The sequence below is a fragment of the Bombyx mandarina genome, chromosome 10 (assembly GCF_030267445.1).
Source record: "Bombyx mandarina strain Sakado chromosome 10, ASM3026744v2".
In the NCBI taxonomy this organism is placed as follows: Eukaryota; Metazoa; Arthropoda; class Insecta; order Lepidoptera; family Bombycidae; genus Bombyx; species Bombyx mandarina.
The window spans coordinates 7,144,496-7,288,674 of record NC_143217.1 but is presented as its reverse complement, the minus strand read 5'-3'; the positions used below and the strand labels follow the sequence as shown (position 1 = coordinate 7,288,674).

At 37.4% G+C, this 144,179-nt stretch overlaps 7 protein-coding genes across 8 annotated transcripts; 4 read left to right on the top strand and 3 right to left on the bottom strand.

Annotated features, from left to right (window-relative positions):
• Window positions 1–5,122: 5,122 nt before the first annotated feature.
• On the bottom strand, window positions 5,123–11,861 carry LOC114251378 (uncharacterized). The gene is made up of 2 exons (XM_028185607.2): window positions 11,137–11,861; window positions 5,123–5,638 (listed from the first exon to the last, which is right to left on the bottom strand). Exons 1-2 carry the CDS (start codon window positions 11,505–11,507, stop codon window positions 5,488–5,490), a joined length of 522 nt encoding a protein of 173 aa, XP_028041408.2. The 5' UTR covers window positions 11,508–11,861; the 3' UTR covers window positions 5,123–5,487.
• Window positions 11,862–14,484: 2,623 nt separating this feature from the next.
• Window positions 14,485–16,190, top strand: LOC114251382 (uncharacterized). The gene has a single exon (XM_028185616.2). It carries the CDS (start codon window positions 14,643–14,645, stop codon window positions 16,098–16,100), a length of 1,458 nt encoding a protein of 485 aa, XP_028041417.2. The 5' UTR covers window positions 14,485–14,642; the 3' UTR covers window positions 16,101–16,190.
• Window positions 16,191–18,477: 2,287 nt separating this feature from the next.
• LOC114251384 (G protein-coupled receptor 143) lies at window positions 18,478–21,909 on the top strand. The gene is made up of 7 exons (XM_028185617.2): window positions 18,478–18,764; window positions 19,071–19,173; window positions 19,438–19,532; window positions 20,124–20,302; window positions 20,376–20,535; window positions 20,631–20,798; window positions 21,425–21,909. Exons 1-7 carry the CDS (start codon window positions 18,612–18,614, stop codon window positions 21,632–21,634), a joined length of 1,068 nt encoding a protein of 355 aa, XP_028041418.2. The 5' UTR covers window positions 18,478–18,611; the 3' UTR covers window positions 21,635–21,909.
• A 4,074-nt stretch (window positions 21,910–25,983) lies between these two features.
• On the bottom strand, window positions 25,984–29,857 carry pkaap (A-kinase anchoring protein pkaap). 2 transcript variants are annotated; one of them, XM_028185621.2, is made up of 3 exons: window positions 29,636–29,857; window positions 29,435–29,542; window positions 25,984–27,584 (listed from the first exon to the last, which is right to left on the bottom strand). In XM_028185621.2, the coding sequence occupies exons 1-3, from the start codon at window positions 29,658–29,660 to the stop codon at window positions 26,092–26,094; spliced, it is 1,626 nt and encodes a 541-aa protein (XP_028041422.2). In that variant the 5' UTR covers window positions 29,661–29,857; the 3' UTR covers window positions 25,984–26,091. The 2 variants fall into 2 exon arrangements, with proteins under 2 accessions (XP_028041422.2, XP_089586471.1); XM_089730345.1 differs by lacking the exons at window positions 29,435–29,542; window positions 29,636–29,857 and adding an exon at window positions 27,695–29,428.
• Window positions 29,858–35,188: 5,331 nt separating this feature from the next.
• LOC114251394 (uncharacterized) lies at window positions 35,189–39,201 on the top strand. The gene is made up of 3 exons (XM_028185630.2): window positions 35,189–35,478; window positions 36,828–37,162; window positions 38,101–39,201. Exons 1-3 carry the CDS (start codon window positions 35,323–35,325, stop codon window positions 38,150–38,152), a joined length of 543 nt encoding a protein of 180 aa, XP_028041431.2. The 5' UTR covers window positions 35,189–35,322; the 3' UTR covers window positions 38,153–39,201.
• Window positions 39,202–40,523: 1,322 nt separating this feature from the next.
• LOC114251392 (malectin-A) lies at window positions 40,524–41,998 on the bottom strand. Its single transcript, XM_089730344.1, has one exon. The coding sequence runs from the start codon at window positions 41,795–41,797 to the stop codon at window positions 41,003–41,005; it is 795 nt and encodes a 264-aa protein (XP_089586470.1). The 5' UTR covers window positions 41,798–41,998; the 3' UTR covers window positions 40,524–41,002.
• Window positions 41,999–54,720: 12,722 nt separating this feature from the next.
• On the top strand, window positions 54,721–92,757 carry msR (myosuppressin receptor). Its single transcript, XM_028185622.2, has 4 exons — window positions 54,721–55,025; window positions 78,624–79,455; window positions 80,010–80,187; window positions 88,556–92,757. Exons 2-4 carry the CDS (start codon window positions 78,667–78,669, stop codon window positions 88,723–88,725), a joined length of 1,137 nt encoding a protein of 378 aa, XP_028041423.2. The 5' UTR covers window positions 54,721–55,025; window positions 78,624–78,666; the 3' UTR covers window positions 88,726–92,757.
• The last annotated feature ends 51,422 nt before the right edge of the window (window positions 92,758–144,179 follow it).

Sequence of the window (144,179 nt, the reverse complement as noted above, 5' to 3'; positions counted from 1 at the left end):
AGTATCACTTGATTGATTGATTGATCTTCAGGGGGATATATTTGCCTTGTAGGTTTATGTAATGTGGATGTCCATGGGAACGTGAAATTGTCTCTTGTAACTTTAAATGGTGATGTAGAAACAGAATGGGTATGAGGTTTCAAGGGTGATGTCATCTGAACGGCTTTACTTCTGAACTTGTGAGTAATAAATACTTGAATAGACTTATCAGTCGTTCTCGAGGGAATGTTTTCTGTTAAATTTCCTTATAAGTTGTCACGCAAAACTGAAAAGTAAAAATAGCAAATTATTAGACACAAATAAAATGCAGGACTAGGTAAATACAGTCTGCACTTCTTTTTACAAACAATGAATCAAACAAATTTGACAAAGTATTGACAGTAAATTTTACATATTTTACAATTTACTTTTTCCATAATAAATGTTAAGCGGGTAAACTATTAGGTTATGTATGTTAACAGACAATTTAATGGTTATTGTCTGAATTGATAAATTATGGTAAATAGTACATGAAATTAATATTTCTGTTATCTGTAATAATTTTAGCTGTTCGTTTTTTTCGAACTATCTGGCATTCAAATTTTGTGAGAATACAGCCTGGTCTCATGTGAACCTGCGACACCAATCCCATTGTCCATAATAATTGTCCATATCATGTGGTAACTGGAAAATGAATAAAGTACTCATTGAAGCAAACATTACTGGTTATTCAAGAGATAAACTGAAATCTCAGAAAATATTGAACTTATGAAATTTTAGACCTCAATTAAGGTCACACATCATTGTAGAATTTACGAAATATGTACAAACATACATTAAAATTATCTTCACAGAAATAAATTGTAATATTTAGACTTCAACCTGTTGGACCTCGCCGTGCAAGAGTCTAACCATTTATTTCTCATTGTATTGTTATTTTGGACGTAAACAAATTAACTTGTTCGGAGTTTTTATAGATGTATTAATGCACTGAGGGACCACACACCACACACTTTTGAATTCATATTTATTATGCAAAATAACTTGGTTTAATAAACAAGCATCTAATGTTTATTGACGTACTGAAGTTTACTGAGCCGTGACGTAATGACCGACGCCATGACACTGAACAGCGTTTTTGCGCGAAATAGAAATTTAAAATTTAAATTTCATTTTATTGCATGAAAACCCTTATTTTCTACAGAAATATGATATATTTTTGATTTAATAGATACTTCTGAATATCATAGAATAGATTTTGATAATTAGTCATCTTGCCTTTGTTAAGAGTCTGTATTTATTATATGTTTTACTTAATCTATTAGAAATTATAATTATAAATTAAAGCAAAAGTCAGATTGTTTGCGGTTCTTATTTTTTTTCATTACCTATTCGCTGGTAGCCTATTCCAGCTACGCCATAGCTGGTAGGTGAGGTCACAGGGCTCGACCAGAGAGAGTTTATTAACATTGGCTCTAGCAAGAGCAGTGCTTCGCAGTATTTACTACGAATTTTATTTATTTATTTCCGCATCGGAATTGCAGCCCACTGAGAAAATCCGGCGAGAAATTCAGTGGGTTGTGCTGCTGATATTTAGAAACGTGTAGGTAGGAAAAAAAGATGGTAGGTCATCGGGTGGTTTGAATGGCTCATACTTGTATGAATCATGAGTCGCTTTCCCTAATCGAAATAATGTACGCTAGTTCTCGAAAAAGGGGCTTAGACTCAAAACAGTGTCCCAACACTCGCTTATTCCACGCGTTACCTATAGCAAATCAATTCCATACGAACATATTATGTATAAATTTTGATAAACAAGGTTTCATGTTAAAGAAAATTACTGCGATAACGAAATTATACGGCAATATAATCGAAGTAAGTGAAAATATAATAAAACATGTTAGGTATTGTCACACTTTTAAAATCCATACAGATTGTAAAATTGTGTTAGCATTGTTGGACAATATAAACTTTATAAAAACTACTCCTCCTCCTTGCGTCGTATTCCTCAATTCTGAGGGTCGTGACCACCCTTCTGTATGACTGTCTCTCTCACGATCTTTTTCGATCTGTTTCTGTCTCTGGCGGCTTGGAGGGCGTTGTGAAATAAGAAATCAAGAGTGGTGCGGATCTGGTCGGTCGGGCTGCGCCCCCGAGGGCTTTTACCATTGACTTTACCGGTCACGATGAGCTTCTTGAAGTTGTTTCCACCCATCCTTGCTACGTGACCGAAGTATTCAAGGACTCTGTGAAGACACTCGGATGACAGCTGCGAGAAAATTGTGAACTTTCGCAAAATCGTGGCTACCTCTAATTACCTAACCAACCCAGGTAAAGTAATCGGTACGAGTCTTGAGCTGCGCTTGCTGATCTTGACATGCGCAGAAGTTCATTTTTGGGTCTGTTTGGGGGAACGAGGCAAGAACGGGGGTGGTGCCGGCCTTATTGAATACGTGATTGGACCAATTTTTCTAATGAAATACGTACTTTACAAATGCTCACGATTGACTTCCATGGTGAAGGAATAATCGTGTAATAAAAAATAAAACCAGCATAATTATAATTTGCGCAATTACTGGTAGTAGGACGTCTTGTGAGTCCGCACGGGTAGGTACCACCACCCCGCCGCCTCTTTCTGCCGTGAAGCAGTAATGCGTTTTGGTTTAAGGGTGAGGCAGCCGTTGTGACTATACTGAGATCTAAGAACTCATATCACAAGGTGGGTGGCAGCATTTACGTTGTAGATGTCTATGGGCTCCGATAACCACTTATCACCAGGTGGGCCGTGAGCTCGTCCAATCATCTAAGCAATAAAAATTTAAAAAAATACGTTAGCAGCAAGAACGTTAGTTGGAGCTTTAAAGCTGCGACCTACCTGATCAAATAAAAAGTCAATTGGTGGTCAAATGATGGCTGACACTGATTGGAATAAGCTGTGCCGAAAAGTGAATAAAATAGAAGAGCAATACAGGAAAGGATTATGTGGTGGACACGTTGACTGAAGAATTTATTATTCATGTTGGTGATGATAAATCCGATATTGATGAAGATCGCTTATCCGACATCGAATATGCAGATGATTTCGATCATGATACATATGATGATGATAAAGATGAAGTTCCTATCGCTAGTACTAGCCATTTTGGAGAAAGTGATGTGATTGAAGGTTGCATGGTCATTTATGATAGAATGATGTGCTTAACAAAATATTTTTTATTTCATGTATGTTCTAGTATGATTAAAACAACATAAGCACAAACTTACGTAAAATCTCTATTTATTTATTACATTATAATGTAATCTAATTTAATTCTAATATAGCTTAATCTATCTATTTGTAAATACCTATATAAACATATTATATATATAAAACAGAATGAATTGATAACCTTTCGGGAGTCGGTTAAAAATAAGGTTATTTGTGACTATATTACGAGCGAAACCATGCTCAAAATCTTTATGTATATATATATGTATAGATATATTTGTGGGATAGTATGGCGAAATCTAGTGGATGTTTAGTTAAACAACAAAATCTTTTATTCTTTCAAAAAATCCTTTTCGTAACATAGTTATATCAATTTTATATCTGTCATTTATATTTTCTTCTTTTAAAATAAAACTCGCGTGCCAGTGTAAATTAACCATAAAGTACCGATCTTCCCACTTATATATTTCTTCTGTGCGTGTGTTTGTCACTGAACTCCTCCTAAACGGTTGACCGATTTGAATGATTTTTTTGTATGTGTTTGGGTGGCACCCTAGATGGCTTAGATTCACAAATCAGCCCGGTCGATGGCGCTGCAGTCGGTATCTAGGTATTATTATTAGTATTTATCTATGCAGGACAACGTCTGCTGGGTCCGCTAGTATATTATATATTATTGATATATTGTTTGAGGGTTTAATTCACGCTGTTGTTCATTCATCGTAGAAATCCTTTGTGAATATAATGATATATTGTGTATTATACCTACATATTTTATTAGAGAAATTGATGCCTACCTATTAGCATCATACAATACGAGTACACCGGGCGTCTTATCTTTAAGATTACGAGCACTTTATTTTTATAAGAACGTATTTTGCCTTTTTGGAAATTGTTCCTTCAATCTATTTCCAAAAGTATTTATTGATAGAAACAAGCCTCGTAAATACAAAAAAGGAATATCGGTTGATAAGAAAGGAATATCGGTTGATAAGAAAATAATTCTCAACAGTTTATTAGTCTTCTTTTTTAATTTTCTGTGGGTATATTGTGTTCAATTCTCTTTCACATACCTCTCCACAGCCTCAATACGTGAGGTGATTATAATATAGCGATTCAACACCACGAAAACAAGAAGGACACACTGTGTTTGCGATTTTTGTTAAAAATAAACTTTAATCTTGCATGAAATAAATGGTGTTTGCTAAATTTTTTCTTTGGTGCTGAATTTTTGCTTAGATGAAGCCGCAGAATCAATACGTGAGTTTTAGTACAAATACGAATGCTGAACAAGAATAGTTTTGTTAAGGGCAGGAGCGGTCGATGAAGAAATTTCCGATTCCCAAATCGAACTCTTCGTTAGTTCAACGAGGACTTTGACCGGTTCTTGAGGGACCGGTTCTTGAGGTCCTAAAAGTATCGAGAGTGAATCCGGGGGATCCGACAAAACATGTTTGTTGCGGTCGGATCAGTCCCAAGTCGACTGTTTAATTATTATTGTAGGAAGGAGTAGTCAAATTATGAGCGTCGAATTGAGCAACGGTATACACGTCGTCACTATGTGATTTTTTTAATTTTTTTATGATTGAAGGATTAATGGTGGCCCGGAGGCCTTTTCAGTTTCACCATGACTGGTGGGCGTGCAAAGGCTCAGCTATGAGTGATGATATGATAAGCTCAGCTATGATTTGCTAACAGCTGCCGAGCGCCACCGAAAGAGACCTAACAGCTCAAGAACAGCTGCTTCGCGAATGTATCTACTACTGGCTAGGAATCGCGACCCGTTGAGAAGATTCGGCGAGAAACTCAGCGGGCTGATGCATGAGTTAGGTTGCACGTCGAATTCACGATATTCGTGTGGATTGTCGAATCACCTTGATTTAATCGTGGTATATCGTAGCGGTTCAGTTGAAAAGGTATGTTGAAAAACGTGTGTTACTTCAAATCTATATTAAATAACCAGTATTATCAGATTTCAATATTTGTTTATTTCGCTTTTTCAGTTTTCTGTCTTCGTTATATTCTAAGACCAATTTTCCAATAAGCGGCTAGTCGCAGGCGATTGGACAAAAGATGTCGTATCGAAACTTGTGTTCATTTTCGTTTGGTTAACAAGTAAATTATATCTACTTTTAAACTCAGCTCCAAATTACGGAATTCCAGTTTGCGATATAAAAAAAAATGCTGAGAAGAAGTATATTATATTAAATTTTCGTTCTTCTAAGCTGTCAGTTGAAACTACGCTGATCGTTCGCGGCTGGTCGGTTAGAGGAAAATAGCTCTTAACACTCGAGTACTTATCAGTTAAATTCTTTACGGCAATAGCCTAAAGCGTCAGGTCTATAACCAGCAGGACATTGGTTCGGTATAGATATAATGTTTCTTGCTTCAACCGTATCAGATGATACGTGCTCATCATTTCCAGGAAAATTTGCGAACGGGGTAGGCTCCCTGAAACAAAATTATTGGAATTTGAATACTATCTTCTTTGTCTGATACCATATAATTTAACATGCACGTATTTGATTGTGAAGGACATGAAATGTCATTTTAAGAGAAATTACAAGTACAACCACAATAACTGCAGGTTCTTTATTATGTAAAATAATAAAATAAAAAACATACAACCAAAAACGGATGAAGTAAAAAAAAACACCAGAAGATGAAATAGAGAAGTCAATCCCTATGATACGTTGCAATGGATAGGTATACTACTGGAGATACAACCCAAAGAGGGTTATTTTTATTTTTTATTGCTTAGGAAGTCGTCGTGGCCTAAAGGATAAGACGTCCAGTGCATTCGTATATAGCGATGCACCGGTGTTCGAATCCCGCAGGCGGGTACCAATTTTTCTAATGAAATACGTACTTAACAAATGTTTACGATTGACTTCCACGGTGAAGGAATAACATCGTGTAATAAAAATCAAACCCGCAAAATTATAATTTGCGTAATTACTGGCGGTAGGACCTCTTGTGAGTCCGCGCGGGTAGGTACCACCACTCTGCCTATTTCTGCCGTGAAGCAGTAATGCGTTTCGGTTTGAAGGGTGGGGCAGCCGTTGTGACTATACTGAGACCTTAGAACTTATATCTCAAGGTGTGTGGCGCATTTACGTAGTAGATGTCTATAGGCTCCAGTAACCACTTAACACCAGGTGGGCTGTGAAATCGTCCACACGTATAAGCCATAAAAAAAAAAGATGGGTGGATGAGCTCACAGCCCACCTAGTGTTAAGTGGTTACTGAAGCCTATAGACTTATACAACGTAAATGCGCCACCCACCTTGAGGTATAAGTTCTAAGGTCTCAAGTAAAGTTACAACGGCTGCCCCACCCTTCAAACCGAAACGCATTACTGCTTCACGGCAGAAATAGGCAGAGTGGTGGTACCTACCCGCGCGGACTCACAAGAGGTCCTACCGCCAGTAATTACGCAAATTATAATTTTGCGGGTTTGATTTTTATTACACGATGTTATTCCTTCACCGTGGAAGTAAATCGTGAACATTTGTTGAGTACGTATTTAATTAGAAAAATTGGTACCCGCCTGGGATTTGAACACCGATGCATCGCTCGACACGAATGATCCGGACGTTTTATCCTTTAGGCCATGAAGACTTCAAACGACGACGGTTATAAAAGATTCATGCCAAATGTAACATTATAAGAGATCATGCAGCCCCGATCTCACATAATATGGGACAAGGGCAAGAGGATGAAGAAGATCCTATCTAGCGGTGCAGGCTAATAATTGCCACTTTGGTCACCGGAGAAAAGTGAGGTTTTAGCTCTCCTTGTAGGCTTCTAAGTGGGGATTGCATAAATCAAAGCATTTCGTCTAAGTGTATAGCACGGTAGTAAGTTTTCAATTGAGAAATTTATACAAATTACATACAGTACATAGTTTTTGATTATTTAGAAAAAAACACTTTAAGTGCGGACTTTACCGTTTCATTGGGTACATGTAGTTCTTCAATTATCAATGTTTCAAGTACCTAGACATTGGCACATTGGAATGTTTTATCTACGTATAAAATGATAACACTTTCATTGAAATCTGAACATAAACAAAGTTATACATAATTACACTCATGAACATAAACAAAGAACGCAAAATAATATTAAAGAAACGCCTAAATTTTGCTTGGAAGGTAAAGTGGTTAATAAATAGGTACATTTTTAATGATTAATTGCTTAGATGACTGGACGAGCTTATGAAACACTTTTTTTATTTTATTGCTCAGATGGGTGGACGAGCTCACAGCCCACATAGTGTTAAGTGGTTACTGGAGCCCGTACACATCTACAACGTAAACGCGCCACCCACCTTGAGATATAAGTTCTAAGGTCTCAAGTATAGTTACAACGGCTGCCACACCCTTCAAACCGAAACGCATCACTGCTTCACGGCAGAAACAGGTAGGGTGGTGGTACCTCCCCGTGCGGATTCGGAGAGGTCCTACCATCAGTAAAAACATCTCAGCTTAAGTAGTTACTAGAGCCCAAAGGTATCGCAATCCGAACGCCCCCACCGAACTTGAGACATGAAGTCGGAAGGAAGGCAAGATTGCTTCAAGACAGAAAAAGGCATGATCGTGTTGCCTACCCGTGTTTTATACAGTTTTTAAGTCGCAAAAACATTGATTACTATTATCGTTATAGTTCTGATTTTCTTATCTCGTGATATCTAAATGATTGAATTTACCTCGATATAAATTTACAAAAGCATTGTTGGTAGGTATGTAAATTACTAAATACATACATAATATTGCGTATGTAATGCTTGAAGTTTTTAACACGGTTCTATTAGCTTGACCATCTTGACCATTTATTTACAGAATAAAGGTAATTTTCTCCGTCTCCAATACGTCCGATTAGCCCGGAAATCTGTACACGTTTTAAGCACAATGATTTTATTATTTTGGGCTAATTAATATCCTTACTAGGATCACTATAAAATTAACACAATTTTTAGTTATTATTACACCTTTTGCCAGCTATTACACCTTTATTTTCGTTTTTAAGCTTCATTGATTCCTAATTTAAATTTTCAAATACATATTTCAGGAAAAGAGGGGAATGAAACTGGTTGCCCATAAGAATTGTTTAGTTTGATGTGTACATTATATATACCTAGTCAGGTCATAAATTCTGTCACATGTTTAATGTAAAATAATTGAAACAAGTTTATTCATTATGTAACCATTCATATACCAAAATGAACTTAACAAAACATAGATTCTTATGACACCCAAGTTTATTCAAAATGACCTCCGTGATTTTGAATAAAGGCCTTCAATCTGCGCGGCCAGTCGTCTATCGCAGCACGAACGAGGTCCATGCCAATATCGGCGGCTGCCTTAATCAAAGATGTCTTGAGTGACTCCAAATTGGGATGAGGCTTTGAGCACGCCTTTTCCTCCAAGTGTTGCCATATCTTGTAATCTAACGGATTCAAATCTGGACTGGAGGAGGGCCAGTCTTCGTGCCGGATGAAGTCGATTTCACGCGCCGCCAGCCAGTCTTGTGTGCTCTTCGCTCTATGTGCTGGCGCCGAATCTTGTTGGAATACCCAGTGCCTGTTATTGAACATGGTATGAGAAACAAGTTCCACAAGGTTCGTCAGGACTGTATTTTGATACACAACTGCATTCGTTTTTACACCTTTCTCACAAAAATGTATCTCTGTTAAGCCCCAATAAGAAACTCCCAACCATACCATGAGCGAGGATGGAAAATGACCTCGTTGGACACGCGGAATACGGTTGCTCGCTTCTTCACTACTGTGTGCGTACACCTTATCATTTCGTTTGTTGTAGCTCTCTTCTACGGTAAAAAATTTTTCATCCGAAAAAAGAATTTCCCGATATTTTTTCCCGCGTACCGCTTCAACAAAGCGCGGCATCTCTTCAGTCTCAGGTCCATTAGACGAGCATTCAAACGATGTCCTGTTTTTCTTCGATATGCCCGAAGCCTTAAGTCTTCATTTAACACCCTTTTCACCGTGGTTCTGCTTAACCCCATCTGAAGGGCCAACAGTTTCTGCTTACGTTTGGGATTTTTTTGAATTCGCGCCTTCACAGCTTTTATCACTGCTGGAGTCCTAACAGACCGAGGGCGACCACTTCTTGATCTGTCATCTACACTAGAGTCTTCATTGAATCCTTTGATGGTACGATAAACGAATCTTTTGGTTATATTCAAAATTTTCAGTATGTTAAAAATTTGAATTGGCGCGTAACCGCAACGATGCAACGCAATAACTGCAACACGGTCTTCTTTAAGCGTCCACTCTATATTAAAAAATGAGTAAAATTCTAAAAGTATACATTTTTATTTTCATGAACAATTCGAAATTCGAATTCAATAAACTTTCTTGTGGCCAGCATTCTAAAAGAAAAGTTTTTACTGTGTGACAATACTTATGACCTGACTAGTTATATTCATAAAATTTAATTCGAAAATGATGCGATTGGCAGAGATTCAATTGTGTCCATGAACTTACGTCGCAATTAAAAGTTAGATGAATGGTAAACTGGTCCAAATGTTCGTAGGAAACTCATTTCCTATAATATAATAAAATAGATTTTTATTTTTTATTGCTTAGATGGGTGGACGAGCTCACAGTCCACCTGGTGTTAAGTGGTTACTGGAGCCCATAGACATTTACAACGCAAATTCGCCACCCACCTTGAGATATAAGTTCTAAGGTCTCAGTACAGTTGCAACGGCTGCCCCACCCTTCAAGCTGAAACGCATTACTGCTTCACGGCAGAAATAGGCGGGGTGGTGGTACCTACCCGTGCGGACTCACATGTGGTCCTGCCACAAGTAAAAAAATAAAGTAATAGAAATTTGTTTTTATTTTAATTGCGTAGGTGGTTGAGGTCATGAACCCCCTGGTTACCGGAGAACATGGACATCAAAACGTGAATGCCTCCACCAATCTTTAGGCATTAGCTCTTCTACATCAAAATTATTAAGTAATTACGAATACTAACATTTTCGCGGTTTTGATTTTTATTATACACTAGCGGCCCGCTCCGGCTTCGCTCGGGTCACTAACAAAATTTAAAAAAAAATTAATTAATACACACACATTAACCCTTATATTTGCGTCAGGTTTCTAAAAATTGAAATTTATAAAGGTATTTTGAATAATTATTATTATTTTAATGAACTTTTTTTTTATTTGTGAATAATATTTGTTTTTGTCTATTTTTTTATTATTTTTCTAATTTTCGTAACATTATTGGAGTTGTAGTAAGGATTCCTAATTTTTTTTAAAAAAAGATATAGCCTATGTCACTCGGGGATAGTGTAGTTTCCAAACAGAGAAAGAATTTTTTAAATCGGTACAATAGTTTCGGAGCCTATTCAATACAAACAAACAAACAAATCTTTCCTCTTTATAATATTAGTATACATTGTTCTTCCGTCGTCGTGGAAGTAATTCGCGAACGTGTATTATGTATGACGTCATTAAATAAAAAGGTCCCGTGTGCGTGATTTGTACATTGGCGTAGTCTCATCGCTCTTCTTTAGACCATGACGACTTCAAATCCCTATTCGGCTGCTAAGCAATTATGCGTTATACCATGAGACTTATATACCTCTTGTCTTAAGGTGGGTAGCGGCATTTGATAGATCACAACTATACGGACTTCAATTTCTCCTTAACATGGGGTGGGATGTGAGTATGTACCTGTCTAAGTAGCAAAAACAAAGCTTTTAACCCCATGTCTTAATGGGGCATTTACGTCTTGATTTGTATTTGCTTGTAGGACCGTCCATAGCAATAAAAAATGAATTCTGTAGATAATACTTTAATAAATAAAAATATACAATAAGTGTTAGTCAAAAAAGATGTATATACGAGTATATATTATACTATATTAATAAATAATACAAATTGTTTATTTGGATTTTAAAGCAGTAAAAGTTACCTTCTTTCAGAAAGTCCAAAAATGCTCTTGATCCAGATATCACGACATTGTCCATTGATGTACTCTTGACCGGGGGGGCAATTAGGAGGAACCGTGATCATGTTAGAAGGGGAAGCTTCGTTACGCCATACGTCACGACATTGTCCGTTGATGTACACTTGACCGGGTGGGCAATTAGGAGGAACCGTGATCATGTTAGAAGGTATAGCAGCGTTACGCCATACGTCACGACATTGTCCGTTAATCCATTGTTGGCCTCCCGGACAATTAGGGGGCACTGTTATAACATTTCTGGAGCCGAAATCCAATAAGTCGGGTCTGGCGTTTGACAGCGTTACAACACCAAGCAATAGAACGATTTCTTTTAACATTGTCGATGTTTCCTTTTCTGTTATTGTAGCTTCAACCAACTATGATCTTAATTGAGTTCTGATTGCTTTTATCGTGTCTCTTGTACTTAATAAACAGATAAATACGTGACGTGTTGATACATTATCTTTTTTAGTTAATTTATTCGCAGGTACATATTTTTTCCAGAAATCTTTATTTTTGTTTTATCCTACATGTTAGATCGTAATAACATTTCAATTTGAAACAAATTTCGATGAAAATTCACAAGTTAGTGTACAAGCACTAGCAGAGGAATATATATAACACAGAACTACTTTAATTTGTAAATGATTAGATTTTAAAGGCATTTGTAATTTGTATATAAAATGTGTTGTAAGTTTTTGGTATTTGTCGTTGTACTGATCTCCTTAGTTATTCGAATGTTATTTCCTATCTTAAGTCGATTCTTATCGTTATCTTTGACTCTATTTATGATTGATATTAGGTACTATTCGACAAATGAAAACGTATTTTTTTGTTTGTGATAAATAAATTGTTTCTTAGATGACTGCATACCCCTGTCCTAAATTTCGCTCAAATTGTTTTGAAGATAACACTGAAAATTAATTCTACTAAAAATACGATACTATTATTAACATGACTTCTATTACCATGAATATTCTTTAAAAAAAACATATTATAGTTTTGTTTATATTACGTGAAACATTTATTATTTCAGTACGCGTTAATTTCCACAATAATTGCAATATAAAATTATGGTCCATTCCATAGTATTGTTACGCCGGTAGGAGTAACGCCATCTATCGCCGAATAGCCGAAACGAATATCAAAGGAACTCGTGACGTCGAGAAAGACCGAGAAGTACAACACCATCTATCTTCAGATAGCGAAAACACACAATAATCGACTTGTGTGGAATATTCTCGATAATTCTAGGAATGTCGTATAGACTACAAAAGCATTGCAGAGATGTCACGAGTCAGTTAGTAATCGGAGCTACTCAGAGCGAAACAGCGAACGGATCACCTGAAGCGAAGCGGAAGAAGCGAATTGAGAATTTTAAAGTGTTTTAAGTGTTCTAAGTTTACAGTTTTAACTTAGACTTCGGTAGAATTTTTATTTATCTCGTACCCCAGCGCGTAACAGTATTAAAAATATAAAGCGGAATCAATAGGGCTTAAATACAATATTTTGAACGTTTACACGTACTTTCTTTATGGGGACTGGAACACTGCCAATCTTATGACATGTTTTAGGGACTAAAATCTCTAAAATAGTCCGTAAAGCATAAGCTAAAGCGGAAAACAAACTGTAAAGCAAAGCGGATTAAGTCTAGACTATGATCAATCTTCTACTTTGAATTTAATAACCTTTTTTTTCAGCAGCTCGTGTAGATTAAGATTTCTGAAAAAATGTTGGATTTTATGCATAGCACTTATTGATGATGCTAGTGTGTCTCTTATAAGCGGTAAGTCATATTTTTCATCGGTAGCCGAATCTCCTGCGAGATTGCTCACGCGTTTTTTTTTATTGCTTATGTCGGTGGACGAGCTCACAGCCCACCTGGTGTTAAGTGGTTACTGAAGCCCATAGACATCTACAACGTACCTAAATGCGCCACCCACCTTGAAATATAAGTTCTAAAATCTCAGTATAGTTACAACGGCTGCCCTACTCTTCAGACCGAAATGCATTACTGCTTCACGGCAGAAATAGGCAGGGCGGTGGTACCTACCCGCGCGGACTCACAGGAAGTCCTACCACCAGTAAGTAGCGTGGAGTGTGATTCACCAAATATGTAAGTATGTGAAGTAGTTCTTTGCCTGAGCGTCGTCACTGCAATCATACGGGTGACAAGGGGATTGAGCTACTCTTTCTCCAACGTACCTATAGGTCAAGGTACGTCAATTGAAATTAAATTCAATACCGTGTTTTTTACTGTAACGGTAGATATTCATGGTCATATATCCGATATCTATGAAATATTATAATATTGTCGATATGTAAATTAGTATTAATAATAATAATCATTTATTATTAATAATAATAATCATTTATTATTATTATATATGTACATTAGATTTAATTTAATTAGATAGTAACTAACACATGTGTGAGAGCGTATGTGTGTATGTATATACATGTATATATACACAAAAGGTATTTAGGCAGCAGTTCAATTGTTATAATTTTTCTCTATGCACCTGTTTTGAATTGCAATCTAGATTGTTATATTAAATATTTAAGCTTATAATTTCTATGGTTGTAATTTGTTTTATGCGTCAATAAATGAAAGAAAAAATAATAATAAAAATAACCCCTTTTTTATTGCGACTCTGGGCAGTCGAGTTCGAGATAAACTCATCATCACATCGAAGGATCATCTTCCACCATTAGGTGGAAGTCGTAGCTCATGGATGCAAATAATCTCAGCGGCATAGCCAAGTTGCTGCCTACCGCGAGTTAGGGTTCGAGTAGCCATTTTCCCCCTTGCGTCTGTTAGGTTAGTAAACTCACCTTGTTTTCAGATCTTTTTTTGGGTCTCTCTCATTATTTCCTATCTCGACTATTGAGCATGTTCTGAGCTAGAGTGGCTTGGTTCGGTAGGTTAATTCATTTCTATAGTTGGATCTATAATAATAGGGGTGGTACGAACCAAATTTGCTAATTGGATGTACTGTTTGGGTGTTTACAGGCGACGGGTCCTCGTCATTATATGGACGAATCACGTTAACATGATCAAATAAGATTTGTTTTGTGACTATTGAGGTATTATTATTCTATATTAGATTGAATTTAGTGAAATTTTGGTTCAGTGTTACTGATCGCTTCTTAAACAAAAATCAGTGTGAATGACCGTTATCGACCTGTACGTGTTTCTCTGTAAAAGTATTGATTCGCCGAAGCCCATTGGTAGGGGTCGAGTTGTTAGCATGTTCCAAGAATATTATAGCTCTACATAGTTACAACGGCGTATTGCGCAGTGGGGTGGGCGAACAACAATCGACCACACACTTACTCACTTAACTCAATATACGAGACAGAATGTACTAGAAGCGAACACTGAGTTAGTACTAATAAACGCTCCTTGGCGATCGCATCTGTATCGTATAAAACTGCTTGGACGGATCGTAGAAAATAAAGTGTTTCGCAAGATGGATAAAAAACTATTAATATTTGTATTTACAATGTGCATATTCATATGTATTGAGTGTAAAAAGATTTCAAGCGGTCGAAGTTCGAGTCGAGGATCAAGTAAGAGAACTAGCTACAAGCCTCAACCAGCCCCAACATCTTTTAGTTATCCTCAGTCGGCAGCGCATAAGCCATCATTGTCCGGATGGCAGGAAAAACCAGCTACAAATACTCAAAGCTTTTCTTCGTGGCAATCCAAATCATCTGGTCAAGGTCAAGGTCATTCCTATCCTTCTAGTCAAACAGGACTGTCAGGGAACAGCCAGCCAAAACAACCACCCAAGTATCAAGAAACTGTTCAAAGAAATAATGCTCCTCAGTATTCGAACTCCCAACAAACTAGAACAAATAATCAGCAGAGTCATTCGTACCCATCGTCCAATTCCGGTCTTTCCGGTAGTTCTGGTACTGGTAACTCACCGCAAACAGGAAGTGGAATGACACAACAGGCAAAAAGTAACTATCCACAACAACAAGGCGGAAGCTATCCTCAACCAAATAACGGCTTATCAGGTTCAGGAGCCGGAGTACCTTATCATCAAGGACAATCCCAATATACTAATAATGGAAACCAATACTACCATCCACAAGGACCTCCACCGCCATATAGTGCTGGGAACAATTTCGGAGGATATGGAAATTATAATCCAGGGTACGCGTCACAAATGCCTGGATACTTTGGAAACCTTGCGAATAATGGTAGAGGGTTTGGTGGGGTTAGTCGCACAGGAAGTGCGCTTACAGGTGTTGGGATTGCAGGAGCCGGGGTAGGAACTCTTCTTACTGGATTAGCACTCTGGAACTTGGCTCGATCTACTGGAAATCGCCATCACACCGTTATTTATGATAACAGAGGACAACCGGTTGCAGTTGCGCCTGCAAATAATTCTTCCCCAGCGAATGACTCATTTTTATCTGATTTAGTTAATTGTACTTTAACTATTAGCGGCGAAAAAGCTACAGAAGTACTTGCAATTCCGTGTGCAATTGCAACATCATTTTCTCCTGATGCTAATACCAAAGATATAAATTCGAACAACAATGGACAAGACGGTACGAAATGTATCGTAACTGTTATAACAAAGACAGCAAAGGAGTATATGACGACTATCCCATGTTCCGTATTGTTAAATACGGCAGCAGAAAATAATGTTACTGAGCCACCTATAGTCGAAAACGAGAAAGTCGAGATTGATACTATAAACAGCACCACAAGCCCTTTTTCAGATGACCCAAACCAAGCTGTAACTCTAAAACTAACTACTGAAGGAAACTATGGAGGTATCAGCCAGAATAACCTTAACTGTACACCAGAACACGGTCCTATTCGAGATCCAATCAATCCGTGTTTTGCTGTTAATCAGAATCTCACAGTTATTTCAATTTCTACTACCTTGGCCACCGATGTAGTCAAGTAAAATTTGTTACAAATGGAATACTTTGTCGATTGTGTCTGTTCTAACAATTTAATTTTATTATTATTCGCAATAAATAATGTTTCATTTAAATAGTAATCCTTTCACATCGATACCAGATATCTCACCTTAATATCCTACCTAACTTCCTATACTTCTTGTTTATAATTGCTATATCAAGCATTGGTGGTAGGGTAAGTATATTGTGGCCTGATCCATTACTACCATTGGACTTATTTTTTCACTCATTCACTCAATTTTTCTGATTTATAGTTGGTTTCGATTGGTGCACTGTAAATAGGCGTCTGACCTTAATGTCTCAATATGGACAGCCGCGTTTAAGTTGTAATCCCTCATGAGCTCCGGTAACTGCAAATGTTATTGATTGCTATTTTTTTTATTACTTTGATGGGTGGACGAGCTCACAGCCCACCTGGTGGTTAAATGGTTATTGGAGCCCATAGACATCTACAACGTAAATGCCCCACCTACCTTGAGATATAAGTTCTAAGGTCTCAAGTTTTTTTTTTATGATTGAAAGATTACTGGTGGCCCGGAGGCCTTTCCAGCTTCACCGGGACAAGTGGGCGAGCAAAGGCTCAGCCAGGAGAGCTGGGATTTGCTAACAACTGCCCGAGCGCCTCCGAAGGAGACCTAACAACTCAAGAGCAATTGCTTGCGATTGAATCTACTACCGGATCGGAATCGCGACCCACTGAGAAGATCCGGCGAGAAACTCAGCGGGCTATGCATGGGTTAGGTTGCACGTCGACCTCTTTGTCCAATTCGACGAGTACAGTTACCGGAGTTCCTCAGCCTGCTCCTAGTGTTAGAGCTGAAGGTATCTAATGCAAGAGTTATTGGATCTGATGGATCCGTAAGGACGTGAGGTCTCAAGTATAGTTACAACGGTTGCCCCACCCTTCAAACCGAAACGGATTACTGCTTCACGGCAGAAATGGGCAGGGTGGTGGTGGCATCTACCCGTGTGGACTCACAAGAGGTCCTACCACCAGTAATTACGCAAATTATAAGTAATTTTGCGGATTTGATTTCTATTACACGATGTTATTCCTTCACCGTGGAAGTCAATCGTGAACATTTGTTGAGTAGGTACGTATTTCATTAGAAAAATTGGTACCCACCTGGCATTCGAACACCGATGCACACGAATGCACCGGACGTCTTTTCCTTTAGGCCACGACGACTTCAATTCAATTGATCCATTATAAAAATAGTAGGTATAGTTGAATTAGTTGATTCGAACTTTATTAGTTCACCGCATATTAAGTTGATGTGATAGGACTATTTACCCATTTTACGGATCCGATTCTTATAACATGATGTGAAGTAGGCCAGCATTCTAGATTTTTGTACAATTATATAGGTACTTAGTATTAAGTGGAAACTGAATTTATGATTGATGATACGATATGATTTAGGTACTTAAATAAATTAAAAACGTGCATTTCTTATATTTCTGTATATTTATCTGTTTGGGCACCTGAAGCGTTTTCATCCACTTCAGATGTCCGAACTTTTTCAGATACTGATGGAACTTTCACTGGTTTGCAGGAAATTATTCAAATTTTATTTTAGCCCTAATTTAACGTTTTATTCCGGAGACATTTCCATGTATCGTATGTATAAAATTTCATACGTTATTTACTTGCAAATGCGACGGGTCTTTATTGTCTGGTAAAAGAATTTTAAAAATAATCTATATATATAAAAATGAATTGCTGTTCGTTAGTCCCGCTAAAACTCGAGAACGGCTGGTCTGATTAGGCTAATTTTGGTCTTGATTTATTTGTGGAAGTCCAGAGAAGGTTTAAAATGTAGATAAATATGAAAATGCTCGGAATTAAATAATAATAACAATTTTGTTTTTCCTTTGATGTGCCCCCGTGGGACGGATTCCTTTTGTTTGTTTTAAGTTGATTTTATGCAAAAGTTTAGGTCTTTTATTTATCGATTCAGGCACTACTGCCGGGTCAGCTAGCACAGAATATAAAAATATTTTTTCGTACTGAAGATAATATAGAAGAATTGTATGTAATTTTTAAACCAGATAACAAATTAAGGATAGTACCACTTACTATTACTCGCATCTAAGTCTTATTTATAATTATTAGAGGATAAATTCAGATATTATTAGAGGTGAAAAAGTTTAGCATTATAAAAAATATTAAGCTAAAGTTAGCTGTACTAGAGCTAGTTAGGTGCTATTAAATAATTACACATCTAGAGAAATATTAAATATAAAATAATACTAAACATTAAGCGTCCACAATAATAGAATAGGAAGAAAATGACCATGTGGCGTTTTATTCCTTTGCCTTATTTCTTGAATAGTGACAAGTGACAATTACATGACATTCTTTCGTTAATCAGCTGTTTGAAAAATAAACACTCCTAGAGAAGCATGTGTAAAATTCAGTGTCTGAATTCTTGTAACGTTTAAGTTTCCAAAGATAATAAAAAAATTAAAATCTACTTAATATATTTTTTAAAATGGCTGATCCAACGATTCAGACATTTTGTTGCCATCATACAGGAAGTAAAGAGGACATGGCCGTACGAATTATGGATGAATTTAACACTGATTCGTATAATATAGTATGTTTGGTTTCTTCTTCCATTGGAATCTTAGGTGCTATTTATCAGGTAATAATGACAATAAAATATTTATAGTTAAATCAATTAATGTAGTAATTAAGATAATTGAACTTATTTTAAAATAATAAAATTGGTTTATTCTATAGGCGACGATGGCAAAGTGTGTGAAATATTATTTTCATGGGTGTTTTTAAGTTTGTTTATACTATATGTACATATAATTATTTATCTCAGAAAACGATAACATGTTTATAGAATTTTTATAAATGATAATTAACTTTAATTTTATTAAATTATTCCAAGGCTTTTAATAATGTTTATTTAGAATTGAGATGTAGAAAAAACATGTTTTAGATCTTCCCAGATATTTTATCAATTACAAGACCAAGAAAGAATCTATCTCAAGGGCGAAGAATTATCATCTGGCTAGCAATTGCAGACCTGCTGGCATCTTCGGGTAAAAACATTTCAGTAGATGAAAGTAGTGTTTAATAAATAACAATAAACAATCTGGGACAAAATGAAATCATATGTCCTTCATTAGTAGTAAAGTGAAATCAGTTTCAGCACTTGTTACTATGTGTCACTAAAATTTTATTGGCCTATGTTAAAATTTCTTTAATACAGTACTGATAAGAAATGGCAATGAACTCAAAAATATATTTCATTATGGTGAAAAGTTGAATGTGACTTTATAATAATTTTGTTTATTTGTTTTCAGGTGTTCTAGTTCGGTCTTCTCTCTGGCTTAAATATAAAAACATAATGCCCATGCCTGGTGATGATGTCAGTGTATTATTCTGTAGTATTATTTCTGTGAGTACAGATATCAGTCAAAGTTTGACCTTAAACCTATGTGCTATAATATCAGGGTTTTTCAAATTTGTTTTAGTTTTTATTATTAGTTTTTATTTTTTAGTTTTTATTAGTAATTAATTGAATTCAGAGGAATGTTTTATTGGTAACACTGGTTAGTTTTTCAAGTTTTTCAGTTTCCTTGCCTAGCTTTTGTTTTTTTTTACTCCTATACTAGCTTTGGGTATTTATATAATGATATCAAATACATCAAACAATTAAAAACTTAACTGCTTTTTCTGTAATATAAATATAAATATATTGATAATACAAAATTAAAACAATTAAATGCATTCATCTAATAAAATATTCACACATCTGTAATATAAATACGAAAAAAGCATTTAAAGCCCATAATATCTCTATATAAATTAATATTTTAAACAATATTATTATATTCTGTAAGATTGAATTATTCTCTTCATTGAGTGATGGGTTGTCTAAGAAAAATCTTTTGAAAACTAAAGAGGTTTTTCTTTACATTTATAATTATACTTTCATAAATTAAGTATAGTATAACATATAGTATATTACATTTTTCTATTTCCTTAGGCCTGGATACAATATTTCTATACAGCAACTTGGTTTTGGACTCTTTTTTATGCCATAGATACATGGAATACTATCAAGAGGCGTGATTCGCATACAATTTTGTATCATTCTTTTGCTTGGGGACTTCCTATAGCCACTACTAGCATCGGACTGTCAATCTTATATATTCCTAATGCAATGTTAGTATGTTATTGAAATATTTATATTTACTAATTGTAAGCTTTAGCAAAGATTAATAACTTTTATTTTTAGGTGTCATAATTTACCATCAGTAACTAGTGCTTTATATAAAATTTTACCAAATTACTTTGCATCATATGTTCCAATTGCAATTGTCATGATAGCCAATCCTATAATATACATGTTTTCAAGCAAGAATGTTGAAACAGCCATATCATTACCCCTAGCTCAGGTATGTTTTGAATTTGATTAACTAATATAATTTTACTGTAAGAATTGTATTACAAGAGATTTTTAGTTATTCAAAGAACAAATAATTATTTTCAGTTTACCAGCAAAGAAAGAAGAGTTGTAGATGCTTTACGTTTGAAGTTCTTCTTTATCAACATTGTGTTTTACATATGTTGGCTCCCAAACCTCTTGAATGGTATACTTTTGTGGACGATGTGGTTTAGTGTACCGATAAACGCAGTAGTTGTCATTTGGTATATTATGGTATGTATTACGAAAATATGATATAAAATATAATATATTTAAAGTCAGCAACATCAACGTAAGTCGTCGTGGCCTAAAGGATAAGACGTCTGGTGCATTCGTATCTAGCGATACAACGGTGTTCGAATCCCACAGGCAAGTACCACTTTTTCTAATGAAATACGTACTTATCAAATGTTCACGATTGACTTCCATGGCGAAGAACAACATCGTGTAATACAATATCAAACCCGCAAAATTATAATTTGCGTAATTATTGGTAGCACGTCTAGTGAGTCCGCACGGGTAGGTACCACCACCCTGCCTATTTCTGCCGTGAAGCAGTAATGCGTTTCGGTTTGAAGGGTAGGGCAGCCGTTGTACCTTTGTACTGTTAAAATTAAGACCTTACAACTCATGTCTCGTAGGTAAGTGGTGGCATTTACGTTATGGATGTCTATGGAATCCGGTTACCACTTAACACCAGGTTGGCCGTGAGTTCGTCCAACCATCTAAGCTATATAAAAAAAAGCAGATTCTTTAGTAATACAATTATTTTTAGGCTTCTCGTCTATAAACTGAATATAAATGCAGTTTCAAACTTCTTTGTAACATAGTGACTGTAAGTAAATTCATTATATTTTCAGGCTCTTCTCAACCCGATGCAAGCCTTACTGAATGCTTTAGTATATCGGAGATGGAATTTAAGTAAATGGCGTTTTTCTCAGAGAAATTCAAAAATGTTTCGCCGAGATGTTATGTATTACGATGAACAATCACCATTGTTGGGCTCGGAGCCACCAAGACATCACATGTCCTCTGCTCCGCCTAGTATAAATAATTATGCAACTCTGTGATGTATCTACATAGTTTAGTTAGTTGCTAAATACTTATTATGTTTTAATGCGACTCCCTTATGTTGTTAATTCATTATATTGTTATATTTTTATTCGTTTTTTGTTGTTGTTCTATAAACGTAATCATGATGATTAATTACGTGCTCATCGTCATCACGTCGTCTATGCTATTCCGTTTTTATCAGCTGTCGTTCTTTTTCAAACTTTACCGTGTCTCAAATTGTTTTCTGATCCTTTATCTTCTATTAAGCAAGTAAATCAGTTATAATGAAAACGACTTCCATTGTATTATTCGATATTCCGAGTACTTTTCAGTTTTCATGGTATCACGGACGATTTTACGTTTTATTTCTCACAGAACGAAACCCCCATTGCTGCTACCAAAGTTAAAGAAGCAAACAAAAACCTACAACTACGGAAAACCTCCGGCTATGACACCATCCACAACCGTGTCTTAAAATTTTTACCCGCCCAACAAATAATCATGTTCGCCTCTATTTTAAATGCCGCTATGACTAGTGCATCTTTTCCGCTGTGGGGAAACAAGCGGACGTTAACGGCACACCAAAATCTAAACCCAAAAACGAACTCGTAAGCTACCGCCCGATTACCCTCCCTCCCAGCGATCCCAGTTTGGTTTCCGCGCCAAACATTCGGGCATCCAATAAGTGCACTGCCTCACGGAGCACATCACAGTAGGACTAAATAGACCTAGATCCGTCCCCACGGGAGCCCTCTTCTTTGATATCGTGATGGCTTTCGACAAGGTCTGGCACAACGGTTCAATTTACAAACTGTACAACATAGGCGTACTCGAAAGTCTCGTACAAACGTACGAAGATATATAAATTGTCCCTTCGTAACTTGGTGACATTCTACAAAACTTGCATACGTTCCCTCATGGCATATGCAAGTGTAGTGTTCGCTCACGCGGCCCGTACACACATTAACTATCTCCAGGTCATCAAATCTGTTTTCCGCAGGATAGCCGTCTGACATGATAACCCTCTTATCGTGGCCACCGCCAATTACACAGTTGACCCAAGCGATAGAGTAAAGCAAAGTCGCTGTGGCTTAAAACATGTCTTGTCGTATCCTTCGGAGCCGCTCACGGTGCTTTAAGTTCTTCAAGAACCGTTCACCGTCCTCGTCGAACTCGTCGATTACGACGAAGAGTTCAACGTGTGAACTAGCCCATAGACACAACTCACCGATTTTCCCGCCGGAACTTTTCAATGGGTCGCGATTCCAATGCGATGGTAGATTCACGAAGCCCTGCTCTTGCTAGGACCAGTGTTAGCAATTCTTTCAGATTGAGCCCGTTGAGTTCACCTACCAGCCCGCGCGCAGTTAGAATTTTAATTTTTATTTTTTTATTGCTTAGATGGGTGGTGGAGCTCACAGCCCACCTGGTGTTAAGTGCTTACTGGAGCCCATAGACATCTACAATATAAATGCGCCACCCACCTTGAGATACCTATAAGTTCTAAGGTCTCAGTATAGTTACAACGGCTACCCCACCCTTCAAACCGAAACGCATTACTGCTTCACGGCAGAAATAGGCGGGGTGGTAGCAATACCGTCTTTACCATAAGGGCACACGGGGCCCGTGCCCAGGGCCCCCATTCTCAGGGGGCCCCGAATGACCGACAATTTCTCTCACACGTTTATTCTCCAAACATTTTTGTCGGGCACATTACACTTTTCACAAATTATGTAGGAAGGTATTTACAAGGCATATTATACTATGCCTATAATAGAAAATTTTGCTCAACAGAAATCCCGAAAGAAACCGTTATCGAAATCGTAACCAAAAAACCAGCAGCATTCTAATATCATTAATGACATATTATATCATACTGTATTTGATTACCTATAATAAATGGTCATACTCAGTAAAAAAATGTTATTATAATTCGCTTTTTTTACTTTCCAAAAGGCCTCAATTCTATTGTGTGCCCAAGGGCCCCGTCCTAGCTTAAGACGTCCCTGTGTGGTGGTACTTACCCGTGCGGACTTACAAGAGGTCCTACCACCAGTGATTACGCAAATTATAATTTTGCGGGTTTTGATTTTTATTACACGATGTTATTCCTTCACCGTGGAAGTCAATCGTGAACATTTGTTAAGTACGTATTTCATTAGAAAAATTGGTACCCGCCTGCGGGATTCGAACACCGGTGCATCGCTACATACGAATGCACCGGACGTCTTATCCTTTAGGCCACGACGACTTCAAATTGTCCCATCGTCTTTTATGACGCCAACTTGAAGAGATGGAGTGGTGCTATTCTAGGCATGTTCATGAATGACTCGCGGTGAAGAAATTACTACGACTAATAAAAATGACACCCACAAATATTATAATTTGCGTATTTAGGTACTAACTGTAGCTCTTGTGAGCCCCACGGGTTTGTTTTTATTGCGTAGTTAGGTGGAATTCACAGCCCACCTGGTGTTAAGAGGTTACCGGAGCTCATTCATAGGCATCTACAGCGTAAATGCCGCCACTCACCTAAGGGTAGGTAAACTGTCGTGAAGCAGTATTGTGTTTCGGTTCGAAAGATGGGACAGCCTTTTTACTCTAAAACTGAGATTTAGAATTTATGTGAAAAGGTGGGTGACGGCATTTAGGTACGTTGTTAATGACTATGGGTTCCGATAACCACTTAAGACCAGGTGGACCGTGAGCTCCTTCACACATTTAAGCAATAAAAAAAACGGAACGCACGGCCAGAATTTAGAGAAACCTAATAAGGTCTTGCGCAATTTTCTTATCATTTACGTTTGCGATTTACGATTTGCACTTCAACTTCACAATTGCACTTTTCCATGCAGTGGGAAATATTGATTTATAAACAAAGCGATTAACAATGATTGTTCCAATACCCGCTTTCGTGGAACAAGAATTTATCCTAATGTCTAAGAAAGTTCCCTTACACGTCGCATTCGCTTTAATCATCGCAGGATTCTACTGGTTTTAAATAAAGAGTGCCTAGATATTATTTTGAATTGATCAATTACTTAATGTATCAGATCTACAGAAATAGCCAAGAAACCTTCCCCAATCATTCCACTTCAGAATCAACTGAAACTACAAACTATAAACCTCATAAAGTGAAACTAACAATTTTTTAACGCGTTAACTCCTTGTAGGTCATCGGTGTCCTAAGTATATTTCCTAAGTACTGAAATATTTCTGTTACTAAGGGTCTAGACGGGTTAAGACACCAGATGTAATTTTATTGAGCGATTCGACTGTGCCTGAGTTAAAATCCTACGGGCAATTTTTTTGGAATGAAACACATGCTTTGAACAACTTCCAGATTATAGAAACATCATTGTGTAGAAAAGAAAACAAATAAATTTCTGCCGCGAAGGATGACAGGCGATTGCATGCGGCAGAGATGCGAATGTTGCGATGGATGTGTGGAGTAACAAGAATGGATTGAATACGGAATCAATATGTTAGGTAGAGGAAGTCTGAAAGTGGCACCTGTGACATAGAAGTTGAGAAGTGCGCGTCTGGGATGGTATGGACGTATTGTGATGAGACGAAATGAAAATGAGGTTGGTAAGAGAGTATTAACTATGAATGTGGAAGGATATAGAGGAAGAGGTAGACCTAAGAAGAAATGGGCGGATTGCGTGAAAGACGATATGTGTAAGAGGGGAGTAAGCGAAGAAATGGTGTATGATACAGGAGTCTGGAAGGAGAAAACTTGTTGGGCCGAGCCCAGGTGTCTGGGAGAAGAGCGGAGAATGATGATGATGATGAAGCATTTTGTGTTCCAGTTTGAAGTTATACATTATTACTGAGACTTCGATTGCATGTCTCTCAGGTTGGGTGGCGAGAATCTCGACACCCACTTTGAGACACGTTTGATATTTATGAGTTTAGATTATTTATTTTTTATTGCTTAGATGTGTGGACGAGCTCACAGCCCACCTGGTGTTAAGTGGTTACTGGAGCCCATAGACATCTACAGCGTAAATGCGCCACACACCTTGAGATATAAGTTCTAAGGTCTCAGTATAGTTACAACGGCTGCCCCACCCTTCAAACCGAAACGCATTACTGCTTCACGGCAGAAATAGGCGGGGCGGTGGTACCTACCCGTGCGGACTCACAAGAGGTCCTACCACCAGTAAAATAGATAAACATTTAACACCAGATATATATTAATATTTATTCTAGATAAATTAAAATTACTTTAACTGATTCAGGATTTTATTATAATACTTCAATTGAATAGAATAGCATAGGAATAAACAGAAATCATTTTTGAAACCCTTGCAGATTCTGTTAAATAACCAGGAACATTTATTTTGCAAATGAAATGTACAAGTATCTAAAAATTAATATTTATTTTCAATCAACATTTACTTGGTAAGTCTTTAATTTCTAATGTATAAAATATATTAATTACAATTTTTATGACAATTATCACATTTCTTTACATTTCTTCTTCTTCATTATCTGGTGGTGCCATAGTCAGATCTGTTACATCTTTTACAATCATGTGGGCGATTTGCCAAGCCATTTCTTCTTCTACTTTAGACGTACTTATTGGCACAAAGCGATTTACCATTTTTTTTAAAACAGATTCCTTTTTGTCTGGATCTGGTTCAAACTTGGATTCAAACCTACCTAAACTATTTATTCTTCCTAAAGTAAGGCCTTCATGTCTAGTTCTTTTCCATAGTGAATCTGCATTGTAAAGCTGATTAGAGTCTATTGTCATATCAGGTACAGAGTGGTTGCGTTTTTTTCTTCGGAAGACTGGATCCCCCATTGCCAGCAATGTATTTTGTGTACTGACACTATATTCACTGCTACAGTCAGAATAAGACTTATGATTTAGCGATGACATATTATAATCCACAGAGTGGATCATTTCTGAAAGATATTTATAGTACATATTGGATTCGAGAAATGTTTTCACATAATGGGTAACTGTCATATAAACTATTCGATAAGGCAGATCAAAACAATCATACTGAGGTCCGTTTTCTCTACATATTTCACTCTCGATTTTAAGTCTAATATCTGTTGGGAAACCAAGTGGGTTAGTTGCTTGTAAGGAAAAGTATTTTTCGTATATTACAATGGCGTCAGCTTGAGCTTGATCAGCATTATCATTATTATTATTGATTAAGTTATCTCTGAAATGTATAATGGCCATTAAAAGTTCAAGCAATATCCTACAAGATTCTTGTTCCAAATATTCAGTGAAGTAAAATAAGAGTGTGTCATTGTATAAAATATCTTTCAATTGGAGAGAGCCATTTGTGAGTATATCTATTTGTGCTTTGATATAAAGTGGAGTATTGAGGAAGTCACCAAAATTATTTTCTTCGATTCGAGTAAATAACATATCTTGCACTGACTTAAAACAGTCTTCAGTCGGTCCATCCACATGACAAATATTTGTTATCACTGATTTTCTTACATTATCAGGTATACCTATCTGATATGGTGCTTCTAAAGCTATATACTTTTTGAATAAATTTACAGCTTCTTCAGTGAAATTTTGAGATTTTTTATTATTCCCGTACATATTTAGCACTACCTGGTCAAATAAACTTCCACATGAACTAGTAGAAGATAACACTGTTATATTTGTATTATTTGTGTTTATCACAGTGTTGTGGCAGTTGGCTTTTTGTGAGATTTTTTCCTTGTGCTCAATTTTGGACTGTAAATGACTGTGATCACAATATAGATCACAGCTCTGAGTTTTACAGAATACAAAATTATTTTTTCTAACATTGTCTGTATTTCTAAAGTGTGATTTGAAATCTTCCAAATCTAGCCAACATTTAACAAGTAAATGTTGTCCGATGGTTTCCATGTATTGCATAAAATACGTAGTTGCTTTTCTTTTAAGGAGAGTGTCATTTAATGACAACGACAACTTGGATTTCTTTTCAAAAATATCTTCAGAATCTGGAATTAAAGAGTATGACTTTACAGTTATGAACAAGCAAAAAATAATTATTTATTATTATTGCTCCCAAAGGGTGAGGGCTATAAACCAATAGACCACTCTGACCTACTTGGAGCTTTTGTGACTTCCTAGTGTTCCACATCATTGTCCAGGACTAAATCCAACATAAAAATTGTCAGTTTATTGAGACCTACACTGAGCAATTCTCAAATGGTCATCAAATCTTTTCAGTACAGCTTTTACTTAAAGATCTCCTGGTGTTGTTTTTCAAAAAATCTAATTTAAGTAGACGCTCAGGACTTCAGTTCATATCAAAAGCACCCAAAAAACCGGCGGCTGTTCAAATGCATCTCAGCACCAATCATGGTCAATTTCTCAGCAATTACAGTATTTCAAGCTCTTGTGCCCCAGTGTTGAATAGACATAAACAACAGATGTTTCCTTTTATGTGCCCATGTTTTGCTATTTTGCCATCTTTTCCTACCTAACTCCATAATCCCTATTTAAATAGCAGATGTTCGCAAGGCAACATTGCAAATTAATTGTTATTATTACCAAATTTGTTTCAAACCCAAGTTCCCAATCTGTTTATAAAGAACTAGCTGTACCTGTTTGCTTCGCTGGGCATTTAAAATTAACATTATTATTTCTCACCCCCACAAAGATTCTCATCATTAACGCCCCCGCAACTGGTGTAGGGAGTCCAACACTCATATAAATATTAGCCTATCCATTAAGTACATGTATTTTCTACATGGATACCAAGTTTCAAGTCAATCAGATGCATGGTTCAGTAGTTATAGCAGAACATTGGTAAAAAACACTGTAGATTTATATATTAGTATTATTTTAGTATAGATTTATTCTGGGAGTTAAAGGTAGCTGTTGTATTAATGGAATTTTCATGTAAGCCGATATTTTTGTCTAAATCAAAATCTCCAAAAATTCAACCTGTTCAAAACTAAGCAAGTCAGGTAGATATAAAATTAACACTGTAAATCTATTAAATGGTTTGCAGGAAAGGGATGGGGCATCCTCTCGTTACCTCCATCAAAAGCTTTAAGCATTTCTATCTTAGAAATTATTGTTCACACATCTTATTTTAGATGTGAGAATGAACAGTTCACATGTTGTTTAATGGTTACCATAGCCTATCTATAGACATTTTACGATTGTAGCCACACCTGTTAAGATACAAATTTAAGTTCAATTGTATTTTATAATGGCTATTTCAACCCTCAAAGCAGAAAGGATAAATGCTCCAGGGCAGAAATAGGCAGGATGGTGGTACCTATAATAATATGTGCAGGGACACACTGGGTGCTGCAGTCAATAAATGGAAAGATTGTAGTATGCTAATATAGCTCTCCAGTTAATGATGTTGCCATTCTTTTTTGAATTTCTTGGTAGTATTTACGAGGCCCACAAGAAAAGTTGACAATTTTCTTGAATGAAACTTTAAACAAATGTCTCAAAGTATGGGGAAACACTAATGTTATGATGTTGTGAAGGGCTCAGGTAATGCTAACAGCAGCAGATTATGGAGCTAGTCTGCCAATGATAAGAAATAATGTTGCTGCATGCTCTCAGCATGCGTACTTTGTTACATGAGAGATAACTTGTTACATACAAATAAGATAGAACAGTTCTGAATGTATGCTACGTAACGCAATAACTGCATCTACGAGTGCTTATTCTTGGTAGAAGGTAAGCTGTGTTCACTTTCAAAATAGACTGGCCATTTGTCTGCAACTATTGGCTAAAGTTAAATATTGTTTATGTTCTGAAATACAACTTTTCATATTAAACAATTAACTCAGTTTTGTGACTATGGACACAGAGAACCGACCTTTAATGTCATGAAGAAATTGCGTACTACTGAGTATGTTATTGAAATCAACAGTAGTTTCAGAAGTCTTCTCAGGAGGTCGCACAGGGCACCCGCTTTTGCCCTTTGCTAAAACAAATAATTCAAAATAATATGAATGAGCCATTATTATTAGTAACGAAGAATATTTTTATCAGAAAATTAAAATTATTGTGGGCTTACCTGCACTTTTCCAAAACTTTATCATTTTGTTAAAGCAATGCGGGCGACCCTTGCTAGAGAAATCTTAATTTTGTCGTGAATAATCATCCATGTTATTCACAATACTTCATAGGTGTAATAATCTTACAGTATTTCAACAACATTAACTTTGTAAACAATTTTTAGCGAAATAAAAACAATTAAGTGTTTCAGACTATGGTTCCAGATTGTGGTCATCTATGGTTTTCGTTTAGTTTTGTTATCAACTAGAAATCGATTTTGAAAAATCGATTATTATAAATAAAAAATAAAATAAAAATAAAATCTTTTATTTCGAGACATCATAGTCTCATAGTGTGTTATTATTACAAATAACAAAGACCTATGTATGTAGGTTTAATAAAAGCATGTTTAAGTATCAAGAATATTCATGAGGAATTTTAAAGAAACTAGTCCCTGACCCTATTTATCATAATAATGTGATAATCATGTAATTAGAGTCTTTGGATCTCTTTTTTTTATGGATTGTTTAAAAGGCATTATCATCTTAGCATATTATGGGATATTATCCATTTCTCTGTTCTTTCCTTATGTAATTCCGAAAATTAAATAAGGCACTCCTTTTTTCTAAAGTGATTTCTAGACCAGACCGGAATCGCAACCCGCTGACAAGAACCAGCGAGAATCTCAGCGAGCTGATGTTTAAGATTAGATGGTCGTCGAACTCTGCCAAGAGTACGGTTGAGTACTATTGTAAACGCGATTTTTTTTTAGCGTAAATGGATGTCGAGGCGGTTGGCGGTTGGTCGGGACCGGGGTCCCATCCGTGACCCGGCCCCCTAAAAGCTTCGGGCTCCACCCGCTTTATGCAGGGATGGACCCAGCCGTGGGGCGGGGTGCTTTACAGCACGCCCGTAGTAGGAAGCCGGGATCGCGTTCACCCGAACGCCCCGGGGGAAGGTGCAGCATGACGCCATCAAGGTCAGCTCCCGGCCCGTCGACCGTGGGAACCAGTGGTCGTGTCGCCGGCGGCTGCCGGTCCGGCGTCTGGGGGACGGCGGGATGAATGTAATATTCTCTGCGCAAGCCCTGTCCCGCCGTCTCAATAACGCCGACTGGGCTCCGGCCCGGCCCGGGGTAGGGCGCCGGCTGTGAGCGGCAGGAGTTTTTAGTGAGGTTCAACTCACACATATCCTACCCGCTGCGCGGATGGGGATCCGGCGATTTTCGCATGTGGACAAAAAGGGTAAATTTATAAATGGATGTTTGTTGCTCTTTTAGGTGAAAATTATTGATATGATTTTGATAACATTTTACAGCAATGTAGCATATAAATTATAAAAACATGTAGAATACTTTTTATTACGTTTTAGGCGTCTTTCGACTCCAATAGTCACTTCGTTATTAGTTACATCACAGTCTATGTTGTTCGAAATCATCATAATACATAAATCGTTGACTTGTTCATCTTAATAGATATTATCTGATATTGTTATTGTAGATTTGGTCGTGTCGCTTTGATCAATTACGGAAGATTTATCATGCTTGTTCGAAATACTAATTCGTTTGATCTTGTGTTTGTAGAATTTCTGTCTTTCTTCTTGATATTTATCGGAAATAGTAAATATAGTAATTTTAAGGGTAATACATAGGATGAACCTTTTAAAGTGGAGTTGTCACATTATTTCCAATAGTTAGCGTTAAATAGTAATTTATCTACTTACTCAATAGAATACATAGGCGGCACTGAAAATTTCGGGAATTAACGAAGTGACACAACATTACTATTTAAAAATGTATTTATTGCTTTTCGAAGTATTCTCCGCGAAATTTGACACATTTTTCCATACGGTGGAACCAATCATTGAAGCAACCATTCCATTCGGATGTTGGGGTCTCCAAAATGGCCGTTTTGTAGGTGTCCACAGCTTCTTCAGGTGATAAAAATCTCTGTCCACGCAATTTATTCTTTATTTTAGGGAAAGTATAGAAATCATTAGGGCTTAGGTCGGGGCTGTACGGCGGATGGTCTAATAATTCTATGTTTTCTTGCTCTAAAAACTCTTTTGTTCTATGCGCGGTGTGAGAACTCGCATTGTCGTGATGGAGGATGATGCAGCGGTTGCAGTTCTCTTTACGGAGTTCAGAAACGACCTGTGGCAAACAAATGCTAGCATACCATTCTGCATTAACCGTTCTTTGTCCCTCAACAGGAATAGTCGTAACATGGCCGGTTTTGGAGACAAATGTCGCCAGCATTTTTTTTGCAACACTCCGTGAACGAACAATTTTTGTTGGCTTTAACTCATTTTCGAACACCCAAACTCGTGACTGGTTTTTTGTTTCTGGTTCGTACGCGTATATCCAGGATTCGTCACCTGATACAATGTTGTATACAGCATTTGAGGATCCTGCGTGGAATCTTTCGAGAGTTCTGACGCACCAAGTAACGCGAGCAGCTTTTTGCTCTTCGCTTTTGTTTTTGGACGACCTTGACGGGGATCATTACTGAGCTTGACACGTCCACGTTGAAATTCAGCAAACCAGCGATAAATTGTGGTTTTGGATGGGGCTTCATCATCAAATGCAGAAATCATCCGGTCAACACACTGTTTTTGTGTTAAACCACTTCGAAAGTCATAATAAATCATCGCTCTTGAATTTTCTCGAGTCAATTCCATTTTCTCAACGACTAAACAAGTTTGACAAAACCTCGTGACCGAGAATCTTTTTTTAAATAAATAAATGGTATTCGATTTTTAAAACCAAGGAGTTTTCAATTAAAAAGATTTTAATATGACAGGAACAGTGGAAATATTCCATTCCCGATACTTTTAGTGCAACCCTCGTATGTGACATAATCGAAAAAAAAAAAAAGTCGTGTGGCACTCGGGGACTGCCGCGGTAAAGCTATTGCAAAGCATTTTTTATCAACTTGTGCAATTACAATTAGGCAATAATAATTTAATATTAAAACAATAATTAAAATAAGACCACGCTATATTTATAAACCTTAACAAAAGCAAAACATTAACTGTCCCCTTCACACTCATAAGCTAGACCGCGTGAGAGAGAGATGGGCAGACTTTTCATAATGCTCATGCAGTGCAGCGTCACGCCGCGCGCTTATTCACAAACATTACACCAGCGCAACGTGTGAATGTGTTGAACGCGAGCTACATAGTAGGCGTAGTGGGGGTGTCAGGTTATTTTAGTTACGGAATTTCTTGATTCAGTCGCCGCGCTCATGGCCCGCGATAGAAGCTATGCAATAGCTTAAAACAAATAGGTTTAAATAATGAAATTAAAGTACTTCCGATACCTACGATTTAGAAGCGTTTTACGTGAACACTGTACTTTGGAATGCGACTGAAGCGGCGCTTCTGTGTGCTTAGTGCTAGTTTCTTAACGTTCTCGATAACATAAAAGTTACGCCAATATTGTATGCAATTGGAACAGCGCCTCTGACGGCAAACGTACGCAAACGGTCCCATTCCATACAAATATGAGCTAACTTTTACGCTATCGAGAACGTTCCAAAACTCGCACTAAGCACACTGGTTAAATGATTATGATTTTTAACGCATGACAAGAATCAAATGTATCATATTAAAATTTAACAATTGAAAGATCGACTGGTATTCTTACTATATAATCATTTATAAAAATACTAGTAAAAGTGTTTTAAGTTTCATCCTTTCATTTTATCGTTTGTATTAAGCGAAATGCATTTAAAAAATAATAGGATCAAAATGTTTTAACGATTAAGCGAATTATCGGAAACAAAACGACTATGTCTTAGTTTAAGTAGCACCCTGTATGGAAAATAGATTGAGCTGAAAGAGCTTATGCGAAACTCCTATCGTATTTGGGTAGCGGACAAATGGTTTAAGCGACATTACACCGTGTCATGATGTCGTTTAAACCAAATACCACCCCACGAATTATTTTTTTAGTTTAAAAAATGCGAAGGAACTTTTCCCCCATATTATTAATAATAAGCTCAAGTAAGTTTATTCTCTAAAACATTATCTGTCTCTAGTGACGTTTGTTTTAATTTTTGTGATTTACTCCTTGCATGTATAATATAAAGAAATAAAGCCCATATATAATATAATCGAGACATCGACCTCATGCCTCAAGGCGGGTTGCAGTATTCCCGTTGTGTTTTGCCTATGGTCTCCGATAAACATTTTTCACAAAGCGGGCCGTGAGCTCGTTCACCCGCCTATGAAATAAACAATAATAAATGTAGTAGGTACAACAGTTAAAAAAACAAGCTTAAAAGCAAAGTGAACTAACAACTATTTTCAATTTTTTTATTCTGTAGATACTGATCAGGATATTAGAGTGAAGTTTAGTCCAGAAGATACTAAGGTAAAATTATTGTATTGTCATTGGATGTCGACGACTGTGCAAATTTTTAAGTTAATCGCACGTCTTGAAGTCGATGAAAATGACGTTCAAAGATTTTGTTACACATAAACCATCCTTATCAAGCCTAAAGAAAAATGTTTAAATGAAACTGGATAAACATTTTATATTTATTTATTTAGTTACTTACTTACAACTTATTTATATACACATTTTAAAGCTCGCTCACCCATCTATAATCACTAAATAAATAAACAAAACGTAGTTTGAAATCAGGGTATATCAGATTTCTTGTTTAAATATTTCTTCTTTAGACAACTATTAATATTTCTTAATATTGCTTTATTCCTTTTTTCTTAATAGCTTTTGCCCGCGACTTCGTCCGCACGGATTAATAGTTCACAAATAATGCTTTATTTTAGAACAAATTTGGTTAGCATAAAAAACGTTATAGTGAGCCAACCTTAACATATAGAAATATGCTGTCACAGATTATTTTTTAGATCTTTTAAAGGGAAACAATTCTGTCATACATTATTTTAGTGAAACTTTAACCGTTTCTGCAGCGCACGCAGCGGAAGCTCTCAAAAGGTAAAAATAACCCCGATTTTGAGACATTCTTTATTGGTGCTCCGCTTGTATTGGTTTTAGCGTGATGTTATAGCCTATAGCCTTCTCGATAAATGAACACTGAAAGAAGTTTTCAAATCGGACCAATAGTTCCTGAGATTAGCGCGTTCAAACAAACAAACTCTTCAGCTTTATAATATTAGTGTAGATATTGCTTTTAAATTACCATATGTTAGGTGTATTATTTAATTAAATTAAGTAAGTACATGAATCATATCAACACTGAGTATCCACTTGAGCGAATTTGTTGGTATGGCTAGTTGGTAGTAAATACAAGTCCTCATAAATTCTATAATATTGTAAAAATCCACCACAATTTGTAACTTTGATATACAATATACTTTGATATATAATAAGTAGCTAATGTTTTGGGTGCAGAAATATAGTAATAAGTTAGAAATATAGTAATAAGTTAAAATAAACTTTAAGAACCAATTAAAACTACAATTCGTAGATAGATCACTTCATTTTGAAACGGCAAGAAAAATATGCGCAGAGCCACATAATCGGAGGACTTGGTGCACAAGCAAAGGCTATCGACCTTCCCGCGGTTACTTGAAATAACTGTTAAGTTGTTGGAAATAACTAAGTTGAAGCAAACGGCGCACAGGGCGCCTTGTTTAACGAACCAGTCGCGTCTGTTCTTTGCCTTAGAACTATCACACATAGGTAGTATTGTCTTAACTCAAATTTAACTAAACATAATGACGAAATTACTAGTTGTGGCATTCTGTGTTTTCTTTTGTCAATGCGTTCAGTCAGCTTCATACAATCAGAGACAAACAGGTGAACTAAATGTGCAACTCGAACTGAACGATGTTCAGATTTTTGCTTTAATGAAAGGCAAAGATGATTATGTGGTGAGTGTGTACGTTCTAAATAATTACTTACTTAGTGGCATTAGTAATGGATTAGGATATATGATCACAAATAGTAAAACATCTTTAAAATTGTATTTTTGTGGCAAGCAGTTACGATTTTGAGCTATTTTTATTTAAAAAAATCAGTAATTACCCACCAGAATTCACATGACCATTGAAGGTATGAATTTATCTAACTGATATAAATTGATTACCGTCGTTCATGGGTGTGGAGGCTCAGTCGCCGCTAAGTGTACACCGTTACCGTATCTTACAACACGTATTAAGTGTATTTCTTCTGCCCGTTTGGTGGCTTAGCAACACGTATTCATACTGTATTTGACACGGCTTTTAATCTTACCACTAGCTACCATCCTGACTAACTCCTGGATAGTGGTTCGTATTATGGTTCTGAGATCAAGAGAATGGTGAAATACAAGGGCAGATTAGGTTTTGTATCCCGGATTCACAAAGGTACCAATCAACCAATCTTTATGCAACGAGAGCTTCAACGGTAGGTGTTACCAGTGGCTACGTCCATGCAGACTTGTTCAAGCGCTCCGCACCCTTGACTTGTAGCTATGGAGACGGATACATTCCTCTGTATTCTAAGTTAAGTCACAAATAATAGATCCTGTATCTTATATTATGACTAATATGTAGTAAAAATATTAAAGTAATAATTAAGATACATAAAGCCCTGTCGACATCAGTGACTATAATGAGTGTTTACCATATAAGAGGTTGCTATTAAAGTGAAGAAAAAAATCATCTATCGGTACTTGAAATTATTATATATTAAATATATTACAATATCTAGGTGAGTCTCGCTGTTCCACTGGTCGAAACTAGAATATTATATTATAGGTATATTATTGCTTGCATTGATTTGCTTAGAGTCAGCTTAGTTATCCACCTTGAGATATGAGTTCTAAGGTCTCAGTAAAGTTACAACGGCTGCCCACCATTTTGCGGGTTTGATTTTTATTGTACGGTGCTGTTCCTTAACCGTGGAAGTCAATCGTGAACATTTGTTAAGTACGTATTTCATTATAAAAATTGGTTCCGAATATACGAATACGAATGCACCGGACGTCTTATTTTTAGGCCACGACGAAATGTCGTTTTGTATATTTCATTATAGTCATATTTGCATCAAAAGCGGTCACACACATTGCCATTGCACATTGTGTGATGTTTGAATAATAAATAAACAGAAAAAAAAAGATACAAATTCCAGGTACACCTAAACATCAAGCAACTTATGTTTGCTATAAATATGTTTAGATACACTTCTGCTACAGAAATTATAACATAAAATACAGATTGGTTTCTCTTATTAATTGCAGGATTATGATTACGCCTACGATTATTCGGAAATGACTATCAAACCATCAGGAGGCACGACACGAAAACCGTTGAATAAAACAAGTACACTTGCTTTAGTTGTAAACGATAATGTGACAACAATTTCTTCCCTACATGAACCGTCAAAAGCTTCTACAACTGAAGGCTTGGTTTCAACTATTACTGTGGATACTGTCTCCGACAGCTCTCCAATTACGGAAACAGTAAACAAACAAAATATGACCTCGCCCACGACAACGCCGAGCATTTGTAGACAAGGATTTGTTAAGAATGATAAAGGTTTATGTGAATTTAAATATGAAAATGCGTCTAATGCGTAAGTATTTCATGTGTTGTAATATTGGATATCGTAAAATTAAATGTCTATAACAGTCCATTTTGGTTAATATATTTGGAAATGTAATGTTTTCATTAGTTCATTAACTTAACTAGGTAGTTGATTCGCAGTCATTTGTTAAACTAATACCTGAGCCCATAGACATCAAATCTTTAATGCCGCTAGTAGCCTGGAGTCTTGATCGAAACGACAATAGAGTTAATGTAATGGTTCTTTCTAATAAATGGTATTTTCCAATCGGAACGCAAAATAACAAAATTTTGAAAATGTCTAAGTTAATAGGCAAAGACAGAACATTAAGGTATCATTTTCTGCTGTGCTAGTCAACTTTCTTCTTTTTATTTTGGTTAGTAGGTACCTAGCTGTTCAGGAGTTATACTGTAATTAATAAGAAAATGGATTTTTTTGTTATGATATTGTTGTTTTCTCCCCTGTTAGTCAACATATTTGTCTTTTGTACTTACTGGTTTTCTACCACTGGGTTATTACTACTATTATCATACGCTGCGGAACAATCAAGTGTTTCGACTTGATGGACCTCTTCTTTTTCCTTCTTTCCTATTACCCTCTGCTGGGGCAGTCTTGGGCAGTCTGTTCTACTTTCTCCCCTGTCATGTCCAAGATGCCCAATTCCTGCTCTACTGAACGACGCCAAGTTGTTTTGGGACGGCCTCTCTCTCTCTCTTGATGGACCTAGGTAAACTTTATTCTAAAACAACAGAGATTTGAACATCTGTGTGTTTTTGAGCGCTGATGTATATTCATTAAGGAGTTCAGAGCCCATCTTCTAAGCTTTTAACAAAAAGCCTTTAGTGAAGCGTTATACCTATATGTATATGTATAGGTATAGTATACCTTTAGTATTTAGTTTTAGTTAGACCAAATGGTCGATGTTGATTCGTAAAATTCTTTTTTAGGTTAATGCAAATGGTAAGATTATCTCAGAAGTTAAAGAGGAGGGAAAACTAAGTTTTATCCACGTGGAATTCAGATTGGGAGGACCATAATAAGACACTCGCCTTCGGTGTTAACACAAATTTGAAAAGAACAAGCAGTGCACGTGATTTACCTAATAATAAAATAAAATATAAAATTTGTGCCTAAAATAAAGGCTAAGCAACTTTAGCTTTAGCATATAATTATAACATTTGTTAAAAAAGTATCTATAATAGTTAAATGTAGAAAAAATATATATTACATTGTTGGAAATTATTCCTTCATATTTCTTTGCCAGATTACTGTAGAATTGGAATATCTAGGCAGGTACCCACTTAGTGTTTTTCTAGCGCCTATTTTGTCCAGGTACGCAGATTTTTTTAATAGTCAGCAGCTTAAATGGTGTGGTCGATTTAATTGCTTAAGATTCCGTGTAGAATTGCAAAAATAAAACAGTAAGTACGATTGTTTTCTCTAGTTGTTAATAGACTTTGTTTTATTTAATTTAATTAGGTAGTAGCCATTGACGATCTTTCGAAAATCCACAAACAATTTAGAAATTTATCGTCTTTTTAAAATAAAAATAAAAACAGAACGAATAATTGATTTATAATAGTATTATGCATGTAAAATTAATCGAAATCTTGAGATGTCAGTTTATGGTCGAATTTCGATGTCAGATCGTATCATAATAATATTATTATTTCGACGACATTTCTCAAGGTGGTGGTGGTATTCACCATGCGGTCATGGAATGGGATCCCGTAATCCCCAAATACCACTGTAGGCTTACACCAATGCTAGATTTATTAAAACTATGAGGCGGATTTATAATGTAATGATTTACACTGATATTATTGTCCTAACTTAACTCGCAGGCGAACAATCCGCTGCTTTATATAATTTAATATTCGTTAATTTAACATTATCAACTATGTAACTATTTTTTAGTGTAATAATTGTTAACAGAATAACAATAAGATCCGGAATTGTCTTTACACATCTGTTTAAATGACGTGTTGTGCCAAGTGCACAGCTACTGTTATATTGTTTAAGGTAATAAAGAGTTAACTTGAACACTATGTCATGCATTTTGATTTTTTGCCTTTGACTTACTTATATAACGTGCGTACATTTATTTATACTTACCGAATTTCAGGGTCGCACTTAGCTTGGGATTTTCTGGATATCCCAGGCCACCCAGGCAATCGGAGGTGAATGAAGTTAGCCCCTCAAAAAAAATTTTCTGCACCGGATCGGAGCCGAGCCGACGGCAGAGTGCCACCATTGTGGTTGCGACTTGGACACGGCGGAGCACACGCTCGTCGCCTGCCCCGCATGGGAGGGGTGGCGCCGTGTCCTCGTCGCAAAAATAGGAAACGACTTGTTGCCGAGTGTTGTGGCATCGATGCTCGGCGACGACGAGTCGTGGAAGGCGATGCTCGACTTCTGCGAGTGTACCATCTCGCAGAAGGAGGCGGCGGGGCGCGTGAGAGACGCACAATCCCGCCACCGTCGAGCGGGGGCCAGGGAGGCGGATCTCGCCCAAGCCCTGGCCCTCTAAGTGTTTCGGGTCCCCCTCACATGTCGATCTGGGGACCGGCGAGGGGGCCTAAGAAGACGACGTGCAAGCTGCTCTGCACGCGTTTTACGCAAGAGCATCCGGGTGATGGAAGGCCGGCTATCCTCGACCCACGCTGGTTCTGGCCCAGCGGGGTATTCCGTAGGGTAACCCACTCTAACCGGCGCCATCTAGGCGGGCTTCGGACAGTTTGCCGACCGAGAGGGCTGGTGGTCATGGCGCCGACGACCGCCAGTCCGGCGTCCCGAGGGGGAGGGTAATGGGAGAGATGTGCTCCGCACTAAACGCTCCACTTTCCCCCCTTTGCCTTTTCATGAGCTCTGTCTCATGCGAGGTTTGGACGTTGGTTGTTGAGCGACAGGAGGTTTTAGTCAGTTCGACTCTGACATACCCCGCCCGCCATCCCCAGAGAAGGGCGGAAGTCCGGCGATTTCCTCCTGACCAAAAAAAAAAAACCTGTGGACCGAATGGTAAACAGCCGACGTCGCCCTAAACACGTCATTACATATCCTTCCGATCCATTAATGGTGCTTTTGCTTTTTGTGGCAATAAATAATTCCACTTTTACACATCAGATCATTACAATCAGATCAGGTCTGATTATGTTATTTCAGTATAACAGTATTATAACAGAAATGGGCACAATAAAGAAAGTGAATCTTCCATGGTTAAACTACATTAGTGTTAGTGAATGTTAATTCATTGTATTCATGTGAATAATAATAAATTGGTCCAGAAATATCACACTAAGCAACTATTAGTATGTTAAAAAAGAACATTTGATTTACTACGAATTTCATCGAGAATAAATATGGCACTACATACTTTAAATACAACTTTATTTGCAAACATCACAAATCATTTATAAGTTAAGTGTAATTCTACACAATGCTCTATGTGGGACGGGTACCAACATCATATTGTTCTAGCTATTTTACTACTAGGTATATTTTGAAATACAGTTTAATAATAGGTTTGAAATTCATTACTTCATTCATAAATATTAATTCAACTTTATATCACACAACATCTCAAATTAAAAAAAAACATTAAGTCCATGATTATAAAGTACAAATTTTGAGATCAGTGCAAAATCTAAAATGTAAGTCATAAATTGATATTGTAATGTATTTTTTGAATTCGAGAAAGCAACACAATTTCTATTAAATTTGAACTCAAAACTTTTAAGTCTTCAAAAAAATCCTTTCAATATTTGCTCTTTTTTAAATATCTTAGCATTCTACATGGCAAGCACAACACACAGACACACAAACATAAACTGCTATTTAGTTATTTTCTTTTTATAATTTACAAAGACAGAATAACAAAGGTATAAATGCTCCAATTGTTATGAAAACTGGAATCAAAACTGAGCTTTCATCCATAACATATGGGTCTGGTTGTTTTGGCCCACTAGCACGTCTCGCTTTGGTGTTCTTTTCTTCAATTTCATCTCTTGCTTCTTCAGTTTCATTTTCAGGCCAAACCAAAGGTGGTAATTTGGGAACTTCATCTATTGTGCCTGTCATAACATATAGGGCATTTATCTTTGGGTTATCCCGATATCCTTTAATAAATTCAACTTTAATTTTTCCTCCCCGAATATCAGATTCTTCTTCATTATAGTAGAGTTTCCCGTTCTTTATGGTGTAAGGTATATATTCATCATGAGCAACACCTCTTCCTACTTTATCAAAAATATCCAAATCGGCTACTATAGTATGGTCTCCATTCAAGACGACATCAAATACTTTCATGTTTGGGGAACTGAAATACACTTCACTGAACTTTAAAACTAAAACATAATCGCCGTCTTTGTTTGCCGGAATGTCGTAGCCGAACGTGCTGTGGTGATACCTTTCAGTTTGATAAAGTATTTCATCTTTAGGATTAACTCTGCCGATCATAACCAATTGTTTACCATAATCTGATGCAGTGCCAATTCGTCCCTGTAATGGATCTTTTTCATAATGAATACCGTAGATGTCTGTATGAGCAGGACCTCCGGCATTTATGGCGTAGATGATTTCACCTAATCCCGTAGCAGTTTTAATGACACATAGTAAAGAAATAAAAATGCGGATAAGTCGCGACATATTGTTCAATCTGTTATTATACAATTTACTAGCTTTAAACCTAGTGATTGTATGTTAAAAACGTCTGACGTCACTGTTTAATACATTGTATTTCTGTATTTTACACTTTTCATGTGTACTTGTTTTCGAAATTATGCCGGCAAAACGTATCGTGTCAACTGCAATCACCATCATCGACCACCGCAATACGTTCACGTCAACGTATCTAGTAATTTTTGTCATTGTCGAATTGGATAGATAACAGGAACAAAGTCCATACAGCCAAAAATTTTGTTACAAAAGCTTAATATTAATTTTTTACGAAAATTAATGTGGTAAGTTAAGTTCAATTATTAATTAGTAGAAAATATTGGTATATGTTGGAGGTTACCAGAAATAATTTCCAAAAACATAAAAAATTCCCAGCTGATACAGTACCTAATTACTACAAATGAAAACACTAATAGTCCAGTCATTATAGGGGGTTGACCTCGGAAAATCGACATGCCCAGTATATTAATATTACCACATAAAAACTCGTATTTTGGCATCCTAAAACGGTTCTCAAAATTCACATATAATTGGATGGTCGCAAGTTTTAAAGTCAGGGGTCAATGGTCACTACTATTTAGTTTGTATATCAATGATACACCCCGGTCTCCGGAGACCCATCTGGTGCTCTTCGCCGATGACACCGCCATCTACTACTCGTGTAGGAAGAAGGCGTTGCTTCATCGACGACTTCAGACCGCAGCTACTACCATGGGACAGTGGTTCCGGAAGTGGCGCATCGACATCAACCCCACGAAAAGCACAGCGGTGCTCTTCAGAAGGGGTCGCCCTCCAAACACCACGTTGAGCATCCCTCTCTCGTCTAGGCGCGTCGACACCTCCGCCTCCGCCATTCGCCCAATCACGATGTTCGACCAGCCCATACCGTGGGCCCCGAAGATCAAATATTTAGGCGTCACCCTCGACAGAAGGATGACATTCCGCCCTCATATTAAGGCGGTACGCGACCGTGCCGCCTTCATTCTAGGACGTCTCTACCCGATATTATGCAGGCGAAGTAAAATGTCCCTTAGAAATAAGGTGACACTCTACAAAACTTGCATACGCCCCGTCATGACCTATGCAAGTGTAGTGTTCGCTCACGCGGCCCGCACTCACTTAAAATCCTTTCAAATTATTCAATCCCGTTTTTGCAGAATAGTCGTCGGAGCCCCGTGGTTCGTCAGGAACGTCGACCTCCATGACGACCTGGACTTAGAGTCCATCAGTAAGTATCTTCAGTCGGCGTCGATGCGCCACTTCGATAAAGCGGCACGACACGAGAACCCTCTCATCGTGGCCGCCGGTAACTACATTCCCGATCCTGCGGACAGAATGGAAAGCAGTCGACGTCGCCCAAAATACGTCATCTCGGATCCTCCCGATCCACTAACGGTGCTTTTAGGTACTTCAAGCACCGGTCACCGTTCTCGTTGAACTCGTCGCTTGCGACGAAGGGCTCGACGAGTAAATTAACTCTCAGACACAGCCCACTGAGTTTCTCGCCGGATCTTCTCAGTGGGTCGCGTTTCCGATCCGGTGGTAGATTCTGCGAAGCATGGCTCTTGCTAGGGTTCGTGTTAGCAATGTCATCAGGTTTGAGCCCCGTGAGCTCACCTACAAACGTTAGGGTTACGCTGAAATAGCCCCTATCATCAAATAGGCTATCAGCATAGGTAGGAAAAAAAAAAAAAAAAACAAGTTTTTACGTGGTAAAATACTGGGTATGTCGATTTTCCGAGATAATCATCTGTGCGCCTTACATATTAATTAATGATTGATGATATGTACATGATACATAATGTTTGACTTGAATACATAAGGCTGCTAGAAAAAAAAAGAAGAAAAGGTGGTGGATTTAAAATTTTCTCGTTTACAGAAACCCCTGGAAGTAGCTTCTCGGGAGCTTTCCAAAAGTCCACTAAAAAGTCTTAGTAAATGACCACCATTTTACAGAGACTAGACATGATATGGGATATGAGATAATTTCGATAAGGAATTTCATGATATGGGATAATTTCGTTTCATTTAATTTCATCTGAATTGATTATTTCAAGTTAATCAACTTTATTTCATTTCGCTCCATAGCATTTTTCATAAAACAGAATATACAATAGATTAGGCTTTATAGTGCAATATCTTCGCCTTTCCAGTTGGAAAATGAACTACTAGGTATAGTAACCGGCAAACTTCTTGAGCAAATGACCTTGACTGCGCAGAACCGAATTTTAGATCACTTTGGTGGTGAAGGTGAGGCGCGACCATAGATTATACACTTAATATATGCGCGACGGCAGGGGAAATCGTATCGAGCGCGTTATTGGTAGATCAGTCGAACCTTGCGTCCCGCACCGCGCCCTCGTTCCGCTTGCTCCCAAAAGTACGCTTGCGTACAGTGAAAAGTCTATCGTTATTAATCGTTAAGTTATTTGTTATAATTGCTTGTTGACTTTGTTGCCATTGCTATTTGTTGAGTGTTTGTTGATTTTTTATAAAAAATACACTATGCCGCGACAAACTGGTGTAGTATTCAAAAGAAAGGGTAGAAAAATTATGTGCGATGTATATTGCTTCATTATAAAACAGGGGAAGAATGATATGGAAAAAGTAAAACAGACTTCGGAAGCAACAAAACATCCGTGAGTACTGTTAGGTGCATTATTAACGAAGCTAAAGGCTCTGGCTTGCTCGCCGTGTTTCGGACTCCGGGTTAGAAAAGATCAGGGAAGAAGAAAGTTACCAAGCAGCGAAACTCCGTACCGTAGAAAGGCTTCGAAAAATTTAAATAAGATATAAATTTTAATGGCTCGGTATGAAGTTTACGATGAATTATGAAAGAGCTAGGCTTCAGATGGCAAAAAAACAGAAAATAATCGGAAGCTGGTAATTGAAAAAAGTTACATTCGATTACTACGAATCGAATATCTTCAAAAAATAATTAATTATAGACAAAAAAGTAGACCGAACCGACCGAGTTGTAAACTACACCGATGATCCCTATGTCGACTCATCACGATGATACCAACTCGGGTGATAAAAACAGTGATGATGATGGTCAAGATTATGATAACGAAAAAAAAAATTACAAATACCAGCTTCGCTTCAACTGAACCAAGACCTGGCAACAGCTCTAGTTTTGACTTAATAGAAGGAATATCTATTTTACCCCAAGATTAAATTATTACAATTATTAACCTATATTTTTTGTTGATGTTCTCATAAATATATAAATAAATACATATGTTGATTTTAATAATTTAATTGCATTATGACGCAGAGTAAATAATGTTTTTGCACGTGAGTGTACCATGCGCAAACTTACCCCCACTACGTCAACAAATGCTCAAGAAGTTTGCCGGCTATTATACTAGTAGGTTACACTGTGCGAAAAAATATACGTAGGAAATCGAAAATAAGTTACATAAATAATTTGGATTAAAAATACGAGGAATAATTTTTATAAACTTCATTTCGACGATTTTATATTTTTATCTGTTCTAGAAACAGAACAAACTATGCAGGGTGGAATAAATAAATTGGTCGGTAAATGTATTCGTAAAATCGAGTAATCGTTACTGTGAAAATTTATGATACTGCAATAATAATTTTACTCCTTTAATTTTCTAACTGTAAAACGTTTATGTTTTTACTAATATGATGTATATTGGTTTATATATAAATAGATGAAATAATAATATTTTAAGCTATTGCATAGCTTTTATCGCGGGCTTTGAGCGCGGCGACCGAATTAAGAAATTCCGTAACGAAAATAAAACCTACCACCCCCCACTCCGCCTACCGTGTAGCTCGCGTTCAACACATTTAGACGTTGCGCTTGTGTAGTGTTTGTGAATAAGCGCGCGGCGTGACGTTGTATGCGCATCTCTCTCTCGCATGGTCTAGCTTATCAGTGTGAAGGGGACAGTTAATGTTTTGATTTTGTTAATGTTTAAAAATATAGCGGTGGCTTATTTTATTAATGTTTTAATATTAAATTATTATTGTCTAATCATAAATGCATAAGTTGATAAAAAATGCTATGCAATAGCTTTACCGCGGCGGTCCCCGAGTGCCACACGTGTTTTTTATTTTGTGTGGTGAGTTTTCACACCAATATAGTCACAAGGAAGGACGGTTTGATACATCACAACGTAGCTTGAGCTTTATCAAAATCGTTTACGCTATCTTTAAATCTAGTTCCCAGTGGGTCTAGTTACATTATTTGACTAAATTATAAAATTATATGAAATGGATTGTTTTCTTAACTCTGCATCAAAGATGGTCTATTTGATTTAGATCTAGACTGTTAGCTGGTCAATCTAAGGCTGAAATTGATCATAGTGTGAGTAATTCCCTAACAATGCGTATGTTCCCTAAGTATGCTTGTCGTGCTGGAATGTATAAACAATATGGTAGGCAGCGACATGGCTGTCCCCCTGGAATTGCTGACGTTCATGAGCGACGGTAACCACTTACCATCAGGTGGGCCGCGTGTTCGTCTGCCTACATTGGCAATAAAAAAAACCTGAAGCATGTCTTCAGCATAAGCTAACATTGTTTTTTCCATTATATTTTTATATTGTAATTGATCCATGATTTCTTTTTAAGCTTAATAGGTCTAAAACCATATCCCAAACCCCCGCCCCCCCAATATTCAAATTACCCCCATCATGCTTTAATGTCCCTTCTGTGTACTTAGGGTCGAATTCTTTGTTTGGAGGACGTCGTACATATCGATTTCCATCAGAACATAACCTGTTAATTTTGTCGCGTCAGAAAAAAAGAACATTTTTCCACTGTCTAACTGCCCAGTTTTTATATCTTCTTGCAAATGCTGGCTGGGCTTGCCCTACGGCAGTTTCAATATGGGCACGCACCATTCTGTGCAACTTATCACTAAGTTCAGATAAAATATATGAAGTTTACTTATTTATTTTTTAGTGTATCAACGAATGTACCGCTAGTATGTTGGACGGACTGGAAAAGCTTTGGAACATCGAAAGATTTCCAAAAAATATATGGAATTAGATAAACTCGTTAGGTTGAAAAATATCTATCTGCCCTTTAAATAAGCTCTCTTAATTGTATGACTACCACTGTATATGCATGTAAATATTGTGTTATATTAGGTTTTAGAAACTCTTTTTGCGCATTAGTGTACCGTGTTGTTTATTTTCAAATTACTTACTATACTATTACTTAGTTAAACATTACAAATATTCTGACACAAATCTTGGCTACTTGTTATGGCAAAATCCTTTCATTATGAAGTTTAAACGCCGACACATTGATTTTTAGAATTAGAAGGTAAATTAATTTCTCTTGAAGCTGGAAGCCGCGGTTGACTTGCTTAGTCACTTGATAGATCGTAATTTATCATTATGCCAAAACGTACATACTCGTATATGTATTAACGCGTTATTGAAACGTGTGAGTATTTCCCCCGAAACTTGGAACTTGCGTTGCGTAAGTCCAATTACAAAATACATATATGTACGCAAATAAATTATGCATATACGGTTAAGGGTGACTGTGAGAATTTACCCGTATAAGTAACATACTTATCTTCTTACTTAAAATAGTAAGTAATAAGTAAAAAGTAATAGTAAAAAGTACTTAAAATATGTGAATTTCTTTTTAATTATTTTATCAAAAGGTTTTCTCATTCAACCAATGAACTCTTCTTGAATAAACAAAAGTTTATAACATCTATTCGACTGCCACTGTTAAAGATCAGGTCAATGATATGTTTGATAGTGACGTTTTACCTGGCTGTCTTATGGTTAGAGCTTACCTTTTAATGAACAACTTACCTAGTTATCACTTTGATGATGGTTGATGTTGATGTTTATTTCGCAAAACATCAGCAGAGCTTTCTTTTCCAATGGAGGGGACTATCAGTAATTACGAAATTTGTTAAATTCTGCAGGTTATTTTTTCATATCATCATCAGCCTATAGCAGTCCACTGCTGGACATAGGCCTCTCCAATTGCTCGCCACTGCACACGATCCTCGCTTTCTCTCATCCAGTTCCTGCCAGCTACCCTGCACAGATCATCACTCTACCGAGCCTGAGGCCGTCTTGCACTGCGTTTTCCAATTTGCGGTCTTCACTCAAGAACGCGTTTACCCCAACGGTTATCGGTTGTCCGGGTAAAATGGCCAGCCCATTGCCACTTCAGATTACTAATTCGCTGTGCTATTTCTATAACTTAGGTTCTCTGTCGGATCACCTCGTTCCGGATTCGATCTTTCATAATAAGAAACTTTTTTCATAATAAGATCGTTCGATTCTTTCGTTCGAGAAAATATCCAAGGTTTTAAGATTTTGTACAGCTCTCTCAAGACTCATACTCAGTAAAGGTGTTCTCGAAATGAGGGAAAAAGTCATGTGTGAATATTGTAGCTGACATGAAAAAGACAGACGCCGCAAATTGAGATCTTCCTTATTTTTGATTTGCTAGCAAAAACCTTACAAGAATTTTAACAATATTTTCAAATGTACAGTTGAAGATTTCGATTGTCAATTATAATAAAATTAATCTATTTCTTAGTTATAGTTTGTAACAAGATAGTTAAGTTTTCTTAACATTTAACTTTACAAATGCTATTCGATTAGGTATAAGAAGAGTGCTAATAAAAGGTTTTTACGATGTAGCAGTGCTTTCGTCGTTATTTTCTGCAACTTAAAAGTCACTTAAAACACGTCCCATATGTGCGTACATTTCACAAGATTGTATTTTTCGCATTCCGAGTCGTGAATTGGCATCAATTCTATTGGCATTTCGATCAAGAACACAACAAAAGGAAGTCCATTACGAGGAACGGGATGACGAAATTAGGGGTCGATTGAAAATTGTAGCATTACGGTGGCACGCTAGCAATTTTAAAAGTAAATTGAGAATCGTAGTATGAGTAGATTGAGATTTTTTTGGGCTTTCGATTAAAATAAGATTTTTATATTCATATCGGAGGAGAAATTTCTCCTATTCCATATGCATGCTATAATTGATTTCGACTTTTACATGGTAGAAGTTCTATAATTAACACTAAACTGTTTAACGGAAAATATCAGGAGACCCGTGTTTCCTTTATGTTCATATTTCCTAAATTTAATATATGTAATAGATAACGAAATTTCATAATAAGGTATTGCATTTTGCTACACAATTCTTAAAAGTGAAAGTACAAACTTTTGCCACAAGATGGTCCACTATTTTCATTCAAGTTCTTCGCTGAACCTAAATGTCAGGCTGAATGGCCCTTGTTTAAAATATTATTGAAGGTATAACAATATTATTATGTGCTTGAGAAGGTCAAGCTAGGCATGATGAAACCAACAAAACACCTTAATTGGATGATAGTGAAGTTTTACAAAATTATAGCTCAAGTAAAAACTGATTTGGTTTGACTTTTACTTCAGTTAAAGTTTTAAAGTGATCCATAGATATTTACTCAGAGTACAATAGCTTCAGAATTTAAATTAACTTCCATATAATCGTGAACGTCCTAGCACTTTTAAATTATCTTTAAGAACGTTAGTTAGTAACAATGGCTCGTGCGAGAAGGAAGTGCGCCGGAGAATTGGTATGGCTAAGAGTGCCATGACTCAGCTCGGAAAAATCTGGAGAGATTGCAACATATCCGTAAAGACCAAAACCAAACTGGTACGGACTCTCGTTTTCTCGATTTTTTCGTATGGCGCTGAGACCTGGTCACTGAAATCTGCAGACCGCAGACGCATTGACGCCTTTGAGATGTGGTGCTGGAGAAAGATGCTGCGTATTCCGTGAACAGCATTTCGGACCAACGTATCAATCTTGCAAGAACTCAAAATCTCCTCGCGGCTGTCATCCGAGTGTCTTCGCAGAGTCCTTGAATACTTTGGTCACATCGCACGGAAGGATGGTAGCAATCTCGAGAGGCTCATCGTGACTGGTAAGGTAGATGGGAAAAGACCTCGGGGGCGCAGCCCAATACGTTGGTCCGACCAGATCCGCACCGCTCTTGATTCCACGTTTCACAACGCCCTCCACACCGCCAGAGACAAGAATGGATGGAGAAAAATCGTGCGTGCGAAGGTGATACAAAAGGGTGGTCACGACCCTCAGCAATGAGGAATACGACGCAAGGAGGAAGAACGTTAGTATGAAATTTAAAGATTTCATCAGAAGTCTCGTAGAAAATCCGTCGGAAAAATCGTGAACTTTTAGATAGATGCATGTGTTACGTAGACACGTATACGAGAATGAAGATTGTCTTTGTAGGGACACAGTTTAGTAACGTATGCGGTTTTGTATCGCTTGCATTGGTCAGTCGTACATAGCCCACCCGACACGTCAGACACATGTGACAAACAATATACGGAGTAAAATTGGAACTAACTTGTTTTATTTAGAAAGGGCACTTAACACCCCTTACATCGCACCAGAAACCGTACAGTCTTCATATGTCCAAGCTATTAGCTGCGTCTTGACTGTGAGTGAGGCCGCCTTCTGCACTAATGGCAGAAGAATCTAATCTATTTAGGTGTATGGTATGGTTCGTATTTCCTCAGTGTTGTGATTTTTAAAGTCCCCAGTAATATGATAGTATGACCACAGTCAAAACGTACCATTTTGATGGTGATGAAATCGTTACCAGTAATTTGGGAATTAAATAGCAACGTTTTGTAATTTACTCACCACTCTTAAAATGTTTGTTTGTTCTTCTGGGCCAAAATGTGTATTTAAATGTGCACGTTCTGTGTTCTTCGAAAGATAAAAAGATCAGTTAATGTTAAATCAAAACTAACCATACCATTTCACCTCGTTGGTCTACTGGTTAGTTAGTCTGATTTCTGTACTACGGGCCCAATCCACTGTTACGGTTCAGAGTTTAAGATAATCGATATTCGGGGTCTGGGTAGGTTTATTATTATCCCGTGTCTATGTTTCCGGACTTTCCGGTTCCCTTATTAATGAAGTGAGTCCTAGCCTTGGGGTATTTATGAGGAACATTTGTTGTGTAATCAAACTTTTCAACACGACCTTTTTTTACGTCGGACCGGATATCCGGTTGAGGGGGCAGCAGACCGAGCTATGTCGGACGCCGGTGTCTGCGAGGAGATGGCGATGAGACGTGTGGAAGGCGCACGAGACAGCATGAGCCGCACGGCTGCCTCACAGAATGTCAATTCCAAATGATAGTTATGATTTTGCACTAAATTCTATTTGATTTCACTTTCGCTACTGGGGCGGAAAATTAGATTGTATTGATCTTTATTCTACGATGTTAATATTTTTTCATCGTGTAAAGTAATCGTGTACATGTGTTAAGAAGCGTATACATACTTTTCATATACGTATTTTTTACATAAATTTATATCGAAACAAATCGAGCAGTGCGACAATCTTCTTCGTCTCAATCGTGTTACTCTTGACAGAGTGGTCGTGATCATTATATAGTGTTGCAAGGGCATGCTTGACGCGTTACACGTTGTCCCGCCATCTCTTGCCGGTTGAGGCCCTCCTACTGCACTCATTTAGGGGACTTCCCACTGTAGTTTTAATTTGGTCCATTAGGCCATTGGTTTGGTCCATTGGATTGGTTTGGTCCATTGGGCAAATTTGATTACCCAATACAAAGTACCGATTCGACCCGCCATCTGGCTGCGAAACATGCCTGCACGCTAAAACAGACGCTGCTTGAAGCCGTGTTCTTTAAGAATCGAGATCTTTGTACGAAATTCGGTTCACGAAATTCTATGCATTGTTCTCCAGCACCACAACTCCAGAGCGTTTATTTTCTTTCTTTTCACTTATCGCACAGTCCACGTCTCAGCAGCGTATAGAAATATGGAGAATATTAGTGTTCTAACGAGTCTGATCTTTGTGGTCTTAGTTATGTTTCTATTTCATCATACCTTCCTTAGTCCGTCCAATGTCGACCTCGTAACAGCCATACGCCCTTTAATTTGGTCTCATTATTTGAGATTAAAGTTCCAAGATATATGTAGAATTGGACCACGTCGCAGCCCGCTATTTGAGTCAAGTCCGGTGAGTTATTTTTAGCCCGATTGACAATAATTCTTTCACTGCGATCAATCCTTAATTCAAACTAAAGGGTTGGAACTCAAGTAACATGTGCTCCATCCCCGACAGTAGCTTCTCCAAATGTTGCACATTGGTTGCAAATAAAGTGGTATCATTTGCGTATCACAAGTTCGCAATCCTATACCTACCAATTGGTACGCCATCTGCCAAGCTCTTCAAAGTGATGCGCATTATTAGCTCGGTGTACACATTGATTGAGGGTGGCGATAGAAGGTAACCTTGGCACAAATCCAGCACTTGGATGGAAGTTACCAGAGAGAACGTCAACCATGCCCACCGAAGCAGTACCTTTCTTATATAAGCCTCTCAATAGGCGTACAAGATATTTCGGTGTCCCCGTGTCTATCTAGCAAGGTCTTCCACAAAACGACTGCGACTATGCTGGTGTTCAAATACTCATCTATATCGGGCGTTTTATCTTTTAGCCCACGATGACTACTGAATTATTTATGTATTCTCTTCTTTACGGATATACGTTGCATTTATCGCCAAGCTTTACTTCAAAGCAAATAATATCAAGTAACGTCACTATAATTCTTAGGGTTGTCGGAACCACCACTTAATATCAGTTTGGTAGCATTTCAAATTATATTTGAAATGAAATTCCGCACGCAGCCCGCACGGGTGTGTTTTTAACGCAAAAGCAAACTTAATTTAAAAGTGTCCCTGCGGAGTGTACCTAAGTACGCAATATCAATTTACGTAGTATCGTACGTAAACTGGAAGTGGTACGTGCCGACTTGTGGTCTCGATTGAACGGATATTAAGACATATAACTCACGTTTTACAGCTCCCACTCGACTTACAGATACAGATTCACTGTAAAATGAATTTTACTTATCGGATTGAAGTAAGATTTTTTGATATCGTTTTTTTTTATGTATTCTACAACCTCGGGACCGCGGTACATTACATTTTGTAATTTACATATAGGTTGAAAATAGAATTTGTCTTTAATCTATCGATAAAAACACCTTTACTTTATATTAAACTGATGAATGGTTAGTTCATAGTTCAGTAATAGTTTGGATATTTACCCGAGAGATCGGGGAAGCTTTTAGTAAAGTAATAATGGAAGATAAAACGTTGTATCCAAAGTTCAGGCAAGTTCGAGCCGAACTATAAGGGCCTAAATACGTACTGAGTTATCAGCGGCACTGTATACTTCTATATTACTTCATAAGGATTAGTGAACCTCGGTCTTCTAGTTAGATGCTTAATCAGATAATCCATAACTTGAGAGGCTACGATAATAATTTACTGAATCATCACAAACTAAAACTAACATAGGCAATTATATTGTGGTAATAGATTGATTTTTTTATTTCGAAATCCAAATTCTAATAGCTAACTTGATGTGAAATATTTTTGTAAGAAGTTTGACCTATTTCAACGAACTATTTATTTTATATTTCGGAATTCAATAAGATCGGGTTTCCCAAAAACTAAGAATGTGGGGTCTTGAAGAAAATTTTGATTATTTTTTCAAGTAAATGTTGATAAAATATTCTTGACATGAATATAATAATTGAGTCGACTATTATCAAAGCCGGCAATGTGACTTTTGGACAACTATTGGTAAATCAGAAAAACGAATTATTGACTTTGTATTCCATTGGCAGTCACAAAACTCTTCTGAACGACATCTTAGATAAATTAGGTTAAGTATTAACCTTTATTTAATGCAGGTTTTGAACCGTATTCTTTGAAGGAGACGATTATATTCAAATCAATCTGTATTGACATATCAATAACATTTTTTTGTCCAAATGCACAGTTTGCCACCTTTGATAATAGACGACTCAATTGTTCCTTGTAGTTCCTTAAAATAAAGTTTAGAATCAGATAAAATTATAAATACTTAGTTATTAAGAAAAACAAACAACGAGCAAAACAACAAACAATATTATTGTTTATTTTAGCGCACCTTGCGTTGTCTACCTCGGTATATTTATGTAGTATACATTTACGTTTTACTCAAGGCAATGTCCCAAAGGGTGGGTGACGTTAACAACGTTAGAGAGTAACCCGAAATTAACATTCAAAAGAAAAATATTTAACAGGTATTTTATTTCATACTAGCGACCCGCCCTCGCTTCGCTTCGGAAACATTAAATTTTATTATTCATAGTTGAGTCCCGCGATGTTATTGTTATTGTATGTTATTGTCGTACCGCGGGTGACGCCGCGGGGCGAAGCTAGTCTAAAAAAAGTAGCCTAAGTTACTCCTCATATCATCAGCTACCTGTCAGTGAAAGTCCCGTCAAAATCGGTCCAGCCGTTCTCGAGATTATCCGGAACAAACAGACAGACAGACAGACAAAAATTGTAAAAAGCGTTATTTTGGTGTATGTACCGTATATACATATATTCATATGCATGTAGTATAAAGCGGTTATTTCAATATTACAAACAGACACTCCAATATTATTTATATGTATAGATAACAACCCTACCGAATAACTAAAACATGAAAGTAGCAAGATTGTATGGCATTCGTTGAATTATATTACATTCTATGTCAGTATTACATAAAATATTTTTATATATAATATGATAGGACGTTTAATTACTTGTTAACAACATAATGCCTTATTATGCAATGAAATGGCAAGACTAAAATAAACTCAAAATGTAAAAACTCTATTTTGTTTTCCGTGGTACATTTCACAATTCCGTGAGTGACGACTGCAAATCAAACGCTCGGGGGAGGTTGCTTCGTCCTACGTGATTTTTCGTCATTGGTTTAAATACTATCTAATATCAGGCATTAAGTTCTCTCTCAACCGTCTAAAACGTCTGAGCGGAACATCAGTCTCGATGGGGACGGCCACCGTGTAGCACGCGATTTGTAGTGCCGATTTGAAATTTGTTTCAGTACTTTGCGCGCAAGAATTCTAGTCTGGACACGATGTTCCGATTAAAATAATTATGAATTATTATTCTCAACGACATAAGTTGCTCCCGTTCGCTTTGTTAGCTTCTAACAGAGATGTAATCGAAAATTTTCTCCAATAAGTATGTAACATTATCGTGATGACAGTGATGAAAAGAATTTACTATAGTGCGTTAATTTGAAAAAAAAAAAAAGAAAAAAGTAAAGGTGTGTATATGTGTATTTCATTATTTTAATTTTCTACGACAATTTACGGTGTAGAATATAAAGCTTTCTATGCCATGTAATATGGAGCTTAATTTATTTTAAAATTAGTTAGAATGTCGCTAGCTTTGGGGATTAAAATATTTTAGAGTAATTCTTAATCACTTGTACATAAAATTAATTTAGATACATTTTAATAATAACCATTAGTATTCTCTGAGGAAGTAGAGCAATATTTTAAGTATATTATTCATTTAAATTACAGCAAGGGAATAAATTATAGGTTAAAATAACCTAGTCATTTTCAAAGGAAGATTAAGCTAAATATTCAATCTAAAGTTCAATCAGTTTAACTAAAAGAAGCATTTTTCTTGATTCATTTCTTAGGGCTACGTGAACTTCGTAGCTTCCGAAATTTTATGCCAAATGATCTCTAAAGTAGACTTGAAGCTACAAAATTTTTACTTACATTTTTTACGACTCAGTACGACCACATCTGACTGAGATACAGTATTTCATAATCACTAAACAAAGTCGGAAAATCATTTAGGTGATCCCGTAATTTTATTTCCTCAGTGTTTTTCAACTGCCCTAAAAAGTATGTATTTTATATTATTAAATATTACATTACCGTGAAAACTGAAAAAATATATAATTACGACACTTCATTTCCTTTTTGAATAGGCATACTAAGACAAATGTGCTACCAAAAATAAATAACAATTACCGAGTTAGCGCTAGAAACTTAATAATATTTTAAATGTTAAACAATTCAAATTGATCGCGTAAGTCACATATTAGCTAAACAGCTATTAAAATAGATATAAGGATTGCAAAGCTGCCAAGTAAGAAGTCTGGCGGAAATTTTAGTTAACATTGTATGCACGTTGCCGTGTTGGATAAAATGTAACATCTGTACCGATGCAGATTTATGTTATAAACATTAAACATTTAAAGTGAGATTTGTGTGAAAATGTATACATTTCAACAGCTTAATGGATAATAGTGTTTGTGCACATTTACGTGAATTATCCAGAGTTTCGTAATCCTAGTGAATAACCATCGTTTTTAGCTGCAAGCATTCGGAGTCACTAATTTAATTATTTATGATTAAATGTAAAATGTTTTATTATTAAGTCGTTTTTTGTTATTCATTTATTTTAGACTACTTAAAAAGCGTATAATTTGTAACGTCAATTAAGGAAATGAAAATTCTTAACATTAAAGATGAAAACCATTCGTGATTCCGTCATTAGTGAAGAACAACTTAGAATGGCTAGAGGCCTCGTTTCTTTTGTGATACGCGTTATGAATTTTCAATGAAATCGGCAAAGAACAGAAATAAAACCAACAAGTAAACTTGATTCATTCATTCAAGTATTATTTATGGACTTATTTGCCTGAGCAACTCGCAAATATGCCTGTTGTATACCTACATAAAGTTAATACATTGTACTGTGGAATGTCACTTTCAGAATTTTCAAATTTATTGAAAGTGAAATTCATTTGGATCTTTTGGGTCTTGATGGAATTTTGATTCTCTCTACTCTGTACCGCATGTGTTCCATCGGGAGTGCTCTGAGGAGTTGTTTGAAATGATTCCGTCATCTTTTTTTATCAGCGCACCACTCATATAAGCAGGAGCTGTGTCTACTATTCAAACCGTGAATTATAAAGGGTGTCTGTCTTGGAAAGCTATAAAAAAAGTATTTTGTGTATTTCAGTTTGACTGGTAATTATTTGAAATAGAAGCAGAACAAAGAATTACTACAAAACTTACAATATCTCGCGGCATAGACGAAAAGAAGATACTACTTTTATATCTCTGAACCAAATGTTTAGAATGTATGGATACTCGTTAAATTTTCCGATTTGATTCACGGTTCACTTTAGTTATTTAAAATTATCGTTTTCATAAATAATCACACAGTGATCCATTTTGCTTAGACCACATTGCTGCTTTGATTTTGCTTAAGATTGCGGAATTATTATTAAAATAAGAAAGAACAAATAAAAAATTTGATTATCTCATTAATTTAGATAAAAATCGAAATAAGTTAACCTACAGTGATTTTGATTTGATTAAATCGATTGATGATTTGTATATCTGTTTGTTGGAGCTTAACACAAATAGTATCAGACCGACTATAAAGATATTTTTATTATATATTTTTCATGTTTGAAATCTTATTTGAGTGTCCCTTGTACCGGGTGCAAGCGGGACATTGTTTTCTTTTTTTTTCGTTACTAGAACCGTATACCTATTAGGACATTGTTGTTTTACAAAAACTATTTATAAATTACAATTGGAAAGGATTGGTGACGTCCGAAGATAACGGGACTTTGTTATAATTGTAGGTTTTTTTTTTTTTTTTTTTTTATTGCTTAGCTGTGTGGACGAGCTTACAGCCCACCTGATGTTAAGTGGTTACTGGAGCCCATAGACATCTACAACGTAAATGCGCCACACACCTTGAGATATAGTTCTAAGGTCTCAGTATAGTCACAACGGCTGCCCCACCCTTCAAACCGAAACGCATTACTGCTTCACGGCAGAAATAGGCCGTTTTCGTATTACATTGAACTTTGAAAGCGAATTGTGTGTGATGACTGAAAATTGAAAAAAGAAAAAAAGTTAAGAATGATAAACGGAAATAATTTCCTTCTAGGATGTTAATTTAAATGATAGTATTTTAAAGACGCCTATTAAATTTAATTAGTTAAGAAAATGGTACAACCACTCTACAATATTGCCGCTGCTTCAAAGGTTGGATATAGAAGGCTTATTGAATCGTCACTTGGTTAAGTAAGAGTGATCCCTTAGACAGTAAGAATTCATTTAAAAGTAATTTTTGTATGTTGGGGAAAATTATGATAAAAAATGATTTTTTATAAGATCTTTGTTGTGAGAAAAAATTACGTTTACTTTATCTACGAGTAAGTCGTTAAAAAAATATGATCTGTTTACGCAGCGCGAATATGAAAGTAGAAACATAAGTGTTTCTTAAAAACACAAGTAGGTACTAGAGAACAATTTTTTTTATCAAAATTCGAAATTCACGTTCCTTACTATATAGTAATTTCACAATTCTGTTTTTGTTGTGTGGATATATCATAAACAATTTCAAATAAGAAATAAGCAACAAAACAAAAACAACTGATCAAAATAATGATTTTCAATTAATATTTCTAATAGTAAAACTTATGTTTCATGAAGAATTTGCATTTTAAAGACATACCATGTTTCGTGATACGGCAATGAAGCTCTCTTTCTATTGCACAAATTTGAGCACTCTCTTACCTTTTATTCTGTCTACCGTTATTGGATTGGGATATTAATTGATATCATTTATTTCTATTCATTGGCAAAAGCTTTACCGTAAACTCAATTTCAGTTTTCACGACAGTTTAAATGCGACGTAAAATATTAGCTATCAGAGACTTTATGTAAACAATATGAAGTCAAGCTCCCCTCTGCGGAGGGAAATTAAATAAATTATGAACAAGTTCAAGCGGTGTTGGTGATTTACGTCAGCCTATAATTTCATAAGTCGAGAGTGCGCAAATGTGTTGTTGTGATTTTAGGTAATCAAGTAATGATATTTAAAGTGGAATTTAATTATTAGAATTGAGAAAATAATAAAGCTGTTTCGGAATTAAAAGTTAAACGCTCCATAATTATTATAAACAAAATAACGTGAGGAAACTTCTACTGTGGACAGATGAAGTATAAGAGTTTGAGTTTGTATATATGTACGTACCTTCTGATTAAAAGCCAAACAGACAATTATCACGCGGTTCTAGGGCCATATGTTCGATGTCTATGGGCTCCAGTAACCACCTAACAGGTGGGCTGTGAGCTCGACCATCCATCTAAGCAATAAAAAAAAAATACAATAATAAATTAATAAAATACATAAAATCAATAAAAAAAACATTATACACACTACCATGTATTTGAGGCATACACGCATGCATACTATTTATTTACTGTCATACTATTGTTCTTGACGTCTGTGGTCAAATTGAGAGTAGTCTTGGCGAAATTTGTGATTATAGAAGTCGAATTTCGACTATCGGGCGACCACTAGCCTTTTTAATTAAAAGTGCCTTTTATTTGATATTAGTATTAACATTTCGATGTTTTTAATTGAACTTCTATTATGTCAACTCCATTCAAATAGCAGAAGATTTTCTTTGTTAGGAGATTTTTTCTAAATTTTAAACTTTAAATGGCTCTCCTCTAAAGTTGCAAAAATGACGCTTAAACAAAATAACATTTCAACCCTCGATATGGTTTCCTTAAATATTATGTGTATCATAATAATATGATAATATTGTTTTGAATACCTTCAATCGAAAGTTATCGAGGTTGAACAAATATTTAACTAAAAAGGTTAATATATTTTCCATATTACGTCTGAACAATTACTTTGCCTCCGTTTTCCAAGAAGAAACAAACAATAATGGCTAAATCTATTGAAGGTTTGTAGAAATTCGTCTATTGAACGTGTGTTTTTGAAAAACCCTTTTACTGGGTCAGGAGGAAATCGCTTTACTTCCGTCTACGCGCTGGGAGTGGTAGGTGCGGCGTATCGCAGTTGAACTGGTTAAAACCCATTGTCGCTTAACAATTCGCGATTTTGTATTGGTATAAAAATAGCATACTCTACTCTACTGAGTGCGTAATGAAGCTTATTCTCCTCTAGTAGTACTCTAGAGTAGTAGCAGAGTTGAGTATATTCAATAAAGTAGAGTATGCTATTTATCAGAGTACCGAGAAAGCGTTTCTTGGGTTTAGTGGTATAAAAAAGTTGACTTATTTTTTTGTTTTACTATAGAATATTTTTTGTAATAAATATACATACATCATCAACATACTCATACATAAAATAAGTTGAAATATCACGAACTGTAACATGTTAGTGGTATGTGTTGTTGTTGTTGACCTTGATTTCGATTGTTTTATTAAGGACAGGTAAAATTATATGATTCCGATCGGGTGCTATTGACGGCAATCATGGACAGATCAAATAAATTATTAATTACGTCTCTGTTTCCGGGCTTATTACAAATGTTTGCAAGTATTTATGTATGGGACTGATTCTATCTATAGTCGGGCTTCTTAACTGTTGGATTAAGAATGCTTCAATTAACGTTTCATCGCTGATGTACAAAGTTGCGTGCCGGGCTGTCGTCATTGAGGACATCTTTTTCGGTACGTTTATTGACACGTCAAAAGAAGAACACGCTGTAGTTTTTCTAGCGGATTTGGATTTGTATAGTGATTAGGCAAATGGTCTAGCGTTTTGTAAAACCGATATTAAACTAAATGAGTAAGTAAGGTAAATGAATCTTGGATACTGTACTTAAACGTTCTGAGCAAGTTCATTGTGGCCTTTTATTTCTTCGGTCTTTCGATTTATTAATAAAGACATTTAATATCGGCGTCTGGGAATTACCTGCCATTTATGTAGTACATGGGAAATTGCAATTTCCTTACATCCGGAGTCATTGAAATTTCAACGGAATAAAGGATTTTTTCCTTTTCCTTTTCTCCCCTCTCTCTATCTTTCTCTTTGTATTTGATACAGAAACCATAATGTGTAATAAATTGTATTCCAAAGACATGTACATATGACTCAAAAGTTCACATTTGTATTTTGTCAAGAGTTTAATTTTTAGAATATACAGTCAAACCTGGATAAGCGAGAGTTCAAGGGAGCACAATCTCATTCTCGCTTATAGAGGTTTCTCACTAATACGAGTTTCTCGCTTATGCTCCCTCCGAATTTCATTTCACGATTTTCCGGATTCAAACGCATTCACTATTTTAAGTTTATCACTTAATGACAGTACTTTAATTTTCCGTTTTGACATGATGCAGAACAGAGCTTTTTTTCGCAATTGATTTACGATAAACTGAGTAAGGCCGACAAACAGGACGGTACACAGGCACACGTGTCCATTCGAAAAGAATGCGATAAAATAACAACGTTATAAAGTTCCACGAAATAGAATAGGTTTAATATTGACGAGAAAACAATACAAAAACAATGGTAGGAAGTTCCCCGAAAGTTAAGAATGAGTCATAAAATAGCAGATGTTAAATTTATAGTTTGTTTTGTCATTTGTTCCTCCTAAATAATATAAATAAATAAAGCTCGCCTGTCCCTTATAGAGGTATCGATAAGTAGCAGTCTCACTTACGGAGGTCCGTGAGGGAGAAACGACTCTGTCTTACAGAGGTTTCTGTTTCTCGCTAATAGAGGTTTTGGGAGCTTAAAATGACGGGTCCTGGCTATTACTCTCAGTTATAGAGTTTTCTCACTTATCCAGTTCTCGCTTATCCAGGTTTGACTGTATATATAAAATAATGATTTTTTTCTCAATGCCAAGATCCTATTTCGGTAACGAGACACATCCTATAACATTTTGAGAATGTTTTTCGTAGACTTAAATAAGGCCATTTCACTAGTTACAAAATCCCTACAAAAGAAAACTTATAAAGTTGTCAGTCTAAAACAAAATTAGCTTATTTATTAAGTAGTAAGTGAGTATAAGCTACCTTTAACAAAAGGGTATATAATTCACCGAAAAGTTTCGGTAAAATGTTTCTGGGTATGGTTCATTAATTGCGTGAAAACCCGATACGAGGAAGGTTAAAGGGAAAGGGTTAAAAGTAAAAAAGACAGAGTAAAGTTATTTATTGATTTTCTCTTTCGTTCACAATTTATTGGCATTTAGATTTATAACTATTTTGGTGGATATCATAATATCTTTGCGAATTATGAAATATCCGAAGTAAATTTCTATGGCTATTTTCTTTACAAGAGACAAGTTACGTTTACGCTTGATATTATTTACTATGCTAAGAACTTGCAAAAGACGCCATCCGATCCTCAAAGATGTTCAAACTACTATTTAAAAAAATATCGACGCAATTTCTTTGTTCAGTTATTTTTTAAATCTCACATTTAAGTAAGATAGCTGTTTGATTTTGCGACAGGGTTTTTATCGTCACGTTACACAGGCGACTTTAAGAAATCAATACATGCTATATTCATTTTCAGTCTTATTTTTTTCATGTTCTTGTGGAATAATTGTTTCGCAAATCTTTGGCATCTTTTTAGTCATACGCGCATTTAACGTTAATTTCTCCGCGGGGAATATATAGTTTTATAACATGATCACGCTTCTGTTTTCATCACTTGAAGTAGCACACAAAACTTGTGTCGATAAATTCTTCGAAAAAACTTAAATTTGTAACAGTCCAGCATTACTATGAATATAGGTTAGATAGCGAGATAAGAGACAGTCCAGTCAATTGTTACAATTGCAGAAAATAACCAAAGAACAATATACGTAAGAAGTGGTTATCCGAATGGGGCTTTGGATCGACGTCCTTTAATTACAGTCCATCAATACATCAATCAGTAATCAAGGTCCGAATCTTTTGACCAATGAGCCGTCCCATTCTTACGCACGTAATTAAATTTGTATTAGCAAGTTAATGGATTTTATTTTTATTTAATTAATTGGTTATAAATTTTGACGACAAGTCTTTTAACTCAGACGAAACATGGGAAATTGTAAAATTCGTTGAAAATGTGAGATTAAAACAAAGTGTTGTCAGTTCAGTCAGAAAATAGTAGAGGAGAAAGAATGCCGCCTTGAGGAACGCCAGAGTGCAGATCACACCAACTAGACGTAGATTCGTTGATGTGTATCGACTGCTGATGACTTCGAAGATAGGACGAGAACCAATCTAATGCTCCAGATGACATCTTAAGATGGGAGAGAATGGATAAGAGGATGTCGTGATTGACGTTATTAAAAGCGTTTGAGAAGTCTATCAGAACCAATACCGTAACCTTTGTGTCCTCCATACCTGCTCTAATATCGCCAATCACTTTAAGGAGTGCGGTAGTAGTGCTGTGGCAAGGTCTGAAACCGGACTGCAATGTACTCAATAAATTGTGTGAATGAATAAAGTTGGACAGTCATAGTAGGATAGTTGATAATTCTTTTTTTTTTTTTTGTTCGAAATGGTAGATTTCCGGAATGATCCTGTAATCATCAGGATCAGGATCTGATGATGGGATCCTGAAGAAATCGAGAAAAATCTAAAATTTTCGAAGCCTTTGTTGAAATTGGGTATTTATTGTAATTCTGCCGCCGCGCACCGGCCGGCCGGCGCCTTGTACATCATTATTACGCGCTTGATCCTTATTTTGCTGCGATGTTATTTTAAAATGCGATATCTTCTAAGATATTCATTGAAATCAAATGATGTAAAGGACAAATCTCTTTTAAATTAAATAGTTGTAATGAATAACGTGTTTATTTGGATAAGGATTAATATCATCTTTATAAAAACACCTTCACAAATAATGCTTATTTTAGAACAGATTTGGTTAGCATAAAAAGGTGAGCCAACCTTAAAATATAGACATAATATGCTGTCCCTGACTTTTTAGAACTTTTAAAGGAGATCAATTCTCTCATGCATTATTTTAGCGAAACTTTAACCGTTTCCGCAGTGGAAGCTCTCAAAAGAGAAAAAAACTCCGATTGGTCTTACTTAGCCTTCCTCAATAAATGGGCTATTTAACATTGAAAGAATTTTTCAAATCGAACCAGTAGTTCCTGAGATTAGCGTGTTCAAACAAACAAACAAACTGTTCAGCTTTATAATATTAGTATAGATACGAGCCTTGACAGATTTATAGAATGCTTGCCAACTGTAGATTTCCGTATTTGTAATTGGTACTGTGCGAGCTTGGTGTGAACATAACGCAGCTGAACCCAGAGACAAGCTTAATATTTTAATACACAATAAACAATCTTGTTTTCCCGAAAATGTCATTGTTAATCAGCGTACAGTTAAACAACATTGCGAAAATACACAATGCTGAGTTGTGTTTTATTTAGTTATAGTATAATGTGTACATTATTTTGTAATTACAGTATTTTAGTTTTTGCAGCACCAGTCTGTAGGGTCCCCCAAAAAGAAAACCACTCACGAGTAACTATTTAAGATTAGAGGGATAAGTATGGAAATATGGTGAGGATACTACAAGTACTTTAAAACTATTAGAAGCACTGCTACTTCTACTAATTTGAGTTATTACTAACTTAAATTCATGGCCGAGAGCTTGCGAATCGCTACTTTCTAAGTAATAGCCTTTACTGTATGTAGGCATATATTAAGTTCACGTTAGCTAGCCACAATAAACGAAATAGAAGGTGATTTTTTTATTTTTCTATGTCCGTTTACATCACATTAACTGATTATTATATGTATTATTATCATTATAACGATGATGCGAAAAAATAGAAACAATTGATAGTTTCCAATAATAATTAATGTCTTTTTTATATAATAGAAGAATGACGCACTTGTTAATGCACATTCTACTATGTGTTGTAAAGTTATTTCGCAAAAGAAAAACTTATTTATGAGTACAATTTTACCCCATTTTCATAAATGTGTTAGACATCGTTAGCACTTAGTTGTAATGCGTAACCATGCAGTAATAGATCTAAATCTTTGCACGAACAAGTCATAGACCTAATAGGGTCATTCGGCTAATGTTAACTGGCTAAGTGCCAGATCTGTAACACAATGGTTATTTTTTCGATTAATCTGATTTGGATATTCGTATAGAAATAAATATATCATTTAGTGGATAATAAATTAATTATTTTCATGTTAGTATTTTGAATATATTATATATAGTCCTTTGGGTTATGGAAGACAGTGAGAAACGGTAAATTGCTAAAAAAAACGCGTAGTTAAGCCATAAAATTAGTTTTCATTATGTCTCATGAAAACCGAATACTAAATTGTTTAAAACTGTAAAAAATTATCGCTTATAGCAACAAGACTGCTTATTGTACAATTATACCGAAGTTAACGTGGCCCTAAACACGTCATTACGGATCCTCCCGATCCATTAACGGTGCTTTTAGGTATCTCAAGCACCGGTCACCGTCCACGCCGGACCCGTCGCTTGTGACCAAGGGCTCGACGAGTAAATTAACCCATAGACACAGCCGACTGAGTTTCTCGCCGGATCATCTCAGTGGGTCGGCTTTCCGATCCAGTGGTAGATGCTATGAAGCATTGCTCTTTTTGCTAGGTCCAGTGTTACCGAAAATCCCGGTTTGAGCCCCGTTAGCTCACCTAGTAGCTCGGTGAATCAAGAAAAACCCCTCGAGGTTACTTACAAGAATAGGTAGGAAAAAACAATGTGTTTTGCTGTGCAAAAATGTATAATATTATCTCTCTCTAAATAGATTAGAGTATTTACACGTATTTTAGATAACTACAAAGTTGACTTTTGGTATACACATTTTTTATAATTTTATTTATTACAATATTATTAATGTTGTTTTGATGCTAACGTTGAAAGCTGTTGCTAACTCAGCGGAAGACTGAGTATCGTATATATCGCTTTCGCTATCGCCTTTAATTCACCGTTGTTGACTTCAGTTCTCGGGTGAACACGGGGTTAATTTTTTAAATCAAAATATCCATGTAGGAAGCGTACAAAGCAATAACGAGTCGTACGTTTATTTGTGGTGTTCACTCCTTACACGATATTAATGTTTCAAGCCGTTTATGCAGCATTGCTACCGCCACAGAACTCATATTTCGTAATTATTCGTATTTGTATCGTGTCTATGTTAATGAAGAATATACAAATGTGGTATAAACAAAACACTAATTAATAAACAAATGACCGAATTTGTAAATAAAATTCCACAAATAAAATACATTTGAGTTTAGAATTTATTGCCAGCCATACACATGAATTTCGTTTCAAATTGTACAACGGCAACTTCATAAGTAAAATTTATAATTTATACCGCAGCTTGTTTTTTTTTGCATTATGTATTTGAAGTCCTTTTTTTTTATTGCCTTTGTAGGCAGACGAGCATACGGCCCACCTGATGATAAGTGGTCACCGTCGCTCATGGACGTCAGCAATGCCAGGGGCAGAGCCAAGCCGCTGCCTACCACAAAGTACTCTCCGCAAGCCTCGTTTGAAGAAGGACATGTCATAGCGCTCGGAAAACACCGTGGAGGGGAGTTCATTCCAAAGCCGGATGGTACGTGGCAAAAAAGATCTTTGGAAACGCACTGTCGATGAACGCAGCGGTTCCAGATAATATGGATGAACTCTGCTCCGATGGCGGGAGGTGCGATGATAAAAAGGAGATGAGGGAATCATCTCGAATAATTCCTCAGAGCATTCCCCATGGACCATGCGGTATAAAACATAGAGAGAACCGAAGTCCCTCCGTAGACCCAGAGGTTCCAAGCGATCCGCGAGAGCAGGACTATCGAACATCCGAACAGCCCGTTTCTGTATGGAGTCTAATGGAAGTAGCTGGTATTTGGGAGCCCCGGCCCAGAGGTGAGAGTAGTACTCCACGCGAGGTCGGACCTGCGCTTTATAAAGCGCAAGTCTCTGTCCAGGCGTGAAATACCGCTTCGCTCTGTGGAGATCTCCCAACATTTTAGAGGCCAATTTGGCTTTACCTTCCAAATGACTCCGAAACTGGACATCGCTCGAAATATCGACCCCCAGAATCCCGATACTCGCGGAAAGCTGCAGGGATACTCCTTGAAATTCCGGCACCATGACAAAAGGGTCCTTTTTCGCAGTGAACGCGCAAACCTGTGTCTTCAATGGGTTGAACTGAACTGAATTCAGTTCACCCCACTTGGAGACCCGCCCCAGAGAGTTCTCCACTTCAGACACAAGTTTTAATCGCCTCTCGTGTACAACGCTTCGAGAGAGACCCTGATGGCCGATATATCGCGCATCCCCCGTGCTGTCATCCGCATAGCAATGCATGCCATCAATAGATAGCATGTCATTGATATGCAGTATGAAAAGCGTGGGGGAGAGCACCGAACCTTGTGGAACACCAGCGTTGATGGTCATGGTATCGGAGCAGCAGCCGTCGACGACAACTGCGATGCTCCGTCCATCCAAAAAGCTAGCGATCCACTTGCAGAGTCCCTCAGGGATCCCGTATGCTGGAAGCTTCGATAGAAGTGCCCTATGCCAGACCCTGTCGAAGGCCTTCGCGATGTCAAGGCTCACAGCGAGAGCCTCGCCCTTGCTTTCCAAGGCTTCAGCCCACCTGTGTGTAAGGTATACAAGAAGATCGCCAGCTGAGCGACCATGACGGAAACCGTACTGCCGGTCACTGATCAGCTGGCGATCCTCAAGATACTTAAGAAGTTGGATGTTTATGATTCGCTCCATCACCTTGGAAAGCAAGGAAGTTATCGCGATAGGTCCTTATTATACGAATCAATTAACAAGTTGTGTGATGGTAGATTGTAGCTGTAAATCTTAGTGCGTCAATCTTTTTTGCTTCGACCGTTTCAGGACACTAAAAGTATTTTTGGTAAGATAATAGCAACACCAGTATTAGCACACCATAAAAAAGGCGCCGTGTATTTTTTATTAAGCAAGTAATAAAAATTTCGCCAGTCATAAAAGTGGATGGAAAAATTATTGTTTTACTGTATGAATATAACGAATGAAGTCTCCAAGGAACAAATGTAACACTGTCAACTGGAAATTTTGTGAGATAATCGAAAGAAAGGTGAGAATCTTTGGGTAACGTTTTTCTCGAATGACTGAGTTCTGTGCATAATGTGAATACAGTCAAAATCTGTTATAACGACATCGAAGGGACTGCTCATATTCAGTCGTAAAAACCGATAGTCGTAACAACCGGTGATGTTTTATGTGTATCGTGCCAGTACAAACAAATCGATAGGGAATTATTGGTAAAATATATTTACATAATACGCGATTTTTCTTCATTATTAATTTGTTTTCTTTTTCTTTGCGACATTTTGAAAGTTTCACGAATAACTCCACAAAGTTTTGGTGCGTCTTGTGTATAGATAAGTACAAACTAACTGAAGAGATATGAAGAAGCGGGCTTTGACTCTACTGCATGCACGTGTTTTGTTTCTAAGAATTAGAAAAGACCCTACACTAAACTAAATTCTATTGTTTTCTTTCCTGATTTTAATAGCCATTGAAGACAAATGTCGATACCTATTCAAATTGTTTACAATACAGCTTAGCCGGTCGTTCTAACAGATCTAATTCTCCGAAATATTAGTTAAATGTGGTCGTTTTATGAGGTATGTCGTTATTACCAATGTCGTATAAAGCAATATTTTTAATAAGGCGGTCATATGGCATTCAGCCGGGACCTTTGTTCTAGGTTATTATAACCGGCATGTTGTATTAAACGATGTCGCAGTAAACGGTTTTGACTGTATTTGAAAAAATAATAGCTATTATTGGGAATATTTAAATGTTGATTGATGATGATTTTATTTAGTTGGAAATTTGGATTTCGTACAAAATCTGCGGTCGCTTGTTTATATAAATTATCCTTTTTTTTTAAATCTAAACACAGTAATGTGTAAATCCTTTGTATTAATTTGTTTATCACCGGTTATGTTAATTTTTCATAAATTTTAGGGTACTTAAAATTTCCGACATAACCCCGTCTGTTAGCCCTCTCGACCGGGTATCGGAAAATGGATTCCCCAGCGTAAAAAAGGGTAATTAAAATTTCAAATGAAAAGTGTTTTTTTCTTTTACAAATAAATTGCAACAAGACTATCCGTTTGAAGTCTACTAGCTTAGTTCAGAATTATATTTCAGATTAGATTGTTTTTGTAACTAATCTAACTTTCATAACATAAAGAAATATTTTTTTTTAATTACAATTACTTCAACGATTCTAATGTGAAGAAATACGTAGAAACGACAGCGAAACATTAACGTTTAATCAGAAAAGTTACTTCGTTTGTCAGCCGTCGAAAGATTGGGAGATTAAAGGCCTACATGTTTGTAGAAAAGGACGATACGGATTAATTAAACCTTCGCCTCTCTCGATTGCTTGCTTAGTCCTAGTTCTGGTAATTATACGCATGTATCCGTAGAGGATTTATTCCCAAGCAATTTTGCGTGGAAGTCATACTTGAATTGAATAAAAATATTTGTACAGTTATTTCACACTAGGAATAAATATCTTAAATGTAATTAAAAAAAATATATAAAGATGAGCTTAAGTCCCTCATAAGCTTTGTCTAATTGGGTATAGTGAGGTACAATAATAGTAGTCTACAACAACCAGTATGAAAAAAACCAAGTACTTATATTCCTAAACTATACATAATTTTCAAAATAATTATGGAACTAATGTTTTCATTTTTTTTTAAGTGTCTAAAGACTGTTTAGTGACAATGGAGCTCAATCTGTAGTCGTAGTTATTCCGTAATTTATTTTATCATTTTTTACATTCACGGATATAAAAATACATTGAGATTATTTTACTTACGTATTGTAGTACTGCGACTCTGCCATGACGTCATATAGCAGGTCAACTTTGAACAGAGTTTAGACTGTCCTTCCTGCTATTTCGTACTGTGACCGGAGTAAAAAACAAAACAGCGAGCGACAAAAAGAAAAAAAAAACAAGCCGGGATCTAAGCGTACCATGTGGTTATTTTTGACATTAAAAGAATCGATAATGGACCTGTCTTGCTGTCATAATTTGCAGTTGAGAAGTTTTTTTGACGTGACATCGTCTTATAATTCGATGCAGCCGGCTGCACGCATGAAAAAACATGACTCATGCGGCGTTACCTCGCTCTGAGGCGTTCTATTTAAGGCTTGAAGTGCAAGCGAGAGCGCGCAACGAGCGACAAAGAGGCACAATCGGCCTCCGCGTTCGGCAGCGTTCGACATCTGTCTCTCTCCTACTTGAGTGAGCGATGCATCCGCGTGGACAGCTGCTATACAATAATATATTTACATGTTTTCGTTAAGTATGAAGTTCAGTGAAAAGTGAATGTGGTGTCAATTGTTTATAGCAACGATAATTGCGATAATTGAAAAATGTAACCATTCCATCAGTATTTTCTTATGACGTTGTCACGTTCAACTATCGTCAGTAAACCGACTTTACAGACAACCGATATTTTTTTTTACCTGTTTTATTTATTTAAAGCTTACGTGAGTATTTGCAAAACCGCGAATAAACGTTAACGTAGAGAAATACTGCGTGTTGTATTTTTTTAAACAGTACTTATTTAGTACTAACCACGACGCGCAGGTTTGAACTAACCCAAAAACACTGCATTCTAGGGAATTAAAAAATATGAAAGTTTATGATAATGCGATAAAAGTCGTCTCGCTTCTCCAATGAACCTCATTTTACGGTATTAACAATATTAAGTTAAAATTACATTATCATGATGAAATTATGCTACGTGATGGCTTAAATAAATTAATCCTGACATTTACCGTGCACAGTAGATGTTCTTCTTGCACTTTCAAATGCATTTTGCTGGTTTAATGTTTCTAAAAGAACATTACATTTTCTTTTAATAAAAGGAAAGTAATTATTGAACTTTGCGAACATCCAACTACGTTCTCAAGTACTAATTAATTATTTAAAGTCCCTGGAGACAAAGAAATATCATTTTAATAAAGAATAATTATGTTTTAAAATTAAAATGATTAATTATTAAAATGGTAAAATGAGAATTTATTAAGGATTGGCGAGCAGTCGGCAAAAAAGTGAAACATTTCTCAAAACACGTGACATTATATTCTTCCAGAAGACGCATTCTGTTTTAGTGATTTTTTTCTTTGATCTTTTTCATATTTTCTCGTGGTGTGTTTGATTGTGATGTCATACCTTTGATGTTGCACTGTAAGGTGTGGCTATTTTATCTTATTGGGAAGATACTTACTTGTATACTTTAATCTTTAATCTTTCCACATTCACTGTATCAGTGACTGTCGTGTCTAATATAAAAAACATATTTTATGTTTATGGTATATCCACACTTTAAGAGCCTTCGAATGAATCTGTGCGCACTAAAGAAACTGTCAATACAAAATAGTAAATGCTTAAAATGAATAATTTAATCTTTTTTTATTTGGATTTCAGTCTGAAAGTAGTTTTACTTTATTAGCATTAAATAGGTAGACGAACTCATGATCGATTCGAAGGTCTGTTCTTGAGTTTGACCAACGGTGTGTTAATTAATTCAAATTTATAACAAAACTAAATCAATCTGACTTATAATATGTACAATTAAAATGTTTATGCTATTTTTAGTATGTTCACAGTGAGCACAATAGTACATTGGGCACCAAGGGAGAAAAGTTGGACATTTCCTCCCGCGTGTAAAATTGCCACCCTCGCCTTCGGCTCGGGCAAACACGCTGGTGGAAATGTCCAACTTTTCTCTCGCGGTGCACATACTATTTGTTCTCCTACCAGGCCGAAAGTTCGTGGAGTACCGAGCCGGGGTCCAGCCGGGGGTAGGGGGGGCGGAGCCCCTCGTACTCATAAAAAAACAATTTAACTGTTTTTTAATTTTTAAATAAACTACTACTAATTGAATAAGAGCTGTCTGATGAACTCATCTTTGTTTAATACTTCACTATTAAATTTTATTGCCTTTTGTTTATTTCACTTTTACACTAAACACAATATTGCAAATTACCCGAGCACAACAATGGCGGAGAATTCTATGTGCGTGAGAGCAGACGTAGACACTAACGCGCATACGCACTTGTACCCAGGGAGGAAAAGTGACATTTTCTTCCCTGTACAGCGGGAGGAAAAGTTACACTTTCTTCCCTGTACAGCGGGAGGAAAAGTTACACTTTCTTCCCTGTACAGCGGGACGAAAACCAAACTTTCGGCGTAGGTAGGAGAAAAAAGAGATTCTTACGTATGCTCGCATACTTGTCATAATCTCTCTTGAGTATTTGTGAGTATTAGTACAAGCATAGTAACAATTAAAAAAAACTCACGCATTACATTATTGATAAGTACCAACGACAACTGTACTATGAAGAAAGGGAAAACGAAATAATTAATTACGATTATACGGTTCTTTGTACATTTTCGAAATTTATTTACACGTAAATAATTTCAGTGAAGTTGAAGGACTGTCTAGGGAAATTGTTTTAAGTCATACTTAAATGAAACTTCAACAAAATGAGACCCGACCTTGACGTTTCGTAAACGCGGAAATGAATACACGAAAGGTGCCCGTCAAACTTTACCGTAAAGTGACTTAATATAAAAACATAATTAAAGGTTTCTTTATAAATTGTTTTGTTGAACGATAATTAATTTTTATTTCAATTGTTTATACTGAGAGCAGTAGGATATGTCTTCTTGCAGAACAAAAACTCATAAATTTTAGTTTAAATTTTTCTGTATTTTAAATTAGTTTATGTTTTTGTTTTGATTTCGTGTTGACAACGAAGTATCGGCTCCCTGGATAGTAAGCGTGTAAGTGTTTACCGTCATTAAGTCGCTGTCTATCGCATAGTCTTAAATTATTTGTTTGACTGTCTTATACAGTTTTAACATATTTTTATATTTAAAAAATGATTTGGATGATATGATTTTTTTGACTGGCAACTTAAAGTGGAGACAGAACACCGATGATGATTAGAACTTAAAGATAAAGATTGTACTTTGTTTTAAAATCGTGATAAATAAACTAAAATAAATAGTAAAACACAGTTATTCTTTCGCCCATCTCTTTTATATTTGGAATTGAACTGCTGACCTGAGCAGATACCTGATATTTGTCATTTTTATTTACAGTGTATCCTGGGTTCGGTTAGGTACCACAATCCAAGGGGAAGGGTGATAGGAGAGATGTGCTCCGCACTGAACATCTCACTTTCCCCCCTTTGCCTTTTGATGAGTTCTGTCTCATGCGAGGTTTGGACGTTGGTTGTTGAGCGGCAGGAGATTTTAGTCGGTTCGACTTCGACATACTCCGCCCGCAATCCCCAGTGGAGGGCGGAAGTCCGGCGATTTCCTCCTGACCAAAAATAAAAAAGTATCACAATCCAACCTCTCTATTCAAAAATATATTGGCCATCCTAATTCTTGTGATTCCATAGCAGTCGCCTAATTACTATGAAAATACAATCAATCATTGGATTGTTAAATTATTCATACGTTGGGGGACAACGTTGTTAGTATTATAATATGTAACATACAGCTATCAGCTCTCGAAAAATTGGTTCTTATTTGGACGAATTACCTTAAATCTACGCCAAGAATATGCGCGGAGATCGTGTGTTGAATAATAAAGCAGAGATAAATTTAAAAAACGCTATTGCGGTTGAACTCTTTCAGTACAGATTTTTATACCTATATGTAATACAATTTTTCAAGGTTATGTCTATTCTTAATAATTGATCACTTTAAAATTATATCCTAGAATTCAGTAAGAAATACATATTTTCTTAAATATATATTTAATATGTATTCTTGTATTGCTAGATTGGTACATAGAATTAAATCAATTATTTTTATTCAATGGTTTAATTGGCTACTTTGCTTAAGAAACGTTTTTGTGAAAATAAAAGTTATAGTGAGACATTGTTCATTGTTGACTGGTGCTGTGCAATGATTATCGCAGTCTATTGTCTTAGATAACAAGCTAACAGCTAAGCACAGTCTAACAAGGCTAAGTGAAGTAAATAAAGCTAATTAGTTTTTTGAACTCACTAGTGACAAATTGTAAATAAACAAAATACGCTTTTAAAACTCAATTTTTTTATTCACATATACATTTTATACTTTAATATGATACTATACACGTTCTCCTACAATAGATATATCAAGGCGAAACTTGTCTATAGTATCAGCATTGTAAATCACATTAAAAAAGATACAAATTTCTAAGTTGTAATTAATAGTTTCATCATCATTATCCTGCCAGTCACCTGGGATCGGCGCAACATGTTTTCTCCTTCCAAACTCTTCTATCATATACCATTTCTTCGCTTACTCCCCTCTTACCCATATCGTCTTTCACACAATCCATCCATTTCTTCTTAGGTCTACCTCTTCCTCTATATCCTTCCCCATTCATAGTTAACACTCTTTTACCAACCTCATTTTCATTTCGTCTCATCACATGTCCATACCATCCCAAACGCGCACTCCTTAGCTTCTCTGTCACAGGTGTCACTTCAGACTTCGTCTAACATATTCATTCCGTATTTTATCTATTCTCGTTACTCCACACATCCATCGCAACATTCGCATCTTTGCTGCATGCAATCGCCTTTCGCCTTAATTAATAGTTTCATGCAAAAAGTAATTTATTAATTATTCCAACTGTTCGAGAACAGCTCCAAATTTATACATGAAATCTACTGTTAGGCTGCTCATTTAATTTAACGCTTCAGAACGAGATAAACAATAACTAATTAATATAACTCATTTCAACAATGTATACGACAAATTTTACAGAGTGCACAAGGGTTAAAGATTCGAAATAAATTTCAAACTTGTTATGGCGAAGGTTACTAAATTTCAATTTAGACAAACACAAAAGAAGCTCGTCGCCACAGTTGGAGCCGTTAAAGCTTCGATCAACAATAGTAACATTGTTGATCGAAGGGTTAAAGGGACAATGTGTTTGTGTATGTGTATTTCAATCAACTGACATCACGTGACCAATTTGACTTCTTCGAACTCGATTACGCTTCCGCACCCTTGTGTTAGCTGCGTTTCTTTAAACTTCTGAAAGGGATCTGAAGACGTTGGTGTTTTTAAAATAATTTGTTACATCTATCTATACATATATATAAAAATGATTTGCTGTTCGTTAGTCTCGCTAAAACTCGAGAGCGGCTGGACCGATTTGGTTAATTTTGGTCTTGAATTATTTGTGGAAGTCCAGAGAAGGTTTAAAAGGTAGATAAATATGAAAATGCTTGGAATTAAATAAAAATTACAATTTTGTTTTTCCTTTGTTGTGTCCTCCGTCGGACGGATTACTTTTGTTTGTTATAAGTTTATTTTATACAAAAGTTTAGGTCTTTAATTTATCGATTGAGGCACTACAAAGTCTGCTGGGTCAGCTACTCACTTATATTTTACAATTATTTTTATTGTTTCAAACGTTAAACTTGGTTTACTGACATAAATTGTTGTGACACAAAAGTGATTCAAGTTATCATTTACGTAACCTCGACTTAGAATATAAAGATTATTGATCACGTGCCAAAGAGGGCTTAATGAAAACGATATCACATGGACTTGTATTCGGCGGAGAAAAACGTATTCAGCGTGCGGACCGAATTCGTTTGACCAGTATAAATACGTTTACTTTCTGATGGAACTGATTGGCACTACGCATCTTATGAGTCCGTGTGAGTAGGTACCACCACCCTACCTATTTATGCCGTGAAGTATTAACGAGTTTCGGTTTGAAGGGCGGGACAGCCATTGTACTGTAAAAATTGAGATTTAGAACTCATTACTCAAGGTGGGTGGTGGCACTTATGTTGTTTATGTCTATAGTCTATAGTCTTCGATAATCGATGGGTCGTGAGATCATCCATCTCTCTAAGTAATAAAAAATAAAAATAAAAGAGCATTTTTAAAATGTGGCTAGTCTTATTTTTTTACTACGAATTATATTACGATACCTTACATAAAATACAATTCAAGGGCTGGCAAAAGAATAGTTTGTTCTTTATGTTTAAGTGCTCTTTATTCCGAAACTATATATTTGGGAACACGTTTTTTTCATAGAACCGTTTATTCAAATAGAACACAATCTAAAGTTATCGGCTTGATATCAACTTTGTGGAACACCCTGTGTGTGATATATTATGTACATACATTTTCAATTAATATTTTATAATCGATATTATGGGGTACGAGTGGTTCATTGGGTAAGGGGCTAAGTCCATAGATACACATGAATACCGCCACACACTCTCAATTGTAATGTATAACGGTTACCCCCCCACCCTTCAAACTAAAATGCATGACTATGCGTTTTAAGAATAATTTTAAGAAGAATTTTATAACTTGCGTAATTACTGGTGGTTAGGACCTCTTGTGAGTCCGCGCGGGTGGGTACCACCACCCTGCCTGTTTCTGCCGTGAAGCAGTAATGCGTTTCGGTTTGAAGGGTGGAGCAGCCGTTGTAAGTATCCACCACCCTGCCTGTTTCTGCCATGAAGCAGTAATGCGTTTCGGTTTGAAGGGTGGAGCAGCCGTTGTAAGTATACTTGAGACCTTAGAACTTATATCTCAAGGTGAGTGGCGCATTTACGTTGTGGATGTCCATGGGCTCCAGTAACCGCATAACACCAGGTGGGCTGTGAGCTCGTCCACCCATTTAAGCATTAAAAAAATGAACGTAACTCTGCTTTTACATCGTAAACTAGTAAGAGGTATTAAATCAAAATAAACACCTAAGTTATGTGGGTACTAAGATATTAAACTAAAACGATTTTGACTGGTTATGATATTCGTTTATTAGCAACTGAGACTTAATTCGCAGTTCAAATTGGAGCGTTGAGTTTAATTTTCTAAGCCCGGAGCGGAGTTAGAGACGATCTCTTCAGGCATAAGCTAAGGCAACCACGAAACTAATTTATTCTGCTGAGATTACGCGATAGGCAAATTTTGGTGTGAATCTTCCTCGATAGTTTGACTCTTATACTACTTATAAACGAATATTAAAAAATAAATTATGATTATATATTCACAATTAGATTACGTGGCCGCAATATAATAGGCTTAGAAACGCGATTTTATTGTTTTAGCATCACAAACGTTTTCCACTTTGATGATTGATATTTTTAAGTAACCACTAACATGAATTTATTAACGTCTTCCACCATTAATGATGTACAAACATTGTTTAATAAAAGTGAAATCTGAAAATTTATAGGTAGGTATAATTACTGTGGTGGTGTATTGTGATTTGCTTGTCAACATGGGAAGGTACATAATCCTATTTTCTGCTTACTTCATAGTTATGCGTCCCGGTTTGAAATGTTGGACCAGTTTTATGGAATACAATTGAGGCTTAGACCTCATGTTCCAATGGTACTTACGTTGTGGTATCTATAGGCTTCGATAATCATTTAACATTAGGAGGGCCGTGAGCTAACCAGCTGCAAAAGAGCCATAAAAATTCTGATGAGATAATGCTCATCACAATGTTTATTGCTGCGGCAAATAAAATTATCCATCAAAGAATATTTTTTCTCTGTTTATCTTTTCAGCGAAAATGTCACTTTGCGTATGTGTAAATGTTCCAAACGTGTCGTGAGCGTTCCAAGCACATTTTGTGACAAATTACTTGGTCCCGAATAAACTCGTTTCATGTAAACACAAGACGTTTTATCGCGTTATCGTTCCTTCTTTTTTGTTTTGATCTCCAGGTGAAGTATTTTTGAATGAACAGATAAAGTCAGAGCGTTTATTTTTAGAATAGACTATTCGACCGTTATAATAAGATAATAATTATATTAAGATAATAGATAATATTAAGATAAGGATATACGAACTAGATACTATAATATAATAATTAAACTACTATTTATACGAGTATAGCTGTAAACAGGCTGGAGTTTTAATTGTATTGTCATACGGCTATATTCCGATACTATCATAATATTTTAAACCGGACCAAGTAACCGTAACATTAATATTATCTATTGTATTATACACATTTCAGATTAAATTTTATTTTACAGCGATATGCCTCTATGCTAAATAGTTTGATTCGCAACATTGACTTGTAGTATCTTTCATTATTTTCATATTTAATTCTCCCCTAATCTATATTTAATATTATAAAGATATAAGATTTGTTTGTTTGTTTGTTTGTTTTGAATAGGCTCCGAAACTACTGAACCGATTTAAAAAATTCTTTCACTGTTTTGAAGCTACACTATTCGTGAGTGACTTAAGCTATAATCATTTTTGAAAAAATTAGGTATCCTTACTTAAACTCCAATAATGTAACCAAAGGTGTTAAAAAATTACCAAAAATATTCTTTACATCGCGTGCCCTGCGATAACTATTGATGATAGAATAAAATAATGTACTGCGACTTTGTAGAACACATTATTATTCACAAAAAGTGTCGCGACAGCATATGTCTAATTATTATAGCTATGCCGCAATAAAAATAAAACAACGTCAAATATCGTTGAAATTTTTGTTAAAGACCCGAGCAGAGCCGGAGCGGGCCGCTAGTTGTTAGATAGGTGGATTGGATAGGATAGATGTTGCAAGTTTGCCCGTGTTTGTATGGGGTTTTTCATTAGAGACGCTCGAACTTTGACAGCCAGCTCATAGCGGCCATCTTGGTAAAGCAATAGCTGTCAAATATGGTATGAACACTTATTTAGTGATCACATTTCACCATGAAACGCTAAATGGACTTTTTGGCGGGAACGCGAGGAGTGAAGTTGTGTGATTTGTTTTATTTTGTCTGTTTAGTGTTTCTTCAGGTTTAAATGTGTAATAACAGTTGTTTATTAGCTGTGAAAGAAAAAGCCCTTTACTACCGTCTGGCCTAATTTAACTATGAAACTGCAGGCCGCTTTATGAATACTTTTCTACCTCATGTTTCAAGCTGAGCCACTGCATACGCGTCTATGGGCCCATATAACGACAAGTAAGAATAAAAAAGAAGTAAAAATGTATAATGATATTTTTTGTTGCAGAATTATGAGGGAGTATTCAACATAGTTACTCTGACTGGACTGGATGAAGGGAAAAATGTCGGAAGACGAAAGCTATGGTTTTTGCTCGGAAAGTGCAACCGCTTTTCAGCGGGTCTATATCCAAGCTCACGGCTACATCGCCCTTATCATTTGTCTTCTCGGTTCCGCAGCCAATTCTGTTAATATCGCCGTACTTAGCCGGAAAGAGATGACTTCGTGCACTAATTCGATTCTCACCGGGCTCGCCGTTGCAGATCTCTTAGTTATGATCGACTATATACCTTTAGCACTCCACCTGTACACGAAAATTGGTTCAGAATTAAATCAAAATTCTTACGGGTGGGCCGTGTTCATATATTTCCACTCAATATTCAGCCAGACCTTTCACACAATATCCATCTGGCTAACAATAATGCTCGCAGTTTGGAGATACATAGCTATTCGGTTTCCACAAAAGAACCAAACGCTGTGTAACAAGAGGAACACGACATTGGCCATAATCCTCGCGTATGCTGTATGTCCAGTGTTGTGCTTGCCTATTTATTTCGCAATGAATATAAAGGAACGTCTCCCATCAGATACTTCTAACGGCACGAACGTCACACTAAACTATACGAGTGCTGTAAATGTATCAGATCCGAAACAATTTATCATAGAGATGACGAACAATAACGATTTACTAACTGCCATATTCTGGATTTATAGTGTGTTCATAAAACTAATACCATGTGTGGTTTTATCTATTTTGAGTGTGTTGTTGATCATGAAGATGAAATCGAGCGATCGAAGACGACAAAAACTATTAAAAAAATCAGCCATAACCACTACTGAGGTAATTTAGTTGTTTTAATTATTTTTAATTAATTTTAGTGTTGTATTTAAATTTTGACAATGCAATAAAACCGATGGCAAAAAAAATAATTAAGAATGAACTCCAAAGTATTTTTTTTTGTAATGTAGAGATGAAGGATATTCACAGAAAACAAAAAGTTGTCATTTTCGTTATTGGACATTACTAAACTATATTTACCAATGTATATACTGTAAGACATTAAGGACTCCATAATAATTGAAAATGCAATTTCGAAAAGGGTACATCTCTGAAAATGTAAAATGTTCAGGAAATGAGAAAAAAATGATTATTTTCTAAAGCAGTGTATACTTTAAAATATTAACTTTTGAGATATATTTTAGTGTTAATAAGCAATTGAAAATTACTGGAATTATTATAAAATGGGTGTAGGTAAGCCTCAAAACTACATGTATATGAAAAAACGTATTTGACAAAAAATGCGACATGTGCCCTTTTCGAAATTGCATATTCAATTAATTAATTCATCGAGAATTTCCTCTTTAAATTGTAAGCACTTTTATTTTCATGCCCAGGGCGAGAAGGCGCGACTCAACGATGACGGGAAGAAAGGGGGAGGACGCACAGATCGAACGACCAGGATGTTAGTTGCACTCCTGGGACTTTTTCTCGCGACAGAACTTCCGCAGGCGTTATTTGGCTTACTGACTGCTATAGCGCCACATCTCTTCCTAATTTGCTACTACGCTTTTGGTTTGTATATTTTCATATATTTATTTACGATACAATTTTTGTGGATCTTTTTAAATTGGATCGTTTACTATATATTACTATTGTAGATAGTACGTATTTTATATAACTTTTTTTATTGAGTGGTGGGGTTTATACTTGGTATTAGAACACAAGAGGTTGTCGGGTTATGAGTAAGGGCGGGTGTGGGTGTTTATGCGACCACAACCTTCATAAATCCAGTGAAGAAACTGCTACATAGTTCGTCCATAGTATCTTGGTCTAATTTTCCTACTTATTATTTTAAGTACAAGTGATAGGGCATGGCTGCTTCGGGAGGTACCTGTGGAGGGTTTGCAGGAGAGAGCCACATCCGGGTTGTCACCAGTGCGGGCATCCGGATGATGACGCTCAGCACGCACTCGAAGCGTGCCCGTGTTGGGAGCACCCGCGGCGAGATCTCATCGCGGTGCTGGGGAGGGACCTCTCCTTGCGGGCTGTCATTGCCCGCATGCTAGAGGACGAGAGTTCGTGGGAGGCCATGGCCAGATTTTGCGACCTGGTCATGGCGTTCCGCGAGGCTGAGGAGCGCGAAAGGGAGTGGAATCCCTCTTCGGCTCCTCAGCGAAGAAGGCGGGGTGGGCGACGCGGGCACGATGCTCCCGTTAATCTCCCGTAGGGACTGTTGGGTACTGGGTGCGGGGGCGCCCGGTGCTCTGCTGTCGGTTCCGTGGTGAGGCGGCGCAAGGTGGCTCCTATGCGCCACTCACGGTGTCTCCCGAGACGACGTCCTGCGGGATCTTCCCGGGGATTGGATCCCGTCCTATTGTCAGGACGGGTACCGGCGACGGCGAGCCTGCGGCGCGCATTGTGCGGTACCGTAGGTTTCGTGGAGTCGGAGTGGTGGAGCTCGATGGGGTTTAGTCGGTAGTCGGTTTTGCGGGGCGGGTCCTGCGTGGTAGACGCCGGGCAGCGCCTCGCGCGCCTTTCTCAAGGCGTAGTCTCCCGGTAGGAATTGGAGGAAGAGGAGGACTTTGGTCTTCCTCTTCTCCCTCTTCTTCTCTGGAGGCGCCGGAGTCCGACATAACCCGGTCTATTACCCCTCTCGACCGGGTATCCGTAAATGGATTCACCAGCGTTAAAAAAAAAAAAAAAGGGCATGACGTGAGGCCGCGATAGTGGGTTATACTTTATAATATTGAGATAAAAGTATTAGTTTATGAATTTTCGATTGTAAGTTTGTTGACTTGTTTAATTTTTGTTGATTTCTCTTTAATGAGTTAAAAAATTAGTTATATTTATTATTCCTTTGTCCTTCCATACGTTTCACGCGATTTTATTGAAAAAAAAAGTGTGTGTGTCCGCTCCGACGCACGACTGGAGTTTACTGGATATAAAAAATTAAACGAAACAATACGAGAAATAGTTCTATATTACGACAACACGATACACAACAGATTATTAACAAATTAACGAGACACAAAACAAACGACTAACAAATATATGAAAATACAATAATGAGAGAAACGCGCGATCAGTACGAGGCTTTGTGGCGGACTGCCGGCGCAGCAGCCCGGCGTCACCTGCGATAACGCGGCCGCGCGTTGGCTCCTGATTGGCGCGCGCACGCATCACGCAATCAGGAGCCAATCAGGCGCATAACGCATTTCGTGTGACATGCTAGGCGCATAACGCATTTCGTGTGACATGCTAGTACGATTTTGGTCCCCATAATTTTCATACCCCGGGCCTATATATGTAAATCGATTCTAAAGGAGTAAACTCCAAAAAAAAATTAAATAAAAAAGTGTGTGTGTCCGCTCCGACGCACGACTGGAGTTTACTGGATATAAAAAATTAAACGAAACAATACGAGAAATAGTTCTATATTACGACAACACGATACACAACAGATTATTAACAAATTAACGAGACACAAAACAAACGACTAACAAATATATGAAAATACAATAATGAGAGAAACGCGCGATCAGTACGAGGCTTTGTGGCGGACTGCCGGCGCAGCAGCCCGGCGTCACCTGCGATAACGCGGCCGCGCGTTGGCTCCTGATTGGCGCGCGCACGCATCACGCAATCAGGAGCCAATCAGGCGCATAACGCATTTCGTGTGACATGCTAGGCGCATAACGCATTTCGTGTGACATGCTAGTACGATTTTGGTCCCCATAATTTTCATACCCCGGGCCTATATATGTAAATCGATTCTAAAGGAGTAAACTCCAAAAATACGTTATTTATTTAATCGAAGTATTTTCTTTTATTACATAATATTTTTTGTCATCACAATAGACAATTATTTCGGCATTTTTATTACTGTGAATCACAGCGTTTTTTGCTTGCACATATTATTTAATACACTTTACATAACGCGTCACAACCCGCTCCGAGCTGGAGAGATTTTAAGGAATTTTCTATACCCATTCATCAAAACATGAACGTACGTTTTCCTGTATGTATGTACATAATAAAATACATGAAACACCAATTTTGTAGTGTATATTTGTTTTACCAATTTGGTGCAAACTATTCAGTGATGTGGGTGAGCTAATGTCCGATAATGACGCTAATTCCTTGCTGTTGGATAAGGATTGACTTCCACCGCTACATTTAATTCATAGTTATTTATTTACACGCCTTGTTTTTGGATTGCCTTGTTTTTCAAGGGGAAGTTTCATGTCTGAAAGCGATTTAACACAAAAAAAAACTCTTTAAGAGCTCGTTAGTCATATTTCTTACTAGTATATTTTTTCAACCACATATTAAGAGCAGTTGCTACTGCGTTAAAAGCACTTCAGATCTCGTATTCGTATTCAAATACTTAATTTAAAATCAAATCATACATAGTCAATTCTGTAATTTAACCCCTATTCCATAACTCCAACAAACATTGGTAAACGAGGCCAAGGTTTACTATCGGATACCCTTGGTCAACGTTTTCAAAATTCAGACCACATTTAAATATAATTCTGAATTCTGTTGAATGTCTAAGTTAAGCTTTATCGGATTTAAGGCTTTAATTAAGTTAGTTCTTAAGCGATAGTTAGATTAGTTGTTCGAAACGAATTGGTACATAGCTGTTCACGTAGAACGACATCAAAAATAATTACATAGTAATTTGTTGGTTTCCACATCGCGGCTAATCGCTAACGACCTCACGAGAGTCGGAAAATTGCGGGATCGTATTTAATACAGATAAATAACACGACTTTAAACTAGTTAAATTTCCATGCCGTCTAATAAATGTGTACTATAATCGCAAAACCATGCATAAAATGAAATACAGAAAGAAAACAGCAAAGATATTTGAATAAATGATCTTAGGTAACCGAAGCGTTGTGAGTGAGTTTCAAATGTTCAAAAATTGATCGTACTTTTAAGATTTTCAGACAGTTATTGGTACTCGAATTCCAAAGTCGAAACAAGGTCGAAACGTGCGCAAGTGCCTTTATGACATAACAGTGAAAAACCCCTCAATAATAAGAGATCGCCATTGATGCGACATCAAGGAACATTTTTATATTTCAATGTAAAAGCTTAAAGAAAACCCGATATATATTTCCTTCAACGGATTGTACCTTGTTTGGGGTCGTCATTAGTTCAGCTGTTCAATGAACCATTGTCGTAGCCCTCGAGCGGTTTGCCGGCGATAGCCACTTGAATTTCAACGCTCGAAGCGTGCGTGAGTACCTTGTAATTGAAATGCCATGTTCTGTTAGAATGACGGTAAAACATTAATGAAAGTACAGAATGTATGAATTAAAAATATAATTTAAATGGCTTGAAATCGTCGTGGTCTAAAGGATAAGAACTCAACAAATGTTCACGATTGACTTCCACGGTAAATCACGGTCCTAATAGCAAAGTATCTCCAAACATCGTGTAATAAAAATCAAACCCGCAAAATTATTATTTGCTAATTACTGGTGGTGGGACCTCTTGTGAGTCCGCGCGGGTAGGTACCACCACTCTGCCTATTTCTGCCGAGAAGCAGTTATGCGTTTCGGTTTGAAGGGCGGGGCAGCCCTTGTAGCTATACTGAGACCTTAGAACTTATATCTCAAGGTGGGTGGCGCATTTACGTTGTACATGTCTATGGGCCCCAGTAACCACTTAACACCAGGTGGGCTGTGAGCTCGTCCAACCATTTAAGCAATAAAAAAAAAACTCTTAAACAAATAATGTTTACTTACGAATAATGTTCCATGGGGAGTGCTCTGAGGAATTGTTCGAGATGATACCGGCATCTCGTTTTTACCATCGCACCGCCCGCCACCGGAGTAGAGTTCATCCATACTACCTGGAGCCACTGCGGTCATCCACAGTGCGTTTCCAGAGGTCTTTTTTGCCACGTACCATCCGGCTATGGAATGAGCTCCCCTCCACGGTGTTTCCCGAGCGCTATGACATGTCCTTCTTCAAACGAGGCTTGTGGAGAGTATTAAGCGGTAGGCAGCGGCTTGGCTCTGCCCCTGGCATTGCTGAAGTCCATGGGCGACGGTAACCACTCACCATCAGGTGGGCCGTATGCTCGTCTGCCTACAAGGGCAATAAAAAATAAAAAAAGCAGAATATATAATATTAAAACTTGGCTTTACCTTAGTAGGTAAGGTAAGTTATGGATAATTATTATTAGTTGTTGCTAAAACCTGTCTTTGTTTTACAAAGAGCCTATGAGTGTAACACTACTGGTAATTATTAATTCAGGATACAGATAAGTATGTGGCCCAGTGAGAGTTTACTAAGCCACTGGTTCGATAAATAAGGTAATCTTGACTCTCAAGGCTCTCAAGTGAGTCGGCAAATGTACGTTCCGTTTATAGTCGAACGAGCAGAGTAAAATATCTCCTTTACCAATTCCAATTACCAATTGGAGCAAAAAAAGCATCTCGACTTTTTGTTAGATTTGTGGTTAATAAAACATGCCTTTTAAAAAAAGTTAGTTATAGTCAACTACGTAATTTCTCGGGATCCTCCAAAAAGTCCATCGAAAAAGTCACAGTAAATGACCACCATTTTACTGAGATTATATTTCATTCCATATCTGGTGGTACGACCGCTTGTAAGACCGCGCGGGTGGGTACCACCACCCTGCCTATTTCTGCCGTGAAGCAGTAATGCGTTTCGGTTTGAAGGGTGGGACAGCCGTTGTAACTATACTTGAGACCTTAGAAATTATATCTCAAGGTGGGTGGCGCATTTACGTTATGGATGTCTATGGGCTCCAGTAGCCACTTAATACCAGGTGGGCTGTGAGCTCGTCCACACATCTAAGCCATAAAAAAATAAAAATCATCTCATCTTATGGTATGACACCTTTGCCTTTCCAGTTGGAAAAATAAAATTACTACTACTTAAAGTCCACCACCACCTAGGTGATGTATTCACAAGTATTTATCTTGTAGTCTGGTTTGAGTATGTTTTTTAACCGGCCGCCTGCCTGATATCAACCCATTTTGTGAGCGGCACGGCTGGGATTGGCAAATCAGAGTGGTCTTAGTTTGAGAACGATGAAAGTAGTTGAATTTCGTCACATCCGTGACTTACTGGGATTCAGGAACGTCACGTAAAATAAATAAAATTGGTAACATTTTAAATAATTAGCGTAGTATTTGTCTATTTTTTGGAAACACCGACCTTATGTCTTAAGGTGGGCGGGCAGTATCCACGTTGATTTATCCCATAGACGGTAACTTCCTAGTGTCAGATGACCTGGAATCACATCAATTCATTAATATAAATTAAAACAGCTCACTGAGATCGCACGTAATTGGATTGCACTGTCATCATCACTTGTGCTATTGCAGCATTAAATGATTTTATGCCACAAAATACGGGTGGGCTACTCGTATATGCTATAATGAATTGTTCAAAAACAATATAGATATAGGCAAAGAAAAAAACGCTACATTATCTAGCCTTTTCCCAACGTTTAGTCAAATATTTTATTTTATTATGAAGTTTACGACAAGCTTCACGGCTTAAAAAAATGAAAACAATTTGGTTCTGATCCTTACAAAAAAATATGTCAAAAACTAACAAGAAAATTTAATACACAAAATATTCGTTGTTTTGCGACTACTGGTGAATAGTGTTTTAAGTATTCTTAATTGTTCTGTTCATAGCAAAATACAAAAAAAAAATATTTATTTTACATGAAACTTTACGGTACGAATGAATTAGAAAGACGGTTTTAATTTATTTTTTACATTAAATTAAAATTTTGAGAAAATTTAATCGCACGTCTTACATTTTTCTAAAATGCGAATTTGATATATTGTCCTTAAAAAGGCCATGTAAATGAATTAACAAGCCTATGAAGAGACAAAAGAATCTAAATCTCTCAACTCGATGGTTAGTTGACAAATTCTGTATTTTTTACGTTTCAAATAAATAATCCTATTAAATAAATTTTATTATAATTTATACTAAAATTAAATTTTCGGTTTAGTCACGGCCCGCTAAGATGATTGTGACAATGTCGAGTATTGGAATTGACGTATATCCGTTAATTATAATATAATAATAAATCGAAAATAATAAGCGCGAGATAAAACCATAACAGTGTACGACTCGCAAAAGCCGAGCCAGACACTAAATTGTAGTTATTGATAAACTTAAAATGTTTATTTCAAGAGCTAATTTAGTTTCAAGTTTTAATATTCATACTCGACGATATGAGGATTCCCCCTTTGAAATTAATTAAGTTTAATAGGAACACACGTCATTTTTTTAATACCGGAGTCAAAGTAATTGAACATTAAATAAATTTAAATTTAATTTCTTTCTATTTGGGTAACAAAAATACACAAGTTTTTAAAGCGACTTGTTAGCGAGTTAATTAATTGGGTCACTATTTATGCATGTACTAGCATATACAAAAGTGTTATGTGTATCTGTTAATGTATTATTTTATAAATAAACGATTTAGGTGTTTGTGTGGGCAGTACATCTGCATTCTGTTGAAAACATTTCAGAAACATCCGAGATAGCCTTGATAAGATAAGTTTGGATTACATTTTATCGGATGAAAATTTTAAATATGTGGACGAATTCACAGCCCGACTGGTGTTAAACCAGAGTTGATGTACAACATAATGTCTCGATTCCGCGAATCAATCGCGAATCAACTACCTTTGAGCTGTTAGGTCTCTTGCGGGGAGATGCTTGTGCAACTATTAATAAGCAACCCTTCTTCTTGGATGAGCTCTTGAGCTCGTCTACCCGTCTGGTGAAGCTGAAAAGCCTCAGTCCCAAAAGGAATCCGTCTATCTGAAAAAAAAATTGATACCTTAAATCGATAGCTTAAAAAATATGTGTTACCAAAGAAGCCATTGCTCGTCTATCCATTTACAGTACGCCACGCCAATCTTTTTATAATTTTTGTTATATTTTTTTTTTAACAAAATATTTGATCGATAATTGCCAATAAATACTCTTAAGAAATAAGAATTGTTATGTTAGACACAAAACATACCATGTTGTATTATGAATTAATTGATTATAATTATTAATGCCAAAAAATATTGTCTTCAAAGAAACGTATTTGATTAAATTTTCGATTAAGTGTTTTAGTTTTAATAACACCATATCAGTTTATCACTGATTACTATAGGCCATTGTTCTAATGACGCTCGCAATGTACCCAATGGCCTTATGATTAGGCCGCTTTTTACTATTTATCAAATTAAATAAAACTCTCTTTTCTTCAGCCCGTGTCCACCCAATGCTTAGTGTAAGTATCTTCGGTCTCTTGACTTTCTCATCCAGTCTCTACCAACCACTTTGACTAGCTCATCGGCCCACCTCGTTGGCTGTCTGCCCACGTTACGACGTCCAGTACGAGATCTCCACTCCAGTACTTTTGTGCCCCACAGATATAATATCTACTAATACTAGTAAATAAAACTACGGTAATAACAAATTCACCTGTTTGACTACAGAAAGTCTTATAACATAATTTGTCATTGGATAACACCATTGTACATGCCAAGTGTCCGAACTATCGCCACGAGGCTCGCATCAAAATCTAGTGACATATTTATAAGCCTCTTCAGGTACATGGATGTAATGTGATGTTAAGGATCATTATTAACTCAGCTAAATTACGAAATTGGTGTCCAAGTTAAACATTCGCCATATTTTAATTCCAACTTTTGCAATAGAAACGAAACTAGATATTTATAGTGAAGATGATAATAAAATATTCATCGCGTCGGGATACTGATCTGATATCTGTTTGACTTGATTGTAAAGTTTTCAAATTCCAAATGTAGAAACGAAAGATTGGGGTCAAGCCTTTAATATAAAGATCAGGGTGAAACGCATTAAAAGAAATTCGTAATATGAAAGTAACCATGATGATTTTGTTTAGGTGAAGTAATGGATCTGATGGCGCTTGTGGGGTCGGCAGTGAATTTCGTTTTGTACTGCAGCATGAGCCGACAATTCCGAACCACGTTCACGAGACTGGCGCGAAAGGTCCTGCCACTTCCACAAAGGCAGAGGGAGAGGGAGCCACTCACAACAGTCACTGTTTCGTAGCGAAAGGCTGTGGCCAAATCTATGGCCTCAGTGACACAGCTCTAAATAGAACGATAATAAGCATGTCGAAATATTGAGATTTCATTTAGAGAAATTTTAAAAGAAAGTTGTACATTACTTTGGAATATTAGACCAAAACTTCGTGTAAGTTTATGTTAAGATATAAAGTCTCAGCCCTTGTGGTCATAAAATTGTTGTTAAGTAACTGGGTGAGTATTCGTAACTTAATTTACCGGTGTATTGTGATAATAATTGGTATTTTGATTTATTTGTGTAATACAAACCACGACATATATTTACGATTTTTTAATAAGCAATAAATTTCAGATTTGTTTACAAAACAGATACAATCCTTTTGTTACACTCCATCCATTCGATTGTCACAGCTTATCATTTAAATAACGTAACGCCCGTTATCTGTTTGTATTATATTTTGGAGAGAGTAAAAGTTTCTATGGTGATTTATGATATCGTAAATAAAATATATTTTTGCAATCGAAAATTTTTAAAATGTTTAGCTGTTTGTTAATGTTAGCTACGGACATAGGCTATTAATTTGGATCTCAGAAACGCTTTGAGTACTTTATTTCCTTGCCATTGAAGCTTTTTTATGTTATCTTTTGAAATAATATGTGACTGGATGAAATCATGTTTTTATAAATACGAAATAGAGAAAAACGAAATTTATTGAATTCGAATTTACATTTTGAATGTAAATAACGAAGCCAATTCGTTGGTGCTATAAACTCGTAGGTACGTGCATGCTATTGTACATAATATTATGTTTAAACTAATAATGGCTGAGTGTATCTCAAGTAAAAATATATCACTATGTTATAAAATCACTCGACTTGAACAAGAAGCATTGTTATTCTAGTCACGTTCTTGGGTTTTTAAGTATATTCTAAAACCGTACGAAAATAATATAATTAATATTGCACTAACCAAACGAAAGCCTTTGTTAAATATTAATATTTCACTATTAATTTTATAATCATAAAATCAATTACTTTGCTATAAATTTTATTTCATTGAAAATATATATTTATTCATAAAAATCTTATTGTTCTAGCGTTAAGTATCTATTTTAAATAATATACCTAGTCAGGTCATAAATTCTGTCGCATGTTTAATGTAAAATAATTGAAACAAGTTTATTCATTATGTAACCATTCATATACCAAAATGAACTTAACAAAACATAGATTCTTATGACACTAAAGTTTATTCAAAATGACCTCCGCGATTTTGAATACAGGCCTTCAATCTGCGCGGCCAGTCGTCTATCGCAGCACGAACGAGGTCCATGTCAATATCGGCGGCTGCCTTAATCAAGGATGTCTTGAGAAGCCCCAATAAGAAACTCCCAACCATACCATGAGCGAGGATGGAAAATGACCTCGTTGGACACGCGGAATACGGTTGCTCGCTTCTTCACTACTGTGTGCGTACACCTTATCATTTTGTTTGTTGTAGCTCTCTTCTACGGTAAAAATTTTTTCATCCGAAAAAAGAATTTCCCAATATTTTTTTCCTGCGTACCGCTTCAACAAAGCGCGGTATCTCTTCAGTCTCAGGTCCATTAGACGAGCATTCAAACGATTTCCTGTTTTTCTTCGATATGCCCGAAGCCCTAAGTCTTCATTTAACACCCTTTTCACCGTGGTTCTGCTTAACCCCGTCTGAAGGGCCAACAGTTTCTGCTTACGTTTGGGATTTCTTTGAATTCGCGCCTTCACAGCTTTTATCACTGCTGGAGTCCTAACAGACCGAGGGCGACCACTTCTTGACCTGTCATCTACACTAGAGTCTTCATTGTATCGTTTGATGGTACGATAAACGAATCTTTTGGTTATATTCAAATTTTTCAGTATGGTAACATAAATTTTATTTGAATTGGCGCGTAACCGCAACGATGCAACGCAATAACTGCAACACGGTCTTCTTTAAGCGTCCACTCCATATTTAAAAATGAGTAAAATTCTAAAAGTATACATTTTTATTTTCATGAACAATTCGAAATTCGAATTCAATAAACTTTTTTGTGGCCAGCATTCTAAAAGAAAAGTTTTTACTGTGTGACAATACTTATGACCTGACTTGGTATATTTTTAGCGTTAAGGAACATACGGATATATTATTAGTAATATGATATATACATAAGTACAATAATCTTTGTTGGTAGATTATGTGTATAGGCGAATGATTTAGTTGTAAAATTATTTTATTATTGTATATATGCGGGTACATATCTATGAGAGACGATTAGTGAAATTTGATAGTAGTAGTATCTAGCACGAAATTTATTGTAACTATGATATGTCCGCTACTATGATTTGCCCAAGAAAGTAATTAAATAGCTTTTGCTTCTATGTTTTTCATTTGCAGCAGGAGAACGATAAAGTCCGCAACGGTAGTATCGTCATTCTGCGTATTTCTGACGCAAAGCAGCTATGCGTTTAAGTATCAAAAGTGTACAAGCCATTTCAAAATACAACTGAGTCTTGGACTTCAAAGTGGATGATGGTATTCAGGTTGTAATATCTCCGGGTTTCGAAGGCCGCATATCCATTCTAACACATATAGTAGCAAGTGAGCTCACGACGCTTCTGGTGTTAAGTGTTTACCGGTGCCCATTGGCATCACAATAAGAATGCCGTCATCCACCTTGAAACAAGCGGCCTAAGTCTCAACTATATTGTATGATAGCTATCCCATCCAATTTTGGAGTAAACGTTTATGGTTTAGTAAAAATAAAATCATGATACCCTGTGTAGCTTATAAGCTATCTATCGGTCGTCAGGTAATTTAATCACATTTTTAATAAAAAACACATTTTCTTTATCCTAAAGCTCCATCTCTCATAATGCTTCATCGTTTACGGGACGAAGTAGCGTGATGGAGTGCTTATGACATTATTTTTAGCAAAATTGGATGTCAGTATTCTTTTGATAAAGTCATCGAGCCAGTCAACGTTCGCGCTGTCGTATGCCTTTTGTACAGTTTCTATTTAAGTGAGAAGGATTTTATAAAATAAGATTGTCCACAACAGGCTCTCACAGTCTGCATAGAATTGTTTATCTAATATATTTCACACACTCTGCTCCTAGCTAGATAATATGGCAAATATTGCGCATTATTAATTAATATTATGTATTTTAAAGGGTTAAATTTTTGTAGACAGTATGTACCATAAATAATTAACTTGTTACAGGTGCACCAATTAATTAATCAGAGGCGTTAGTTTTCATTGTTCTCGAGTTAACGCGCAGATATAGTTTCTGTTGAGTTAATTGGTTTTACTGCAACAATATAATTGAACTGAATACAACTCGATATACTGAGTGGTACGTGTTTTATACAGAAATAGTTAAGTACAGTCACACTTCGCCAACGCTAAATTCCGAAACTTATTTGATGGAACGATATATGTTCCAAAATCTCGATCGCCCATTATTGGTATAGTATTGAAAACCTGCAATGCCAAAAGAACTGAACAAAGTTTCAACCTAATCTAATAAATGACGCACGATCTATAGAATACGAACAAACGAGAAAAACTTCAAAATGTTTATTGTAAAGAGAACACGATTTCTCAATATTGAGCGATATCAGTTTTGATAGTATTTATTGATTTAATTTTCTACTGTGTTCTTCGTGATAGCACAATCATATATTATTTGTGGATGTTCTGCTATGCTTATCACAGTGTTTTACTTTAAGCTGACTTAACGTTAAATGTAGTAAAATACACTTAATAGCTATTTCTCATTTATATTGTTAAATATGATACTATCTTAAGTAAATAGTCCAGATGGTGTACTTTACCTTTTGTTATATTTAGTGTAAGTGCACAAATGTTAACTATTAGTGTTGGTAATTTAATATGATCGACGACAGACAGATCTCTTGTTTTTTTTGAATTATGTAAGTGAATGTCATGTTAATGTTATTCAATGGTAGATTTGTAGAAAATTTGGAAAATAATGTATACTGTGTACGTTATTAAATGTGTTTTTATAAATAAATAAATAAATGATAAAAATAAAAACGTTTCAATTCAAAAATTCCCCTGTTTAAACTTAATTAATGAAAGTGTTGACTCTGCAATTTGTTAAAAAAGTCGCATGTAAATCAACGTGTACCCATGATTGCCATGCCCAACTGCGCGTCCTGCATTACAAAACTTTAGGAAAAACATGATACTAAAGAAAAGGCCTTAGAGTTAAGAATTCAAGTTCAACATAAATTATGTGTTTGACCTTGTTTTTGCTACGGGCGGGTTTGCCCGCGTGTGTTGTATTTCAGCAGCAAGATATATCATAATCATCTTTACATTATATTCTTCTATGTTATGTGTCCACAGTACTAGTGTTCGTGAGAATATTGTGCGGTTTCAAGGACTCACATTTTGTATTCGATGTGTTTGTATTGGTTTTTCGAGCATCTCAGCGGCCAACAATAGGTGTTGAAGTGCAAAAACACTTTAGACCGTTACTCTTGCTATAGATTTCGGTATATTGAATGTACCACATAAATCTCGTACAGACCAGGGCTTTGTTTATTTTTGTGGCTGTGATATTTTCTGAATGAGAAAAATATAATACTATATATGGTCGATAGTGTACGATAAAGCTTGTACACGAATGAATGGTCTAAACCAAGAATGTCGACGTACTGTGATATAAATTTTATGAGCCGTTGTTCATGTCGAGGGGACTTCGATCCCTTGTAATTTATTCGGCCATTATATTCGATTTACCCGTGGATTTACTGGGTTCTTCAAGTTCTGTTCCATATGTCCAAAACACTTGTACATTGATTTGCAGCAAAAAGGGCTTACAACATACATACCATTATCTTTGAAACTCAAATATCTTAATAATGTTGGCATGGAAGTGCTTAAGCATTATTGTAAAAAAAAAATTTAATTTTCAGTACTGCATGATCCACTCTTAATAACCGTAGGCTACGTTCACTATTAGATGACAAAAATTATTATGCCCAGATCCTAAATGTCATAATAATATGTTTTTGGTAATGAAATTCTAGATCAACGAAGTGATCAAAATTGAATGTTATAAAAGAGTGAATTCCTTAATAATATTGTTCAATAATATTTGTATTCCTTAATATAAATGAGAGTTGATTAACTGAAGTTAGTTCTCGTAGCATGAAATTAATAAGGGAATCTTTTATATCGTCTTATATCAGAGTGATCCGACGAATTCGGGCGATGAATTCCAGTAATTTTGTTTATTTTCATACAAACAAGTTTTCTGGTAAAGTACATAACAATTTTGTGTGTATGTTGTACATTCTGATGCCAAAGTAGACTATGAAATATAGACAGAGAATTACTTAAGTTACATCGGATTATGTGAACGCAAGTAGCGAGCTCATGTCTGTAGAGTCACATAAATTGACTTTTTTCTATTTCAGTGAGCATAGAAAAAAAATCGATTCGACGTCTTCAGTATAAATAAAAGCGATGAGTTCACCACTTATTCGACGTGTTTACGTCGGTACTGCGAATAAATTTAAATAACAAATAGTACTAATTTGTAAATGTAAATATAAAGAAAAATCGTTCGCTTTTAGCTTTGATTGTATTAGATGGCACTTCAAAAGAAATATTAAAGTACGTTAATTTTAATAATAATACAAATACTAATTTTATTTATTTCGCTAACATACAGGGTTGCAACTTGTACATACTTTTTCTACAAATATACTCTACCTCATACTAGAAACTCTCTAAAGAGATGAGACTTTTACTTTTACGCCCCAGTTAATTTTTTCAAGTCATATACATCAGAAACAGCATGAGTGTGTACATCACCTATCATGTATGGCGAACTACCGCAAAACACCAAGTTGAAGCCTCATGCTGAGGTTAAGTCAGGCAAAGGTATAATGATCGGAGGCGTTCGCGTCGAGATCGAGGCAACCGGGTTGCGGTACCTCGGTCTCGTACTGGACGGTCGTTGGAGCTTCCGCGCTCACTTTGAAAGATTAGGTCCCCGACTGATGGCGGCCGCCGGCTCGCTGAGTCGGCTGTTGCCGAACGTCGGGGGGCTTGACGTGGTGGTGCGCCGCCTCTACACGGGGGTGGTGCGGTCGATGGCACTGTACGGGGCTCCCGTGTGGTGCCACGCCCTGAGCCGCGACAACGTTGCGGCGTTGCAACGTCCGCAGCGCGCGATTGCGGTCAGGGCGGTTCGTGGATACCGCACCGTCTCGTTCGAGGCAGCGTGCGTGCTAGCTGGGACGCCTCCCTGGGACCTGGAAGAGGAGGCGCTCGCTGCGGATTACGTGTGGCGATGCGATCTCCGTTCCAGGGGGGAGCCGCGTCCCGGCGCGGCGGAAGTTCGAGCGCGGAAGCTTCAATCTCGGCGTGCCGTGCTCGAGGCGTGGTCTCGCCGCCTGGCGGATCCCGCCTACGGGCGACGGACCGTCGAGGCGATCCGCCCGGTCCTCTCGGACTGGGTGAATCGCGACCGAGGACGTCTCACCTTCCGAGCGACGCAGGTGCTCACGGGACACGGCTGTTTCGGTCGCTACCTGCACCTCGTCGCCCGGAGGGAGCCGACGCCGAAGTGCCACCACTGCAGTGGCTGCAACGAGGACACGGCGGAGCACACGCTCGCGTACTGCACCGCTTTCGCGGAGCAGCGCCGCGTCCTCGTTGCAAAAATAGGACCGGACTTGTCGCTTCCGACCGTCGTGGCTACGATGCTCGCAGCGACGAGTACTGGCAGGCGATGCTCGACTTCTGCGAGTCCACCATCTCGCAGAAGGAGGCGGCGGAACGGGAGAGGGAGAGCTCTTCTTCCCTCTCGGCGCCGTGCCGCCGCCGTCGAGCCGGGGGTCGGAGGAGGGCGTTTGTCCAGCTCCAGCCCCTATGAGGAGGTAGTCTCCTCCCGGTGATGGTCACGGGGCGACCTAAGGGGGTTGAGGCTGCACCGCACGCTACCGTCACTCTAGCGCGCTGGCACCAGGAGGACGGGACGGCGCGTCGGCGGCTGCGGACTGCGATGCGGTCCGCATTTTCGTCGTCGCTGTCGTCGCCGAACATACTGTGGAAGAGCAACCCGGTCGGCGGTGTATCGCGTTCGGACCCGGCAGGCTGGTTCTGGCCCAGCGGGGTATCCCGGAACACCAGCGGCATCGCCCGGGCGGCTTGGTAGGGCCGCCGTAGCGCGGAGACCGACGTTGTTGGTCGTCGACTATCGCCTCGACGACCCGTCGGTCGGGCGTCCTCGGGGTGGCGCCGCGTGTCTGGTTGTAGTGTTGACCACGGGAAACCCCCTACTCTGTCCAGGTTCTGACCCCGGACGGAGATCGGACGTCGGGTGTAAGAGTGCAGGGGAGTCGTTTAGTGGGTGGGCCCTAAAATCCTTGGGCCTGCGATCTGCTCTCAACACCTGCAGATCGTTAAGTCTCACATACCCCGCGCGCCCCCTAGGCGCGGGGACCTCGAAGGAGGTTCGGCCCTCGGCCCGAAAAAAAAAAAGAGGCAAATGTATAATAATAATTCAATGCAATGAGGAAACCGTCCATATCATTTAATTAATATAAATTTTGTTTATATGCAAAAAACTTACTATATTTTCTATGGTTTCCTGAAGAAAAATAAAAGGGTACTGATAATTTAAATACGAGATCTTTGAGTAAAACGCCTTTTCAAAGTAACTAGTAGCAAAAACGATTCTAAATCTTTACATTCTCACATTATGTACGTTAGGTATATAAAGCTCTCGTAATCGAAATATACTTGGTTCCCCAGCAGAACTCATTTGCCTATAAAAACTTCACAGCACTAGTGGAATAATTGTAGCCAGTTTTATCGCAGACAATTGAATGAGGTAACCTTGTTATTTTATTTTAATTGATTGTTTTAAATGCATAGAAAGGCTTTAATTCTATTGCTAACTTTACATGAACCTTTCATATAGTGATGTTGACACACAGTAGATCGATTACACAGCGACAGATCAACTTTTATATTATTTTGACTCCGTCATGCATAATGTTCATTATAAACTAATCCTAAAAACACGAATACCGCCATATTGACATATGAAGTTCAAGTTTCTATGGTAACGCTCGGTCTATTAAATTTAATATACCAACAATAATAACCAATATACCAAACGAATGGTTGCTTTTTACGTCATTACGGATCCTCGTGATTCATTAACTGTGCTTTTAGGTACCACAAGCACCGCTCACCGTCCTCGTCGAACCCGTCGTTGCGACGAAGGGCTCGAAATTAGCCCACGAGCGAATTAACCCACAGACACAGCCCACTGAGTTTCGCGCCGGATTTTCTCAGTGGGTCGCGTTTCCGATCCCGTGGTAGATTCTGCGAAGCACTGCTCTTGCTAGGGTCGGTGTTAGTAACACTCCGGTTTGAGCCCCGTGAGCTCACCTACACGTTAGGGCGAAGTTGATATAGCCTCTCAAGGCTATCAGCATAGGTAGGGGGAAAAAAGGTAGAAAACGGTAAGATGATCCAACCTTGTAGGTTCGTAATGCGGAGAATTTGGAAAAGAGAAGATAATTGAGGAGAGGGTACTGCTAATGCGGACGAGTTAAAGGAATGTAGTAACAATAGTTAGAGGATTACGCCCGTAGACGCAACGGACCACTCAGGTATACACACGGGGTACATCGGATCCGAACAGACATTTCTCATTGTACAAGCCTCTGACTTCAACTCACGTAAACTATTGTCGGCAACTATATAACGTAAACTATTGTTGAATAGTGTTGTGTGAACTGACAGTATGAGTATTATTAGAAAGTTGTTTATAATTAACTAAGGTGAAAATCCTTGTGTGTACCCACATCACCTAGTAATGTGTTCGTGTTTTAAGGAAAACCAAATAGTCTGAAATAACCAAAAAATATTAACAAATTTTACATTAACTTTTTTTTGTTCCTGTGCATACTGTAAATGTATTCAAGTTCATACAATAATAGTTATCATCCCAGAGTATGTTTTGAAATATCAAAAAAAACAGTAAAGCATTTGAACAAGTATACGTTCTCTCAGATTATATTGGAGTAAATTTAAATCAAAATGTAAATTCATAAACTGAAAATAAGATTTATTTACCTTTAAGTTGCAAGCTCGGTTCCCTGGGGACGACTGGAAATGCCATTCCCGGAACTTTCAAAGCAGAAACGAGACGACTTTGTTTTGTTTGAAATGCAATAAAATATCGTATTCCTGTTAAATTTTTTTAAGCTCCAGAATATCAAGAGTTCTTTTTTTTTTTTTATTGCCCTTATAGACAGACGAGCATACGACCCACCTGATGGTGCGTGGTTACCGTCGCCCATGGACTTCAGAAATGCCAGGGGCAAAGCCAAGCCGCTGCATTTAAATTTGCACAACAATTAATCTATATACATATATAAAAGTCAATGTGTAGTATGTTCCTCACAGACTTTCGACCGACCGATTTCTATATTTTTTTAATAAATATTCAGATTGGTCTAGCGGTCAAGCTTGGTTGCGATTGTATAAAAGCTAAATCAAAGACTACTCAGCATAGTGAGTCAGATTTTACTAGGTATGCAGATAAAACTTTCGATCGTTTTTGTTACTAAAACTGTTCCAATGGACATCCGAGCTTCGAAATACTTGTCCACGCGATGTGTGTTGTAAAAACATGCGGCTACAGTTGTGGTCTGGCAATGAAGAACGTAGGTTATGTAAGATTGGATCGAACGAATACAAACGTGGAACTAAGCTATAAGATCACACAATAAAACCACATACAAGTTTACCTATCTACTTACTTAGCTGCCACAATATATGTGTATCAACTAAGTTGAGGGGAGTTTTTACCATATTCGAGTTTGAAATCAGTGTGTAATATACATACATTAAAATTATGGCTTTCCCTGTGGAGCGCTCAAACTTTTTTCTACATTTGCGAAATTTTAGGATCTCTTTCTGAACTGCAAGTAACGACGTGTCATGTGACGACGTTTAAAAAAGGCAATAATTTTTGCCGTGACACCGTCTTATAATTCGATGAATTGCACGCACGAAAAAACATGACTCATGAGGCGTTCCATTTAAGGCTTGAAGTGCAAGCGAGAGCGCGCAACGAGCGACAAAGAGGCACAATCGGCCTCCGCGTTCGGCAGCGTTCGACATCTGTCTCTCTCCTACTTGAGTGAGCGATGCATCCGCGTGGACAGCTGCTATACAATAATACATTTACATGTTTTCGTCAAGTATGAAGTTCAGTGAAAAGTGAATGTGTTATCAATTGTTTATTTATTTATTTATTTATTTTTTATTGCTTAGGCAACGATAATTGCGATAAATGAAAAATGAAACCATTCCATCAGTATTTTCTTATGACGTTACGTTCAACTATCGTCAGTAAACCGACTTTACAGACAACCGATTTTTTATATATAGTTAATATTCTTGTGGACATGTCGGTTATTATTAGTCTTACGGTACTTAACGTGCTTCTCAGGGGAGAGCTACCACTATGCATTTAGTTTCCTAAAACTCTAATGTATGCGAAGAATTCTCGCAGTAGGCGGTTTGTTAGTGATAAACGCACATCGTTAATAGGATAAGTACTGATTGTTCGCTTTCCGTAAGCTAATAAACATAACATAATAGTTTGTACGGATATCACAAAATCGGATTCTCGAGTGACCGTTACTCTTCCCATTATCCGACGGTAGTGATTTAATTTAATCGCCTAGCTATTACATTAGTTGACTGACTGCTGTAGACGGAGTCCAAGTTAGATACCGCGCCGGAGTCAGTAATTTTGATAAAGATATTTGGCACGCGGAGTCTGGGTACGGCGTGTTCTTGTCTTGATTTCTTTCCGGTACGTTAAATAAAGTGCGTTTATTTACTATTAAATAATAGGTAATAATAATACGTTAGAAGAAATCTTCTAGACTTATTTCTTAATCTAACACCCTCTAAAAATATAATACAAGACTGCTTGGTGGTAAAACGGATTATGAAACTGCACAGTTTTGTGTTTTGTCGTTTTAAAGCTAAAGTTTTACCTCCACACCGGAAAACTTGTATTTTTCGACGATTTCGCAACCCCACTTAATTTGCATAAGAAACATTAGATCATATGCATATATTCAAGTTATAGGTTAGCGTTCAGGGCTTAGTAATTAAGAAGGCCGCAGTATTCTGATCGATTCATCGGCTATTCATCGGACAGAGATTAAATTAGTATTATTCTAACTACATTTTACATTCATACATATTAATTATTCTTAATATTTTTTTACTAAGTGCTCAAGTACCTATCATGAGTTCTTGAACCACTCAATGAAGGAATAATTTAATCAAAACCCAGAGTAATTATTAGTATAATTAGTTAATTTATATGATTACTATTGATAACAAGGCATTTGAGTGGATTTAACCTATTGCGAACTTCTGTCTTGAAGTATTCGTAATTAAATTTATATGATTACTATTGATAACAAGGCATTTGAGTGGATTTAACCTCTTGCGAACTTCTGTCTTGAAGTATTCGTAATTAAATTACATTTATATTACAGTGCGTCTGTGCGAAATTTATTTTTCAGTGTGGCGGCTGAATTCGGTTTCTTGGGATACTATTCATGTCAGGCTCGGGTTTATATAGTCTTCAATTATTAATATATAGTTGAGGGCGTAAATAGAGAACTTTTTGGCGGGAACGTGAGGACCGAAGTTGTGTTTTTTTTATTTTGTTAATGTAGTGTATCTTCGGGTTTAAATGTGTAATAATGGTGGTTTATTAACTGATTAGCATCTGTAGAAATCTATAAATTCGGTAAAATGAAACAAAGATGCCGAACGTTCTCGAATTATTTCAAAAAAATCTACTGAAGAAGTTTTAGTTTTATAACTGAATTTTTTTTATTGCACCTTCCACTACTACGAGTACTATCACACCATATTGCTGAGACTTCACTGCACTGAACTATTTGAAAAAAACCCGGGAAACAAAGTTTAGCGATTTTATTTCATTTTCACACACTTGTCAATTTTCTCAATTACTAAATTATTAATATGTCAGAATTATTACACGTTTAAACCTGAAGAAAATTCACAAAATAAAAAAATAAATGCACACGATTTTTGCTTAAAATGAAATCAGTGGCGGCGGGTGACTTTTGCCTATAATCATTTGAACGTTGCCAATGACCTCCAATAATAGTCGAGTGCGACTCATTGGCGATACAGACAAACGACCACAGTCGAGTGTGATTCGACGATTACTATCGACATCTGTCGACGATTATCGTCGTAAAGTGTTGCTTATCGATTAGAGCCTTTAGTGTTCTTTTTACATGTTTCATGATTTTTAAAATATGTTTGGACTTTTCAATCGTAAAGTGTTGCTTATCGATTAGAGCCCTTAGTGTTTGTTGTTTTTAGATGTTTCATGATTTTTTAAATATGTTTGGACTTTCCAAGGACTATGATTTAACTGAGACGTTTACGAATCTACCAATGTCTTAAAGTATTTATTTCAGCGTATCGTAACCCAAAGAAAGATGAAACAAATAAACTTTGTGACATTATTATTTGAACCCATGCAAAGTATTATCCCTCGAAATCCTTGTCTTTATTCATCTTGTTTAACGCTGTCCTTCACAGAAAATCTGGGAGGTCCACAACGTATGTATTATGCTTTGATGTTGTTAGTTAAGCTGCGACGAGTACTTATGTCACATCATTCTTTGTTTATTCTTATTAAGTATTTGGAATAGATAAAGGTCATGTTTTTTAAATTTGTAAATTGCCATTTGACGTAAAACCGATATAAGCCTGGCGTCAGGTCACGACTCACCGAGACGACGTTTTTGTAATCATTAGTTAAAAAAGGCCACCTCACAGTGGCTGGATATAAAAGTAAATTAAATCTTTTACAAAATTTCACTTTAAGAATTTTCTTAAGAATACCTCTCAATTATAGTTATTAAATATGACAAAGAATGTACGTACACCCGTCAGATTTTAGTTTGAAACGAATGCAATGTAATCTACACGGATATTACAAAGCTGAAGTTTGGTGGTTTGATATTCTGCATGGATGCATTCTGAAAGCTTTTCGTGATTTGATTTGATATTTTGGACCAAATCTGAAAATTCCTTCAAACATGTTGTACATCACTAGTTCTCGGTAATATGGATCGTATAATATTTTCATAAACATGAAATTTCTAATTGCAAAAAACTATTCAGTGGCATTAATTACCATATTTTCATAGGCACTGTATTGCTAACCCAAAGGCCTTGATAAAAAAAAATACATTGCAGTTTATCATGTCATAAACTAAACACGCTGAAAATTATAAAAAAGCCCATACATTTGCCAAAATGTCAGGTCTGCGCTTTTTTAAATGGCAATAAACTTGGGAATTGTAACATTCAATGGCAGTGCAACGATTTCTTGCGCGTTGTGCTATTTAGATACCGAGTTATTAGTTACGGCTGAACAACATGATATCTAGTCTACGTATTATTGGTATTTTACGTAATGGTCTATCTATGGTAATATAATATAAGATGGAAAAGTGTCTAAGACGTCCATTACCGGATTTGATCCGTTTTAAAAACACACGATATGAGTTAACTATCGTAGAAAATTTTAAATTTTTTATGTGATGTCTATTTTGCAGTTCCGGTGCAAAACATGAAAGGTAACCAAATAGATTATCCAGCCGTTTCAGGATATGATCAATCGCTGCTTGCAGAAAATACTTGGCATTTTCGGGCCTGTGATCTCCAATGAACATTTTTGGGAAACGTGTCGGGTAATGTCAATTGACAAGGAGATTATGCGTTGCAAATGGATATAGATGGATATATATGAATGGATATAGATGGATCGGCCTCTCAGGAGAGAGCCTACACACATCCGCAGGCAAGCCATGGAGTAGACCTCCCCAGGGCAAGCGTAGGCCGTTTCAATCAGACCTGGTGGTGCATTGCAACAACCTTACAAAAATCGTTTCAAATCCAATTGGTCTGAAGATATCGATAAGATTACGTTGAATAACGAATTCTGTATTCATGAATAATTGTATATAAAACATTTTTTTCATTGCATAGATGGGCGGACGAGCTCACAGTCCACCTGGTGTTAAGTGGTTACCGGAGCCCATAGACATCTATAACATAAATGACGCCACCCACCTTGAGATAAGTTCTAAGGTCTCAGGTACAGTTACAACGGCTGCCCCACCTTTCATACCGAAACGCACTACTGCTTCACGGCAGAAATAGGCGGGGTGGTGGTACCCACCCGCGCGGACTCACAAGAGGTCCTACCACCAGTAATTAAAAATGTTCTCGCCGCGGCGGAAGTTCGAGCGCGAAGCTTCAATCTCGGCGTGCCGTGCTCGAGGCATGGTCTTGCCGCCTGGCGGACCTCGCCTACGGGTGACGGACTGTCGAGGCGATCCGTCCGGTCCTCTCGGACTGGGTGAATCGCGACCGAGGACGTCTCACCTTCCGAGCGACGCAGGTGCTCATGGGACACGGCTATTTCGGTCGCTACCTGCACCTCGTCGCCCGGAGGGAGCCGACGCCGAAGTGCCACCACTGCAGTGGCTGCAACGAGGACACAGCGGATCACACGCTCGCGTACTGCCCCGTTTTCGCCGAGCAGCGCCGCGTCCTCGTTGCAAAAATAGGACTGGACTTGTCGCTTCCGACCGTCGTGGCTACGATGCTCGGCGGCGATGAGTCCTGGCAGGCGATGCTTGACTTCTGCGAGTCCACCATCTCGCAGAAGGAGGTGACGGAATGGGAGAGGGAGAGCACTTCTTCCCTCTCGGCACCGTGCCGCCGCCGTCGAGCCATGGGTCGGAGGAGGGCGTTTGTCCAGCTCCGGCTCCTATGAGGAGGCAGTCTCCTCCCAGTGATGGTTACTGGGTGACCTAAGGGGGTTGAGGCTGCACCGCACGCTACCGTCACTCTAGCGCGCTGGCATCAGGAGGACGGGACGACGCGGCTGCGGGCTGCGATGCGGTCCGCATTTTCGTCGTCGCTGTCGTCGTCGAACATACTGTGGAAGAGCAACCCGGTCGGCGGTGTATCGCGTTCGGACCCGGCAGGCTGGTTCTGGCCCAGCGGGGTATCCCGGAAGACCAGCGGCATCGCCCGGGCGGCCTGGTAGGGCCGCCGTACCGCGGAGACCGACGTCATTGGTCGTCGACTATCGCCTCGACGACCCGTCGGTCGGGCATTCTCCGGGTGGCACCGCGTGTCTGGTTGTAGTGTTGACCGCGGGAGCCCCCCCTACTCTGACCGGGTTTTGACTTTGGACGGAGATCGGACGTCGGGTGTAAGAGTGCAGGGGAGTCGTTTAGTGGGTAGGGCCCTAAAATTCCTTGGGCCCGCGCTCTGCTCCTAACACCTTGTAGATCGTCAAGTCCCACATACCCCGCGCGTCCCCTAGGCGTGGGGACCTCGTACGAGGTTCGGCCCCCGGCCCGAAAAAAATAAAAAGGAATTAAAAAACGACAGTAAAGTTTTTTTTGAAAGAGTGGAAATTTACACACCCTGGCGATATAAGGTTGTGGTTATTGTTATTAGTAACATTATGTTGTTTCCAGAAATCTTACATTTATAGTAGCGTGGTAAGCTTTTACTCGTGGTATATTATATTAATAGTCTAAAATAAATATAGATAGTGTAAAAATGAAACAAAATTTCGAATTAAAATTTAAAAGCTTAAAAAGAGGTGACGATGTCTAATTAAGAGACTAGTGAGAATAAAGGTTTGGTCGTGGGTGGGGCTGAGGGGGTTATATCCGGTGTTGGAAGTTGTTCCTCCCTCTGCAAAATACACGCCCGTCTGTCGTGGATGTTTATGAATGCAAAATGAAATATCAACACCCGTGCTCTTTGCCTCTCATTCTTATTTCAACCGAGTCTATATTCTTGTTCATTTGATAGATAGTCTCTGGCCTTTATTGTGTCTTTCATAAAAAGGTCGATCCACCAGATTTTGAGGCTTACTTTTCCTTCCGTACAGTTTCCGATATAGTTAACCAGCTTTCTCATTTTAATGTTATGGTACATGACAATCCGTAAAACTATTTTAATAATAAAAACATTTCACCCTATAAAAACTGTGTTTCTTAAACGAAACAATTTAAAAACATTTTATACTAAATTGTAGTATTCTCAATATAAAATTCTTAAAATATTCTGGCATTTTGATAAAAAGATAATTACAGAACGGATTGTTGTGCATGTTTTAGAGAAGAGTATGAATTATAGAGGAAGTAAAATGAGAATATAGGCCCGATTCAACTCTCTCTCTCTCTCTCTCAACTTAAAGCTATGTGTCATCGGGCCTTTCGCTTTTAGGAAATTTCAATAGTAAACAACCCACATAATCTTATATTGAGAAGCTTTAACTAGAGATCACAATTATTTGCCTTCCTAAGATTTTATTAAAATGATTGATGTGGTGGTCTCTGTTTTGGCTCTTTTTGTAAGCACTAAAAAGCTTTTGTCGTCACAGTATTATGTTCAAGAGGTATTGTCATGTAAGAACAAAGAATTTCAGAGGGTATTAAGGTAGATTAAGTTTCTAATGATACGCCATTATTCTAAGCACATTGCCCTGTGTTTCATATTAATCCAGAGTTAGCAGCCAGCAAATGACGTGAATATTTAATAAAATTTTGACATTGAAGAGTTGAAAAAACTTAATTTAAAATTTGGAAAGTTTGAAACTGTAAGTCATGAAGTATAGTGGATCTTAGTAATAAAAACTAAATCACAACTATCAATTCCAGACTGTTCAGCTTCAGCTAAAAGACCAAAAAAAAGTCAACTCCCATGTTTTGGGCGTAAAAATGAATGGTAAAGTTCAAATATTATTTTCACAGCACTAAAGTTGAGGTTACCGAAGCATCTAATCAAATTTGAACCTTCCGGGAATATTCGGGACACGTGCGCATCTGTCAACTAGCGCTGTCGATTGAAAATTACGAATACTGCATAATTTAACTATAAGTTTTGGTACGTTATTACTTCGACCGGAAATTTTATCGACAATAATAATATTGTGTTTGCTTATGAAAAGTTTATTGTTTGTTGAGTTAACGAAGAAAGTTCAACCATTGAAAATGAAAGACCAATAGGCATAGACTCGTAAGCTCAGAATCAAGTAAACATCGAAACAAATTTAAGTAAATAAATAATATATTTACTAAATAATAATCCACCATATACGCATGAACAGGCATATTCCTTATGGTATTATTTTATGAAAACAATAAATCAAAAGCTAGCCTAAAATAAGAATAATAGTTCTATAAATAATCTAAGTGAAAATATCGACATGCATGTAAGTGACATGTCATTGTGTTCGCTCAAGTGCAAACTACAGAAGAAGAGAGAGAAAAGCAATGTTATGATCTACACAACAGACATCACTGGTTTCTATGAAAAAGAAAATTGAAGCAAAAATAAAGACGTTGGGGTGTAAATCCAAAGCTTTGGATCAAAATAAAACATTGTTTTGCAGATCGATCGGTGTGTAGGCGCGTCAACTCGTGTCTACCCACGCTCAAGCTCTCTAGCAACATAAGTTAACATAACGAATGGTGCTGTAAATTTCCATTGTAACGCCACGTAATAAAGTAATTAATACTATAGATTTCACTACGTAACAATGTGTCCGGCTAATACCTTTTTTTATTTATTTATTTTAAAAAAATATGAAGGAAGGATTACTGTTGGTCCTATGATTTTTTTTATTTTTTTATTGCTTAGATGGTTGGACGAGCTCACAGCCCACCTGGTGTTAAGTGGTTACTGGAGCCCGTAGGCATCTACTACGTAAATGCGTCACCCACCTTGAGATATAAGTTCTAAGATCTCAGTATAGTTACAACGGCTGCCCTACCCTTCAAACCGAAACGCATTACTGCTTCACGGCAGAAATAGGCAGGGTAGTGGTACCTACCCGCGCGGACTCACAAGAAGTCCTACCACCAGTTCCAGTCTCACCAGGACAAGTGGGCGAGTAAAGGCTCAGCCAGGAGGGATTGGATTTGCTAACAGCTGCCCGGGTGCCTTCCAATGAGATCTAACAATTCAAGAGCAGCTGCTTTGCGAATGAATTTACTAACGGATTGAAATCGCGACCCACTGAGAAGATCCGACGAGAAACTCAGCGAGCTGATGTATGGGTTAGCAAAGCAATACTAATGGTACCGGTTCTCTTTACAAAGCGCTAGTGATGTCAAGATGTTATCGCGAAGCTTTGTGTCAATAGGTGTCGTGCCACCAAGCCAAATCTCTATATTCAAATGCAAGCTCCATTTCCCTTGCAGTTGAATGTGGCTCAAAATTCAAAACGTGCTTTGATTTTGTGACGATAAATCCCGCTCCGGATATTCGTGGAGGAGTAAGTAAATCAGGAAATTGTGATCTATGTGTGGATGTACGTTATGAGAGTACAAACAACTTTGTTATTTTTTATGTTAGTATGTTTTTTATTCAAGCATTCGAAAATAATTTTGTTCCAATTTCCTTTTAATCCTCTTACTCAACTTATTTTGATTGTTTCACGTTTCAGTAGTTTCACCAATAAGGGTCGATTACGTTCCGCCTCTACCTTACTTTCACTCGAAAATTTTGGAATTTATGAAATAAAATCACAGATCAATTTATTTGAGAGAAAACATGTTACAATTATTATTTTTTAAACTACTATGAGTATAACATAAATATTATGAAAACATTTTGCAATATTATATTTGGTGGTTGGTATATTTGGTAGGCAGCGGCTTGCTTGGCTCTGCCCTTGGCATTTCTGACGTCCATGAGCGCCGGTAACCACTTACCATCAGGTGGACCGTATGCTCGTTCGTCTGCCTGCTCAAGCAATAATAAAAAAAACGACCTCTGAGCAGCTTCGCGAGATGCTTTTTGTGACGATAGCTATCATAAAACCCAAAATATTTGACAGATGTCCGAATCGCGCTAACGACATTTTCAAAATATTTTTGATTTATACGTTCCGAATATCCGGACTGTCGGTCTATCAAGAATTTCACGTACTGAGAGGAAGGTCTTCCCTTTGTCGTTATATCCAAACTGGTGATGACGACGTGATAGAATCAAACACATCGCACATTTACTGGTGATAGGACCTTTTGTGAGTCCGCACGGGTAGGTACAACCACCGAGCCTATTTCTGCCGTGAAGCAGTAATGCGTTTCGGTTTGAAGGGTGAGGCAGCCGTTGTAACTATACTGAGACCTTAGAACTTATATCGCAAGGTGGGTTGCGCATTTACGTTGTAGATGTCTATGGGTCCAGGAACCACTTAACACCTGGTGGGCTGTGAGCACGTCCAGGCAACTAAGCAATAAAAAAAATGAAAATAAAAACCTTGAACGAACTTTTCAAATCAGCAAATACGAATTTACTACTTAAGATAAAAGATAGATGTTTTATTCTGTCTCGGATAGTTAAATCGGCTAATTTGTTTGTTTCGCAAATTATATTTTATTTACTAATTTGTTTGCGAAGAAAAGAACATCTCTTCTTTCACAGAGTTTGTACAATGTTGATTTCTAAATTTCTAATTGACTTATGAAATCTAATTATAGATCAAAGCCAAACTTAAAAACAATGTAATCCTTTGATATAAACTTGTTGTTACGTTTTGTTAAAGGAATATGTGGCATAATAATTTCTTTAGATTTCGCGAATTGTAGATATACTCAAAACAACTCTAATAGGTTAATATAATAGGACGAGCTCACAGCCCACCTGGTGTTAAGTGGTTACTGGAGCCCATAGACATCTACAACGTAAATGCGCCACCCACCTCGAGATATAACTACTAAGGTCTCAAGTATAGTTACAACGGCTGCCCCACCCTTCAAACCGAAACCTATTACTGCTTCACGGCAGAAATAGGCGGGGCGGTGATGCCTATCAGCGTGAACTCAAAAGAGGTCCTACCTCCAGTAAAACGGTAACCTTTCCTTTCCTAAGGCTCCTTTTCCTTTTAATTTTAATAAGTTTTGTATGTAATAATTACAAAATTATTTACTTTCGGAATTCTTCACAAATGATGTACTCTTTCGATCTTACATGGCTAACGAGGATTCAACCCGAGGCATCTGATTCGCGAGTTCATTTACTATTGGATCAGAATTGCAACTCACCGATCCGGCGAGAAACTCAGCGGATCGGGCTATAGGCTAAGTGTCACGACAAACCATAACCTATTTGTATTACTAACATACATAGATGTGTTAAAAATAGAAGCGTCCAACTAAACTGAAAATGAACGAGCTTATCAATGGACTAGCGACCCGCCCTCGCTTCGCTTCGGAAACATTAAAACACACAGGAAACAAAAAAAATAAAAATTAAAAAAAAGCCTGTGTTCATCAGGGACAATGTCGGCATCTAATGGAAAAAGAATTTTTCGAATCGGTCCAGTAGTTTCGGAGCCTATTCGAAACAAACAAACAAAGAAATCTTTCCTCTTTATAATATTAGTATAGACTAGAAGAATTTCACTGAACCCTGAATATTTTAATAGAAGAATGAATTACTTATTTTCGTTTTAGTTTTGGTAGTTCTACGCTATTACTTTACATCTAAGGTTGGTTTTATATTCCGTATCAAAAATTCTAGTGTTCAATTAATACTTTATCAAAACTATAATTAATTCAATACAAAAACGACAGCAGTGTCAAGCGATTATTATAAAATCTAAATGGTACAAAATTCTAAAATGAAAATATAAAATGTACATTTACGTTATTAATCTTTTTTAATATTATTTATGTTTGAAAATCGGTCAATATCTATAAATATATTTCAATTACTAGCTTTTGCCCGCGACTCCGTCCGCGTGGAACAGTTACTTTAGAATAGCACTAAATTTTATCCCCCACTTCATTTACGTAGAAAGTGAAAATATTTTGAAACATTCTTTATTGGTGCTCCACTTGTATCGGTCTTATGATGTTATACTTAGACTATAGCATTCCTCAATAAATGGGCTATCTAACACTTAGAGTTTTTCAAATCGGACCATTAGTTCCTGAGATTAGCGCGTTCAAACAAACAAACTCTTCAGCTTTATAATATTAGTTTTTTTTTTCCTACCTTAGTTGATAGCCTTGAGAGGCTATATCAGCGTAACCTTAACTAGTAGATGAGCTCACGGGGTTCAAGCCGGAGTGTTGCTAACACTCACACTAGCCAGAGCAGTGCTTCGCAGAATCTACCACCGGATCGGAAACGCGACCCACTGAGAAGATCCGGCGAGAAACTCAGTGGGCTGTGTCTATGGGTTCAATATTAGTATAAATAGAATCAGAACGCAATGAAACTGATCCATGGTGCAGGTTGAAGAGCGTACTACGGATGTCAAGATTAACTGGCTACACAACTTTGCACGAAAAATCGAATGAAAATATTACAACTAAAATGCAAGATTAATCCGTATAAGAATTTTTAATTAAAATATTTCATTTTTCATCGATAGCTCGTAAATGAAAATTTATAGTTTCGTTTGATGGTTTTCTATAAGTTCCTCTGTCGTTTATTTGATCCAGTTGAGGTTTAAGCATTTTTATAGAACTTTCAGGTCAGGTTCCTGGCATACTAGCAACAATATATGACAAAACTAAGCTGTGTGTTTAGTTTATTGAGCATATAAATTGCTTTGCGATGATTACAAGGAAGCGTGGCTGCGTTTTACTAGATATAAATGACGTGTAATTTTAAATTCGTTATTTTTTCGGAACCAATTCCTGAATACCATGTCAGAAGTTGTTTGAAGCGAAATATTGAGTCCTAGTAATTATATCGATGAAATAGTATATAGCATATTCAGCACCCGAGCGATTTTTTTTTATCTTTAACAAATTATTTTATCAGGTGTTTTTTCATTATTTTTACGCTGGATGGTCTGTATAATTGTATGTCGCTCTCTGTAATATTAAACCGCGGAGCATTTTGTATTTTTTCCACGTTCAAAGATTTGAGCATCTTAATTATCTTAGTTTTCAGAACCTTAATTAAATGAGTCTTGATTTTTGCTTCTTTTTGTATTTTTTCGAAATGATGCCAATTCTTTAGTATGTAAAGTGCTTGACAATGATCATCGCAAACGTTTGTCTCTATTGGAATAGTTTCCGTGTCCTTTTTTAAAGCAGTTTTTGAATAGATCGTGCCGTAGTCTTGATGCTGAATGTGGTCAATGCTTGTCGTTTTGTTTATTTTCATTCCGGGCAATCTGGAACATTGTACAGATGTGTGCTTTTGCGCCATAAGATTACACCCGACTTGGACTTCTTTGTTTTGATTTACAGGTTTTTGGTAAATGTTTTTAGAACACAAAGTCTCTTCACTCGTATTTATTCTACTTTGTACTTTTTCGTTATTTTCAGGTAGTTCCAAAGAGGATGATTTATGACAAGACGATTTTTTATTTAAATTACGATTTTTGAAAATATGTTCTTGCAAGGCGTTCAATATATAATTTGAAGGATCATTAGCTAACTCGCCCACGCCCCACAGAAAACTACGCATTTTCAAAGATAGCTCGTAATTGTTACGACCAAATCAACGTTCCCAATACAAGATTATCAATTTCTTTTAAATTAGACTAACCAAATTATTCTGAAGCAATATTACAGAACATTCCCAAGAGCTGTAAAGAAACAAAATGACGTTTACCTTAGATGTTGTTTTAGACAGATCAAATATACGTACGTAATGAAAATATTTTTCTTTATGAAGAGAAAGAAAATCCATTTCGATGAAGAAGTTTTTAATGTTTAATGAATGAGGTATTTATTGGCAACGGTAATGAAATTGGTAATGAAGCTATTAAATTTAATTTTAATGAAAGATTTTTTTATTACTTTCATGATTTATGCGTCAGTTTTTTATGATGATTCACAAAATTTAATTAGCTCTGTGGGTAGGAAGCTTTGTATTTTAGTGTAAATTAGCTAACATGGAAAATTAGTAGCAGTAGTAGTAGTAGTAGTAGTAGTAATATTATTACTCTCTTTGGCCAGCCCATACCGTGGGCCTCGCAGGTCAAATACCTAGGCGTCACCCTCGACAGAGGGATGACATTCCGTCCCCATATTAAAACGGTACGCGACCGTGCCGCCTTCATATTAGGACGTCTCTACCCTATGCTTTGCAAGCGAAGCAAACTGTCCCTCCGTAATAAGGTAACTCTCTACAAAACTTGCATACGCCCCGTTATGACGTATGCAAGCGTAGTGTTCGCTCACGCAGCCCGCACCAACTTGAAGCCCCTTCAGGTTATTCAATCCCGATTCTGCAGGATAGCCGTCGGAGCACCATGGTTCCTGAGGAACGTGGATCTCCACGATGACCTGGAGCTCGACTCTGTCAGTAAGTATCTACAGTCGGCATCATTGCGCCATTTCGAGAAGGCGGCACGACATGAGAACCCTCTTGTCGTGGCCGCTGGAAACTACATACCCGATCCTGTAGATCGAATGGTAAACAGTCGACGTCGCCCAAAGCACGTCATTACGGATCCTCCCGATCCATTAACGGTGCTTTTAGTCACCACAAGCACCGGTCACCGTCCTCGTCGAACCCGTCGCTTGCGACGAAGGGCTCGACGAGCGAATTAACCCCTAGACACAGCCCACTGAGTTTCTCGCCGGATCTTCTCAGTGGGTCGCGTTTCCGATCCGGTGGTAGATTCTGCGAAGCACTGCTCTTGCTAGGGTCAGTGTTAGCAACTCTCCGGTTTGAGCCCCGTGAGCTCACCTACACACGTTAGGGTGAAGCTGAAATAGCCTCTCAAGGCTATCAGCATAGGTAGGTCAAAAAAAAAAAAAAAAGTAATATTATTAGTATAATTAATAAGGTTATTCATTACTGGACTGGAAGGAAAGGAATCATCAGACCTTTTTTAAATTCTCCCTCATTTAAGTTTCGGTAAGACGATGCTTTAGCACCCGTACGATTTGTTATCTTAGTCCAGTACAAGGGCGGATCCAGGGGGGGGGTCATGGGGGTCATGACCCCCCCCTGAGCTGGTTCCGGGACCTAGGTGGACCACATATTGAACATAATGATTTAAGGACACAATACTTAGTCTGGCCATAAATACTGTTACAATTAAAAATAAACAAAATATTACATTTGAATTTGGAATCTGTCATTTTTATATGATTGCTCATTGAGTTTTCTCATTTTGGCGCCAATACATTGTGCAATATTTTGCGATATTAAAATGGAGTGAGGTGATAAAGAGAACCGAATCGCGTGATTGCATTACACAAAGTAGGTATGGAGCCAAAGGCAATTTTTAAAACTCTCCATACGCTTGGTATTAGTAAAATGTTTGTGTACCGGGCTATTAATAGGTGCAATGAGACCTCCTCTGTTTGTGACAGCAAAATATCTACCCGTCCACGTAGTATTCGTACGAAAAAGGTGGTCAAAGCAGTAAGGGAAAGAATTCGAAGAAATCCTGTCCGAAAGCAAAAGATTTTATCTCGGGAGATGAAGATAGCACCTAGAACCATGTCGCGTATTTTAAAAGATGACTTAAGACTTGCAGCCTATAAGAGACCTTTTTTTTTTTTTTCGCCGGATCGCCGGACTTCCTCCCTTCACTGGGGATGGAGGGCGGGGCATGTCGGAGTCGAACCGACTAAAACCTCCTGTCTCTCAACAACCAACGTCCAAACCTCGCATGAGACAAAACTCATGAAAAGGCAAAGGGGGGAAAGTGAAGCGTTTAGTGCGGAGCACATCTCTCCCATCACCCTCCCCCTCGGGACGCCGGACTGGCGGTCGTCGGCGCCACGACCACCAGCCCTCTCGGTCGGCAGGCTATCCGAAGCCCGCCTAGATGGCGCCGGTTAGAATGTTCCTATAAGAGACCTAGTGGTCATTTCTTAACTGATAATTTAAAAGAAAATGGGGGGTAAAATCGAAACAACTACTGAAACGGTACGCAAAGGAAGGTCATAGAAAAAATTTGTTTACGGATGAGAATTTTTTTTTACAATTGAGCAACATTTTAACAAACAAAATGACCGTATTTATGCTCAAAGCTCTAAGGAAGCTTCCCAATTAGTCGACAGAGTGCAACGTGGGCACTATCCGACTTCAGTGATGGTTTGGTGGGGTATCAGCTATGAAGGAGTGACTGAGCCATACTTTTGTGAAAAAGGTATCAAAACATCGGCACAAGTGTATCAAGATACCATTCTTGAGAAGGTAGTGAAGCCTCTTAACAACACCATGTTCAATAATCAAGAATGGTCCTTCCAGCAAGACTCGGCGCCAGGTCATAAAGCTCGGTCTACGCAGTCTTGGTTGGAAATGAACGTTTCGGACTTCATCAGAGCTGAAGACTGACCGTCGTCTAGTCCCAATCTTAATCCGCTGGATTATGATTTATGGTCAGTTTTAGAGAGTACGGCTTGCTCTAAACGCCATGATAATTTGGAGTCCCTAAAACAATCCGCACGATTAGCAGTGAAAATTTTTTCCATGGAAAGAGTGCGTGCTTCTATTGATAACTGGCCTCAATGTTTAAAGGACTGTATTGCAGCCTATGGAGACCACTTCGAATAAGCTTTTTATACTTTAAATTGTTTTATATTTATGTATTAAACTAACACACTGTAAAAGTAATAAATGTTATTTGCAATAGAATTTTTTTTTTCTTTTGTTTCAGTATTTATAGCAAGACTAGGTATATTGTTGCTCCTTAATTAATTTAATATAATATAATAACTTTGTATGATGGCAAATGTTTGGGAACGAACGCATCGAAAATTTGAATTTTACCGCGCCACACTCGCGCGCGCTTGTCGACTACGTAACGTCTAGCTAGGCCTAACCTCAAATTGAATCCTAACCTCAATCGGAATCGGAACGACTAAACTTCAACATATCATAACATAGTTCTAAGTTTAAAAAACTAAAATTTATTTATACCTTTAATGTGCTTATAATAAAATACCTACTTTTTACTTGTATCTATTGTTATCAAAATTAAATTATAAGTTCTTGACTTGACCATGACTATGTGACCCCCTCCTGGCACCAAAGCTGGATCCGCCCTTGGTCCAGTACAATACGGCTTGATGGATATAATAGCCGTCATACAATTGAAACATTCGATCTCACCTCCAATACTATCATAGTGTATGGTAGCTTTAACAAAATGGTGTTTACGGCGTTTCGAAGTCGATTAATATTATGTGGCCGATTCGTACTCCAAAAAAAGAATGGTGTAATCTACATACAGGTTTACAGGTATGGTGTAATCTACATACCAGCATATCTAGTTCGTCTAATTAGTTTTATTATTACGCTTTTAAAAAGAATACTTCGCTTATAAATTTATAGTATAAAACAAAGTGGCTTTCTCTGTCCCTGTATCTGTCTGTCCCCATGTATGCTTAAATCTTTAAAACTACGCAACGGATTTTGATGCGGTTTTTTTTAATAGATAGAGTGATTGAAGAGGAAGGTTTATATGTATAATAACATCCATTAAATAGTGGAGAAATCAATAATAAATTACAGTTTCCGAAGCGAAGCGAGGGCGGGTCGCTAATAATTAATACGCTTTATAATTAATAAGCTTTAAAAGGAAGAAATAACAGTAAAGAAGTTGTAAAAATCATGAAACAAACCTTATCATTTCACATTTGTAGTAATTCCTTAGTCTGGGGAAAACTTGAACGCGGCCACCGTAAATCTAATATACAAAATTCTCATGTCGCGGTGTTTGTTGGCAAACTCCTCCGGAATGGTTCAACCGATTCTCATTTCGAAATTTTGCATATCGGGTAAGTCTGAGAATCAGTCAACATCTATTTCTCATGCCAAATATACCAAATATAATCGTCGTGGCCTAAAGGATAAGACGTCCGGTGCATTCGTGTTGAAGCGATGCACCGGTGTTCGAATCCCGCAGGCGGGTACCAATTTTTCTAATGAAATACGTACTCAACAAATGTTCACGATTGACTTCCACGGTGAAGGAATAACATCGTGTAATAAAAACCAAACCCGCAAAATTATAATTTGCGTAATTACTGGTGGTAGGACCTCTTGTGAGTCCGCACGGGTAGGTACCACCACCCCGCCTATTTCCGCCGCGAAGCAGTAATGCGTTTCGGTTCGAAGGGTGGGGTAGCCGTTGTAACTATACTGAGACCTTAGAACTTATATCTCGAGGTGGGTGGCGCATTTAAGTTGTAGATGTCTATGGGCTCCAGTAACCACTTAACACCAGGTGGGCTGTGAGCTCGTCCATCCATCTAAGCAATAAAAAAAAAAAAAAAAAATTCCTAGAAATAATGTATATGGCAAAACAACGTTTGCGGAGTCAGTTATTTGTTTTATAATAATCAAATTTTCAATACTTTTGGTCTAGACAGGCAGTCGGTGTGCCGTAGTTTCTTTCAAAACAAAACACAAACTAATTTGTTAGTTTTTGTAATTTGTTACCAGGGAGTTATATTAGTCCGTTAAATTAATGCTTGCTCGTTGCAAACCGACGTGCCTGAGTTTATGGTTATTTAATTATGAAAAATCTAATCTGTGAAGGATCCACTCAAGTTTTATCTATTACACGTACCTACGTAATATTTAATAAGATTAGTAGGGAAATTGTAACGCTAAAGCTGATTTTAGTATCAGTTATTAAAGCTTGCTCTTCCTCATACAATTTAACAGTAACGTTTATATTATTTTAATTGATTTCGCACAATTCAATATGCCGTCATTAATATGTTTTTTAAAATAATAATCACAGAGGATCCTACAATAATAATGGCCTGCCCGGATGTTAATTAGAGGACGCTACTTGTAGTGGGACGTGTTGCAGGCGGCACGTGTAACAACTACCAACATACTGTCAATTGAATTTTTTACTGTGAAGCAGTTATGTGTTTCGGCTTGAAGTGTGAGATAGCTGCCATACAAAGCAATCGAGGCATTCGACATTTCGGTCTCAAGGTATGCGGCAATATTAATCTTGTGATAACTGTGAGCTCCGCTAATCACTTAACGCCAGATGGGTTGTGAGCTCGTGCATCGATATGTGTAATAAAAAGAACTGACACCTTGGATATCTAAAATTTCTTCTTCAGCATCGATCCATAATATTGTCCTCAATAATCATTATTCTTCTAAATATTTTCTAATCTGCACAAATTGGTACCTTCGATTTCTGATAGAATCTAATCCAGTATAAAGGGTGGGGTAGCTGTTATTTCAAATGAACTGATACTTCAAATTGAACGTCGTGGGGTGGGCGGCGCTATTCAAGTAGTATCTATGAACTTTGGTGACCTCTGGTGAACTAAGCAAAAAAATAGGCTTGCTATTGAAAAAATATGATTTTTCATTCCTTGTCTATACGAGTAGTATTTTCAGTCATTTATATATTTGTTGAATAGATTGTCCGTTGATTGGATTACGATTACACTATACAAATAAGCAACAAGAATACCTATTCGAATACTAAAAGCTTTAATGGCTTCGTAAAACAATGATGTTTTAACAAAAATGTTTAAGCTGATGAGTTTTTTGATGTTATAGTTTCAATTTAAATCTTCAATAACTTCTGAGTGATCGGAAATTGTTTTCAGGAGCAGGTATTTCGAATTGATTTGTTGGAAGTTGTGAGAATTTTGCGATGTTTTCGTTCTTTGACCTCGTGTCTCAAGGTGATACCTTCGCTTAATATGATGGGTCACAAGCTCGCGGACCGCAATCAAAATTGTTCCAAGCTTAAATGTAATAAAAACTTATGTCATATGTATACTGTAATAATGCGGCTTTTTGTAAGTTTTTTTTTATTAAATCACGCAAACATGCCTAAATGGATTTGAATGTTTTTTTTAAATAAAAATTGCATATAACCTGGATTAACACATCTAGAGCACATTTTAATAAAGAAAACGGTAACGGACTGCTAGGTTATGAACCAGAGAGAGACTTAAGCAACTCTTTATCACGAGACAATGCAACCGGTTTCATTCTTACTGAATTACAGATTTAACGCGTTGTAACCGCGTTGTGCGTTTAGTGTCGAATAATTAATTGTAGGTTGTATAAGCTTTGATAAATCTGACTGAGCTCGGGTTTCATAATGTATATTAAGATACCACTAGTCTTGATTGATTCCCATCGTTAAAATTAATAAGACCCTAAGGGCGGTACGAATCTACCTGATGATTAGGCTTACCACAAGACCCAACCGTTGAAATCTTTACAGGACCTCTGCTATGATGATCACGTACTATAATACAGAATCGGGTTAATGCGTGCAAATATGTGGGGTATGCTAATGTATTGTGAACGGGTACCTATAGACCTGGAATATGTCATACGTTCGGTTTGAAAGGTGCGAGAGCCGTTATACAAATCTCATGTCTCAAGGTAGTCAGCATTATTCACGCTGTGATGTTTCAAGATTCCAGTAATCACGTAGGGGCAGAAGGACTATGACCTAATGCACCCAAGAGCAAAAACTAAATAAATTAATACGTATAAAATCACCGGTCCATCTAGTACACTTAGGCGCATTATATGTGTGATTGCTTTTACGGATTAAGTATTTTTTTGTATTCTCGTCAAAGATAAAGGTTTGTTATTTGAGAAGGTTTATCCAAAAGTTAAGGACCTCATTATAGGAGCTCGCCGGACTTCTACGGTTACACGCATTTATCTCTTTTTCAATTTAATATATATTATGAATATATTATGAGTAGAATTCTGTTTATCTGTACATAGAAAAGGAGTTTTAATAATGGAATGGGGTAACTATAGAATAATAACTGAGGTTATAAAAACTGCCGAGGACAGGAAGACGTGGAGAGAAATGGTGCAACAGGCAATGAAGTTACAACTAAGGATAAGGATAACTATAGAAGAGTAATAGAACATAAATGGTTTGCAGATCTTTTCCGTGTGTCTCTTTGTATGTTAAATGTTTGTACACATACTAGGTATAGTATAGATTCGTAAATTTTCATGTAGTTTTCACTCGTAGGCAATAGGCATAGATTGAAGTAGAATATAGACGTTACTATTGGTATTGGTACGTATTTAACCTAATTAATTTTAGTGTAAGCTGTGATTTATGACTAAAAGTTCATCATTATTTGTAGACTAGTGATTTAGTCACGCTTACCAATTTCTTGTGGCAAGTTATTTTCTTTAATGAAATAGGCGGATTAGTAATATTAATAGGCCTTAAAGTATGAGTTTGCCGTTTTTTTTAATAGGTACTTCGAATTGACATATGACCTTCATGGTTTGAGATTTTTGAGTTAAACTTTTTTCAAATTATACGTATGAGGTTCTTCTTTTAAAAACGGTGCAACATTCGATTATCGACTTTCAGATGTGTTTTTAATCAGCTTAGACAAGAAAGATGGATTCTTCTAAATTCGAGTGATTTTTGAATACGAGTTCCGACGCGGAACTATCGCTGCAGAAACAGTTTGCAATATCAATGATGCGTTTGGAGAGGGGACTGCTAATGAACGCACCGTGCGATTTTGGTTTAAACACTTTCGTGATGGAAATTTTGATTTGAAGAACGAACTACGTAGAAGACCACCCACACATGTGAATAACAATGTATTGAAAGAGATGGCGGAAGCCGGTCCGAGCCAAACTACCCAGGAATCAGCGCCATGGTTTAACGTTACCTTACCAACAATATTGACACATTTGCGTCGAATCAATAAAATAAAATAAAAATGAAAAATGGGTGCCTCATGATTTGACTGATCTGCAGAAAGAAGCGCGGGTTGAAACTTGTGTTGCCATGTTGAATCGATACAGAAATGAAGGAATATGGGATCGAATTGTGACATGTTATGAAAACTTGCAGTGAAACAGCCCCGACTCATGAATCGATCTTCACCATTATTGCTCCATGATAACGCGAGATCTCATACAGCACGAGAAACCGTTTTAACTCTACAGGAACTGCAATTAGAAACCATTCGTCACTCTCCGTATTCCCCAGACCTTGCTCCAACAGGCTACTGGCAGGAGGCAGTTCAAAATGCATTCACACAGTTTGTAGAATCTAAATCACCAGAGATCTATCGCAAAGGCATAAATGACCTTTCTTTCAATGGCAGCAATGTATAAATAATAATAGTAGATATTTTGATTAAATAAATATGTTAAATAAAAAAAAACAATTTTGATTTTTCAGTTCAAATCGGCAATTTCATATTTTAATCACTAATACTTACTCATTTTAGCAGTACACGACGACACTGTTGCCCACTGAGTTTCTCGTGGGGTCTTCTCGGTGAGTCGCGTTTCCGATCCGGTGGTAGATTCTACGAAGCACTGCTCTTGCTGGGGCCAGTATTAGCAACACCCCCGGTTTGAGCTCCATGAGTTTACCTACACGTCCAGGAGAAGCTGAAATAACCTCACAAGGCTATCAGCATAGATAGGGAAAAAAAAGACGACACTGACGATATTTTTAAAATAAAACCATATCTAAAGTGTACTTGTGAATTTATTGTTGGAGCATCAGTTTTACATTAATTTGTATGCTTATATTTAGTTTATGGGCCGGAAAAAGACAGGCTTTTTATATCTGCAACATTATTCGGATGTATATATTGTGTATAAGGTGTTTTTTTATTTGTTGGCATTTTAATTTATTAACAATATTAATTTGAAATTAGTTCTAATCATCTTGCTGTGAAACTAGTTAAAATCGTAGAAAATACCATTATAGTAATACACAAACGAATTTTGAAAGTGTATAGTCTGCTGACGGAAAGGCCATTCTATTTCAAAACTTGTTTACAAACTCACCACATAGTTCACACTCCCAGTAGATCGTCTAAACATTTTATAGTGGTCTCGATAAGATATTATTTGAGTTTCTAGTTTCACACTTTTGCTGTTTCAACATTAGATATTCTCGATGTTTAAATAGAAAACACGAGGGCACGATTTCAAATTTAATTGTACAAGTGCACTACCAGAGTGCAGTCCACAATGGGATATTACACTATGAATTGCAGTGCTACTTAAACTTAGTTAAGAATAACAGAAAACCCTGTAATATTAGTGTGTATTTAAGAATTTTCATATCTCGAAATTTATATTTGGTTTGTTTGAATGTCGGAGTACAATTTTTCTTAACTTAACATTCCGATCAGACTTACATTTTGACTTTGTAACATTACCTTCGATTTGCTTCGTTTCCTTGGTTAGAATTTTCGCTGCGGGAATTTATTATGTGGTTCAAATTTTAGCATTCCTTTGAAAAAAAGTAGTCTATACGTTTATAAAGTTTTTGTATACTTCTATGACATGCATGCATAGTTTTGACATATAGTTCCGCGTCAGAGGTAAATATTATTGATGCACTTGAAATTATATCTCATCTAACACAATTAATATTTTGTTATAAATCTTGTACCCATATCGTCGTTGCAAGGAAATATATATAGGTATCATTATAAGATATAATAGTATATTTTGGGTGTCTAATTAATTGACTTTGAATCCTATAGCAAAAGAAAATAATAGATTATTTGTATCGTTTAATTACTTGACAAATATTTAATTTGTATCAATAAATGTTCGACAACAAAACAGATTTTGACCGGTTAACAAAATTAACATGAATCTTTTAATGGTAGATTCGGAGTTGTACAATTTCAGAACAGTATTATTTTGTGTAGGGAAAGTTTAACACAAACAATTTTCGGATCAAATTACTTCGAGGGTTAACTTGCCGCTAATTACTTAAGTTGAGCATTGTCTTCGCAGCCATTCCTAGGATGGGGGAGTAGGTACGTGTTTTTAAATAGCAATTACGCATCTGTCTTAGATTTCAGGATGATATTCTCCGTTTTTTTTTTGATAATTAATTTTAGATACTAAATTTTTACAGGAGATAGTCTACGTTTTCAAAACTTTCATTCAATAAAATGTGATTTTCATTCTTTTGTAAACAAAACGTGTTAGCTGCAGAACTCCATCATCTGATAACCTAATAATAAGAGTATGTAATAACTTTACTAACTATTAGCAAGTACACCGATCTTAATTGCGGTTGGCAGCGGCTTGGCTCTACCCCTGGTCTTGCTGAAGTTCATGGGCGACGGTAACCGCTCACCATCAGGTGGGCCGTGTGCTCGTCTGCCTACAAGGACAAAGAAAAAAATTTAAAGTTTCCTATAAATTCTTATGTACTCACAGTATTTTGAAGTATTTCTAATAGATATGACAAAAATCAACGGGTAAAATTTGTAGAAAATTATTTTTAAGCTTGAAACTTAAAACATTTTCTTGGCGTAGTCATGGTATCCTTTTTACTAAAAACTCTTTTGATTAAAGTGCCCCGATCACTTGACTTCACTTGCAGGTCTGTCCGACGGTATATACGTACATATATTGAATATTTATCTATGCTCTGTTATAAGGTCCCTTATAACCTATAGTGCCTTTTTAGGATCAATAAGCCTGCAGCGTACCGCGTTATAATTAAAATTATAATTTGAGAAAAAACAGATGAATGACTTAAATAATAAAACCATAAAAATGTTTATTACTATATATAGAAACTATTATTTTATTGAGTTTTGATTGCCTACGGCCGATTGGTAGTTTTCAAAACTTTCATTCAATAAAATGTGATTTTCATTCTTTTGTAAACAAAACGTGTTAGCTGCAGAACTCCATCATCTGATAACCTAATAATAAGAGTATGTAATAACTTTACTAACTATTAGCAAGTACACCGATCTTAATTGCGGTAGGCAGCGGCTTGGCTCTACCCCTGGTCTTGCTGAAGTTCATGGGCGACGGTAACCGCTCACCATCAGGTGGGCCGTGTGCTCGTCTGCCTACAAGGACAAAGAAAAAAATTTAAAGTTTCCTATAAATTCTTATGTACTCACAGTATTTTAAAGTATTTCTAATAGATATGACAAAAATCAACGGGTAAAATTTGTAGAAAATTATTTTTAAGCTTGAAACTTAAAACATTTTCTTGGCGTAGTCATGGTATCCTTTTTACTAAAAACTCTTTTGATTAAAGTGCCCTGATCACTTGACATCACTTGCGGGTCTATCCGACGGTATATACGTACATATATTGAATATTTATCTATGCTCTGTTATAAGGTCCCTTATAACCTATAGTGCCTTTTTAGGATCAATAAGCCTGCAGCGTACCGTGTTATAATTGAAATTATAATTTGAAAAAAAAATTAGATGAATGACTTAAATAATAAAACCATAAAAATCTTTATTATTTTATTGAGTTTTGATTGCCTACGGCCGATTAGTGGTAGAACCAACCGAATTACTGTTTCATTTTATTAATTAAAAAGAATAATTGAATTGAAGGTCATTGTAATAAAATTTATTGGACGTTAAAAATAAACCTCTAAGACTAATTACATATTATATAATAGAGAAGTAATCGGCTTTCACATGTTTTAAATATGTTTTGTGGCACAGTAACCTATTTACTTTCTCTTGTATATATTTCTTATTTCGCTTAATGGCAATCGTTCGGATGCATAAGACGATTCTACAATTTAATTAGGTTTGATAATATATTTATAATTAATTACCCGTGATGTGCATTTAAGTATTTTCTAGTCTACTGTGATTGAGATTAAGTTGAATTAATATGATTTTGACATTAACACTGAATGCTTTGCTTTTAAAATGTCTGACCCTCATCAAATATTGGTAATCTTCAAAAAACTGCCCACTCGTGAACTCCATGAAATGGAAGGCTTAACTGTTCTAAAATTTTACAGCTTTTTTATTGCTTTCGATGGCAGACCAGTTCAAAGCCTCATTAATATCACATTTATCGCCGTACACTGCCTATCGCGGAGGACTCGTTTCGGTCAAGTTCAAGTTCAAGTTAAGAATGACTATGGATTAAAGAATAATGGGATCAACACAAATAACTCCTCAGAGCTCTCCATATGGAATATATATATATTTTATTGCCTAAATGTGTGGACGAGCTCAAAGCCCACCTGGTGTTAAGTGGTTACTGAAACCCATATACATCTACAACTTAAATGCGCCACACTCCTTTAGATATAAGTTCTAAGGTCTCAGTACAGTTACAACGGCTGCCTCACCCTTCAAACCGAAACGCATTACTGCTTCACGGCAGAAAATAGGCGGGGCGATGGTACCTACCCGTGCGGACTCGCAAGAAGTCCTACCACCATACCTAATATAAGGTATGGCGAGAACTGAGGTCTCTTCGTAAAGTCGGAAGCTCCCTTTTAAGATTCAAATTTTCGACAAACTGAACGAATCTCACCTGTTTGGTCATTTGGAAGTAGCTAGTGCTTGGGTGCATTGCCTAGAGATGCAGCAGGACTCCGCCTAGATAGACTGATTCATACAAAGCCTGTACTTTGTACAGAATTAACTTTCAGGTGATTATGATATTGAATTGAACGCTCGAAATATTGAATTCAGATCGGAGGCTTTGTAAGGATATTTCTTAATTCCGCAGATGGTTGAATGAGCTCACGACATACGTAGTTTAAGAGGTATTCGGATCATATTAACATCAATACGTGGATGCCGACACCCATTTTGAGACATGCGGTCTAAGTCATAATTGAATAGTTTAACAGCTGTTTAATAGTTTTCAAACCGAAACGCGTTACTTCGCGGAAAAATAGGCAGGGCTATGATACCTACCCGAGTGGGCTCACCACACGCCCTACCACCAGTTATTCTGCGAACTTTTTTTTTTTGCGTGTTTGATTTTATTACAAGATGTTATTCAATCACAGTAGTTGTTTGTGAACATGTTTTAAGTACGCATCTCTTTAAAAATACGGATACATGCCTGCTGGATTTCGACTCCAGTATAGTAACATCGCTCAATATGAGTAGTACACCGGGCGTCTTATCCTTTAGGACACGATGATTGGAATTATTGTATTATAAAATCTCTAAATAGCTTTTTCATTGTTATTAAAACTCAAAACAGGGTAAAATCTTTAATGGGTAACTCAGTTAAATTGAAAAAAAAAATACCCCAGATACAATGGCTGAAATGTAATCACTTTTGAACATTCATTTTTCGGAACCCTTTAATGAAGGGCGGCTTAGATAATTCTGGTATAGAATATTTACATTTTTTTGCTTAATGTTATTGTATTCCTTTATGCGAAAATTGTATTTAAAAAAACGTATTTTTTCCAAACGTTTTGAGAGAATTTAACATATGTAAACATTTCTTTTTGTGGCTCAGGATTTGTTAATCTTTGTTGAACGTAAATATGAAAACACTAAATTATATATTAACTAATTGGACCGAATGATAAATGTGAAAGTTTCACTGTAACTCGACGGTGAACAAATTTATTGTTTTTCTAACACAAGCTATTGAGATTTTGGGAATAGAAAACTAAGTAGATGTCCATGGGCTCCAGTAAGCACTTAACACCAGGTGGGCTGTGACCTCGTTCACCCATGTAAAAAAAAAGCGGTAAGTATATAAAAATCTATTTAGAAGAAGTGTAAAGTATGCAAATAGCCGACAGTGTTGCGATGTGGATACAAGTTTTGCGGTCACATAATATACAGAAGCAAAAGCTTGTGAAATAGTCTTTTCCTGAGCCTGATTGATGTAGGGGATCTCGTGAGACTGTCACCAGCTCGCTAGAACGACCTCATCACAGTAGCTGGTCAATTTAAAATGGGCAACAGCCAACCACTCTGACTAGAATTAATGACGTCGAAGATTTACATCTAAAATGCCTATATTTGATTTAGAAAGTTAAAAACACACACAATATATTCGACAGATAATGTTGTATTGCAAAAAATATTTCATTTTCTTTAGTCTGCTGTCAGTTATTTAATACTTGCTAACATCTCAATCTTTTGTCCAAAATAAAACCGGGGCAATTCAATTTAGAACATAAAACCAACATGTGGTTTCTCTGAAATGTTGCATGCAAATGTAGTCACGTTTTATATACGAATTGGATCAGAGAGATTTTAAAGTTATGGAAGACTTAGCGCTTTTTTTTGCAACTCATAAACTTGTAAGCATTTGAATTGGATTCCCCTTGACATCCTTCAGATTAGATCAAATTTGTTTTTTAAGCTGGAACGAATGTTTCACAAGGCCCCGTGTGTTCAGTCGCGCAGTGAGATTTCTGAGGCGAAATAAAATTCTAATGATACTGCTGTATTGTATTACATGAGTAATATCACACATTTATCAAAGAACTTTATCAATTCGAGTGAAGCATTCATTTAAACTTCAACAATATTGTTTTATTCAATAGTTATTCGATTTCATTTTTCATGGATCGTGTTTATTATTTAATTTAGGTAATAATCATATACATGCATTGAAATTACGTAATTATCAAAAAATCAGATTTATTTAACCATCAATCAGGTCTTCTTTTTCATGGGCCGGGGGCCGCAAACTCATTAAACTTACTGGTGGTAGGACCTCTTGTGAGTCCGCGCGGGTAGGTACCACCATCCTGCCTATTTCTGCCGTGAAGCAGTAATGCGTTTCGGTTTGAAGGGTGGGGCAGCCGTTGTAACTATACTTGAGACCTTAGAACTTATATCTCAAGGTGGGTGGCGCATTTACATTGTAGATGTCTATGGGCTCCAGTAACTACTTAACAGCAGGTGGGCTGTGAACTAGTCCACCCATCTAGGCAAAAAAAAAAACGACTTCACTGCATTTTCCCTCAAATGTCCGATTTCGCCCGAGTTCAGAGCCCAGGTTTACTAGTAGGCCTGGGATGTAATTTTTTGGGATGGTAGGTTTGCAGTTGACCCAAAGGCTTCTATAAGAAGTGTGGGCCGATATCGGGGGCTCACCTGGGAGGGGAGGGCTTGCTAATAACTACCTGAGCGTTTAACATTCAAAGGTAGCTTTTTTGAGAGTGCATCTAGCATCGAATCGGAATAGCGACTGCAAAACAGTTTCGCAAGACAAATAGGCAGTAGTGATACATATTAGTCGTGTGGACTCACAATAAATTATAAGTAAATGTTTCGCCGAATATATCAACAGCGTAGTAGTGCACTTCTTATTCTTCATCGCTCCCTCACTGCTGGGGATCGTGGCCACATGTCACTTTCCTCCACACTGAGGACATTTATAATGTGCGAAGCTAATTCATTTTCTAGAAAATATGAATCTCCGATATATTTGTTTCTTTTGTTAACGATTCAAAGAGCAAATCATTATAAGAAAAATTATTTAAAAAAAAAATCTATTTCTGTCATAGTGACGCAAGCAACGGTGTCACGGGATACTATAGTGAGCAAGAGTCACAGAGAATGTACGTGAAGAATGAACCAGTAATAAATGAACTACAGAGAAATGCAATGCTATAAAATTTTATTGCCTGTAATATGCGAAATATTCCAGCTTGCTCATAAGAAACGATTGAGCTCCACTTTGAAAGAATTCGTATGGAGTGATTCATGTTTATATTTGTAGGGTATCATTCAATAAAATTTAGATTATTTATTGATGTTTAGTTTAATACAATGTCCGTGAATTATGGTCACCGTTCTCGTCGAACCCGTCGCTTGCGACGAAGGGCTCGACGAGTAAATTAACTCTCAGACACAGCCCACTGAGTTTCTCGCCGGATCTTCTCAGTGGGTCGCGTTTCCGATCCGGTGGTAGATTCTGCGAAGCACGGCTCTTGCTAGGGTTCGTGTTAGCAACGTCATTAGGTTTGAGCCCCGTGAGCTCACCTACAAACGTTAGGGTTACGCTGGAATAGCCTCTCAAGGCTACCAGCTTAGGTCGGAAAAAAAAAAAAAAAAAAATTGAGTACCAGTATATTACAGTGACCTTCAATGTAGAGTAGCCCAAGGCCCCCAACCTATAATTTAACTTTATGTTAAAGGTACCGGAAAACCACACGAACAGACAGACACGTTGTTAGTTCTCCAAAGGAGGCTTAACATCTCAAGAGCAGCTACTTCGTGAGTGAATCTAATACCGAACTGCAATTGCGACCCCCTGAGAAGATCCGGAGATTTTATGTGTTTTCGGATCGATTTGAGGACCAGGTCGTCGCATAAGTCCACGTTACTCAGAAACCGCGGAGCTCCGACAGCTAAACTGTAAAAACGGTATTGTAGGGATTGGAGAGTGTAAACGGACGCAAGCACGGGACAAGAACAAGTATACCAAATCCTTAATGTCAATTTTTCTTAAGAATAATGTTAAAACGGAAAAGCGATCCTGGATCATGGTACAACTCTACTAACCACCAGACCAATGAGGTGAATTTCAATAATTTTTATTGAAAACTGATGATGATATGAAAACTGATTGAAAACGTATGATACTTAAACATAGATGAATAGAATAGATAAATACTTAAACCAATTTAAGCTGTTTGTTGGTTTGTGAGCTTCAGCTTAAACAATGTGGATGTATATTAGAGTTATCTAAATATTGTTAGAGAAGATACACTTTAAGATTGTTTTTCACATAAGAGGTATAATAAGATATTTCCTAAAAAGAGAATGTTTCCCCTTATTTGAATAATATCATTGATCCATTATCGAAAAAGGTATTTGGGTTGCTGTTCCATGACATTAATTATAATGTATTGAGTACAAGACGGGTAATAACAATATCATCTTTAATCATTCAATCATTATGATTTGGTTTTCTCATGAAATATACATAAAAAGTTGTTTGTTTTCATTTTGTTTTTATCCTGCTATCCATACAAACCTAGCAGTGGTATTCAATACCTATTCACACCAGCATGGCAAGATCCTGGGTCCATAGTCAAGTTGTCTAATATCTATAATTTTTTTTATTGCTTAGATGCTTAGGATTGGTGGAGCGGCTTCAGCTAAGTTGTTTTTTTTATTTATTTATTGCATAGATGGGTGGGCGAGCTCATGACCAACCTGGTGCTAACTGGTTACCGGAGGTCATAGATACCTACTATGTAAATGGCACCACGCACTTTGAGACATGGCTTTTATAAAGCAAAAGCCTGGACAAAGGCTTTTGCTTTATAAAGCACAAGTCCGGCCTCGCGTGGAGTACTGTTGCCATCTCTGGGCCGGGGCTCCCAGCTTCTTTCATTTGACTCCCTACAGAAGAAGGCCGTTCGGATTGTCGATAATCCCATTCTCTCGGATCGTTTGGAACCTCTGGGTCTGCGGAGGGACTTCGGTTCCCTCTGTATTTTGTACCGTATGTTCCATGGGGAGTGCTCTGAGGAATTATTCGAGATGATACCGGCATCTCGTTTTTACCACCGCACCGCCCGCCACCGGAGTAGAGTTCATCCATACTACCTGGAGCCACTGCGGTCATCCACAGTGCGCTTCCAGAGATCTTTTTTGCCACGCACCATCCGGCTATGGAATGAGCTCCCCGCCACGGTGTTTCCCGAACGCTATGACATGTCCTTCTTCAAACGAGGCTTATGGAGAGTATTAAGCGGTAGGCAGCGGCTTGGCTCTGTCCCTGGCACTGCTGAAGTCCATGGGCGACGGTAACCACTCACCATCAGGTGGGCCGTATGCTCGTCTGCCTACAAGGGCAATAAAAAAAAAACATGTATACAATGTATTTCCAAGTATTCCTGTATTCTCAGTTTTATTACAACGGCTACCCCACGCTTCAAATCGAAACGAATTACTGATTTACGGCAGGAATTGGCAGGGTAGTGGTGCCTACCCGTGCGGACTCACAAGACGTTCTACCACCAGTGATTATGCAAATTAGAATATTACGGGTTTGGTTTTTATTACACGATATTATTCCTTCACTGTGGAAGTCACAATTGACCGGCTTAACAAATGTTCACAATGAACATTTGTTAAGCCGGCACAGTCGCATCGATTGATACGAATGCACCAGGCCTCTTATCCTGTAGGCGACGATGTCTTAAAGATTGTTACGGGCCGTTTACTTGTCTAAAAGCACTATACATTTTATAATAGTTTCCAGGGGACGAGTGTTGCGATTGAAAAAGGCAAAGGCAAGATAATATCCCAAATTGTCTGTCGGAGATCGCCTCTTCCAACTTAAGATTAGGCATGCAAATGTATCTAAAGATTTGCAGCCCCAACGATTTCAATTAGGCTAAGAGAATCCCTAGTGATCCGAGCAGCTTGTATCAGAAGGATTTTGGAGTCTCGGTCTAGAGGTGAGTGCATTACTCCACTCGGGGTCTGACCTGCATTTTTAGAATACATCTCTTTGGTTAGGTGTAAAGTACTTCCGGGCTCTGTCGAGGTTGAGAATCACTGCTCTTTAGAATCTTTGACAAAATTTTCTCTCTTGATAGTTAACACGCAAGCTAATGTTTTTGCATTTCTCACCAACAATTGGACTTCATGTTTGTTTTGGAGCAAAAGCTTTCATAAATTAGCATTTGGCGCTCGGTTACTACAATTTAAAACAGAAAAATTGAAGCCGTCATTGTCAATACGACCGCTACCTTCCATTTCCATTAGCGGGCGGTCGTTTGGCCCTCGGCTGACCTTGTGTAACCATAACTCAGAGGAACCGTCACCGTCATCAACATTGTCATCACTATCCTGGTACAAAGATAGCGGTCGTTAAAAATGTTTGATACCAAAATAAATTAGAAAACTTCACTGTAATGTGAAATATAATATTTACTTATACCGAAAATTATTTACATGACTATGTATGAAATCTGCGTCTATTAAGACGTCCTGTGTGGCTACATTTAAAATTATACTACTATACTAATAATCATACTATACTAATATAAATAACGAGATAGCACTCCTAAAATTGGATAATACAAAACATGTTAAGGATTACATATATATTATACATTACATATTATTTTACTTCAAAAATTTTCCGATGATAGGGAAACTTATGCTATTAGAGTTTGTTATTGTAGTTTCGAAATTGGAACAGCAAAAAGCATCAAGATGAGCTAGACTGTATCACCTTCTAAAATTATATTACAAGTTTTATTTTGGTGTCTTCGTTGTTGAGGATGAATAATTATAATTCTGTAATGCATACCTAACTAGGTGAAAATATGTTTTTGATTTGTATGTATGTTATTAGTTTTCAGACATGACAAATAATACTAAAGATATTGCGTTGTCACTTCATTTAAAGTTAGCCCACATTTATGTTGGAATCGGCGATTTTTGGGTCATCGTTCAATTAGAATCTCTATCAATCATGTATTTGGGTGATCCTTTTTCTAACTGGAAACTCATGCATGTGCTAGTTGGTATATAATAATGTTAAGTTCGTTTTTAATAAATAACTTTCTCTGTGTTGCGTTCTTTTGTAAAAAAATTTTAATAAAAAGGTAGTATTATTTTAGAAGTGGTCTTTAAAATGGTATGTTAAAATTACAAAAAAAATTGTTTAAATGTATGTATATTTTTTACACTTTTTATCTCATGTATTTATCTTATGGTTCCACTATTGTGTTATTTAACAATCCTGTAATTTATTGCACTTAATGAAAGAACAGAACAAAGCGTTTTACTTAATCCAGAAGTAATTAGTTATTTACGTTGAGGGCGTGCGCTTGCGTGATTTGTATCAATTGATTAGTTGATGTGCTTGTGTAGATAAGAAGCTACTACATGCTCATTAATCTACGTTTTATTTACTTGGTACTAAGGCTTGAATAAATAAAAATATACCGTGATTCCTTTAACACTGTGGACTTCAGTATTTTTTATTAATATTTGTAATCAGAGCAGTCACAAAAATTGTACAAAAAGTATTTAACGAGGGTGGAAGTACGAGTATTAAAGTTTCATATTTTTGTAATGTAATTTAAATATCATATTTAAGGCATGGTATGGATGTCTAGCAAAGCATTTTAGTTTATTTCTTTAATTGGTAAACTTTACTTCTGCCTTATGCAATGGATTGTCTCTTGTAATCATTTCTAAAGTTTAAATAATAGTTACTGTTGTACTAGTTCGTCTAATTAGTTTTATTATTACGCTTTTAAAAAGAATACTTCGCTTATCACTACATAATATAAAACAAAATCTCTTTCTCTGTCCCTATATCCCTATGTATGCTTAAATGTTTAAAACTACGCAACGGATTTTGATGCGGTTTTTTTAATAGATAGAGTGATTGAAGAGGAAGGTTTATATGTATAGTAACATCCATTAAATAGTGGAGAAATCAATAATAAATTACAGTTTCCGAAGCGAGGCGAGGGCGGGTCGCTAGTAGATATATAAAACGCCTTTGTAGAAAGCAAAAACTTTTTGTATGCAAACATGAATGGTGTGATTGGAATATGTATATTATAGCTAACTGTTTGAGCTAATCCCCATAATATTATTTGAACTTCATAAATTAAAGCATACGAAATTAATCAGAAAATTTATTATTACTGTTGCTATTAGATTACAATTATAAGTTTGTTACTTTGTTTATACTTAGTCCGGTACACAAACATTTTACTAATACCAAGCGTATGGAGAGTTTTAAAAATTGCATTTGGCTCCATACCTACTTTGTGTAATGCAATCACAGCGATTCGGTTCTCTTTATCACCCCACTCCATTTTAATATCGCAAAATATTGTACAATGTATTGGTGCTAAAATGAGAAAACTCAGTGAGCAATCATATAAAAATTACAGATTCCAAATTCAAATGTAATATTTTGTTTATTTTTAATTGTAACAGTATTTATGGCCAGACTAAGTATTTTATAATATAATATATGACCTATGGGTTGGTGTCATTAGTAATCATGGCTTACTTATAATAGAATTTAAATTAAGCTTCGTTTAAGAAATATTTAGGCTTTAAGTGGAAATTTGCGTGAAAAAACTTCACATTTTAAGAAGATTGTTTATAATTCCTACTAAAATTCAATTTACGACCAGGAAAAAAACGATTGGCCAGCTCACTGAATCTAAAATCATAAAGCAGTTCGTAATTTACTCGGCGATCTATAAGATGAATGGTTTTTATTATCGGTTTGAGCATACGTATATTTGTTGTGTGCTGTTGTACTGATCTACGTATTAAATTTAAAACATCTCCCATAAAATCTGAAAGTCAAACCAATAACAGTGTATCGTATGGTGATGTTTTAGTTTTATTTGTGTTGTTTTCGTTGCGGAGTTCCAGTTTTTGTGTAGATCGCTCGTAACAAGTTAGTATGTTACAATAATACATATATTCTTATACCTTTTATCAGTGGAATTTAAAATATTGGACAACATTGGTAAATATACTTTAAGATGACTAACAATCGAAATTCCACATCAAAATATTTGTAGATCAAAAATTTGACATATTCTTCTTCTCCATCGCTCCCTCATTGCTGAGGATCGTGACTCCGTTTTAGCCTGTCTACTGTCAGCCTCCATCGGTTCCGGTCAGTTGCCTGGTGTAGTGCAGCGCTAAGTGGTCCGCTGGTTTGCTCGGAGATCTGGTCGGACCAACGTTTGGGGCTCCAAAATCAATCAAAAATTTGACATATATTCAATGTTTATATTTCCACAACCATTCTTTAGTCGAATATAACGATGCTGCCCTTATGATTGTGAAATAATAAAGTCAGTATTAACATGTTTTATAAAAATGTGTTTTAGAAACTATGTTTATTTTACATATATAAAATATGTGGGTTAGGGTCTAACACTAATCTTGACCGGATTGCTTTCGTGTCGTGTTCGAAACACATCAAAGTCCTCGAAATTCGAGATCTGGCAGAGAGTTCCAGCGACGCAGTAGTTCTACAAAGGTCAGGTCTCATCTGAACGGAAGGGAAATATATAAGTATATAAGTAACAATTTTCTTCCTAAAAAATATAAGTATGTTATAGTTTATTTAGAATTGACAAAATTTAGTCTCTTAGTAATTAATCATGACAAGATATGACTTTAAAAATTATCTTATGTTTTTAAAACTTTTGGAAGTAACATAGATTTAATTAGTCATTAATATTTTATTTAATAGATTTGTATCCCTAATGTTGCTTTAATGAATGATTCTTGCACTGTTAAAATTTATTCAAATACCTTAGAAACCAGACTACTACGAGAATGAGTTTCTCGCCGGATCATCTCAGTGGGTTGCGAGTCGATCCGGTGATAGATTCTGCGAAGCACTGCTCTTGCTAAGGCTTAGCGTTAACAATTCTGTCAGGTGGGGGTCGCGAGCTTACCTACCGGTCGGCGCGTGGTTGGAATAGCCCCTTCAGCTACCAGCGAATACGTAGGGAAAAATAGGATGATTTATATGATTACTTTTGTATTAAGAGGAAGTTCATCATCCATCTGACCTTGAGCAGTTGCCGGATCCCATGACCACGATAATGAAAATGCCGTTTTCGCGGCAGATGTATACTTGATGGTGGTGGCTACGCGTGTGCGTTCACAATATGCACAAGCACCAGTCAAATGATGCGGAAAGTGTAGCAGTAGCTCGAGGATATTGTGGTCACATATCCGCATCCTCAGATAAATAACCGAACATATTATAATCGTTAATATCCTTTTACCTAATAAGAGCGTAACTGCGTCCTCACCAGTGTTATAGAGAGGGTTTTCCGGTGGTGGATTTACACTAGGGGCAGTCTTGGTAAGTGCCCAGGGCGGCAAATTTTGTAGGGCGGCAAAATTTTGAAAGTAATTTGTTTTTATTCTTATCAAGATTGCTCAATGTAATTAGTTAATTTTAATAATTAATAATGTTCTTTTTAATTGATAATTCAAGAAATTCAATTCATCCATTATTTAATTTTGTGAATTATAATTCTGGTACTTTTGGTAAAAAATAATAATCAACATGATTTAATCAATTTATTTCCTTGGAGATTTAAAATAATAATCGATTTTTCAATTTTTTGTAATTAAAGAAATATAATTAGTTTTTTTATGTAATATAATTATGAGTCACCCTTAGTCAAAATTTATAATTGTTAGAAAAAAAAAACAAATATTTCTTTATGTTTTTGGAATATATGACATATGATAAAGTTTCCACCTCAAATATATAATCTATGGTTTCCACAATAAAGTAGTTATTTTAATTTTTTAAAATAATATATATAAACTATAGGCTTAGGTATAATTCCAGTATTGGGGCGGATTTTTTTCCGGTGCCCAGGAGCGGCATTAAGTTTAAATCCGGTCCTGGGGTTTTCAAACCCTCATCCTGTTTCTAGTTGGCGCCATTGAAGGGTCGAATTTGAGTGCGACTTAAAAGTTATTTATGGTATGTACTGTTTACGTTTGTACTGGTAATATTGTATGGGCTCAAGCAAAATCCTGATAAAGTTGGTTAGGATATAATCTTATTGCAGTCATTATATATATACATAGCCACATAGCCACGTTGGATAGCGGATTTGTAACCTTAACTTCATCACAGACATTTATCGTTCTCTACGACAGTGATAAAATCAAGCCCAAATTTTTTTTTTAGTAATTTAGATATTATTCTTTTAAACGCTTGTAGCCATTAAAGTATATTTTGTATGAACGTTGAATAGTTGATTTTATTACAGATGTAAATAACGTTGAAAATGAATTAGCTATAAGTTATTTTTTTTAGTTCAAAATTAAAAAAAAAACTTGCTGTATTTAAGTTTTACGATTTACTAGTTGAATACTAAGCTGAAATTTTACATAATATTGAATATTGCAATCTTTATAACAGGGAAAATTTGGTGGATCGTATTATATTGTAGAGTTTTAAGATTACACAAACATACACACTACGTACACAAAAAATATTTATAGTATATACAATTATTTAAAAAACTCTTGTTTGTCATTGTTGTTTATATAACTATCTATCCGACATTAGAACCAATTTAGTGTGTCAAGTTTAAATCGCCGCATGTCAAAAAACTAAATTCTAATCTGGACATAAAATATCACTACATGGTATAAAACAAAGTCGCTTTCTCTGTCCCTATATTCCTATGTATTCTTAAATCTTTAAAACTACGCAACGGATTTTGATGCGGGTTTTTTTAATAGATAGAGTGATTGAAGAGGAAGGTTTATATGTATAATAACATCCATTAAATAGTGGAGAAATCAATAATAAATTACAGTTTCCGAAGCGAAGCGAGGGCGGGTCGTGTATACTAAAATAGGGGGTGGAAATAAACTTCCGAGAATATACTATTATATGTTCGTTTGGTCAGACAGATTTTTGTGTTAGTAGGACAAGACAAGCACGAGCAGATACCACTACTCTACTCGTTTCTGCCGCGAAGCAGACACGCGTTCCGATTTGAAGGGTCGGATAGCCGTAATACTATACAATTGAAATAGGTCAATTGATTCTTCGACCTGAGGTCACATTTACGTTGTGATGTCTCTGAGATTTATGTAGCCAGTTGGACTGTGATCTCGTTTATAGATGTTCGTCTTCTTGTGCTTATCGCACATTATGTGGGTAAAATAATATCGCCACTACCTAAGAACAAACGCAGTTGTCTAGAAACAGTAAACTTGCTGCGTGGAGGTATGAGGCAAGCGTTGGTTTTTTTATTTATTGTTTAGATGAGTGGACGAGCTCACAGCCCACCTGGTGTTACGTGGTTACTGGAGCCCATAGACATCTACAACGTAAATGCCGCCACCCACCTTGAGATATAAGTTCTAAGATTTCAAGTTTAGTTACAACGGCACAGCGGGGCACAACGGGGTCGGCACAGCATATCCTCCTTTTATGCTGCGTAAGGATTGGTAGGTAATAATGGTAGGCAACGGCTTGGCTCTGCCTCTGGCATTGCTGACGTCCATGAGCGACGGTAACCACTTTCCATCAGGTGGGCCGTATCGTCGTCTGCCTACAAAGGCAAAAAAATTTGGCACGAATTTTATGACCAGCCGGCTGCCTCACCTCAATGCTTCTTAGGCTATATGCCCATTGCAACTGGTTTATAGATCTATGTAATAAAAAATCAAGAGCCATTTATATTGAAGTTAGTTTTTATTATTAAGGCTAATTTTTACATATTTATTTTATAGACATATTTTTTCAAACAAATTATTTCTATTAGGTACATAGCTTCTATGCCGTAGACAATTTCCATAACGTATAACAGTTTCACACGAATAAAAATATAATATAACTAGCGACCCGCCCTCGCTTCGCTTCGGAAACATTAAAACACACATGAAACCAAAAAAATAAAATAAAAATTTTTTTTAAAGAAGTAGCCTGTGTTCTTCAGGGACAATGTCGGCTTCTAATGAAAAAAGAATTTTTCAAATCGGTCCAGTAGTTTCGGAGCCTATTCGAAAAAAACAAACAAACAAATCTTTCCTCTTTATAATATTAGTATAAGATTCACATTTGCTAGTATGTATAGCAGTAGCAGTAAATAATCTTTATACAAAATACATAGTAGTATTTTTAGGACTACATTTCTAAATCTGACAGAAGCACACACTTCACTGAAAATTATGTCGTTTATATGTAAATGAATATTGCGTCACACGTTTCATGACACTATTCCGCAAGAACATTCATTCGTAACCGGGAAAGGTTGTGTTAGCAGTTAAATTTAATGTTAGGAACTTTCAATTTAGTCTAGAGTTTACGGTTATACGTAACAGTCGCTGTAAGACGATAACATTGATTTCGATAGCTTATTTTACGTTCCGCTATCGTAAATAAATATATCGCGGTTACTAGATACGAAGTAGTTCTAAATTCTGCTTTAAATTTCTGCCTGTCCACAAAGCTATATCATAAATTATAAATTAAAATAAATCGTGCGTCATCTCAATGTAAAATATACGAATTGCTGCTTCAAAGTAATCCTTAAAGATTTTCGTGACGTTGTCTATGGATCATCACAGTATTTAGCATAGGTTGGTAAAACATTTCAAACTGCTCACAAATTAAATTTGTTTACGAATTAATTTTTTTCATGTAAAGTACATAAGCACTCAAATTCGAATGTATACTGTGAAACAAATCAGTGCGTTTTAAGTAGTTAGTTGTCCATAATATAAATTACACTTAATTTTTTATTCTGGGATGCGAGAGCTGACTTGCTTTGTTAAGGTAAAATCGAATTAAGAAAAGTTATTATGATTTAGAAGTTAAAATAATAGCAGAAAATCAGCATTCGTAGTTGTCAAACGAATTTCTATCATATACACTTTCTGGAGATTTCGAGCGTTTTTGTTATGACTTGTTTACTAAACAGTCATAATGTGCAAAATTTAGTCTAATTAAATAAATCTTTTTTTTTTATTGCTTAGATGGGTGGACGAGCTCACAGCCCACCTGGTGTTAAGTGGTTACTGGAGCCCATAGACATCTACAACGTAAATGCGCCATGCGCCACCCACCTTGAGATATAAGTTCTAAGGTCTCAGTATAGTTACAATGGCTGCCCCACCCTTCAAACCGAAACGCATTACTGCTTCACGGCAAAAACAGACAGGGCGGTGGTACCTACCCGGGCGGACTCACAAGAAGTCCTACCACCAGTAAAATCTAGAAGACACTTAAAAAGTTGTTGAACGATAAAACACTTTCCTTGTACATGGTAGGTTTATGATTTAAATTACTAGCTTGATGAACAGTTTACTCATCAAGTAATTGATTAAAACGTACACTGATGAGGCTCGCCCTAGAAGTCGTTAGCAAAAGCTAAATTTTAGAAGCTTTTATTTCTCAATTAATTGTAATTGCAGAGCACGTCGCCCTAATACGAACTCTGGGCGTGGCTATACGTGAAAGTAATTACGGTGTTATACTCGTATACAATATTGTTGCTGTTACTGAAAATCGTGAAACAGAAAATTTATTTTGACAAATGCGTTTTTATGCGTAAAATGAAAAAGTAAGTTCTTAAATCAAATATTTGAAAGGTCGAAAATAAAATTATGGACCGAATTAAAAACAAGATGAAAGCTTTAAAGTAAGTGTTTTTCTAATCATATTATGAACATAAGGTACCCTTCTCTCACCTTCTCGGAACATACGTTCTCAAAGCCTCAACCCTAATGATTTTGTGATATACACGTAACGTCAAAAGCAGATTGTTTTTGTCATTTGTATCAAATATGATTAATAGGGCAATTCTTCCTGGTTGTCTGGAGGTAATGGATTTTCTAGCTAATTGACTTGAAAACGAGCCCTCGTATCAGATGTTTTAACGGTATATTTTGTCTTGGCATTGTAAAATGTAATCTCTAAATTGTGTAATAGCTTATTCAAGTAGTTGTGAGTGGTACTGTACATTTTTATCAGCATCAGCATTTAAGATTGCCATTCTGTTTTTCAAGCGACGGGTTTTTATTTTATTTATTGATTGAATGATTACTGGTGGCCCGGAGGCCTTTCCAGTTTCACCAGGACAGGTGGGCGAGCAAAGGCTCAGCCAAGAGGGGTGGGATTTGCTAACAGCTACCCGAGCGCCTCCGAAGGAGACCTAACAGCTCAAGAGTAGCTGCTTCGCGAATGAATCTACTACCGGATCGGAATCGCGACCCGCTGAGAAGATCCGGCGAGAAACTCAGCGAGCTGATTCATGGGTTAGGTTGCACGGCGAACTCTTTGTCGAGTTCGACGAGTACGGTTACCGAGGTCCCTAAGCCTGCTCCTAGTGTTAGAGCTGAAGGCGTCTAATGCAAAGGTTATTGGATCTGATGGATCCGTAAGGACGTGTCTAGGGCGTCGACGGTGACTGGCTCCTGCGTGATCAGGATTCGGGGAGTAGTCAGCGGCGGCAACGATAAGGCGATTATCATGACGCATAGCCTTATCGAAGTACCGTTCCGACGCTGACTTCATTTATTTCTGGATAGACTCGAGGCCCAGGTCGTCGTGTAGGTCAACGTTCCTCACGAACCACGGAGCTCCGACAGCTAACCTGCAAAAGCGGGATTGTAGAGATTGAAGGGTGTCTATGTGTGTGCGGGCCGCGTGAGCGAACACCACACTCGCGTAAGTCATGACGGGCCTTATGCAAGTTTTGTAAAGTGTCATCTTGTTCCGAAGGGACATTTTACTCCGCTTACAGATCATAGGGTAGAGTCTACCGAGAATAAACGCGGCACGGTCACGGACTGATTTTATATGTGGGCGGAATGTCATCGATGCATCCAGGGTAACGCCCAGGTACTTGACCTTCCTGGCCCAGGGTATGGGTTGTCTAAAGAGAGTAATCGGGGGTGTGAGATTCCTCCTCCTAATCTGGGAGGAAATCCGTGTGGAGCTTCCCCTCTGAAATAGCACCGCAGTACTTTTCGCTGGGTTGATGTCTATGCGCCATTTTCGGAACCACTGTCCTAGGGCTAGGGCTGCGCTCTGAAGCTTCTTCGCGATTAGGGACTTGTTTCTACTGGAATAGTAAACAGTCGTGTCGTCGGCGAATAAAGCTAAATGGGTCGGCGGCGACCGGGGAATATCGTTAACGAATAAGCTAAATAGGAGGGGTGAGAGGACAGAGCCTTGCGGGACTCCAGCTGTGAGAGGTCGTGGGGAGGAGCGGGTTCCCTCGGCTCGATATCGAAAAGAGCGGTTCGACAAGAAGTCCCGTATGATGAGCACGAGACTATCCGGCACGCCTATGTTGAATAGTTTGAAAATCAAACCGTTGTGCCAGACTTTGTCAAACGCTTTTGCGACGTCGAAGAAGAGAGCTCCCGTGTATAACGGTTTTGGTCGATTAAGCCCCACAAGAATGTGCTCCGTGAGGCGGTGCACCTGTTGAACGCATGAGTGATTTGTACGGAATCCGAATTGTTCATCGATGAGAATGCCCTTGGATGAGACGAAGTCTCTGAGGCGTTTGTAGAGCAGACGCTCATACAGTTTGCCTAGAGACATGAGGAGGCTAATCGGGCGGTAGCTCGTCGGATGATTTTTTGGTTTACCGGGTTTATGTATGCTGATAACGTCCGCTTCTTTCCACACCGCGGGAAAGATACAGTTCGCCATAGCGGCATTGAAAATAGATGCCAACATCACGATAAGTTGGACTGGTAGAAGTTTAATAACGCGGTTGGATATACCGTCGGAACCGGGAGCCTTGCGAGGACGTAGGTCTTTGATCAAGTCTTTAACTTCCGTCGGGGTGACGGGTGGTAACGCATCCGAGGGTGGCAAGGAGACTCTGCGTTCTACCTCACTGTCTACTAATTCTACATGAACAGGGTCCACGGATTGAGTGCTGGGCGTGCACTGGGTTTGCAATGTATCGGCCAGCAGCTCTGCTTTTTCGTCATCATCAAACGCCGCGAGTCGGCCTGAGGGGCCTACGAGGGGGGGCATAGTTACTACTGTATCCGATTTGAGAGTACGAGCTAAGCGGTAGTAAGACCTTTGGGAGGGCGCGAGTCCTTCTAAGAAATCAGACCATCTGGCATCTCGGACTTCGGCGATGCGAGACTTTACGTCGCGTTGTAGGGCACGCATTCGAATACGATTTTCCGCGGTAGGATACCTGTCGTAGGCGCGTATCGAGGCGTTCTTAGCTCTAAGGAGTTCCCTAATATCGTCGGACAATTTGAAGCGGTGAAGGAAGTCCTCCGCTACAACTTGTTTCGATGACCTATCTAATGTCGAGGTGATGTGTGACGTTAAGATGTCTATGGCTTCAGCGGTATCCTGTGGAGACGGGGTAGAGTCCGGGCTAAACGGGAGCGATGGTTGATCAGATTCAGCCAGGCTGATGCCCAGCGTGTGCCAATCCACCACAGTCCTCGTGACGGGAACGGAATCGGGAGCGCGACCGAGCTTCATAACGACGGGACGGTGGTCTGAATCTAACTCTGAAACTACTTCAATCGAGTGTAAGCGCAGAGTTACGTTTTTTAATAACGCTATGTCGAGTATATCCGGGCGATGCGCGATATTTAGCGGGTAGTGAGTCGGGGTTAGCGGAGCGACGATATCGAAGGCGAGATCATCGACTAACGCGTCAAGCCGCCTGCCATTCGGAGTTGTGGTGGGTGAGTTCCACCTGATGTGTTTTCAATTTAGGTCGCCCGCAAGAATGACAGAGCTCCCCATGCCGAGCAGCGCCTCGATATCACTGCTTAGAACGATCTTATCCGGTGGAAGATAAACGGACGCGATCACGATCGGTGCGTGTCCCGTCAGTGAGATTCGGCACACTGATGCTTCGATATTAGCGAGCGCGGGAGGATCGAGCGGGACGCAATGCAGGGCTCTTCTATAGTAAATGACGGTACCACCACCACGGGCAGAGAGCCTGTCGTTCCTGACCATGTTATAGTTCGCGATTTTAGGGTCACGGCGCGCGGGCTTAAGTAGGGTCTCTTGCATTAAAAAGATATCAATTTGATGGTCACGCAAAAAGTCAGAAACCTGATCACGTTGATTTGCGAGACCGTAAGCGTTAAAAAATCCTATCGTTACGGATAGGGGCTTTATTCTACTTATATACGCCATTGATTACCGACGGAGTGAGGAGGGAGTTGTAGCCGTGTTCGTGTACGGCAGCGGTTTCGCCCAGGCCGAGACACTGGGCACCGGCGCCGGAACGAACGCTGGCTTAGCCTGCGACACAGAGGGTGCCGAGGCTTTGATGTCTGGGCCGGAAGCTCGGAGGCGGTTTTGGCGGGCGACACGGCGATTTATTTTCGGGGCTCGGGGGCATCCGCGGTAATTTGCGGGGTGACCCTGTGTTCGGCACAGGACGCAACTAGGCGGTTCCGTCGCGGTTTTTTGGTCGCGAGCGCAGAGGGCTGTGGCGTGATCGCCCAAGCATTTAACACATCGGGGACGCGCATGACAGTTACGGGAAGAGTGCCCGTACAGTTGACAGTTATGGCACTGGCTAGGAGTGCCTTTTTTATGGGGGGCTTCGACGGCGATACCGGAGAGCCTACAGACGGTCTGTGTGTTGAAGATTTTCTTACCTTCGGGTGTAGGCTGGAGGGCGACTAGAACCATATTATATGGCTCCCTACCGCGACCGGTGTGCATACGGTGCACAGAATTCACTGGTAAGCCCTGTTCTAACAGATCGGCCTTGACGAGCTCTACATCTAACTCTTTAGGGATTCCGCGTATTACAACGCGGAGTTCGCGCTCCTCCTGAAGCGTATACGTATGGAAACTTATACGCTCCTTACGGAGGTAAGAAGAGAGGGCCCTATGGTCGTCGGGTGTTTGAACCTTAATTTGAATGCCGTTCGCGATGTTACGGGCATTCGTGAAATTGATATTTTTGGCCTTAAGGGCCAGGCAAACTCGATCCCAAGCTGCCTTCTCTTGAAGGATAACCGGGGGAGGGGTCTGGGTTTTATTTTGTGCCACTGGATGCGGCGACGGAGTGGCACGGGCTGGGGGCGCAACGGGAGTCTGAGGGCGGGGGTGCGACGCGTTCGCGGCTTTGCTAATTTTAGCGGCCGCGGGAGCTCGGGACTCCGCGGCACGCTTCTTACCCTTTTGTACCAGGGTGAATCCATCCGTCGATGAGGCGGGGGCGAGGTCGACCTCCATGTCCGAGTCAGAGTCGGAGGACGAGGAGGCGGGCGCAGGTGACCTACGAGCAGGTGTTTTGGAGGGCGCGACGGAGGCCGCGGATGATCGCTCAGCTGAAACGGTGGCCACGGCGGACGACGCAGCAGCTTTACTCGCCAGTATAGGCGACACGGGAGCGGCAGGCACGACGGAGGCTGCAGTGCTCGACGCAGAAGCTTTGCACGCAGGTACAGGCGACGCAGGAGCAGCGAGCACGGCGGAGTCCTCGAGAGGGCTCGCAGTGTGATTGGCCTTGAAGGCCAGAAACTCTGAGGCGAGCTGTGGGTGGCGAAGTCGGAGGAATTCCGCGAATACAGCGTCCATGATCGCTGAGTGCCCAGGTGGGGCGGCCCCGGGTCTTGAAAACACTCGCCTTGCGGCGAGGCCCCAACTTCTCGGACCTGAGCGGTTCTATTGAACACAGGTGGTGATGCGGCGTGCGGAAAGACAAAGAAAAAATACAACAAAACAGAAATAACAAAAAGAAACAAACCAAATAAACACTTCCAGGAAAGCAGCTTGTCGGCAGATGTACCACGAACACAAAAATAACAAAAAGAAACAAAACAAATAAAAACTTCCAGGAAAAACACTTGGTCGGCAGATGTACCACGAACACAGGCCGCGCAAACAATGGCCGGGCTAACAAAAGCCGGGTGAACAAGGGCCGGGCGATCGAGTGGTCGATGAGCACGTCCGCACGTGACGGGTGCCTCTATCCGAATGCGACAGGATTACCTGACCAGTCGTATTAGTAGCAAAGTTAGTGTTAGCAAAAACATTTCCTACGACCTCTTCTCTTGAAAAAAATTGAATTCGGTTGACTTAGTAGGAGACAAGAACCTAAAAGTGCCAATAGCAACTGTACAA

Excerpts from the sequence above, each read along its gene's own strand:
- LOC114251392 (XM_089730344.1), bottom strand. The coding sequence starts at position 41,797 with ATGTCGCGACTTATCCGCATTTTTATTTCTTTACTATGTGTCATTAAA.
- LOC114251384 (XM_028185617.2), top strand. The coding sequence starts at position 18,612 with ATGGCTGATCCAACGATTCAGACATTTTGTTGCCATCATACAGGAAGT. Across the intron at positions 19,174-19,437 it reads AGACCTGCTGGCATCTTCGG|GTGTTCTAGTTCGGTCTTCT; the intron begins GTAAAAACATTT and ends ATTTGTTTTCAG. Across the intron at positions 20,536-20,630 it reads TATCATTACCCCTAGCTCAG|TTTACCAGCAAAGAAAGAAG; the intron begins GTATGTTTTGAA and ends AATTATTTTCAG.
- pkaap (XM_028185621.2), bottom strand. The coding sequence starts at position 29,660 with ATGATAAAGTTTTGGAAAAGTGCAG. Across the intron at positions 29,543-29,635 it reads AAAGTTTTGGAAAAGTGCAG|CAAAGGGCAAAAGCGGGTGC; the intron begins GTAAGCCCACAA and ends TATTTGTTTTAG. Across the intron at positions 27,585-29,434 it reads ATTTCTTCATGACATTAAAG|ATTCTGAAGATATTTTTGAA; the intron begins GTCGGTTCTCTG and ends CTTTAATTCCAG.
- LOC114251382 (XM_028185616.2), top strand. The coding sequence starts at position 14,643 with ATGGATAAAAAACTATTAATATTTGTATTTACAATGTGCATATTCATA.
- LOC114251394 (XM_028185630.2), top strand. The coding sequence starts at position 35,323 with ATGACGAAATTACTAGTTGTGGCATTCTGTGTTTTCTTTTGTCAATGC. Across the intron at positions 35,479-36,827 it reads AAGGCAAAGATGATTATGTG|GATTATGATTACGCCTACGA; the intron begins GTGAGTGTGTAC and ends TATTAATTGCAG. Across the intron at positions 37,163-38,100 it reads TATGAAAATGCGTCTAATGC|GTTAATGCAAATGGTAAGAT; the intron begins GTAAGTATTTCA and ends ATTCTTTTTTAG.
- LOC114251378 (XM_028185607.2), bottom strand. The coding sequence starts at position 11,507 with ATGTTAAAAGAAATCGTTCTATTGCTTGGTGTTGTAACGCTGTCAAAC. Across the intron at positions 5,639-11,136 it reads TTTGGACTTTCTGAAAGAAG|GGAGCCTACCCCGTTCGCAA; the intron begins GTAACTTTTACT and ends ATTTTGTTTCAG.
- msR (XM_028185622.2), top strand. The coding sequence starts at position 78,667 with ATGAAGGGAAAAATGTCGGAAGACGAAAGCTATGGTTTTTGCTCGGAA. Across the intron at positions 79,456-80,009 it reads CAGCCATAACCACTACTGAG|GGCGAGAAGGCGCGACTCAA; the intron begins GTAATTTAGTTG and ends TTTCATGCCCAG. Across the intron at positions 80,188-88,555 it reads AATTTGCTACTACGCTTTTG|GTGAAGTAATGGATCTGATG; the intron begins GTTTGTATATTT and ends GATTTTGTTTAG.